The sequence below is a fragment of the Anolis sagrei genome, chromosome 3 (genome assembly GCF_037176765.1).
Source record: "Anolis sagrei isolate rAnoSag1 chromosome 3, rAnoSag1.mat, whole genome shotgun sequence".
In the NCBI taxonomy this organism is placed as follows: Eukaryota; Metazoa; Chordata; class Lepidosauria; order Squamata; family Dactyloidae; genus Anolis; species Anolis sagrei.
This window is the reverse complement of record NC_090023.1, coordinates 266,422,924-266,567,102: the sequence shown is the minus strand read 5'-3', so window position 1 is coordinate 266,567,102 and position 144,179 is coordinate 266,422,924. Positions and strand designations below refer to the sequence as shown.

The window sequence follows — 144,179 nt, the reverse complement described above, 5'->3', positions numbered from 1 at the left end:
TACAGAAGCATACGAGAAGCTCAGCCTGTCATTGAACATTGAGAAAACCAAAGTGCTCTTCCAGCAGACACCAGCCAATCCCCCTGTCACAACAACATCTGTTATAGAACTCCAATATGCTGATGACAATGTCATCTGTGCGCATTCAGAAGAAGATCTACAAGTCACTCTAAACACCTTCGCAGAAGCATACATGAAGCTTGGCCTGTCACTGAACATTGAGAACACCAAAGTGCTGTTCCAGCAGACACCAGCCATCCCCTCCCCAATGCCAGAGATACAACTTAATGGTGTAATATTAGAAAATGTTGACCATTTCCGCTACCTTAGCAGCCATCTCTCCACCAAAGTCAACATCGACACCGAAATACAACACCGCCTGAGCTCTGCAAGCGCAGCATTTTCCCGAATGAAGCAGAGAGTGTTTGAGGACCGGGACATCCGTAGGGATACCAAGGTGCTTGTCTATAAAACTATTGTCCTCCCAACCCTGCTCTATGCCTGCAAAACGTGGACTGTCTACAGATGTCACATGAAACTCCTGGAACAATTCCATCAGCGCTGCCTCCGGAAAATCCTGCAAATCTCTTGGGAAGACAAGCGGGGAAACGTCAGCGTGCTGGAAGAAGCAAAGACCACCAGCACTGAAGCGATGGTACTCCGCCACCAACTCCGCTGGGCCGGCCACGTTGTCCGGATGTCCGACCACCGTCTCCCAAAGCAGTTGCTCTACTCTGAACACAAGAACGGAAAATGGAATGTTGATGGACAGGAAAAGAGATTCAAAGATGGTCTCAAAGCCAACCTTAAAAACTCTGGCATAGACACGGAGAACTGGGAAGCCTTGGCCCTTGACCGCTCCAGCTGGAGGTCAGCTGTGACCAGCAGTGCTGCAAAATTCGAGGAGGCACGAGTGGAGGGTGAAAGAGAGAAACGTGCCAAGAGGAAGGCGCGTCAAGCCAACCCCGACCGGGACCGCCTTCCACCTGGAAACCAATGCCCTCACAGTGGGAGAAGATGCGGAGCAAGAATAGGGCTCCACAGCCTCCTACAAACCCACAAAAATAGTCATCAAGGAAGACCATCTTACTCGTCCAACGAGGGATCGCCTAAGTAAGGAAGTAAGCATTCTATAGAGTGGATGCTTTCCAAACCTTTAAAAAGTGAATGGATATTTTGAACCTCCTGGCACAATAATGGGCAAAGGGCGACCCCTGGTGGCTGAAAGGAGAAGTGTTTCAGGACAATTTCCCATTTACTTTAGTGTTTCTCAGTCTTCCTAATGCCATGACCCCTTAATTCAGTTGCTCATGTTCTGGTCGCTTCTGGAGTGAGAGAATCAGCCATCTTCATAGACCTGTCAGCAGCCTATGATACTGTGAACCACCGCCTCCTCCTGAGAAAAATGTATACTATCACAAAGGACTACCATCTCACCCGCCTCATAGGAAACCTGCTACAAAACAGGAGCTTTTTTGTTGAGTTCCAGGGCCAGAGAATCAGATGGCGGAAACAGAAGAACGGCCTGCCTCAGGGGAGCGTGCTCGCTCCATCCATGTTCAACATCTACACAAATGACCAGTCACTGCCAGAATGGACAGAGAGCTTCATCTATGCTGATGATCGTGTCATTACTGCTCAAGAAGGAGCTTTGAGATGGTTGAACAGAAGCTCTCCGAAAATCTAGGTGCTCTTACTGCCTATTACAGGGAAAACCAGCTGATCCCTAATCCATCTAAAACACAGACATGTGCTTTTCATCTCAAGAACAGACAAGCATCCCGAGCTCTGAGGATTACCTGGGAAGGAATCCCACTGGAGCATTGCAGCGCACCCAAATACCTGGGAGTCACTCTGGACCGTGCTCTTACCTACAAGAAGCACTGCCTGAACATCAAGCAAAAAGTGGGTGCTAGAAACAACATCATATGAAAGGTGATTGGCACAACCTGGGGATCACAACCAGGCACAGTGAAGACATCTGCCCTTGCTCTATGCTACTCTGCAGCTGAGTATGCATGCCCAGTGTGGAACACATCTCACCACGCTAAAACAGTGGATGTGGCTCTTAATGCTGCATTATCATGGGGTGTCTGCGCCCTACACCACTGGAGAAATTACACTGTTTAGCCGGTATTGCACCACCTGACATCCGCCGGGAAGTAGCAGCCAATAGTGAAAGGGCCAAGGCAGTGACATCTCCAGCTCATCCCTTGTTTGGATATCAGACAGCACGTCAACGACTTAAATCAAGAAATAATTTTCTAAGATCTACGGAGACACTCGCTGGAACACCTCAGCAAGCGAGAGTCCAAAAGTGGCAGGCTCAAACCCAGAACCTCAACCAATGGCTGATACCAAATGAGAGACTTCCTCCTTGGCATACAGAAAACTGGCGACTTGGAAGGAATGCTCCTGACACGATAAATAAATAAAATGTTGTGATGACTCCCCCAACCATAACATTATTTTTGTTGCTACTTCATAACTGCAATTTTGCTACTGCTATTAATCATAATGTAAATATCTGATCTGCAGGATGTATTTTCATCCACTGGACCAAATTTGGCACAAATACCCAATATGCCCAAATTTGGGTACTGGTGGGCTGGACGGAGTGGATTGATTTTGTCATTTGGGAGTTGTAGTTCCTAGGATTTATAATTTGCCTACAATCAAAAAGCACCCTGAACTCCACCAACGATGGAATTGAACCAAACTTGACACACAGAACTCCCATGACCAAGAGAAAAGATTGGAAGGGTTTGGTGGGAACTGACCTTGAGTTTTGGAGTTGTAGTTCACCTACATCCAGAGAGCACTGTGGACTCAAATAATGATGGATCTGGATTAAACTTGGTACGGATACTCAATATGCCCAAATGTGAACACTGGCAGAGTTTGGAGAAAATAGACCTTGCCATTTGGGAGTTGTAATTGTTGGGGTTTATAGTTCACCCCCAATGAAATAGCATTCTGAACCCCACTGATGGAATTGGGCCAAACTTCCCACACAGAACCCCCAAGCCTTGAAGGATCCTCCCTCCAGCCTTGCACGTTCTCCCTTGCCTGCACATGCGCATCACACTGCCATGCTCTGAGCACACCTGCTCTCCCCTTGGAATCTCAGAAACAGTCCTCCCCTTGGCTGAGAGGCCAACCAATCACAGCAGAGGAGAGCCTTTGGTGGGAGGATCCATCATTGTTTGAGTCCACGGTGCTCTCTGGATGTAATGAACTACAACTTCAAAACTCAAGGTCAATGCCCACCAAACCCTTCCAGTATTTTCTGTTGGTCTTGGGAGTTGTTTGGTTCAATTCCATCGTTGGTGGAGTTCAGAATGCTCTCTGATTGTAAGTGAACTATAAATCCCAGCAACTACAACTCCCAAATGACAAAATCAATCCCCACCACAACCCCACCAGTATTCAAATTTGGGCAAATTGGGTATTTGTGCCAATTTTGGTCCAGTGAATGAAAATACATCCTGCATAACAGATATTTTACATTGCAATTCATAACAGTAGCAAAATTAGAGTTACGAAGTAGCAACAAAAATAATTTTATGGTTGGAATCACCACAACATGAGGAACCGTATTACGGGGTTGCGGCATTAGGAAGGTTGAGAATCACTGCCATAAAGTATAGCTTTTTGTGAGATTGCAGCCCACTTCTCTCGATGTTTGGAAGGCTACTCAGGATTATCCAAATGTGTAACAACAATATGAGGGCTGAATGAAAAGTAATGCCTCCACCTTCGTTACTTGGGTTTGGATGGAAATATTTTAATAAATCAAATGCAGAAATAATCCTTAGAATGTGCTCTTTAACTACCACAATTCACTTGTCCACATAATCACCAGACAATTGGATACATTTCTGCCAACAATGAACAAGTTTTCTGAAGTCGTCATGGAAGAAATCGACACTCTGTTTCCGCAACCAGCGTCTCACAGTTCTCTCATCCTGGGTACCCATTATACACAGATCTTCCAATAGCCAAGCAAAGCAATAATGTGACCCACACGTTCTTGTGAAATGCAGATTATGCTTGAAATTTCTCTCTGAGTGATACGACGATTGTCCTGAATCAGCAGTGGAACTCTCTGCCCCGGAACGTGGTGGAGGCTCCTTCATTGGAAGCTTTTAAACAGAGGCTGGATGGCCATCTGTCAGGGGTGATTTGAATGCATTATTCCTGCTTCTTGGCAGGGGGTTGGACTGGATGGCCCATGAGGTCTCTTCCAACTCTTTGATTCTATCATTCTATGATTCTATGAATCTGTCAACCTTTTGCTTGAGAAACTCGGTGGTTGCTGTCACAGGACGTCCACCTCTTTGTTCATCTTGCAAGTCAGATGTTCCCACCTCAACATCTTTAAACTTACTCACCCAACAACGCACAATACTCACATCAACACATTCTCTGATGAATCTCCTTTGGGGTGACACCTTCTGCTGTCAAGAATTCAATGATAGACAGACTTCCCTATGAATCCAGAATTTTACTTATTGAGTATGTTCGAATCAGAGACATTTAAAGATATTAACAGAGAAAAACTGTTCATTTTCTTTGCAACAGCGGCCAGAATTGCATTTGCTAAGGTATGGAGACGAGAACAAACTCCTTCAAAGATGGAATGGCTGGATAAGATAATGGAAATCAGGGACATGGACGAATTGACATTTTGGTTTAGACAAAGCAATGGGAGAGGAATTAAAAGAACAGACTGGAAAGTTTTAGAGGACTGTTTATTGTCAAAGGCTTTCATGGCCAGAATCACTGGTTGTCGTAGGTTTTTCCGGGTTATATGGCCATGTTCTAGAGGCATTTTCTCCTGACGTTTCGCCTGCATCTATGGCAAGCATCCTCAGAGGTAGTGAGGTTTGTTGGAACTAGGAAAATGGGTTTATATATCTGTGGCATGACCAGGGTGATTCCACAAAAAATAATACTATTGTCTGCTGGAGCTAGGTGTGAATGTTTCAACTGACCACCTTAATTAGCAGTTGATGGCTTGGCAGTGCCTGGGGGAATCTTTTGTCGAGAGGTGATTAGATGTGCCTGATATTATTTGAGAACACAGAAATGCTGGACCACTCTCACAACCACCAAGTCAGACTACACAGAGTCATAGAATCATAGAATTATAGAATCAAAGAGTTGGAAGAGACCTCATGGGCCATCCAGTCCAACCCCTTTCTGCCAAGAAGCAGGAATTTTGCATTTAAAGCACCCACAAGCATGTGGACAATTTCAACAGAAAGGAGGAAACCATGAAAATGAACAAAATCTGGCTACCAATATTAAAAAAACTCTAAAATTATGACAGCAAAACAACAGAGGGGAAACAATCAGAATCGAAGAATTGAAGTAGAGAAAAGGTAATGTAAGAAGAACAAAAGTCATAAAGTTTAATTTACCACCTTTTTTTCTTTTTTTCTCCTTTTTGTGTATGGAGGTTGGTTGATAATTTTATATGTGATAGAGAGTAGATAGATGATGGATGACTTTTTTTCTTTTTTCCTTTTCTTCCTGTTTTATTAGATATCATTACCTCTGAAGATGCTTGCCATAGATGCAGCCGAAACATCAGGAGGGAATGCCTCTAGACCATGGCCATATAGCCCGAAAAAAACCTACAACAATCTATCATTATATTATTTTATGTTTTTCTGTGAAACTACTAATAAAAATCATTTATTAAAAAAAGCATTCAATGATTGCACGTTGCTTAAGTCGCATTGACCGACCGTCTGCGCAGGGTTCCGTACTTCACACTTTAACAACACAACCATTCAATGCTAAGGCTTCCTGCCAAAATGGAACTGTAGAGCAGTGTCTACTGAACAAGCCAGTACCTGCTGCATACCAGTACTGCCATCTGCATACCAGTACTGCCTCTGAAGACTGCCCGGAAACTGCAGTTAGTCCAACGCTCGGCAGCCAGACTACTAACGGGTGCTGGGTACAGGAAGCACACTACTCCGCTGTTACACCAGCTCCACTGGCTGCCAGTTAGCTTCCGAGCACAATTCAAAGTGCTGGTGTTAACCTAAAAGCCCTAAACGACTCCGGCCCTGTTTACCTCTCCGAACGTATTCTCCCCTGTGAACCATCGAGATTATTAAGATCGTCTGGAGAGGCCTTGCTCTCGGTCCCACCGGCCTCGCAAGCGCGTCTGATGGGGATGAGGGATAGGGTTGTGTTGTTAAAGTGTGAAGTACGGAACCCTGCGCAGACGGTCAGGGCCTTCTCGGTGGTGGCCCCTTGACTCTGGAACTCTCCCCCACAGGAGATCAGAACCGCCCCTTCTATCCTGACATTCAGGAAGCAGGTGAAGACGTGGTTATGGAGACAGGCATTTGATGAGTGAGCCAACACCCGGAGATATGGATGGAGGATGATGAACATCAAATTTAGTGGGACAACTGACCATTGTATTTATTGAATGTAATTGCTGTTTTACTGTTTTAATGTTTTATTGCAATATGAAGTATGATGTTTTATTGACTGTATGTGATATTATGGTTGGAAACCGGTCTGAGTCCCTCAAGAGAGGTGAGAAGGTCGGTATATAAAACTTTTAAATAAATAAATCTGTTGAGGAGTTACAAAGGTGGAGGCATTACTTTTCATTCAACCCTCGTATATCACTGAAAGCCTCAGTCAGGATGTAGCAGCTCATAAAGCCAATGCGATGCTGGGCTGCATCAATAGGAACCCAGTGTTTGGATCGATGGAAGTAATCGTCTTCTTCTGTGCCTGGTAGAAGAGGGTTGGACTGGATGGCCTTTGGAGTCTCTTCCAGCTCTCTGGTTCTTTGATCGTGCATGACAGAGAACTCTCATCGCTGTGTATGTGTGAGAAAACTAGATCGAGAAGGGAGAGAATCAATCTATTTGAAATGCGGCACTGGAAGAGACTTCTGTGGATGCCGCAGCCTGCCAAAAAAGATGAATGAGTGCTCTGAAAGCAAACCAAGCCTCAGTTCTCCCTCGAAGCCAAGATGACTAAACTGAGCCTGTTGCACTTTGGGCACGTCATGAAACAATGTGGAGCATTAGAAAAGACGATAATGCTTGGGGAAGCGGAAAGCCAGATTGAACCTATTCCCTTGACACCTGGAACAGCAGCTTGGGCGTAGAGTTTATTTTCTGGTCTATAAAAGGCACAAAGTGTTGCAAGACTCTCAGGGTTTTTTTTTTTTTTTTTTTTTGGTTATGTATGGACCCACACATGAAAAGCCCCCTCCATCGTAAACAACAACAAACGGAAAAGGAAGGAGTATCGTGTTTCTGGACACTGAGCGGCTGGCATCTGCAGCTTATTAGGCATCTAAAATGCATCTGGAGGAAGCATTTTGCAGATCTAAGTGGCGTGTGGTCAGGTTGCGTCTGGTGCACAAACATCTTGTGCTGCAGGAAAGCATTCTGGTGCAAAGAAGTGAGACTCGTTGAAAATATGAATGGCAACAAGTATTTGGATTTGCCCAGGTTTTATCTAAGCTTTTATTTCCTTACTACACAAGAGAAGAGAAAGCTGACACCAAGGAGATGCTGCTGCTACTGTTTCTTCTTCCTCTTCTTTTTCTTTTTTCCTTCTTCTACTTCTTTTTCTCTTCTTCCTTTTTCTTCCACTTCCTCCTCTTTTTCTTCCTCCACCTCTTCCTCCCTTTCTTCTTCTTCTCTTCATCCTTCTCTTCTTTCCTCCTCCTCCTCCTCCACCACCACCACCACCACCACCACCACCACCACCTCGCTTTCTCTTTTTTTCTTCCTTCTTCTTCTTCTTTCTACTACTACAGGGTTTTCTGGGGCTGAGAGGGTGTGACTTATCTCAGGGACAACCCGTTGGTTTCCTAGTTAGGCAGTTACTCAAAGTCTCCAGTACTGTAGTCTAATGGCCACATCTAACTGCGGTCACAGATTATGATGATCTATGCCCGACAAGTGCAAACTATACCGAATTGGCCAGGACAAAAAAATACTCACCGGTCTTTATTTATTTATTTATTTATTTATTTATTTCGGTTGCTTCTACCCCGCCCTTCTCACCCCGGGGGAGACTCAGGGCGGCTTACAAAAGCAAGGCACAATTCGATGCCCGCATCACATAACAGCAAAAGACAATAACATCAATTAGCAAGACAGCAATTCTAGCAATAACAACAATTAACAGAAAACAATAATTATTATAGGCAAAAACAACCATAAAACCAATAAAAGCGATAAAACCAATTTAAACCTCATTGACGGTCAGCACAATCTCATAGTTAAATTCCAATTCCACAATTGTCAGTCCTTTCAGTCCTATCCATCTGGTTTCCATATCTAATTGTCAGATTGCCCAAAGGCCTGGTCCCACAACCACGTCTTTACCTTCCTCCTGAAGGTGAGGAGGGATGTTGATGCCCTGATTTCCCCCAGGAGTGAGTTCCACAGGTGAGGGGCCACTACTGAGAAGGCCCTGCTCCTCGTCCCCACCAGCCTCACTTGTGATAGCGGTGGGGTCGAGAGCAGGGCCTCCCCAGATGATCTCAAATTCCGGGGTGGGACGTAGAGGGAGATACGTTCGGACAGATACACTGGACCGGAACCATACAGGGTTTTGTAGGTCAAAACCAGCACCTTGAATTGTGCTCGGAATTGAATCGGCAGCCAGTGGAGCTAACACAGCGGGGGGGGGGGGTGCTCCCTGTATGTCGCTCCGGTAAGCAATCTGGCTGCCACTCGTTGGACCAGTTGAAGTTTCCGAACAGTCTTCAAGGGCAACCCCACGTAGAGTGCGTTGCAGTAGTCTATATGGGATGTAACAAGAGTGTGGACCACTGTGGCCGGATCAGACTTCCCAAGGTACGGGCACAACTGGTGCACAAGTTTTAATTGCTCAAATGCTCTCCCAGCCACTGCCGAGACCTGGGGTTCCAGGCTCAGCAATGAGTCCAGGATCACTCCCAAGCTGCGAACCTGAGTCTTCAGGGGGAGTGTAACCCCGTCCAGCACAGGCTGTAACCCTGTTCAGCACAGGCTGTAACCCTGTTCGGCCTTACGACTGACCAGTAGGACCTCTGTCTTGTCTGGATTCAATTTCAATTTGTTAGCTCTCATCCAGTCCGACACAGCAGCTAGACACCGATTCAAGGTCTGGACAGCCTCCTTGGTGACAGGCGAGAAGGAGTGACAGATCTGGACATCATCTGCGTAGAGATAACATCTCATTTCGAAACTCCGAATGATCTCCCCCAGCGGCTTCATGTAGATGTTAAACAACATTGGGGACAGAATTGAACCCTGAGGGACTCCACACAACAACGGCTGTGGGGCCGAACAGGTGTCACCCAGTAACACCTTCTGGGACCGTCCCTCCAGAAAGGACTGGAGCCACTGCAAGGCAGAACCCCCAAGTCCCATATCTATGAGGCGTCCCAGAAAGATACCGTGATTGACGGTATCGAAGGCTGCTGAGAGGTCCAGCAGAACCAACAGGGACACACTCCCCCTGTCCAGCTCCCTGCAAAGATCATCTACCAAGGCGACCAAGGCTTGGATAATGATGATCCATGCCTAGCGAGAGTAAGCTATACTGAATTGCAACTAAGCAGACCTATCACAGGGTTTTCTGGGGCTGAGAAGGTGTGACTTATCAAGGGACACCTGGTGGGATTTCTAGTTAGGCAGGTACTCAAAGTCTCCAGAACAGTAGTCCAATGGTTACGTCTAACTGGGGTCACAGATAATGATGATCCATGCCTGGTGAGTGCAAGCTATACTGAATTGGCCAGGACAGAGAAATACTCACCAGTCTTTATGGGGAGGCACTGCCTTTCTCCCAGTTCAGAACTCAAAGTATTTTTTCTCATTGTTGTGTGCTTTCAAGAGTTTCCAACTAAGCAAAACTATCACAGGGTTTTCTGAGGATGAGAATGTGTGACTTATCCAGGGACACGGTCACCCGGTGAGTTTTCTAGTTAGGCAGGTACTCAAAGTCTCCAGAACAGTAGTCCAATGGCCATGTCTAACTGGGGTCGCAGATAATGATGATCCATGCCCTCCAAGTGCAAGCTATACCAAACCGTCCAGGACAAAGAAATACTTGCCAGTCTTTATGGGGAGGCACTGCCTTTCTCCCAGTTCAGAACTCAAAGTGTTTTTCTCATTCTTGTGTGCTTTCAAGTGTTTCCCAGTAAGGCAAACCTATCATAGGACTTCCTGGGGCTGAGAGGGTGTGACTTATCCAGGGACAATCAATGGGTTTCCTAGTTAGGCACGTACTCAAAGTCTTCAGAACTGTAGTCCAATGGTCACGTCTAACTAGGATCGCGGATAATGATTATCCATGCCTGGCGAGAGCAAGCTATACCGAATCGTAACTAAGGCAAGCCTATCACAGGGTTTTCTGGGGCTGAGAGGGTGTGACTTATCTCAGGGACACCCCGTTGGTTTCCTAGTTAGGCAGGTGCTCAAAGCCTCCAGTACTGTAGTCTAATGGCCACATCTAACTGTGGTCACAGGTAATGATGATCTATGCCCGGCGAGTGCAAACTATACCGAATAGGCCAGGACAGAAAATACTCACCAGTCTTTATGGTGAGGCATTGCCTTTCTCCCAGTTCAGAACTCAAAGTGTTTTTCTCATTCTTGTGTGCTTTCAAGTGTTTCCAACTAAAGCAAACTTATCACAGGGTTTTCTGGGGCTGAGAGGGTGTGACCTCAGGGACACCCAGTGGGTTTCCTAGTTAGACAGGTACTCAAAGTCTCCATAATTGTAGTCCAATGGTCACGTCTAACTAGGATCGTGGATAATGAGGATCCATGCCCGGCGAGTGCAAGCTATACCGAATCGTCCAGGACAAAAAAATACTCACCGGTCTTTATGAGGAGGCACCGTTCCCAACCTCCGATGCATTGAAATAACAAAGGTTTGAAAAAAGTATTGAATAATAATAATAACAACGAAGCCCTTGGCAAATTATATATCTTTGTGTGTGTGTGGGGGGGGTATCGTTGTTTGACAACACAATGTTCAAACCACAAATTAAAAACTCATTGCTAGATTCATAAGCTACAAAGATTAAATGATTTAAGCATGTAAAACCAAATTAAAACATGTAATATCAATCATGCATGGGCACACACAAATCAGTACAGCAATTAGAAGGACCCAGCACCTTCTTTAGGTGAGATGGGTTTTATGGAGTCACTCATCAGATGTCAATAGAAAAGTCTCGCTTTTCTGGGAAGGCAATTCAGGATCCAAAATGCAGTTTGGGATTAAAGAAGGCTATGCCGTTGAGCCCTCCTGTGGCCATGGAAGGTATTGTAGATAATGTGCCATTGATGTGCAAAACAGGAGGTGTAGGGGTTTGGTGGTGCATTGCCCTGGGGATTGATTGCACTTTCCCCATTGAGCTGCAGCAATTGGAAAAAAGAGGTAGTGAAAACCTGTAGCGTCCAAGCAACTAGTTTCTCTTATTGCCCAACTTCTTATGCCATTGGCTGCAGTCGGGCCTTTGCCACCTGTCAGATGGGCTTTGGAGTCCTTATCAGCACCACGCCCAAAGGTTAATGGCTGCCCAGTGGCACAAAAGGGTTTGTTTGTATTATTGGTCTGGTTAGATTCTTTCTGAATCTGCTTTGCATTTTGAGGTTGGGAGAAGATACGAAGGGAAGAACAGACTGGGAAAGTGAGTTTCCCTTGATTGCTAATCTACTTGCACATTGGGAGGGATTGCCAATACTCCAGAGGACAGGAGCAGAATTCAAAACGATCTTGACAGATTAGAGAGAGGGGGCCAAAACTAACAAAATGAAGTTCAACAGGGACAAATGCAAGATACTTCACTTAGGCAGAAAAAACAAAATGCAAAGATACAGAATGGGGGACAATGCCTGGCTCGAGAGCAGTACGTGTGAAAAAGATCTGGGAGTCCTCTTGGACAGCAAGTTAAACATGAGCCAGGAATATGGTGTGGCGGCAAAAAAAGCCAATGGGAGTTTGGCCTGCATCAAGAGGAGCCTAGTGTCTAGATCTAGGGAAGTCATGCTCCCCATGCTCTATTCTGCTTTGGTTAGACCACACCAGCTGATCCCTAATCCATCTAAAACACAGACATGTGCATTTCACCTTAAGAACAGACAAGCATCCCGAGCTCTGAGGATCACCTGGGAAGGAATCCCACTGGAGCATTGCAGCACACCCAAATACCTGGGAGTCACCCTGGACCGTGCTCTGACCTACGAGAAGCACTGCCTGAATATCAAGCAAAAAGTGGGTGCTAGAAACAATATCATATGAAAGCTGACTGGCACAACCTGGGGATCACAACCAGATGCAGTGAAGACATCTGCCCTTGCGTTGTGCTACTCTGCTGCTGAGTACGTATGCCCAGTATGGAACACATCTCACCATGCTAAAACAGTGGATGTGGCTCTTAATGAGACATGCTGCATTATCACGGGGTGCCTGCGCCCTACACCACTGGAGAAATCACACTGTCTAGCCGGTATTGCACCACCTGACATCCACCGGGAAGTGGCAGCCAATAGTGAAAGGACCAAGGCAGAGACATCTTAAGCTCATCCCGTTTGGATATCAGCCTGCACGTCAATGACTTAAATCAAGAAATAGCTTTCTAAGATCTACAGAGACACTCACTGGAACACCTCAGCAAGTGAGAGTCCAAAAGTGGCAGGCTCAATCCCGAAACCTCAATCAATGGCTGATACCAAATGAGAGACTCCCCCCTGGGCACACAGAAGACTGGGTGACTTGGAAGGCGCTGAACAGACTACGCGCTGGCACCACAAGATGCAGAGCCAACCTTCAGAAATGGGGCTACAAAGCTGAATCCACGACATGCGAGTGCGGAGGAGAGCCAACCACTGACCACCTGCTGCAATGCAACCTGAGCCCTGCCACATGCACAATGGAGGACCTTCTTGCGGCAACACCAGAAGCACTCCAAGGGGCCAGATACTGGTCAAAGGACATTTAATCAACTACCAAGCTTGCAAATTTTGTGTTTTTTTCTGTTTGTTTGTTTTGTTCTGTTAGAAATGTAATACAATTGTCTGGTTTCCCCTGGACCTTGGAGTTGGGACCTTGGAGTTGGGTTGCTTGGCATCTGCATGGGCACAAGCGGCCTTTCCTTTTCTTCCTGGGCATCCCAACAGCAAAGGCTCAGCAGCGGCTGAATCTCTGTGCCAGCGGATTACCGTGTGCCAAGCAGCAACAGTGGCAGCCTGAGCAGCGAAGGTAACGTGCCCGTGGGCAGCGTCATTGCCTTTTGTTCAGTGTGGCTTTTGCTGGTGTGGATCATTACATTCATTAGGAGGCACAATTTAGCAGCCTTGAGCTTGATCAGGCAGGACAGACCTGGGCTGGGGAGTGTGCTGAGCAGCCAGCTGGCAGATACGCGGATATGCTTTGGCATTTGGCACCGTTTCTTTGGGCATCGGCGCACCAAGGGAATGTGTGTGTTGCCGCCAGGTGCCTGGAGCAGCAACGTGTGAAAACAATTGGTGCAAGGGATAGATTTTGAGAAAACAAGGCTTGGGAAAGTTACTCTTTCAGCTGCACTCCTTGGACACACAACAGTCAGCCAGCCAGCCTGGCCAAAGGGATTTTGAGACGTCTTGTTGTCGTCCATTCGTTCAGTCGTTTCTGACTGTGCTGGTACGTCTGTACCAGGAGCTCCAACTTTATTTTCTTTCTATTAAGTGTTTGCATGCATTTCAAAGTTTCAGGGATTCTGCAAAAAGGTGGCTTCCTTTGGTTTTCAGTCATGGGGCAAGCCACCTGTCTATCAATGTTAAGTTTGGATCCGCCCCTTCTCCCAGGGACATGGGAAGGGAAGGGAACCATTTTAGTTAGTCTTACAGAAGGAAACCAAGCTATAGGGCGTGGAGTAGCTTCACCCGCAGAAAAGCTTCACTTCGTAAGAATTCCGGGGGGAAACAGTCCCAAAGCTCTGGCTGGGAGCTCAAAGCCTCTCAGCCTTACAGCATCTGAGGGAAACAGCCCTGAAAATTCTTGAGAAATTCCAGAGGGAAAACAGCCTTACAGACCCAAAGAACTCCAGCTGGAGAATATCCAAGCCTTTGTGGGAAGGTCTACTCGGTGCCCAAGACGCAGTTTGGATCCGGTTGTAGTTCTCACATCAGTAAAGCTTAGATAATAGACAGCCTGGGAGAGGTTCAGAAAGGGTTTCCTCTCAAAGGATAAGAACAATTAACGAAGACAGTTGCCTGTCCCTTGTGGACAAGATTAAGGAAGCCACCAGTTGATTTAAAGCCTTGAAGCATTTGTTTGACTCATTGAAGATTTGAGAAATATCTGTTTAATTTGTTCAATAATAAAGAACTTTGTTTAACTTTTCAAGCCATCTAAAGACCATTTCTTCAGGAAATTCCTTGAGGGTCTCTTTCGTGGCACCCTGGCTTCCCGCTGGGCACAAGGTGCATGTCCTATTTCAAAAGACAATTATTACAGGCCCAGTGCATGACAGAACACCAACTCTTCATGACTTCATGGACCAGCCCACACCAAAGCTCCCTGTTGGCCATCACCACCCCCAGCTCCTTCAAGGATCCCATCCATCCATCTTGCCCTTGGTCGGCCCCTCTTCTTTTTTCCTTCCATTTCCCCCAGCCTCATTGACTTCTCTAAGCTTTCCTTGCTTCTCATGATGTGGCCAAAGTACTTCATCTTGGCCTCTAGTATCCTTCCCTCCAATGAGCAGTCGGGCTTTATTTCCTGGAGGATGGACTGGTTGGATCTTCTCGCAGTCCAAGGCACTCTCAGAACTTTCCTCCAACACCACAGTTCAAAAGCATCTCTCTTCCTTCGCTCAGCCTTCCCTAAGGTCCAGCTCTCACATCTGTAGGTGACGATGGGGAATACCATGGCTTTGACTATGTGGATCTTTGTTGCCAGTCTGATGTCTCTACTCTTCACTATTTTATCAAGATTTGTCATTGCTCTCCTCCCAAGAAGTAAGCGTCTCCTGATTTGATTTGAGAAGTCTTAGAATCATAGAGTTGGAAGAGACCTCATGGGCCATCCAGTCCAACCCCATTTTGCCAAGAAGCAGGAAAATTGCATTCAAAGCACCCCTGACAGATGGCCATCCAGCCTCTGTTTAAAGCTTCCAAAGAAGGAGCCTCCACCACACTCCGGGGGCAGAGAGTTCCACTGCTGAACAGCTCTCACAGTCAGGAAGTTCTTCCTAATGTTCAGATGGAATCTCCTTTCTTGTAATTTGAAGCCATTGTTCCATTGCGTCCTAGTCTCCAGGGAAGCAGAAAACAAGCTTGATCCCTCCTCCCTATGAGACTTCCTCTCACATATTTATACATGGCCCTCAACATGTCTCCTATCAAAGAAACAGAATTAGAGAGTGGTGAGAGGAAATTAAAAGGAAACAAAATCAGGAAAAGAAGGGAGGAACCTCAAGAAGAATACTAGAATGAAATTCAAAATACAGGATGTGGAGAAGCTGATTCGGAAGTCAAAACTCCCCTCCATGGGAGACCCCCTACCCCTTTTCTTCAACCCTAACCCCATCCCCCATATCCCAGTATCTTTTCTGCATGCTCCCCATTCCTAGTTTTTCAACATAGGTCCCCTTCCTTACCCCCAAATCCCCACACTTCTTTCCCAATAATCTTCTTTCCCGCTTCGACCCAAACACCCTTTTCTGTTGCAAATATCTTGGTTTTTAACTGCTGTATTCACTAAAATATATTCAATAAAATTTTTTTAAAAAAAGTCTCCTCTCAGCCTTCTCTTCCTCAGGCTAAATATGCCCAGTGGCTTCGGTGTTCTGCCAGGCTCCAAGAGAAAAAGATAAGAGATTCTAAATTAAAGCAAAACCAATTTCTGAGTGCTTGGGACATAGCTAATGAGGAGATAAAAATCCCAAGTACAGAATATGTAGTCAGATGAAGCATCAATTAGAATCAAGTCAAGTTCTCGTCCTTGTTTCATGGAAGCCTTGCTTGGGAGATTCATGCCTTTTGATTCTTGGATTCTATGATTTTATATTCATGCCTTGGATTCATGTTTCCTGGTTTCTTGGATTTTATTAGAGAAGTTTTGACTTTGCTTTCATGGACTTTGCTGGACTATTTTCCTTGAACTACTTCGTTCCTACTTATCTTCTTACCTAATTGGATTTACCTATTTCTTTAAAGTGCTTTTTACTTTACTGCTTTTTAATTATCTTCAATAAAAGGATTGTTTCCCTACTCAACGGTGTGGTATTTAAAGTCAGAGGGCTTTTCCTGTTCTGGAGTGCAACACTAGCAAAAAAAAAGTGTGAAGTGTCTTTAAATCTCTCCTCACTTCTGCCTCACCCTCAGAATGCGAGATATATATATTTATAGTTTCCCTACTTCAGGATTTTCACTTTTTGTGAGTGGTCCTGGACCGTAACACTAGCTATAAGTGAGGGAACAGTGTACTATTTAAAATTAAACTTAGGAAGCAAGCAAGGCCAAATGTTGGGCATGAACTATTTCCATGAGAACCACAAGAGGGCAGCAGAAACACATCACTAACCTGGACTGTCATTCTTGCAGATGGGATCTAGAGTTCATTTGCTGTCATACTGAGATGTTGAAAGGGAATGCAAGAAGCAAAACAATGCCACGAGGGTTTTCTGAGCAAAATAAAGCATCCTTAAGAGTATAGCTACTTACCTACCCTGATGGAGCAGAGAAGCAAAGTTAATGAGGTGGACCAATTTAGCATTTGGATATTTTATTTATCGTGTCAGGGGCAGACCAAACACTTACATTGCATTTTTTCACAAACAAACAAACAAAACACCAAGTTTCCAAGCTTGGTAGTTGGTTAAATGTCCTTTGACCAGTACCTGGCCACTTGGAGTGCCTCTGGTGTTGCTGCAAGAAGGTCCTCCCTTGTGCATGTGGCAGGGCTCAGGTTGCATTGCAGCAGGTGGTCAGTGGTTTGCTCTTCTCCGCACTCGCATGTCGTGGATTCCACTTTGTGGCCCCATTTCTTAAGGTTGGCTCTGCATCCCGTGGTGCCAGAGCGCAGTGTGTTCAGTGCCTTCCAAGTCGCCCAGTCTTCTGTGTGCCCAGGGGTGAGTATCTCATTTGGTATCAGCCATTGGTTGAGGTTCTGGGTTTGAGCCGCCAGGTCTCGGCGGTGATCAGGGGAGCTTTTGCACAATTAAAACTTGTGCACTAGCTGTGCCCGTACCTTGGGAAGTCTGACTTGGCCACAGTGGTCCACGCTCTGGTTACATCCCGTATAGACTACTGCAACACTCTCTACCTGGGGTTGGCTTTGAAGACTGCCCAGAAGGTACAACTACTCCAACGAGCGGCAGCCAGACTACTAACAGGAGCAGGGTACAGGGAGCATACTACTCCTCTGTTGCGCCAGCTCCACTGGCTGCCAATCAGCTTCCGAGCACAATTCAAAGTGTTGGTGTTGACCTATAAAGACCTAAACGACTCCGGCCCAATTTACCTGTCCGAACGGATTCTCCTCTATGAACCATCAAGGTTATTAAGATCTTCTGGAGGGGCCCTGTTCTCGGTCCCACCACCCTTGCAATCGCGTCTGGTGGGGACGAGGGACAGGGCCTTCTCGGTGGTGGCCCCTTGGCTCTGGAACTCTCTCCCACTGGAGATTAGATCTGCCTCTTCTCTCCTGACTTTTAGAAAGCTGGTGAAAACATGGCTCTGGAATTTAGCATTCGATGAGTGAGTCAATAACTCTTGACCGCACGGACAGATTGTGATGAATTGTGATTTCATTCTGATGACTTGGCCTTATGTAATTATATGATTGTGTTTCAATGTATTTTATGTATTAGTGCATTATGTGATGTGATATTTTAAACTACTGTTCATGAATCTTTTGTTGTGAACTGGCCTGAGTCCCTCTGCGGAGGTTCTAAATAAATAAATAAATAAATAAATAAGATGCGACTGAAGAACCCTCTCTTTTTTCAGGCCTACATGTTATTGATATTGGTGTCCGTCTTTATAGTATTTCGATGCATACATTTTAATGGTGTTGTACCTGTCTGTTTTAACCATGTTGGACCCCACCTTGAGCCATAAGGTGTGTTGTTATTCATTCGTTCAGTCATCTCTGACTCTTCGTGATCTCATGGACCAGCCCATGCCAGAGCTCCCTGTCAGCTGTCACCACCCCCAGCTCCTTCAAGGTCAGTCCAGTCACTTCAAGGATGCCATCCATCCATCTTGCCCTTAGTCGGCCCCTCTTCCTTTTGCCTTCCACTTTCCCCATAAGGTGTAGGCAATGATTATTTAAGCAGGCCTTTGTGTGCTGCGGAAGTCGAGTATACTAAATTAACCATTGCAGTGTCCCCAAATGGCCATAACTTACATGCCCGTATGCCAATTGTCATATTGCCAGCTCTGTTCCTCTGACTGTGGCCAACACCATGAAGCTCGTAAAGAGTGCACAGTGGAGACAACAGTTGGGTTTATTTCATCCCAGCCCCAAGCCCACATCCCAAAGCACAGCTATTTCTGCATCCCTCCTAGTGAACCGAGACCAAAACTCCTCTCACCTGGATCCCTCCTGGGGTCTGTTTTGATGACAGCACCATGGCAACGGGATGCAACGAATACAGCCCTCAAAGGATGCAATTCCCTCAGGGAGGAAGTTTCTATAGGAACCAAGGAAGCAGGGTTGCACAGCTGCTCTCACAAAGCCTTTGGGTGAGGCCACATGCTGCATTTCACTGGCGACATGGCATAAACCACATTCAGAGTTGTTTATGCACAATGCTCTCCTCTGGCCTTAGTGGAACACAGTGAAAGCTAAAGGAAGGGGCTTGGAGGGGAAGTTGGCTGGATGGGTCTGCAGGAAGCAGCTCCAAATCATAGGGTGGAAAGGGGCACCTAGGGCCATACAGTCCCATCCAACATGCAGGAACCCACAACTACAGCACTCGAGAAATTGCCATTCCACCTCTTTAAAGATGTCCTAAGAAGCCAAGATGAAGTTCTTTGGTCACATCATGAGTATAAAGGAAAGCTTAGAGAAGACAATGATGCTGGGGAAAATGGAAGGAAAAAGGAAGAGGGGCCGACCAAGGGCAAGATGGATGGATGGTATCCTTGAAATGACTGGATTGACCTTGAAGGAGCTGGGGGTAGTGACGACCGACAGGGAGCTCTGGCGTGGGCTGGTCCATGAAGTCACGTAGAGTCGGAAATGGCTGAACGAATGAACAACAAGAAGCATGATCTGATACAGTCTAATCCATTGACAGACTGCTCTTCACAATTGCCATCAACAATGGCAATGTTCAGGCAATTTCAATCTGGATAATGTTCATAATGTTCAGGCAATTTCAATCTGGATCTTTAAAAGACCTTAAAGTAGTGTTTCTCAACCTGGGGGTTGGTACCCCGGGGGGGGGGGTCACAAGGGAGGTGTCAGAGGGGTTGACATTTGAGTATCTGTGCCAAGTTTGTTCTAGATCCATCATTGCTTGAGTCCACAGTACTCTCTGGATGTAGGTGAACTACAACTCCAAAACTCCAAGGTCAATCCCTATCAAACCCATCCAGTATTTGCAGTTGGTCATGGAAGTTCTGTGTGCCAAATTTGGTTCAATTCCATCATTGGTGGAATTCAGAATGCACTTTGATTGTAGGTTAACTATCAATCCCAGCAATTACAACTTCCAAATGACAAAATCAATCCACCCCCAACCCCACCAGTATTCAGATCTGGGTGTATTGTATATTGTGCCAAATTTGGTCGAGTGGATGAAAATACATCCTGCATATCAAATATTTACATTACGATTCAGAACAGTAGCAAAGTTATGAAGTAACAACAAAAATAATTTGACGGTTGGAGGTCACCACAACATGAGGAACTGTATTAAGGAGGTTGCAGCATTTGGAAGGTTGAGAAACACTGCCTTAGAGGGATAGTTTCTCCTGTCCATTCATGAGTCTGGTTTCCTGGTGCCTTTCTTTCTGTCTTTGTGTATTTGGCTATATAATGAGCAGCTTATGATGCCAATGGTGTGGGAAGAGACTGATCTCCCCAGGAGCCCTTTCAAATTTCACCTCACCATCTGAGACACAGCTTTTGGGAGGCAAAGAGAAATTCCCAAAGTGCTATATTTCAGATAGTGTCTATACCAGCCATTGCTTGTTTCATCATTGCTTGTCCGAACGCATCTCCCTGTACGTTCTGCCTCGTAGTTTTAGATCTACAGGGGAGGCCCTGCTCTTGGTCTCACCGGCCTCACAAACGCGTCTGGTGGAGACGAGGGACAGGGCCTTCTCGGTGGTGAGCCCCCCCTTAGCTTGTGGAATTCGCTCCCTAGTGAGATTAGATCAGCATCCTCCCTCCTTTCATTTAGGAAAAAACTGAAATCGTGGTTTTGGAACTAGGCTTTTGGCTAGCAGGCACGACGGCACTTTAGACATTGAACTGGACCATATGATTGTTATGATAATTGAGACTGTATAATTAATGTTATTGTTTTTATTCTATTGTGTATTTATGGTTTTATATTGTTGTTATATTGTGATACTGCGGCATCGAATTGTTTCCAGTGTTAGCTGCTCTGAGTCCCCCCTCGGGGTTTGAGAAGGGTGGGGTAGAAATGTAAATAATAATAATAATAATAATAATAATAATAATAATAAAGCCCTAAACGGTTCTGGCCCAAGTTACCTATCCGAACACATCTCCGCCTATGAACCCACTAGGACTTTAAGATCTTCTGGGGAGGCCCTGCTCTCGATCCCGCCTGCATCACAGGCACGTTTGGTGGGGACGAGGGACAGGGCCTTCTCAGTGGTGGCCCCTCGGCTGTGGAACGCCCTCCCCACAGATATCAGATCGGCTCCCTCATTATTTTATTTATTTATTTATTTATTTATTTACTGCATTTGTTGACCGCCGTTCTCAGCCCTAGGGCGACTCACGGCGGTGTACAACATATAAAAACAGTTTATAATAAGGCAATATCACAACAGAATATCAACATAACTATCAATAATACAATTATACTAAATCATCCGCGCCGTCTCATCGTAGAATCATAAACCAATCTCGTTATCCATATTCCGTTCCAATCATCATTGCCAATTGTTGTAGCACTTAGTCAAACGCCTTCTCAAATAACCATGTCTTTAGGCTCTTGCAGAATGTCATAAGGGAGGGCGCCTGTCTGATGTCTACAGGGAGGGTGTTCCACTGCCGGGGGGCCACCACCGAGAAGGCCCTATCCCTCGTCCCCGCCAGGCGTGCCTGTGAGGCAGGCGGGATCGAGAGAAGGGCCTCCCCAGACGATCTCAAGGTCCTCGTGGGCTCATAGGCTGAGATGCGGTCAGAAAGGTATTTTGGGCCGGAACCGTTTAGGGCTTTGTAGGCCAGCACCAGCTCCTTGAATTGGGCCCGGTAGCAGATCGGCAGCCAGTGGAGCTGGAACAACAAGGGCGTTGTGTGCTCCCTGCGTCCCGCTCCTGTTAGTAACATGGCTGCCGCGCACTGGACTAGCTGAAGCTTCCGGGCCGTCTTCAAGGGCAGCCCCACGTAGAGAGCGTTGCAGTAGTCAAGGCGGGATGTGACCAGAGCGTGTACTACCGTGGCCAAGTCAGACTTCCCGAGGTATGGGCGCAGCTGGCGCACGAGCCTGAGCTGTGCAAATGCTCCCCTGGTCACCGCTGAAACCTGGGGATCCAGGCTCAACGATGAATCCAGGATCACACCCAAGCTGCGAACCTGCGCCTTCAAGGGGAGTGAGACCCCGTCCAGCACAGGCTGTAACCCTATACCCTGTTCGGCCTTGCGACTGACCAGGAGTACCTCTGTCTTGTCTGGATTTAATTTCAGTTTGTTCGCCCTCATCCAGACCATTACAGCGGCCAGGCACCGGTTCAGGACCTCGACAGCCTCCTTAGTAGCACGTGGGAAGGAGTGACAGAGTTGGACATCATCTGCGTACAGATGACACCGCACCCCGAAACTCCGGATGATCTCACCCAGCGGCTTCATGTAGATATTAAACAGCATGGGGGACAGTATAGAGCCCTGTGGAACCCCACAAGTCAAAGGCTGTGGCGTTGAACAGGTGTCCCCCAATAACACCTTCTGGGTGCGGCCCTCCAGAAATGACCGGAGCCACTGCAGAACAGTGCCCCCGAGGCCCATTTCCGCAAGACGCCCCAGAAGGATACCCTGGTCGACGGTATCGAAGGCCGCTGAAAGGTCCAGGAGCACCAACAGGGACACACTCCCCCTGTCTAGCTCCCGGCACAGATCATCCACTAAGGCGACCAAGACCGTCTCAGTTCCATGTCCCGGTCTGAAGCCAGACTGTGCCGAATCCAGATAATCCGTGTCTCTCAAGAATACCTGGAGTTGTGAGGCCACCACGCTTTCCATGACTTTGCCCAAAAAGGGGAGATTGGAAACAGGCCGAAAGTTGTCAAATTTAGTGGGGTCCAGTGATGGTTTCTTCAACAGCGGTTTTATAATAGCTTGTTTTAAGCTCGCTGGAATTTCGCCTTCCCGAAGAGAGGCGTTAACCACCACCGTTACCCACTCAGCCAATCCCCCTCTGGCCTCCTTCAGAAGCCAGGATGGGCAGGGGTCTAGGATGGACGTGGTGGGCCTCATTCCTCCAAGTATCTTGTCCACATCCTCGGGTTTCACAAATTGAAAAGAATCCATCAAAATAGGACAAGCAGGTGCTCGTGTCACATCCTCAGAGACTGCATTTAACATAGTGTCCAGACTGGAACGGATCAAAGCGACTTTGTCTGCAAAGAACCGAACAAATGCTTCGCAGCGCGTGGCCGAATTGTCAGGGCTCCCGTCTGAGGTGGCGGGAGCATTTCGGAAGAAAGTGAATGGCATTTAATGGCATTTCGGAAGAAAGTGAAAACCTGGTTATTTGAACAGGCGTTTGAATAGGCAGTGCAATGAATTACAATGAATTATAGGAAATCAGAACAACGGATGACGAGCTTGGATTATGATTTTAGTTATGAGACGCTAGTGAGTTGTTTATTGATGGTTATTGATGTTAATTGCTTAATGTATTATTGTGTTAATTGTTTTTTAATGGGTTGTATGATGTTTGCATTGAATTTTTGCCGCTGTTTGTTGTGAACCGCTCTGAGTCGCCTAATGGCTGAGAAGAGCGGTATACAAATAAAGTAAATAAATAAATAAATAAATAAATAAATAATCATCATCATGTTTATCACATTGTCTCTGTATTACTTATTGCTGGTAAATTGTCAGCAGTGTTGGTTTTAAAGAAAATCCATTTCAAAAATAGTGCGTCACTAGCGCTGAATGACTAGCGCTGAAGTGGGAATCATGCAGCTCTCCAGATGTTGCATGGAACATCTGGCTTTCCAGATGTTTTTGGCCTCCAAACACCCACACATCCCTCTGAGGATGGTCAGTGGCCGGAGATTAATGCAGCTCTGATCCAAAATGCTTCCAGTCTCAGTTCTTCGCCATCCCTGCTGTACCATTTGCTATCCCACTGAGTGTTCCTCATACAACTCCATCAGTGGAAGGATGGTGCAAGGGTCATATGCAGAGCTTGCTGTGTGTGAATCTCCTGTCTTCTGAGCTTCATACAAACCAATCTTGCTAGCAACAGGAATCCTTTCTACACCTTGCTGTTAGAGAAATGACCCAACGCAGACTCCAATCAACGTCACCACACAGGGCTGGAAGAGACCAGTGGACAAGAGAACGGTATATGGCTGAAGTACAAAATGTAGCCAAGCCCATGAGGATTGTGCGTGGCACTCTTAGGAAGGAATAGTGGCTCAACTATAGGATGGATTACATCTGGCTTGAAAGCAGTCCATGAGAAAAGGATCTAGGACAGTGTTTCTCAACCTCCCTAATGCCGCGACCCCTTAATACAGTTCCTCATGTTGAGGTGACCCCCAAGCATAATATTTTTGTTGCTAGTTCATAACTATTTTGCTACTGTTATGAGTCGTAATGTAAATATCTGATATGCAGAATGTATTTTCATCCACTGGACCAATTTTGTCACTAATACCCAATATGCCCAAATTTGAATACTGGTGGGTTTGGGGGGGGGGGGGTGACCATCAATCAAAAATTATGATTTTGTCATTTGGGAGTTGTAGTTGCTGGGATTTCTAGTTCACCCACAATCAAAGAGCATTCTGAACTCCACCAACAATGGAATTGAACCAAACTTGGCACACAGAACTCTCATGACTAACAGAAAATACTGGAAGGGTTTGGTGGGCATTGACCTTGAGTTTTGGAGTTGTAGTTCACCTACATCCAGAGAGCACTGTGAATTCAAGCAATGATGGATCTGGACCAAACTTGGCACGAATACTCAATATGCCCAAATGTGACCACTGGTGGAGTTTGGAGAAAATAGGCCTTGACATTTGGGAGTTGTAGTTGTTCAGATTTATAGTTCATCTATAATCAAAGAACATTCTGAACCACACCAATGATAGAATTGGGCCAAACTTCACACACAGAGCCCTCATGACAAACAGAAAAGATAAGTGTTTTCTGATGGTCTTTGGTGATTCCTCTGACACCCCCTCGTCACCCCTCCAGGGGTCCCGACCTCCAGGTTGAGAAACACTGATCTAGGAGATCCCAAGCTGAACATGAGCCAAAAGTGTGATGCTGCGGATTTTTAAAAAGGCAATGCGATGCTAGGCTGTATCAACACAAGGATGATGTCTAGACTGAGAAAAGTCATAGCCCCACTTTATTCTGCTTTGGTCAGAACTCACTTAGATGAGCCCTGTGTCCAGTTCTGGACATCACAATTCAAGGAAATCAAGAAGCTGGAAGGTGTCTAGAGAAGGGCAACCAAAATGGTCAAAATCTGGAAGCCAAGTCCTAGGGGACATGAGAGCCATGTTTAATAATTGAAGGGATGTATTGTCGAAGGCTTTCATGGCCTGAATCATTGGGTTGTTGTAGGTTTTTTCGGGCTATATGGCCATGTTCTAAAGGCATTTTCTCCTGAGGTTTCGCCTGCGTCTATGGCAAGCATCCTCAGAGGGAGTGAGGTCTGTTGGAACTAGGGAAATGGGTTTATATATCTGTGGAATGACCAGGGTGGGACAAAGGACTCTTGTCTGCTGAAGCTAGATATGAATGTTTCAACTGACCACCTTGATTGGTATTTGATGGCCTGGCTGTTGTTTGGTGTGGCTTGTTAGTGCCTGGGGCAATCTTTTGTTGAGAGGAGACTAGATGTCCCTGACTGTTTCCTTTCTGTTGTTTTGTTGTTGTAATTTTACAGTTTTTTAAATACTGGTAGCCAGATTTTGTTCAAGAGAGATCCTCTCACTTCTGCAAGAGTCTACCGTATACCATGTAGCTGTAGACAAGTCTACAGAGGGACCACCAAACGCAGCATTGCCCAGACATGAATTAAGGAACATGAAAGGCACTGCAGACTACTTCAACCAGAGAAGTCAGCCATAGCAGAGCACCTGATGAACCAACCTGGACACAGCAGATTATTTGAGAACACAGAAATGCTGGACCACTCTCACAATCACCATGTCAGACTACACAGAGAAGCCATTGAAATCCACAAGCATGTAGATGGTTTCAATAGAAAGGAGGAAACCATGAAAATGAACAAAATCTGGCTATCAGTATTAAAAAAAACTCTAAAATTACAACAGCAAAACAACAGAGAGCAAACAATCAGAGACATCTAATCACCTCTCAACAAAAGATTGCCCCAGGCACTAACAAGCCACACCAAACAGCAGCCAGGCCATCAAATGCTAATCAAGGTGGTCAGTTGAAACAGTCACACCTAGCCCCAACAGACAAGAGTTCTTTGTCCCACCCTGGTCATTCCACAGATATATAAACCAATTTTCCTAGTTCCAACAGACCTCACTACCTCTGAGGATGCTTGCCATAGATGCAGGCAAAACGTCAGGAGAGAATGCCTCTAGAATATGGTCATATAGCTCGAAAAAACCTACAATAACCCAATTGAAGGGATGTCATATTGGGGGGGGGGGGGGCACAAGATTGTGGCTTCCTGTATGAGAGAATGAGGTTTGACTAGATAGCCCTTGGGGCCTCTTCCAACCCTATGCTTCTATGGTCCATGTGTTGCTACTGCTCGCTTCTCCCGCTCTGTGGATTAGAGGCAAAATGCCAAGATATTGAAGGTGTGTGTGTGATGGAAGGAGAGGCAGTGATATGCATTTCCTGGTGAAAGCAAAATTGGAAAAATTTCCAGCATTCTAAATAGTGCTGGTAAATTTGCTTGAGATGTTATACTCAGAGATTTATATGGATTTGGTAGACAGGCACATAACAGCAATTTATAATAATGTAAACAAAATAAAATATACATTCCTTATTCTTAACAAAAATAATTAGAAAGAACACTATGTTTTTTAAAAGACACATAATTTTCTTGCATTTCAGGAAAAGGGAAATTTAATATATCTTTGGCAAAGGCATAGCTGGAGTCACAGCTTCATTGATTCGATTTCTATACATTATTTATAAATTCCTTTTTAAGCTGAGAAAAATTGGAATCAATAGAACTGGTTGAACTCTCTTTCTCATTACAAAGATTGCTGTCTCTGGGTTGTTGTAAGTTTTTTGGGCTGTATGGCCATGTTCCAGAAGCATTCAGAATGCTTCTGGAACATGGCCATACAGCCAGAAAAACTTACAACAACCCAGTGATTCCGGCCATGAAAGCCTTCGATAATACACTGCCGTCTCTTCTTATAAGACTAACTTACAGGAGCTCATATCTCTATATTTAGTGCATCTGACATGAATGACAACACTGCAAAAGCCCACACAACTATGGGTAAACATGAAAATGTGTCAACATTTCTATGAAGTATATAGCATTGGAAAGTCATCTCCCATGGGGAATTTCTGCAGACAAAATTGCACCCTACATTTCAGGGAGGTATAGTTGCACTGCAGTGAGCACTGGAGCTTTAAGAATACATCTTCTTGTTTACGTTGAGTCTTCCTTACGTGAAATGCTTGAGATGAGGTTTTTCAGATTCTAGAATACCTTTATTTATATCCCGCCCCATCTCCCTGGAGGAATTTGGGGCAGATAATCATCCTGGGGAAAAGGGGTTTCCACTGAAGCCTTATCACCAATTGTGATGGTGCGAGTGGCGTCACCTGTGTGTAGAACTTTAAAGTGCAAAGGTTTAAACTGTATAACATGCCCAAACTTGCCTAGTTTGTAAATGTATAATTGGATTGATTGGTTATTTATAGCTGTCAATCAATGTTGTTTGCACCAGTTATATTGCTTCCTCAGCCTAATTGATTGGCTCCACCTCTTCTTGGAGGAGGGCAGAGCTTTTCCTTTTCCATTCTACCATCAAACTTTCTATCAGATAGATGTGAGAAAGAGACTTGGCTCTAAAGCCATTCATTAAGTTACCTCTCATCACCAATTCTAAGGTTTTTACCCTTGGGACTCATGCTTCATGTCCAGATCGTTCTGGACAACGTTGAAGAGACCCAAGCGCCTTCAACCCTGTCCTTTGGCATTGAAAGGAAGACTCTGTGCCTTCAACATAGGCCATTGGACTGGGGGTTGTGTTTGTTCTGACCTTCACAGCCATTGAGAAAAGAGGGAACAGGAAAGGCTGCTCAGCTACGAAATCTCCTTGGACCCAAGACAACCAGAGACTGTAATGTATATTTCCTTTACTTCCTTTGAAACTTCCAGCTTATTACCTTAAAGGGATAACTCTTTGTGAACAATAAAACCTATTTTGAGTTATCTAGAGTGTTTTGGTCCTTGGGAGTTCCAGTTCTTTAAAGAAGACAAGAAGCAATCCCCTGGGGGAAAGATGTCACGTCTGTCTCTTTCACTAAGAGTTATAGCCACTAGGCGCGACGGCACACCAATCCTTGTTTCGACAACAAGCCAAAATTTACAATATTCAATTATCACAGGGATAAAAAGTGGGGTGAAATCTTCTGAACAGGCTTTGTTGTTGTTGTTGTTGATACATTCAGTCGCTTCCAACTCTTCGTGACCTCATGGGCCATCCCACGCCAGAGCTCCCTGTCAGCCATCACCACCCCCAGCTCCTTCAGAGTCAAGCCAGTCATGTCAAGGATACCATCCATCCATTTTGCCCTTGGTCGGCCCCTCTTCCTTTTTCCTTCCATTTGTCTTCTCCATGCTTTCTTGTCTTCTCATTATGTGGCCAAAGTACTTCATCTTCCCTCCAGTGAGCAGTCGGGCTTTATTTCCTGAAGTATGGACTGATTGGATCTTCTCGTGGTCCAAGGCACTCTCAGAACAGGAGGACAAGCAAGAAAACAAACACCACAGGGGGTTAACCCTTCCCAATGTTACCCAAAGCTTTAGATACGTGATTCTCAACCTGTGGGTCCCCAAGTGTTTTGGGCTACAACTCCAAAGATATCTTAAATGTCCCTTTTCCTGAAGTCTAAAAAAACTACGTGTCTTTAAAAAAGCATAGCGTTCTTTCTAATGTAAATATTTTTGTCAAGAATAAGAAAAGCATATTTTATTTTGTTTACAATATTATACATTGCTGTTATGTATGTGCCTACCAAATCCATATAAATCCAAATCCATATAAATCTTTGAGCATTATTTAGAATGCTGGAAAATTTTCCAATTTTGCTTTCACCAGAAATTCCATATCACTTCCTCTCCTTCCATCACACACACCCCTTCAATATCTTGGCATTTTGCCTCTAATCCACAGAGTGGGTGAAGCGAGGAGCAGCAACACAATGGCCACAGAAGTATAGGGTTGGAAGAGACCCCAAGGGCCATGTATATAAATCCCTGCAACTACAATCCCAAATTACAAAATCATCCCCCCCCCCCCCGAAACCTCACCAGTAATCAAATTTGGGTGTATTGGGTGTATCGGTATTTGTGCCAAATTTGGTCCAGTGAATGAAAATACATCCTACATATCAGATATTTACATTATGATTCATAACAGTAGCAAAATGATAGTTCTGAAGTAGCAACAAAAATAATTTTATTCTCCATCTTCATCGCTATGATACTTCACCTTGTTGATGGGAAGCTTCCCACCAGAGTGGAAATCATCTATCGGACAGATGGCAAGCTATTCAACCTCAGCAGACTGAAAGCCAAAACCAAGGTTACAACATCTGTTATAGAACTCCAGTATGCTGATGACAACGTCGTCTGTGCGCATTCAGAAAAAGATCTACAAGCCACTCTAAACACCTTTGCAGAAGCATACGAGAAGCTCAGCCTGTCATTGAACATTGAAAAAACCAACGTGCTGTTCCAGCAGACACCAGCCATCCCCTCTCCAATGCCAGTGATACAGGTTAATGTTGTAACATTAGAAAATGTTGATCATTTCCGCTACCTTGGCAGCCACCTCTCCACCAAAGTCAACATTGACACCGAAATACAACAACGCCTGAGCTCTGCGAGCGCAGCATTTTTCCGAATGAAGCAGAGAGTGTTTGAGGACCGGGACATCCATAGGGATACCAAGGTGCTTGTTTATAGAGCTATTGTCCTCCCAACCCTGCTATATGCCTGTGAAACGTGGACTGTCTACAGACGTCACGTGCAACTCCTGGAACGATTCCATCAGTGCTGCCTCCGGAAAATCCTGCAAATCTCTTGGGAAGACAGGCGGGCAAACGTCAGTGTGCTGGAAGAAGCAAGGACCACAAGCACTGAAGCAATGGCCCTCTGCCATCAACTCCGCTGGACCGGCCACGTTGTCCGGATACCTGACCACCGTCTCCCAAAGCAGTTGCTCTACTCCGAACTCAAGAACGGAAAACGGAATGTTGGAGGACAGTAAAAGAGATTGAAAGATGGGCTCAAAGCCAACCTTAAAAACTCTGGAATAGACACCAAGAACTGGGAAGCCCTGGCCCTTGAGCGCTCCAGCTGGGGGTCAGCTGTGACCAGCAGTGCTGCAGAATTTGAAGAGGCAAGAATGGAGGGTGAAAGGGAGAAGCGTGCCAAGAGGAAGGCGCGTCAAGCCAACCCCAATTGAGACCGCCTTCCACCTGGAAACCAATGCCTTCACTGTGGGAGAAGATGCAGAGCAAGAATAGGGCTCCACAGCCACATACGGACCCACAAGAACACTGGAAGACAATCATCCTCAGAAAGCGAGGGATCGCCTAAGTAAGTAAGTACCACAACATGAGGAACTGTTTTAAGAGGTCACAGCACCAGGAAGGTTGAGAAACACTGTTCTAGATGCTCTTGTAAATCAGAAGTAGCCCAGATTTTTTTTTAATGTGAGGATGTTCCAAGGAAAATGAAGAAAAAAAATTACTAGGACCTTGAACGGTAGGAATGTTTGCTTCTTTTAATTCAGAAATTTACTTTAATTACATTATGTAATAATATCACAGTCTATTTTACAAGTTTAAGGAGCAAGGGGTTTGAGGGATGACATCTGAACTTGTTACATATGGACTTAAAAGAAAGAAAAACGAAAACGGAGAGAAGAAAACGTGTTAACTTAAAAACAATGATATGTACCGCCCGCCAAGAATGGGGTACTAAGGGACAGAGACATACAAAGCATTTTGTTTCCTTTTTAAAAAAAAAAACTAAACATAATTTACAAATCTTGATCCTTCATGCCCATTGGCTGGCCCTGTTGGGGTCTCTAGCAGAGTCCTCTTCCCTCCCTTGCCCTTCCCCAGATTCGAGGGGATGGTGGACCACCTTATTTTGGCTCAATCTCACCCAGCCAGGAGGAAGAGAGACAGAGCGATGGGCAAAGTTCACAACTTGTATTCAGCTGTCGCCGGCTAAAGGAAGAGAGAGAGAGTCTTCCACTTGACACGGTTTGGGTGGGGAGGGGATTCGGCACCAGGAACCAGGGGTCTCTGTGTGTGGAGGGAGGGAGCGGGGGAACTAAGCCAGGCCCAAACCCACTCTGGTCTTCTCTCAAACGTAGAACAGTCTTACTCTGGAAGTGCTTACGAGGAGGTCGTCGTCGAAAAACTTGGTTTCTATGATTACGTTCCCGCTGAAGAAGAAGAGAAAAGGAAGAAAAGAGGTCAGGCAGAGACAAAAGGGAAGCCAGAGAAAGGTCTTTCTACTGCTAGATATGTGGCCAAACACCCTGTGAAGACCACGACCATCTAAGCTAGGCATTCTCAAACTGAAGCCCTCCAGTTGTTTGGCCCTCCAACTCCCAGAATTACTGAAAATTGAACAAGCCAGCTAGGGCTTCTGGGAGTTGGAGGCCCAAATAGCTGAAGGGTCGCAGTTTGAGGGTGCCTGACCTAAGCCGAGATTTAGGGTGAGATCGGCCCAAAGTCTCCAACGGGTAGATGGGGGTTCTCTAATGCACTACAAAGCTTCAGTGTCATCACTTATAATTAGTAGAAATAATGGAGGCCCCGGTGGCACAGTGGGTTAAACCCCTGTGCCGGCAGGACTGAAGACCGACAGGTCGCAGGTTCGAATCTGGGGAGAGGTGGATGAGCTCCCTCTATCAGCTCCAGCTCCTCATGCGGGGACATGAGAGAAACCTCCCACAAGGATGATAAAAACATCAAATCATCCGGGCGTCCCCTGGGCAACGTCCTTGCAGACGGCCAATTCTCTCACACCAGAAGCGACTTGTAGTTTCTCAAGTCGCTCCTGACACGACAAAAAAAAGTAGAAATAATAATAATAATAATGAGGAGCACAAGGAGGAAGCTGATGAAACCATGGACCATCTCCTCAGCTGTTGCAAGAAAATCGCACAGACGGACTACAAACAAAGACACCAAACAAAGACTACAAACAAAGACACCACCACAAATGATTCACCCTAAAATCATAACAGTAAATAGATAACAACACTCTAAAACAGGGGAATTCCAGATAAGAAACAATCAGGGCCAGCCAATCACCTTCCAATAAAGGATTCCCCCAGGCAGTAAGAAGCCAAACCTTGAAAACTGCTAGGCCATTAAATGCTAATCAAGGTGGCCAATTGCAACATTCACACCTACCTCAAATAGACAAGATTTCTTTCTCCCACCCTGGACATTCCACAGATATATAAACCCCATTTTCCTAGTTTCCAACAGATCTCAGAACCTCTGAGGATGCCTGCCATAGATGCAAGTGAAACATCAGGAGAGAATGCTTCTGGAGCATGGCCATAAAGCCCGGAAAACACATAATAACTAAATGAAAAACTGTTAAAATTAATAAAATAAAGAGCAAGAGGACACGGATTGAAGTGTGTATTCTGTACTAGGAATGGTACCCATGTGTACCATATGCTCTTGCTATTTGTGACCCAGGATGGCTAGGAATCTGGCTCAAAACAAAAACACGGCTTCTGTTTTATGCCAAGACAATTCTTCTTCTTCTAATGTGACCCAGGGAAGCCAAAACATTGGACACCCTTGATCTAAGCAAAGAGACTTAGGGGGAGATAAAAGGTTTCTAACAAACAGATTGGGGTCCTTAATGCCCCACAAAGCTACAGCCCCCTCCCTTAGGATGAGCAAAACTGTGACAATCTATGCAGAGACCTGCAAATGATATAGCTGACTTAGGGTGTTCAATGCATCATTTGATCTCTTGAGCCAGAGAACAGGCACCGTTGTGAAGGGGACAGCACCAAAAGTGGAGCCCCTTCCCCGCCCTGTCCTTTCCACCCTCTGCCATATTCCAGGTACCGTTGGCTGAGGTCTACACTCCCCGCAGATTTGGAAGCAGCAACTTACGTTAGAACATTAGCAGGCATCATCTGTGACTCAGGAGCCGCTTCTATCAAGGACTGCCAAGTGTTTGTGGAGTTAGGAATCACAAAGCCAAACTCAAAGAACCATTCTGCAAAAAAGAAGGAAGAATGAAAGGCAGTACAAATTGTACATATAGATTGCAGACATGGGAGTTTTTCAATTGTATTTGTCCTTTTGTTGTTGTTGTTGTTGCTGTGTCAGGAGTGACTTGAGAAACTGCAAGTTGCTTCTGGTGTGAGAGAATTGACTGTCTGCAAGGACATTGCCCAGGGGACGCCTGGATATTTTGATGTTTTACCATCCTTGTGGGAGGCTTCTCTCATGTCCCCGCATGAGGAGCTGGAGCTGACAGAGGAAGCTCATCCACACTCTCCCTGGATTCGAACCTGTGACCTGTCGGTCTTCAATCCTGCCAGCACAGGGCTTTAACCCACTGCACCACCGGGGGCTCCTATTTGTCCTGAGAATCATAGATATAGGGCAGGGCTAGAAATAAATTATGATGTAAAAGGAAAACACCCTGATCCTTACTTGCTCTGTAAACACCCATGAAAACAATGGTCTGGACAGCAAACAGTTGCCTAAACTATCATTGGTTTCAGATGCTTTAAGTAATTGAGCCGGTTTTATCACAGCAGGTTAATCACCAGCTGCAGCTGTAGTAAATCTTGCAAACTGAAAGGTTGACAGTTCGAAGCCGGGTCAGGGTGAGCTCCTGACCTTCAGCCCAGCTCCCCACCCACCTAGCAGATCAAAAACAACAATGTGAGCAGATTAATAGGAACCGCATTAAGTGTGGAGCTATTTTAGGCACAACATTTTGGAGGAATGTTTACGAACAAAGAAAGCTCTTCCGATTGTGTTGTGCTCACTGAATTTGTTTCTACATAATTTTATTTATTTATTTATTTATTAACTGTATTTATACCCCGCTTTTCTCACCCTGAAGGGGACTCAGAGCGGCTTACAGATTATGGAAAAATTCAATGCCTCATTATACATACAAATAATAAATATAACTTATCAAATTATAAAACCGTTAAAACATACAAATGCAAATGCATAAGGCTAGACAGCCAGTATTATTGCACTTTTCATTAATGTACTTTTTTTAATTTTAAAACTAATGTTGTAATCAATTTACTGTGTTTTATATGTATTACTGTAAGTATTATTTATGTAATGGCATCGATTTTTTTAAAAAAAAATATTTATGGTATTGTTAACAACTATTTGTAATACATTTATCTTTACTTTTTTTACATTGCTTTGGTTTCAATACATTTTTTCTTTCCACCCCTTAACCCTTCCCCCCGTTGACAAGTTGGTCCTTCTTCCTTTAATCAAGCCATCATTGCATTCTATCTAGTTTTTTTTCCTAATGATCGTCTTCTGGTTTAGCTTCTTGTATCCAATTTTTAAAGGGTGACCATATTTCTTTGATTTCCTTCTGCTTTTATGTCCGTAGTTTTTCATTTCTTATAATATCTATATTTTCCAATTGTACTTGTTCCCACACATATTCATACAATTTTCCCAGGGTCCATTTCTTTTTTTCTTTCCACCCCCTGGCAATCACAGCATGTGCTGCTCTAAACATCATCATTAATTTTTGTTCATGCGCTTTTATTTTACTGTCCCCGCAAATCCCTTTTAAGAGAATCTCCATATTTAAATCATTTTCTATTTTTGTATATAATTCAATTTTCATGAAGATTTGATTCCAAAACTTTTGTGTCTCCTTACATTGCCACCATAGATGTGAGTACCAGGCTTCTCTACTCCCACAGTGCCAACATTTCGGATTTAGACCCTGGATCATATGTAATGGCATGAAATTGTGCTCAGCTGCCCTGAGTCCCGTCCCCCCCCGCCCCAGGGGTTGAGAAGGGCGGGGTACAAATGCTTGAAATAAAAAGTAATAATAAATAATTCAGCAAGGAGATGGAGCTACAGCATTCCCTGTGGCTGGAACCAAGCACAGCCTCCAAAAGATGCAGAATGATGAGAAAATGCTGAACATCTACCTCTATCTGTTGTCTGTCTTGTCATTGTATAATCAGCATTGAATGTTTGCCGTATATGTGTTCTGTAATCCGCCCTGAGTCCCCTTTGGGGTGAGAAGGGCGGAATGTAAGTACTGTAAATAAATAAATAAAAAATACCAGCCTGAATATTCCTAAACTTTGACAAATTGCTCAGTTTTGGTCCTAACAGCCAGTGTAGCTCTGACAAGCACTTTCATTAATTCTTCTCAGAATATTGTACCTATTTAAATAAACCTCTAGGCTTGCTAGGTGTCACTGGTGAAACATCTGCATTCCATCACCACAGGTCAATTGAGGCGAAAACGATATTTCCAGTCTCAAAGAAAATAATCACTCTTTTATATACTGTAAGATCCCTTGAATTGGTGCAAGTAATAATCCTACATTAGGCTATGGATCCCTCTGAATGGCAAAACCACTTGGTTTCTCCGTTTACTGAGTGATCCCAAGCATTTATCAGAAGCTGAGGAAGGAACCTAGGACTATCTGCTTTCAAAACAGAACTGTGGCAACTCTGGTCACTGAACAGAAGAGGACTATCACATGTCTCTGGGCAATGGGTTCACATATATTTTAGTGCCTCATCCCCATCTTGGCAGACAAAATTAGGACCATGGCCATGCAAGAGATGATGGGCCATTTGCACATTTTGTTCCTGCCCCACTGGCACTTATATACACATCTGAAGCAAAATATGTGGTCTATAACTTGTTGAAGTTGCGGGCTCTTTCATCTCAAAGACATGTAATTGGAAGAGACTGAAGAAAAGAAGGACAGGCATATATTCTGGTCTACCAAGAACATTTTGAACTATTGCAGAGAACCATGAAATTCATTCCCTCTTCCACGCCATCTGACCACTGAACAGAACCTTACCTTCTAGACACTGTCCTTTGAAATACACTTTCTGTTCCAGTCGGAATTTCTCCATCTGCTCCGTTGATGAAAAATTTAGCTCCCGAGACACAGCCTTGCATTTTAAAATTTTCTTCGGGACACGAGCTACGAGAGAGAGGAGGAAATCAGATAATTATTTCAAGCAGAAAAAAAAATAAACCCTGCTCTTGTATAAAACAATGAGGCTGAAGAACAAGGAAAAACAGGCAAAGGCTGGGTTTCTACCCAAACAAGACAACCAATCTGTTGTGTCCTGGTCAGATTCTGAGTGTTCAGAAGATGAGGCTGGGGATGCTGGGAGAGATTCAGAGGGCCCAGAGAGAAATGTTTTGGACTCCTCCGGCAGCAATGTTTTGGTATCTCCTGGTAGCTCCCAAGAGAACAGTGAAGGCCGTTCTCATGGGAATCTACCAGAAGTGCAGTCTGAGGAAATTGGGGAAGACAAATGTTTGTCGAGCTCAGAGAGATTAGAGCTAAGACAACAGGACTTGCAATTAAGGACTTGCTTCTCTAAAGGCTCAGAGATAAGGAGAGCAGGTGCAAAAGAAATGATCTCATGGGTGAGATTTTTGGCTTTCAAAAGTGGTTCATGCTGATAAAATAATCGTGAGAGCAATGTTGTGTTCCAGTACAGGAAGACCTGTGAAATTCATGTAATCAAGTGTCAAGCTGTTTCCGTATTCTGATTTTGTGAGGCATAGTTTTGCCTACCTTGGATTTATGTACCTTGTCTTTGAATGGCAGTTTTGCTTGCCTTGGATTTATGTACCTGGTTCTTGCATATATTGCTGGAATTATCTTAAGAGACTTTCTCTGAAGGGATTTGTGGGATTTTTGTCATTTATGGACATAACCTGGTGAACTTTGATTCCTTTTTTATATTTGCTTGCTTTTCATATATTCAGCTTTTATTATACTCTTCTTTTAATAAACTCTTACACTGGATTAACTGCACAGTGTGTGGTTTGTGGTGAAAAGACACTTCAGGGCTCTAGTACAACACAATCCACTCTCTTGTGGCAGGCAAGACATTCTTTCAGGCTGCAGTGAAGACAACATGTGTGAGCTCAAAGGAAAGCAGTTTTGGTTCACATGAGTTCCAAGTATTTAAATATCTATGTAAGTGGGGCCTATGGGCCAGGAATCAATACAGATGTCTGGACTGTTTCTACTTTGGTTTTTAAACTACAACTGTATTTCATCTGGCAAAAGATACTATACTTTGCTTTGGTTCAGGAGGATGTCAGAATGCATTTCTATATCACAGGATTCTGAACACATGTCTTGGAAGAGGAAAAGGACGAGGGACCTTTCACTAAACTCCTGGATTTTGTTAGCATTACTTGCTGGATGATGACTTGCTATGTCACTTGCTACACTTCTCTCCACTTTCCTGACATTCTGTTGTTCTTTGGAGAAAAAACTCTCCAGATTGACCAGAATTTTATGTTTGAAGATTTCCTGTAAAAGGTAACTTTTGAAACTAGAAGCTATTGACTCAGTATATCAACAAAGTGGTTTCAACTCCTACTTAATTCATTAATTCTAAAATGCAACTTTGCTGCACTCTTGTTACCCAACAAAAGGAAGTAGTGACAGGTAATGATGGAGTTTGTGACTTGCTGCATTGGAGCTCTTGCAAGATGAAATGGGTCCTGAAATCCCTGGCCGCTGCTTACGCCTGTTCCTCTGGGACATCTCAGGAAAAACAGCTAGGCTTGGATATCTGGAACGCTTTTACACTACACAAATAAGGAGCATGACTCCATTTTAACTGCCATGGTTCTATTCCAGGGGTTCCAAGTCTTTAGTCCTCCAGGTATTTTGGACTTCAACTCCCAGAAATCCCAGGCAATTTTCCAATTTTTCGGAACTGTGGGAGCTGAAGTCCAAAACACCTGGAAGACCAAATGTTGGGAAGAACTGAGCTATCCTATGGACTCTTGGGATTTGCAGTATAGATAGTAGAATTTTGAATTATGTTCCAGATACCTCATAACTCACCAAAGTCCTAGGGTTCCATAGGATGCTACTGTTCCAATTAAAGTGGAATCAGGTTGTTTTATTTGTGTAGTAATGTGTCTGTCTTACCTACAATCTGTGTGCAGTCTAGCACTCACCCAGACCTTTGCAATTCACTGCAGCCTCACAGCTCCCTTGATTCAAAAGACAAGAGAACCCCAAAACTCTGAAACCTTGCTCTTTTGGACTACTGCATTCAGAAATCCACAACCAGCACAGCTGCTGTGTTTGAAGGAGTTGCACTTCCCCTCAAAGTAATTTTATGACCTCTAGAAAACCCTTTCGAAGGGTTTCCTCAGCTTCATGGAATGCATTGGCAAATAAGAAAAAGCCTGAAGAACCTAAGGCATGGCATCTCAAAATCTGGGAAACTTCATATGTGTTGTGACTCAGATGGGGTCTCAGAGTGACTCTGACGAGGATGATGGGATTCAAGTTCACAATCATGTTGAAAATGTTCCTGTTGTAGACAATGAGGAACAGGGTGTACAAGTTCAGTTTCCCACAGCAGGGAATGATGTTTTTGATACTGAAACAAGCCAGCTGGAATGTGTCCAGAGGAGGCAACTAAAATGATCAAGGGTCTGGAGAACAAGCCCTATGAGGAGCGGCTTAGGGGACTGGGCATGTTTAGCCTGAAGAAGAGAAGGCTGAGAGGAGATATGATATCCATGTATAAATATGTGAGAGGAAGCCACAGGGAGGAGGGAGCAAGCTTGTTTTCTGCTTCCTTGGAGACTAGGACGCGGAACAATGGCTTCAAACTACAAGAGAGGAGATTCCATCTGAACATTAGGAAGAACTTCCTGACTGTGAGAGTCGTTCAGCAGTGGAACTCTCTGCCCCGGAGTGTGGTGGAGGCTCCTTCTTTGGAAGCTTTTAAGCAGAGGCTGGATGGCCATTTGTCAGGGGTGATTTGAATGCAATATTCCTGCTTCTTGGCAGGGGGTTGGACTGGATGGCCCATGAGGTCTCTTCCAACTCTTTGATTCTATGATTCTATGATTCTAGGTGCAAATTGACTCAGAAAAGGAGGACAGTTCTCAGTCTGATAGTAGGCAGGAAGGCAATCAGGCTGACACTAACGAGCAACCTGACCTTGATGAAATGGGAATCTTAGATTGGGCTGACCGTTTGGAATTCAAAGTTCGAAGGAGTGTGAGAATAGCCAACAAGAAGGAGATCAGAGGCCAAAGAAATGCTTTAATGTATTGCAAAGGGTATTAAGCAGTGTGTTTGAAAACAAACCTTTGTCAGGGCAACTTCTTGCTCAACCGAGCAGCTTGTGCTCGTTTGCCTAGATTATTTTACAGTTCTTATGTCCATGGTCTTGGGATTTTGTCATGTTCTCACGTGACTTTGTTTCGTTGGTGCCTCTTGGAATCCTGCTTTATAGTGCTATGTTTTATTGATCTTTGGAACATCACTTGCTTTTTAAACTTTTCATATTTTATTTTTTAATAAACTACAAAGACTGTGTGCAGTTCTGGTGATTTCAGCTCTATTTTGAGGTGCAATAATATGCTCAACACTTTCCATATTGTGTAAATGTTGAAAATAGAGGTGCCAATTCCTAAGATAAATCCCCATCTTTCGATGTTGGGGTGCAGTTCCCACATTGTGGAACTCTCTGCCCCGGAGTGTGGTGGAGGCTCCTTCTTTGGAAGCTTTTAAACAGGCTGGATGGCCATCTGTCAAGGGTGATTTGAATGCAAAATTCCTGCTTCTTGGCAGGGGGTTGGATTGGATGGCCCGTGAGGTCTCTTCCAACTCTTTGATTCTATGATTTGGAAGGGAATGCAATTTCCATCAATACCATCCATTCTGAGATGGCACAGGCAATAGAGAAAATGCTGGAAGCTTAAATTTACATGCTTAAATTCAAATGCTTAAATTCACTCAAAACTACTTAAATTGAATTAAACTGACTTAAATTCAGCTGCTGGTCCCAGCTTGTGCAAACCCGCTGAATAAATTACAGACTAGGTAAATCAACACTTATGCAAATCCCATTGATTCAATTTGTCTACTCTAGTTGGGACCAGCCATTTGGATTTAAGCCAGAGTATTTAAGTCTCATGGCCCCAAACAAACTTAAGTTGGAGTCAATCAGATCCACATTATATTTATTCCCTGTTTAATGTGTGTGTTTTTTCATGATGGGATCCCAGTGGGCATTACATCAGCCAGGACTCTTGACAACAGAAACGGAGACTGAATTATCGTCATTGCTGGAGCTATTCCACAGGGTCTTATGGTATTTTTAGCTTTTTAGCCGGGGCATAATTCGTAAGGCACCCAACTCAACGGTATTAAGCAGGTTAGCACAGTGATTTCCTGCAAAAAGCATTGTACATTAAAAAAAAAAAGACTAAGGGATCTAGGAAGCTAAAGTGGATGGGGAATTGGGGGGGGGGGGAGGCAAAAGCCAGATTAATGGCCTGTCACTGCATTGCCTCCATCTGGCTACACTTTTCTAACATTGTTGTTGTTCATTCGTTCAGTCGTCTCCGACTCTTCGTGACCTCATGGACCAGCCCACGCCAGAGCTCCCTGTCGGCCGTTACCACCCCCAGCTCCCTCAAGGTCAGTCCAGTCACTTCAAGGATGCCATCCACCCATCTTGCCCTTGGTCGGCCCCTCTTCCTTTTGCCTTCCACTTTCCCCAGCATAATTGTCTTCTCTAGGCTTTCCTGTCTCCTCATGATGTGGCCAAAGTACTTCAACTTTGTCTCTAGTATCTTTCCCTCCAGTGAGCAGTCGGGCTTTATTTCCTGGAGGATGGACTGGTTGGATCTTCTCGCAGTCCAAGGCACTCTCAGAACTTTCCTCCAACACCACAGCTCAAAAGCATCTCTCTTCCTTCGCTCAGCCTTCCCTAAGGTCCAGCTCTCACATCCGTAGGTGACTACAGGGAATACCATGGCTTTGACTAGGCGGATCTTTGTTGCCAGTCTGATGTCTCTACTCTTTACTATTTTATCAAGATTGGACATTGCTCTCCTCCCAAGAAGTAAGCGTCTTCTGATTTCCTGGCTACAGTCTGCATCTGCAGTAATCTTTGCACCTAGAAATACAAAGTCTGTCACGGCCTCCACGGTTTCTCCCTCTATTTTCCAGTTGTCAATCATTCTTGTTGCCATAATCTTGGTTTTTTGACGTTTAGCTGCAACCCGGCTTTTGCGCTTTCTTCTTTCACCTTGATTAGAAGGCTCCTCAGCTCCTCCTCGCTTTCGGCCATCAGAGTGGTGTCATCTGCATATCTGAGGTTGTTAATGTTTCTTCCAGCAATTTTCACCCCAGCTTTGCATTCATCCAGCCCCGCACATCGCATGATGTGTTCTGCATACAAGTTAAAAAGGTTGGGTGAGAGGATGCAGCCTTGCCGTACGCCTTTCCCAATCTTGAACCAGTCTGTTGTTCCGTGGTCAGTTCTTACTGTTGCTACTTGGTCCTTTCTAACATGCTCTCCAATATTGTTCTGAAGGCCAAAAGGCTAATGCATGCTGCATAAAGAGATGGGGCAACAAAGGCAAATGGATAACCAACAAGCCAACTCTTTCTAGTGCAAACTCAAGATCAGAGCATAGACTACAGGAATTTAGCAAAACCTTCTCTCAGTGTCCAATCTTCCCTTTCCCTCCTTGCTTCTCATATTTGAAAAAATACATCAAGATTTTTGTTTTGACAGCTGCAGGCTGTATGCATTTGGGGGGATTATAAAATGCCTGCTTGCTAACCAACAAATCGTCTCCATTTAACACTAGCAAACAATTAAATGGAAACAAAACTGAGCTGTTGACTAAACTTCAATACTAGTTAAGCCAGAAAGGAGACAATCTATGATTTTGTAAACGAAATCAAAAATATTTGAACACTTTTGGTTATATTTCTGCGTGTTAAAAGTACAGGACTACCTCTTTGTAATTGATAGGACATATTAGGCTCAGGAGGGCAACACTTACTTCTGGAAGGAAGGAAGGAAGGAAGGAAGGAATAGATGGAATACCCTTGGTTCCTTAACCTCTGCAGTAAATACCCATCACCCTTTGCTCTAGCCTCAATCAACAGTAATTAGGTTGTTCCTTTCCATACCTTTGCACAAAGTGTCTTCAAAACATTCCTTAAGATTGTTTGAAATTTTTTTTATATGCAGTGTATTGTCGAAGGCTTTCATGGACGGAATCACTGGGTTGTTGTAGGTTTTTCTGGGCTATATGGCCATGTTCTACAAGCATTTTCTCCTGACGTTTCGCCTGCATCTATGGTAAGCATCCTCAGAGGTAGTGAGGTCTGTTGGAAGTAGGAAAATGGGTTTATATATCTGTGGAATGACCAGGGTGGGACAAAGGACTTTTGTCTGCTGGAGCTAGGTGGGAATGTTTCAACTGACCACCTTGATTAGCATTTAATGGCTTGGAAGTGCCTGGGGGGAATCTTTTGTTGAGAGTGATTTGACGTGCCTGATTGGACACAGCATATTATTTGAGAACACAGAAATGCTGGACCACTCTCACAACCACCATGTCAGACTACACAGAGAATCCATTGAAATCCATAAGAAGCATGTGGACCATTTCAACAGAAAGGAGGAAACCATCAAAATGAACAAAATCTGGCTACCAGTATGAAAAAACTCAAAAAAAATTACAACAGCAAAACAACAGAGAGTAAACAGGCACATCAAATCACTCTCAATGAAAGATTCCCCCCAGGCACTTCCAAGCCATTAAATGCTAATCAAGGTGGTCAGTTTAAACATTCACACCTAGCTCCAGCAAACAAGAGTTTTTTTGTCCTACCCTGGTCATTCCACAGATATATAAACCTTTTTCCTCGTTCCAACAGACCTCACTACCTCTGAGGATGCTTGCCATAGATGCAGGCGAAACGTCAGGAGATAATGCCTCTAGAACATGGTCATATAGCCCGGAAAAACCTACAACAACCCAGCAATTTCTATGCAGTCTTTCTGCAAGTTAGTTTCATCTAACCTCCAATGAAAAAAATTCTTTTTACCCCCGGTGGCACAATGGGTTAAACTTTTGTGCCGGCAGGATTGCTAACCAATAGGTCAGTGGTTTGAATCCAGGGAGAGTGGGTTGAGCTTCCTCTGTCAGCTCCAGATCCCACAAGGATGGTAAAACATCATACATCCAGGTGTTCCCTGGGCAACGTCCTTTCAGATGGCCAATCTTTTGTTGAGAGGTGATTAAACAGAAAGGAGGAAACCATGAAAATGAAGAAAATCTGTCTACCAGTATTAAAAAACTCTAAAATTACAACAGCAAAACAACAGAGAGGAAACAATCAGGAACATCTAATCACCTCTCAACAAAAGATTGCCCCAGGCCCTAACAAGCCACACCAAACAACAGCCAGGCCATCAAATGCTAATCAATGTGGTCAGTGGAAACATTCACACCTAGCTCCAGCAGACAAGAGTCCTTTGTCCCACCCTGGTCATTCCAAAGATATATAAACCCTTTTCCTAGTTCCAACAGACCTCACTCCCTCTGAGGATGCTTGCCATAGATGCAGGCGAAACGTTAGGAGAGAATGCCTCTAGAACATAGCCATATAGCCTATGCAAAAACCTACAACAACCCAACTTACTCTCGTTTCCTGCATATAAGCTTTCCGAGTGCATCACAACTACTATGATGCTCTAAGAAAGTTAACTACTGTGGGAATTGGGAGGGAGGAGGCTTTGGGGGTGATCCAACACTTATCTCATGATGCCAGTGACAAGGTCTTTCTCCAGGGGCAAAACAAACCAACTGCCCAATGGTTTTTCTGGATGTCCCAAAAAAGCAATGCACTGCGCCATAATTTGTGTGACACTGCAGCAGTAAAACGGAACGGCTGCTCTTTTAATGCAGTCACAGCAAAAAAGGACTTTTCTGAACAAGGACTCTTGCTTTTAATCAAGATGCAATGGAAAATGTGCCTTGATTTGAAGCCAAGCCATGCTCTTAGAAGTGCAATTTGGCTTCAAAGTGCGCTGCGCATTCCCTACATGCCTTGGGTTGAAGAGGAAGCCCTTGTAAAACAGTGTGACTGAGCCACTGGATGCTGGTCCTTGGCAGGTTTTCAGGAATTACAGCAACACAATATAAATAGGGTACCAATCACTAGCACACTGGGAGGAAATTATCGGTCCTGAACATCACATACCTTGAAATATACTAATTTAAAGGATTTGAAAGCTTTCACTGCTGTAACCAGGAGGGTAGATAATTTTGCTGCTGGGGGAAAGGGCTGACAGCCATGGACTGGTAATGGTCAAGTCCTAATGGAAAGGCAGGGAGGGACATCCACACTCCCTGCTCTTCATTCACCCATCATGCTGTCATTTTTTCCCATTCATTCATGCGTGCATGCCTTCCACTCATTCGCATTCTCCCTCTTACACACACACACACCCCCTGCGTCATCCGTCATACCAAGGAGACAGAACACAACAGCCTTCCAATTTTCTGAGGCCATTTACGCCAATGAAATATTTTATGTCATTCTCTTTATTCATCTCTTTTTACTGAGTACTATTTAATTGTACATTCATTGTTTTAATGTTTTTTCCACCGCCACATTATCCTGAGCATTATCAGCTATGTCTGATTTTAGAGACTGAGAACTGAGAGTGTTTAGATGGGAAACTACCAGCAATCTCTACATAAGTTTAGGGAATAATCTATCTGAAAAGAACTTCTGGAAAGTTGTAGGTTTTTTTGGGCTATATGGCCATGTTCTAGAGGCATTCTCTCCTGACGTTTCGCCTGCATCTACGGCAAGCATCCTCAGAGGTAGTGAGGTCTGTTGGAACTAGGAAAATGGGTTTATATATCTGTGGAATGACCAAGGTGGGACAAAGAACTCTTGTCTGTTGGAGCTAGGTGTGAATGTTTAAAAAACTCTAAAATTACAACAGCAAAACAACAGAGGGGTAACAATTTATTTATTTATTTATTTATTTGCTTTTCTTCTATACCGCATATATCAGCCTGATACAGCGACTCTATGCGGTACAATCAGGCACATCTAATCACCTCTCAACCAAAGATTGCCCCAGGCACTGCCAGGCCATCAAATGCTAATCAAGGTGGTCAGTTTATTTATTTATTTATTTGGAGTGCTTCTAACCCGCCCTTCTCAACCCCCAAGGGAGGACTCAGGACGGCTTACAAAAACAGGCACAATTCGATGCCCAACAATTCACAAAGTACAATATACAATTTACAATTTAACATTAGCAATTATCACTAGTTAAAACAATCACATCAATACAAAAACAGTAATAAAATCATCCTGTGGTCAATGTTCGCCGATTTATAATTCCATAATCCATCCAGCATTGTCACTGTCCTTTCCTGCTCTGGTCGTCTTTGTCTTTGTCCATCTGCCATCTTACCCAAAGGCCTGGTCCCAAATCCAGGATTTTTAACTTCCTCCTGAAGGAGAGGAGGGATGTTGAACCATTCACACCCAGGTCCAGCAGACAAGGGTCCTTTGTCTCACCCTTGCCATTCCACAGATATATAAACCCCTTTTCCTAGTTCCAACAGACTTCACTACCTCTGAGGATGCTTGCCATAGACGCAGGCGAAACGTCAGGAGAGAATGCCTCTAGAACATGGCCATATAGCCCAAAAAAACCTACAACAACCCAGTGATTCCGGACATGAAAGCCTTTGACAACTTCTGGAAAGTCACTGTTAATAATACTATATACCACCCAAAACGTATCTCTGACTTGTGACAATCACTGAAAACACAAACACTTTCAAACAACTACATTTAAATTTTTTCTAGTAGGATTTTTTGTTACTGCTTTCACTTGTTATATATGCAGTGCCATTACTCACCTGTATTGTTTAAAACGAACTGTCAGAATTCAAGACACAACTGAAGACCTATCTCTTCTGGCAGGCCCACCCAGTCAATTTAAAATGTATTGCATTACAGTCCTTGCAGTATCCATTTTACTATATGCATTTTGTTGTGGTGTATTCAAATGTAAGAATTTTAAGGTTGGCCCAGTGGCGCAGTGGGTTAACACCACTGAGCTGCTGAACTCGCTGACCGAAAGGTTGGCAGTTCGAATCCAGGGAGTGGGGCAAGTTCCCATTGTTAGCTCCGTCTTCTACCAACCTAGCAGTTTGAAAACACACAAATGTGAGATCAATAGGTACCACTTCTATGGGAAGGTGACAGCACTTGTTCTGGGACAGCCGCACCAGGAGCTCCAGCTTATCTTGATATTTGTTGATTGTTGCATGTATTTTAAAGTTCTATGCCTTTGCAGTTAGATGGCTTTCCTTAGTTTGCATTTATTGGATCTATGACCTGTCAATTATCGTTAGGTTCCCTGGTTCCGCCCCCTTTTTGGGTTTAGGAGGGAATAGGAGCCATTTTGGGTCAGTCCACACAGAGAAGCTTTTCATTCAGGACATAAAACCAAGAGCTCCTGTAGAAACAGTAGTCTTCTACAGCTTGGCCGGGGATATATAGCCCCATAGTTTGGCCAGAGATGCAGTCTCAGCACAGCTCTTTTGCTAAGGATTTTACAGCCTTTCAGTTCCTTTGCTGAGGGAATCTGGTCCCAGAGCACTTCAGCCAGCCATCACTGAAACCTGAACACCTTCCTTTCCCCTGGAAGTCTACAAAGCTCTGCTTGGTAAGGGTCACTTGCGGCAGCCAGAAGCAGTTGGTACTGGGTGCAGGGGCTCCACGCCAACAGAGGCAAAGACAGACTGCCCAGACAAGAGGTTAAGGATTTCTCCATTAGTTAAAATACAGTTATGAAGGTAGTGCCTGTACCCTGTGGACAAGATTGAGAGAGCCAATAGACTATTAAGAAAGCATTGAAGTACCTGTTTGATTTCAAGAATAAAGAACTTTGTTGAACCTTTAAGCAATCTAAAGACTGTTTAAGGAAATCCAAAGGCCTTTAATCTGAGGCAGCCCTGGCGTCCCGTTGGGCACACAGAATTTATGTCCTGTCTACAGTCTCATGTACAGGCCCAGCGTGCGACAGCACAGCGCTCCATGAACTCATGCCAGCCACATGACCTTGGAGGTGTCTATGGACAACACTGACTCTTCGGCTTAGAAATGAAGATGAGCACCAACTCCCAGAGTTGGACATGACTAGACTTAATGTCAGGGGAAACATTTTCCTTTACCTTATTTTATGGTGATGTGTTTTAACTCTGTTGTGCCCAGCCTTGAGCCACGGGAAGTGCTGAGTAACAAAAACAATTTATTGGTGTTGTTGTTGTCAATATTTTTAAACAAAAATGTTGAAATTCAATTTAACTGACAATACTATCCTGGATGGACCAATGCGTTCGCAACGAGACTTTGAAATTTGCTACTGGCTGTCAGTTTTGATGTTCATTTTATACACTATTAAATGTTTTGTTTTGTTATATTGCTTTTGTTATTATTTTGCTGATATGCATTTTAATGTGTTATGTTTTAACTGTTCTGTTTGGCTTGGCCCCATGTAAGCTGCCCCAAGTCCCTTCGGGGAGATGGAGGCAGGGTATAAAAATAAAATTATTATTACATCATCATCATCATCATCATCTAAGAATAAGGCACTTTTCATGTTTCTACGTGCATCAAATCTACAATGTATTTTTCTAGTGTGTTTTCTGAATTCATTGAGGAAATACAGGAAGCCTAAGTAGTGCATTACCTAATGTTCATTACTTATTTATAGTCACCTCTCCTTTTCCTTCCTCCTCTACTTTCATATTCCTCAATTCAAATATCAATTCAAGCTCCTTGGGGACTGACTTTTGTTAATGCTTACATTGCGTTTATGAAGCTTATGATCACAGATAGCACTGTATGGACATCAACAAACAGCCCTGAATTGGGTCCAAATGCAGCCCCACCCTGCGACTCCAGCCACAACAGTACCTTCATGTTCGACTCCTGGGACGGAGAGGTCTTCTGTTCCTTGCCAGAGAATTTTCCCAGTTTCGGCATCCCGGAGGTTCATCCAATTTCTGTTTGTGAGGCAGTTAAGGAAAATGCAGCACCCCAAGTTTGAAAGCCCCAGCCCTCTTGCCACACCAAGGAGCACATCCCATCAGGCTGAGACTGGCAGTCTGTTAAGGACATGTACACACATATTTATCTGCCCTATGCACGTCAATGTCCTTTTTTGGACAATGTAATAGTTGGTACAATGTTCCCTCGGTACTTCGCGGTTCACTTTTAGCGGACTCATGGTTTCGCGTGTTTTTGAAAATATTAATTAAAAATATTAAATATTTACATCTAGTGGAGGCCAAGGAGGCCAGGGATCCCAGAAGTGCGGCGGCCTGAGACACAACAGGAAAGGCCTGCCTCCCTGGCCTCCACAGACCCCGGAAGTGAAACGACTTGAAAGCACACAAAAACAACAACAATCCTATCTCATCAGCCAAAGGCAGGCCCACACTTCCCATTGAAATACTAATAAATTTGTATTTGTTAAAATTGTACTTCATTTTAATTATTGTATTGTTTTTAAGTGTTTTTGCACTACAAATAAGAGATGTGCAGTGTGCATAGGAATTCATTCATGCTTTTTTCAAATTATAATCCGGCCCTCCAACAGTTTGAGGGATTGTGACCTGGCCCTCAATTTAAAAAGTTTGTGGATCCCTGAACTACAGTTTGGAAAAGTTATTTTTGGACTACAGTTCCCATACTCCCCCAGTTTGTCAGAGAGATTCTGGAGCAACAGTCCAAATAAGGAATTGTGCCAAGCTCGGAGGCCCCTGTCACACAGCTGTATAAAATCCAAACTGGGTTATATGGCAGTGTGAACTCAGATAATCCAGTTCAAAGAAGATATTGTGGATGCTCTGCCTTGGTTTTCTAGGCTATATGGCTGTGTGGAAAGGCCCTAAGTCAGCTCCAACAATGACCCTCTCCTTTCTCCCTCTCAAATCCTAAATTCTGTCAACTAAAGACACCAGGAAGCAAACCTGGCCTTTTTAAAAAGACTAAACATGCTTTCTTCCATTGATCTGAACTATATAACCTTCCTTTTTCCAAAAGTCCAATGAAAAAAAATAGTGAAAGCACAAGAGTCCCCCGAAAAGAGTATTGACATCACAGAGCTGGTTGCAAATGTAGCTTTCTCGCTCTTTGACAGGAGAAATTTCTCCAGAAATTGCAACACACCTTAGGAAAGTAACGTACAGGATTTGAGGAAAGTGCAAAGCGTCAACATATAGATGTGTCTATGCGGAATCTCCTAGAAAAGCCAGAAGAAATCTTGGAATGAGTGAGCAGGTGCTTTCTAGAAGATCCAGTTAGCCGCTTATCTAACTGGGAAGAAGGTCGGCTACTAGAACACGTTATGCCATGCAAGAATTAGACATCCTGAACCAGATCCGCAGGCACCGTTATCTCCTAATGTGTTTAATTGGTTTAGCAGTTCTCCTATCTGAGGAGAAGAAAGGCTGTGGTTAAAAATAGGAAGATCCTTATCTGCAGAAGAGCAGCAGGGACATGCAGGCAGAAGCGAGAAGGCGGCGTTAAGTACGATTAAGTCACAGAGGCCTGAACAGCAGAGCTCTCTTTGAATGAAGTCTGCCAGAAGGGTTTGGATTAAGAAGGCGGTACAATACTACACTTAGGCAGAGAGAAATGAAATGCACAGGTTTAGGATGGGAGACACCTGGCTTGAAAAGAGTCCATAGAAAGGGTTCTAGGAGTCTTAGTGGACCACAAGCTGAATGTGTCCTAAGAGAGTGATGCGGCAGCTAGAAAGCCAATAAATCAATAGGAAACACAGCATACAAACTATCTACAGACCCACCAAGAAAATCCAACAAATGCTACGTTCAGCAAAGGAGAAGAGGGATCCTCTCACTTCTGCAGAAGTCTACCGTATACCATGCAGCTGTGGACAAGTCTACAGAGGGACAACCCAACGCAGCATTGCCCAAACACGAATCAAGGAACATGAAAGGCATTGCAGACTACTTCAACCAGAAAAGTCAGCCATAGGAGAGCACCTGATGAACCAACCTGGACACAGCATTTTATTCGAGAACACAGAAATACTGGACCACTCTCACAACCACCATGTCAGGCTACACAGAGAAGCCATTGAAATACACAAGCATGTGGACAATTTCAACAGAAAGGAGGAAACCATGAAAATGAACAAAATCTGGCTACCAGTATTAAAAAACTCTAAAATTGCACAACACAACAACAGAGAGGAAGCAGGCAGGAACATCTAATTACCTCTCAACAAAAGTTTGCTCCAGGCACACTCAGCCCATTGTAAGCTAATCAAGGTGGTCAGTAGAAACATTCACACCTAGCTCCAGCAGACAAGAGTCCTTTGTCTCACCCTGGTCATTCCACAGATATATAAACCCTTTTTCCTAGTTCCAACAGACCTCACTACCTCTGAGGATGCTTGCCATAGATGCAGGCAAAACATCAGGAGAGAATGCCTCTAGAACATGGCCATATAGCCCGAAAAAACCTACAACAACCCAATCAATAGTCTAGTGCAGTGTTTCTCAACATTACTAATGCCATGACCCCTTAATATAGTTTCTCATGTTGTGGTGATCCCCAACCATAACATTATTTTCGTTGCTACTTCAAAACTGTCATTTTACAACTGTTATGAAACATAATGTCAATATCTGATATGCAGGATGTATTTTCATACACTGGACTAAATTTGGCACAAATACCCAATATGCCCAAATCTGGATACTGGTGGGATTGATTTTGTCATTTGGGAGTTATACTTGCTGAGATTTATAGTTTACCTACAATCAAAGAGCATTCTGAACTCCACCAACAATGGAATTGAAACTCAACTTGGCACACAGAGCTCCCATGACCAAGAGAAAATGCTGGAAAGGTTTGGTGGGCATTGATCTTGAGTTCTGGAGTTGTAGTTCACCTACATCCAGAGAGCACTGTGGACACAAACAATGATGGGTCTGGACCAAATTTGGCACAAATACTCAATATGCCCAAATGTGAACACTGGTGGAGTTTGGGGAAAATAGACCTTGACATTTGGGTGTTGTAGTTGATGGGATTTATAGTTCACCTACAATCAAAGAGCATTCTGAACTCCACCAACAATGGAATTGAACTCAACTTGGCACACAGAGCTCCCATGACCAAGAGAAAATGCTGGAAAGGGTTGGTGGGCATTGATCTTGAGTTTTGGAGTTGTAGTTCACCTACATCCAGAGAGCACTATGGACTCAAACAATGATGGGTCTGGACCAAACTTGGCACATATACTCAATATGCCCAAATGTGAACACTGGTGGAGTTTGGGGAAAATAGACCTTGACATTTGGGTGTTGTAGTTGATGGGATTTATAGTTCACCTACAAAGAGCCCCTTGAACCCTACCAACAATAGAATTGGGCAACTTCCCACACAGAACCCCCATGATCAACAGAAAATACTGTGTTGTTGTAGGTTTTTCCAGGCTATATGGCCATGTTCTAGAGGCATTTTCTCCTGACGTTTCGCCTGCATTTATGGCAAGCATCCTCAGAGGTAGTGAGGTCCTCAGAGGTAGCGAGGTCCTCAAATAAATTTTTATTTGACATACATCTCTTTTTAAACATCTATAACAGGGATGGGCCACTGGTATGTCTTGGCTTCCCCACACTAAGTATTTGGGGTGGCATGAAGAGATTGGGGGGCAGGACAGAAGAAGAGATTGGGAAGGACTGCGTTGCCCAGAACTGGACCCAGGATTATTCCAAGTGATGTCTGACCAAAGCAGACACTAGAATCCTATTGATGCATTGGCCTTTTTTTTCTAACACACTGAATTCTGTATTAGAAGAAAGGGAGAATATAAATAAAATAAAATGAAATAAAACCCATATTGTCTGGAAAGATCATCTCCAATTGTAATATGTTCTTGTGAATAGAAGACATCAGCTGAGAAAGCCAAGATTACACTCTTGTTCAATATGGGCACAACTGAAACAGCTGGAATTTCTACAGAGCAATTATAGTAACGCAACTAGAAATGTGGTACAGATTACATCTAGTTCCAAATTCAAAGAGTCTAGGTTCTGTGCTAGGCAAGATGGAAATACATGTGCTCCCTATAGCCTTCTTTTTCAATTTCCGTTTCAAGTAATTTACTGCAATTGCACTGGTCAGAGGAAATGGCGAGGAACTAAAAATCTATCCCCAAACCCAGGCTTCTTAAAGCAAAAAGTCGCTTTACGCAGCACTCTGCCCTTTTTTCCTGTGTTCTAAAGCCCAAGGCAGTCTGAATAGATTGTGCCCAAGCAGATCAGCTCCAAAAGAGGAAGTCTGCTTGACCCATGATGGGAATTATATAAAACTCCAGATGTTGCTGTACTGTAATTCCCAGTATTTCTGACCACTTAATATGCGGGTGCAAATGCTTGGATGTGAATAATGTCCACTACTGGAAGGCCACAGAACTCTTACTCAGGGCTCAACGCTTTCTCACCTCAAAATCACCTTCCCCAATTTGTAGGAAAATGTATGTGTTGGAGATTTAACCACTCTTTTCTACTCTGCAGTTTGAACAAGGCTATGAAAGCCTTGCATCAGAGGATGCTTGCCATAGATGCAGGCGAAACGTCAGGAGAAATGCCTCTAGAACATGGCCCTATAGCCCGAAAAAACCCACAAGAACCTATTAAATAGATTTCTGCAAAGGAAGTCACAAGAAACTCAAGCTTGCATGCACTGTGCAGAAAACAGCAGCTTCATTGTTCCAGTTTTAGGCCTCAAATTTCAGTGATTTGTAAAGTCCAGGGTGGAGAACTGAATGGAGATGGAAGAGAAAAGAAAAAAGATGCTCCTAATCCATAATCATCTCTACCAAATTCAGACCCTTATTAAACCACTCAAGAATTCAATTTTGAGAAAAGGGTGAGCTGCCGAGCAAAAAGAAAAGCTGATGGACTCCAGGAGGGGATCCAAATGTGTTATGTCTGAATTAACTGCTCATTTTCTCCCTTTTACCTGTCAAAGGGGAAATGAAGTTCTAGTCAAGAAAGCAGCTCTCATAATAATGCCATCAAGGCACTTGAGCCTGAGACATAACCCCACCATCCACTTGGCAGAAAGACATGAAGTGCTGATTTATAAAAACCCATGAAAAAGTACAGATTAGGCAGAAACATGGTGCAGAATACCCAGGCAGTGCCAGCCATCAGCTCCATGGAGTTTTGTCAAATGTATGGATATTTGGGAGCCCCCAAACGGTTCCCCGAATGGCTTCTACCTACTCTACCTTTATGAATCTTCAAGTCAAGAGTAATGTTCTTCTAAGCCAGATGTATTGAGGCTTGCCACTTACTTCTTCTGGAGCTACAGATGAACTCTCTCAGGTAACTGGGCTTCTAGGCAATAAATGATTGGAGAAAGCGTATTTGGAAGTTCAGAAGGATCTGCTGCTGATCTGATTAATACCCCTGAAGAAGTCCAATCAATTTACATACAGGCTGAAACACACAGGACTCTTTAGAATAATAAATTCAGACTATCTATAAGCATATGGATATGGATATAGATTACAAGAATAATTGACAACTGGAAAATAGAGGGAGAAATTGTGGAGGCCGTGACAGACTTTGTATTTCTAGGTGCAAAGATGACTGCAGATGCAGACTGTGGCCAGGAAATCAGAAGATGCTTCCTTCTTGGGAGGAGAGCAATGTCCAATCTCAATAAAATAGTAAAGAGTAGAGACATCAGACTGGCAACAAAGATCCGCCTAGTCAAAGCCATGGTATTCCCCAAGGTAGTCACCTACGGATGTGAGAGCTGGACCTTAAGGAAGGCTGAGCGAAGGAAGAGAGATGCTTTTGAGCTGTGGTGCTGGAGGAAAGTTCTGAGAGTGCCTTGGACTGTGAGAAGATCCAACCAGTCCATCCTCCAGGAAATAAAGCCCAACTGCTCATTGGAGGGAAGGATACTAGAGACAAAGTTGAAGTACTTTGGCCACATCATGAGGAGACAGCAAAGCCTAGAGAAGACAATTATGCTGGGGAAAGTGGAAGGCAAAAGGAAGAGGGGCCGACCAAGGGCAAGATGGATGGATGGCATCCTTGAAGTGACTGGACTGACCTTGAAGGAGCTGGGGGTGGTGACGGCCGACAGGGAGCTCTGGCGTGGGCTGGGCCATGAGGTCACGAAGAGTCGGAGATGACTGAACGAATGAACAACAACATAAGTATATGGAGACCAATTTGCTTTTTCTAATGGTTTATAATCTATATTTTTCTGTATTGATTCCTGCTTCAAAAGATGTCTAGACCAACCATCAGGTTAAATCCATGCAAATGCTTCCACCAGTTATCTAAACTTTAACACAACTACTCAATAAAGGATGAGGACCTGTAGTTCAATTGTGCTCATGAGACAGCTTAATGGTGCTCATGTCTATATCATTGAAATGCCGCAGAAGCCAAAATCCAAACTGTTCCCTAAAGTCACAATGAAGGCACCTTTAAACACAGACGAATTTTATCTATCATGCCAGTCTGTACTTTATTCCAAATAAAGAATGTTAGACTGTAAGGTGTCATAAGTTTCTATATATTTTTTGCTGCAAAAGACTACCAACTACCCTTGAAAACCTAGGCTCATATAAGTTCAGGAATTCATCACTCCATCAACACGCATGCTTTGTACAAAAATAGTATTTTCAAGATGAGTCACTTGTACAAAGAATGCATGTTGATGGGGTGATGATATCACAAACGTGATATCGGAGTGGCTAGTTGTTTCTGAAAGAAAAAACACACATAGTTTCACAGCATTTTAAAATAGTTTGCCACAGCCAACAAGGAAACTATGCCAGACAGAAGCACCAGTTTACCACCCAACCCCTTGATTGGAAACTGAGAGAGAGGTGACTAGTGGAGTGCAAAAAGTGACAAGTGGAGTGCCCTAAGCAGGGTTCCGTCCTGGGCCCAGTCCTGTTCAGTATCTTTATTAATGACTTAGATGAAAGGTTAGAAAGCATGATCATCAAATTTGCAAACGACACCAAATTGGGAGGGATAGCCAATACCCCAGAAGACAGGAGGAGAATTCAAAACAATCTTAAGAGATTAGAGAGATGATGGGCCAAAACTAACAAAATGAAGTTCAACAGGGACAAATGCAAAACACTCCACTTAGGTACAAAAAAATGAAATGCAAATATACAGAATGGGGGCGGTGCCTGGCTCAACAGCAGGACATGGGGAAAAGATTTTGGAGTCCTTGTGGGGAGGAAGTGGAAAATGAGCCAACAATGTCATGCACTGATAAAAAAAGGCAATGGGATTTTGGCCTGCATAAATAGGAATATAGAGTCTAGATCCAGAGAAGTCATGCTACCCCTTTACTCTGCCTTGGTCAGACCACACCTGGAATACTTTGTCCAATTCTGGGAGATGTTGACAAGCAGGGAAAGTGCCCAGAGGAGGGTGACTCAAATGATCAAGGGTCTACAGAATAAGCCCTATGAGGAATGGCTTAAAGAGCTGGACATGTTTAGCCTTCAGAAGAGAAGGCTAGGGGGAGACATGACAGCCATATTTATTTATTTATTTATTTATTTACAGTATTTATATACCGCTTTTCTCACCCCTAGGGGGACTCAAAGCAGTATGTGTGTGTGTGTGTGTGTGTATACATATACATATATATGTGTGTGTGAGAGGGGAAGTCATAGGGAGGAGGGAGCAGGCTTCCTTTCTGCTGCTCTGAAGACTAGGACGCAGAAAAATGGCTTCAAACTACAGGAAAGAAGATTCAACTTGAACATTAGGAAGAACTTCCTGAGTGAGAGAGCAGTTCAGCAGTGGAACTCTCTGCTCCGGAGTGTGATGGAGGCTCCTTCTTTGGAGACTTTTAAGCAGAGGCTGGATGGCCATCTGTTGGGGGTGCTTTGAATGTGATTTTCCTGCTTCTTTACAAGGGGTTGGACTGGCTGGCCCATGAGGTCTCTTCCAACCCAAGGATTCTATGATTCTAGAACAGGAATTCATCCTCACAGACAATTTCAAGAAAAATATAACATTTTGAACAAATGAGGGACATAAAATATGTGCTTGTAAGAGCACAAGTGACTGGAGAATTGAGAATGTTGCAGGCTTGGGCATTAGATACATGAAGACTATGACATATGACAACGCCTTTCACTTCTTAAATTGCAACCTCTGTTTCCAGTATCAGATTCTAAGAGGCATGCCCTACAAAACATTGAAAAACACATTCAATTCTTTGGAACCACTGTCCTGTTTCTAAGGATCTATTGTCAGCTTTGGTTCCCTCATCATCATCATCATCATCATCCACAAAGTCGTTCATATTTCCCAAAACATTTCCTTAATTGAATCATTTCCTTTATCACCCATGCATCTACTGCCACATCCATACATTATCCACGCCTCTATTCCCCTTTCTTAAGTGGCAAGAATAGCAAAAGCTATCCTCCTAGCTGGCTTGAGTTTCTCAGCATTTTCTCTCCCCAATGCCAGAGGGTTTTTCCAAGCCTGCATCCAATCCATTTCAGAAACCCAACATTCCTGGCATCAATGCACCAAATCAGAGAGCCTGGCAGGGAGAGGAAACCAGAAGAGTGTTTCATTGGACAGTCAGCCATGAAGCCAAGAGCAACTTAAGAATGCTGCAATGATGCTAGCTGGCCCTCGTTTGCTGCTCTCTGCCAGGTGAAAATAAAGGCTACAGTTAGACCAGAAACCCATCTCCTAAACGGCATTTGCTTTCATAGAACCATAGTTGGGAGACTTTATGACAATGATTCTGGGGGGATTATCAGTTCTGACAAAAGGATGTTTATTTACCAGCCAACCCTTTGCATGTTAACAAATAAAGTGCCCTATTTACTCGGTTTTTGGCCTAAATGACCATGCCAAAATCAGGATGCGCACTACATCCACATCATACAATAATCTGGTTGCTTCTGGGAAGGAATCCCACTGGAGCATTGCAACACACCCAAATACCTGGGAGTCACTCTGGACCGTGCTCTTACCTACAAGAAGCACTGCCTGAACATCAAGCAAAAAGTGGGTGCTAGAAACAATATCATACGAAAGCTGACTGGCACAACCTGAGGATCACAACCAGATACAGTGAAGACATCTGCCCTTGCGCTGTGCTACTCTGCTGCTGAGTATGCATGCCCAGTGTGGAACACATCTCACCACACTAAAACAGTGGATGTGGCTCTTAATGAGACATGCCACATTATCACGGGGTGTCTGCGCCCTACACCACTGGAGAAATTACACTGTTTAGCCGGTATTGCAACACCTGACATCTGCCGGGAAGTAGCAGCCAATAGTGAAAGGACCAAGGCAGAGACATCTCCAGCTCATCCCCTGTTTGGGTATCAACCAGCATGTCAACGACTTAAATCTAGAAACAGTTTTCTAAGATCTACAGAGACACTAGCTGGAACACCTCAGCAAGCGAGAGTCCAAAAGTGGCAGGCTCAAACCAGAACCTCAACCAATGGCTGATACCAAATGAGAGCCCCCCCCCCCCCGGGCACACAGAGGACTGGGCGACTTGGAAGGCATTGAACAGACTGCGCTCTGGCACCACAAGATGCAGACCCAACCTTCAGAAATGGGGCCACAAAGTGGAATCCACGACATGCAAGTGTGGAGAAGAGCAAACCACTGACCACCTGCTGCAATGCACCCTGAGCCCTGCCACATGCACAATGGAGGACCTTCTTGCAGCAACACCAGAAGCGCTCCAAGTGGCCAGATACTGGTCAAAGGACATTTAATCAACTACCAAACTCACAAATTTTGTATTTTGTCTGTTTGTTTGCTTTGTTCTGTTAGAAATGTAATATAATTGACTGGTTGCCCTGACACCGCAAATGAATAAATACAATAATCTTAGTGCTGAGCCAAATCAAAAGGAGAGGCTGCTTCAAGAGCTTCTCTTTGAAGGATGCCATCTCTAACTTAATTATCAATGTGCTATGCTATTCTAGGATTTGTAGTTTGGTGAGGCATCTACATTCTTTGACAGAAAAGATGTCAAACTATAGCCCTCATGACTTTGGTGTCATAGCACTTTTGTGTTTTAAAGAAGGGATTCTAAGCAGGCAGCAACTATAATGGCCAAATGACAAAGAGGGCACTTTTTGCTGCTGCACATTACATTCAGCAGCAAATACCTTTTCTGGTTTCAGGGTTTTGAAAATGGTGCACCTTAGATTCGATGGTGCATTAGACTCAAGTAAATATGGTACTATTTGAAGACAACAAGAAGGTATTTCTTTGAAACAAATCATTAATTTGCCAGAAACCCTAATGACAGGGCTGATATCTGTGATTCCATGTACCTGACAAAGGATGTCCTCTCTAGGTATCTTCTAGGTCAGTGGTTCTCAACCTTCTTAATGTCGCGACCCCTTAATACAGTTCTTCATGTTGTGGTGACCCCCAAACAAAAAATAATTGTTATTGCTACTTCATATCTGCAACATTGCTACTGTTATTATGTAAATATCTGATATGCAGGATGTATTTTCATCACTGAATAAAATTTGAATACTGGTGGGGTTGGGGGGATTAATTTTGTCATTTGGGAGTTGTAGTTGCTGGGATTTATAGTTCACCTACGATCAAGAGAATTATGAACCACACCAATGACAGAATTGGGTAAAACTTCCCACACAGAACCCCCATGACCAACAGAAAATGTTGTGTTTTCTGATGGTCTTTGGTGACCCCTCTAAAAACCCCTCGCGACCCTTCCAGGGGTCCCGACCCCCAGGTTGAGAAACACTGTTCTAGGTGCTCCAGCATAATTTTCTGCCTGGACGTCCCTCCTTTCAATAAAGTTTACTATCATTTGTGGTTTCACATGTCCATGTAAAGTTTGGGAATACATCTGCTACAGATATGGAGGCCATATCGTATTTTCTTTCAGAATAATTAAGAAAATGCATAAGACATGTTGATGTAGTTACTGCTACCAAATCACTTCTCAAAACTATTTAAGAAAAGGGAGACTTTTAGGTAAAACTTAGTACAATATCAGATTATTATAGTGCCTAGTTTGGATCTCTTTTTCTCTGACTTACTCATCAGGTCAACGAAGCATGAATTTATGCAAAAGTGGCCACTTCAGAGAAAGCGGGTTATGTGAGATTTTTTCTGGACTCCTTTTGCCAAGCCCATGTTGTCAGATTTCCCTTTTCTACATGTCAGGAGCAACTTCAGAAACTGCAAGTCACTTCTGGTGTGAGAGAATTGAACATCTGCAAGGTCATTGCCCAGGGGATGCCCAGATGTTGTGCCATCCTGTGGTAATTTCTCTCGTGTCCCACATGAGGAGCTGGAGCTGACAGACAGGAGCTCACCCCGCTCCCCGGATTCAAGCCACCTATCTTGCGGTCAGCAGTTCTGCTGGCACAAGGGTTTAACCCATTGACCCACTGGGGGTACCTCATTTTCCATTGATATCCAGTCTTTCATGCTCACACACTTGTGGGAAAGAAGAAAAATACAAGATATGAGTCCATGAAACGTGAACAGTAGCAGTAGGCTTGAAGAGTTCAATTTATTCAAGATAAGAACAGAGTGACTCATTCATAACGGTCAGTAACTTATGATAAGACTGGCTTTCCAGCTGCGATATGTTAATGATTGTCAGCCAACTCAATATATTCAGTTTAGGCTTTGTCAGACTGGAGCAGGGAGCTTCTTTTCAACCCAAAAGCATAACATTATCAAAATCCAATTAGACAGGCAGCAGCATCACGAGGTGCTGCTTTTGTACAGGTCACTGCACTAAAACAGCTGCTTTTTACATTTCTTGAAAATGCCACAAAGGGGATCCAAAGCGTATTGGGGTGCCTTTGCATCATCTATTTGTCCTGCCAAACAGTAACGCTTCCCACATATGAAAAAGCAGATTCATCTACCATAATGAATGCCACAATAATATTAGTCTCTGTTTCAGGGGTCACAATTCTTCCTGTTTTATGAACATGGAAGGGATCAGAAAGTTACTTTGGGATACATATGACATATGAAAATTATAATGGAACCATAGTTTTACTTGTTGGGGATGCTGGACAAATAACTAGAGAGCTAACATGGAAGACTATTACTATATATGATCACTGCAGCGAGAATGAGCTATGTACAAAGATGGAAAGAATCAGCTATCTGGATGCATGATGAATGGCAAATGAAGATGTATGAATTAGCTGAAATGGACAATTCGACTATATTGATCAAGAAGAAAGACTGGGACTTGTTTATCATTTTTTACAGGAAAAAATGGTGACAAACTTCAATTATGGGTTTTCTGATTTAGAAGAGTGTTATTAAAAGTAGAAGGATGGCTATATAGCGATATTTATATATTATTATTGAGGTATTGAATGGTTGCCAACTGTAAACTGCCTTGAGTCGCCGTCGGGCTGAGAAAGGCGGTATACAAATATGATAAATAAATAAATAATATCTAAAGGGAATCTATATAAATAAAAATCTAATGTTCGTTTGTGGGATTAATAGAACTCAAAACCACAGGACGAATTGACACCAAATTTGGACACAAGACACCTAACAACCCAATGTATGTCCTTCACTAAAAAAATGATTTTGTCATTTGGGAGTTGTAGTTGTTGGGATTTATAGTTCACCTACAATCAAAAACATTCTGAACGATGGAATTGAACCAAACTTGGCACACAGTTCTCCCATGACCAACAGAAAATACTGAAAGGGTTTAGTGGGTAGTGTCCTTTGGTTTTGGAGTTGTAGTTCACCTACATCCAGAGATCACTGTGGACTCAAACAATGATGGATCGGGACCAAACTCTACACGAATACTCAATATGCCCAAATGTGAACACTGTTGGGAGTTTGTGGAAAATGGAATCTTGACATTTGGGAGTTGTAGTTGCTGGGATTTATAGTTCACCTACAATCACAGAGCATTCTGAACCTCACCAATGATAGAATTGGGCCAAACCGCCCACACAGAACCCCCATGAGGGCCACAGCAACGCATGGCAGGGGACGGCTAGTGGAAATTAAAGAATGAAAACCAGCAGGCAACAACTGCAAGGCTTGTAAACTAGTTCTAGTAATTATATGTTTAGTATATATTTAGAAATATGGGTTTCTTTGTATTAGGGTGATTGTCTTAGATATAGTTCTGTCGTACATGATGAAAAACGTTTCCTTGGCATGGTTTCTATTTCATTTAATTTTTTTCTTTCTGTATTTCTGAATATTCAGTATATATATTCACAGCACAGAGACCAAAGGAAGTTTCTTTGAGGAGGCAACAACTCCCATCGCCTATCATGAATAACTTCCCTTTATCTCTTCTTCTGCCAGTCACAAAGAACGCTGCCACAGATTTGTCTCTGCAGCCCAATAAAGACTCTTTATTTGGAAGGCCATACCTCCACAAGGCTGAACGTCAAAGCAAACCAATGCACACCTCCAGAGCATACTTGGTGCACCTGAGGACAAAAGGGAAGCAAGCAAGCCACTCTCCCAGAGGACTCCTGTTTGTGGTACTTAGCATTGCTGCCATGGCAATAGGTGCTAAAGGAGGAGGAGGAAGAGCTGTACTCTTTGAAAAAAAAATTAAAATAATCTGGGTAAACACCGGCCAAAAAGCCACATCATCCAGGTAGAGGCAAGCTTTCCTTTATAAAGCTAAGTGCTTTGACGCTAAAGAGACTTTTCAAAGACGTACAAAGGCAGTTTCTAGTAAGTGTTGGAAATGTGAGAAAATGTGTGGCAGTCTTGTAAAAAGATCCAGAAGCATTGTATTCAAATACATATGAGGCTGTTAGAAATTGTTAAGGTTAAAATTATGATGAAAACAGAGTTTTATCTGTTGGGAATGCTGGATCATCAACTAGAAAGAAAAGAAAAGTATATGGCAACTGCAGTGAGAATTGTCTATGCGCCAAGATGGAAGGAGCCAATTAAGTCAATGCAAGGAGAATGGCTGATGAAGATCTGCAAACGAGATGGGCAGATGGACTAAGCTGATGAAGGAAAAATCTTCTGATGAATTTCAAGAAAGACTGGGACTTCTTTATGACTTTTTCACAACAACAATGGGGAAAAACTTCCAATTGTTGTATTACTGAATTAGAGAAATAATAATAATAATAATAATAATAATTATTATTATTATTATTAAACTTTATTTTTACCCCGCTAGCATCTCCTGAAGGACTCGATGCGGCTTACAAAGGCCGAGGCCTCAACATAACAACAACATAAAACAATACAACTCAAAGCAAATCATAAACATAAAGCAATATTAACAAAACATTACATCATAAACACAGTAAAACCAAGGCCGGGCCAAGTAGTGGGTACATATTAAAAAGTGCTGGGTGTGATAGGCAGCATATTGGATTTCAGGGCATGTGCAATGTGCAGAGGATCCTAAAACACTAATAAAGTGCTTCTGGGACATAGTGCTGAAGTTTCCTATTCTGGGAAGGCACATCGGAATAGCCAGGTCTTCAAGAAATGTCATTAAAAATGGAAGTGTGCTTATAAAGTACTGGTATTTTCCAAAGAGAGTAGGATATGGGGTAAAGACCTACAGACAATGACTGTGAAGCTCATAGAATAGTTTTTGGAGCTATGTGTTTAGGATGGTTTTTAAGTTGTCATCATTTCAGTGTGATAGATTATGAAAATCCGCTTTCTTTGTTTTGTCTTTTATTTTTCTTTATTTCTGAATATTAGTATATAAAAAAAATAAATCTAAATGCTGAAGTAAGCCTTTTAAAATAGGCAGTGGAGACCTGACATCTGGAATTGCTTTCCTCCCTGCCTGTGCCAGGACAGACTACCAGGAGTGTGCCAAAGGACCAGCACTGCTCCTGTGGCAGGGATGCGAAGTAATCCAAAAGGAATTTGCAACCAAAACGAAATCCAGATTGTTGCAATGGGAGGCTGCACTTCCTTCCCCCATCACTGTCTTTGTAGGCTGTCTTCTAAGGAGAGGGTCAGGTTCTAGGCTTTGCCTTGTGAAGCCAGATAATTAAATGGGAGTGGTCCAAGAGGCTAAACTTCACAGATGTTTAACATGCACCTTCAATCAGTTCCCCATGCAACCTTGGATTCCAAGCAAGCACAGCGAATGCAAATGGGTCCCTCATTACAGATTTAATCCTGTGGAAATTTCACAGTGGATTTACATTAAGCCGCAGCGACTAATGAGCAAAATAAAAATTCAGATCAGGTTGCAAGACCGACCAAGGCGAGCACTCCATGGAAACCCAGGCCAACAAAGGAACCAGTTTCTATTTGCTGACAGAGCATCAGGGCAGGATAGGCAGCCTCAGTCAGTATTAGCATTGGCTATTCCCTAGGTGGAACAATCCCCAACGCAGGTACTGTGGCAGGATCGTACAGACTTTGTTCTTAGGCAAACAATACAAGAAAGCAACCTCAATTCTTTTACTGAAACATGCACTGATCCATTTATTTTGCACAACTGTTCCTTGTTCAGCTCACCACATGCGGAGAGGCACAGAACTATGCTTTTTTCGTGTCAGGAGCAACTTGAGAAACTGCAAGTCACTTCTGATATGAGAGAATTGGCCATCTGCAAGGACGTTGCCCAGGAGACACCTGGATATTTTATCATCCTGTAGGAAGCTTCTCTCATGTCCCTGCATGAGAAGCTGGAACTAACAGATGGGAGCTCATCCTGCTCCCTGGATTTGAACCGCTGACCTTTTGGCCAACAGTTCTGTTGGCACAAGGACGTAACCCACTGAGCCACCGGGGACTCCTAGAACGATGCTGAATCCCATTCACTGGCCGCTAAAAACCCCTGGCTTCCCAACCTAGGATGTCCATCAAATGTTATAGATTACATGAATTATGCTGGGTCTCATTCAGTAGTCCAGATTTTATGATGGGTGAAATAATCCAATACTTCTGGAAGGCATCACTTTAGGGAATCCTGCAATGACACAAGCACTGCTCCAGGCACATGGCTCACCAAGTACATTACCAAATTGGTGGCATCCCAGCAGACAGGTGCTGTCCCTTAACACCACAACACAATATAGTGTTATTTTTTATAACTATCAAAGTAAATAAAAAAACAGAATTCATGCCACAACAGATGAGAAAAGGAAGACGCAACTAACTCTCACAGAAAACAGGCTGAATAATTCCACATTTGGAGGTCAGGGACACTAAGTAGAACACTTCTTCTTCACACTAAGGGCTCTTTGTATGTGCCATCAAATTCACATCAGTTCAATCAAAAGTTCCCTCTTCAACTTTGACACCCAAGGCGGTATCTGTCCTCAGATGTTGCCATAAGTTAACTCCCTTACCTTGCAGCTGGTGTGGTGGGCAGCTCAGAGAGTGCAAAGAAGGCACTCTCTTTCCCTTTGAAATCCTAGTGGCTTTCATTAGTCTTTTAGTCATCAATAAATAAGCTGCAACAACCTTTTCCTACTACTGCTGCTGCTCCGTGAGGGAAAGTGCAGGCCAGAGAGATAGGGGAAAGGGTTTCCCACAGAGCAGCACAGCAGGGGCTTCACAAACTGCCTCTCCAGCCTGTAGAGAGGGAGGGACAACCAGCTCCAAAAATCACCTACAAAGCTGGCCAACAAAAGCGAGGCCAGACACAGAAAGGCTGGAAAGAAGATGCCAAGGGGAGAAACTAGTGTCACACTCCTAGACAAAGCAGGTGCTTGCAGTTTTTCTTCATCACTGGTTGAATTCCCACAACTTAACACTACAGAACAGATGGCAAAGGTTTAATCTCTGTTCTGCTGTTAGGCTGGATGTGGTGTCCACTGTATAAACAGCCTTAAGTTAAGCTCTTGTAGCCTCTACAGTGTTCAAGAGGAAGATGGTGTCTGCCAGGTGTCAAGGCAGTCGTCCATTCATGACCAAGAAGGCAAGCTTATCTTGCTCTTAAGCTCACAAAACATGCAGGCAGTGGCATTTAGCACTTGCAATGTTAATGCTGCCAGTGGAGGCATCAGCATTGAACCTGCTCATGAACAAGAACCCAAAGAGGCAGGCCCGTAGCCAGGATTTTGATTTGGGGGGTGCTGAGTTTGATTTGGGGTGGGGGGTGGGGCCTGAGGATCTACCCTAGCAAACCTTTTGTATTGTTATCCCAATAGCCCCATGCATATGAGATATATTGAGCATGGTGATCGGATCATGATATGAATAAACGTAACAGTTTAAATAATGTACCAGTAAGGCCTTCTCGCAGACCACCATGAGTATTTGGGGGGGAGGGGTGTGTGCTGAAGCCCCTCAGCCCCCCACCCCCCGGCCACATGCCTGCAAAGAGGCTACAGCTCACTGTTGTACAAGCTTGTGTCAGTCAACGCTGGTGCCATGTTCAACACTGCTGCCTTACACATTCCTAAACAGCATAGGAATGTGCTAGAGCAGGCATGGGCAAACCTTGGCCCTCCGGGTGTTTTGGACTTCAACTTCCACAATTCCTAACAGCCTACCGGAGGGCTAAAGTTTGCCCATGCCTGTGCTAGAAGTAGAATGTTGAGTGTTGGGCTATGACTCTGGAGATGATGATGGGTTTCCCATAAGTTGGAAATGACGTGAAAGCACATAACAACAAGGACTTTGGTGTAGAGAGGCAGTACTTTTGAGGACTGGTGTCCATGCCTCTGTGCTACTCATAAGCAGCCCATCTGGTAGCACAAAACATGGATTTGCTTCCCAACAATGCTGCCAGAGAATAGCTGTACCTTGATTGCTCAAACCCAAGACATACAGGAAGGGATGGGATCTGTTACAAAAGCAAGAGGAAAGAACACAACAAATATAAAGGTGTTTCCATCTGTGAGAGCCCAATGGCTCCATGCAAGGGCCAAGAGAGCAGCCAGCCAGGAGGGACAGGAGCTAGAGACTTTTGCCTGCATGGCCACAGAAATACACAGGATGAACTGAATATAGAAATACATTTTAATACCTCTCTCCATATGCTAGAATATCAAGTCCAGAACTCCCTGTCCTAAACAACTAATACCTCCCGTGTGTGGCTTTAGATTTCCTTTTTTCACAGAGCGCTTCAAATGAGCAACTGAATCTACATTTGCCCTTGGGGTAAAGAGGTGTGGGCAGAATCTGCTTAATCCAGTTTTTGGTAATATTTTAGGAAACAGCATTATCTACTTTATTTACCAAGTCCATGCTCATAGCAATCATCAGAAGCATTTCTGCCGGGCACTTTAGTGGACGATTTATATCAGATTAAAGGCTCAGCCCTCCGGTGAGCTGCTCTTTAGCATGGGGCTTGCCTCCATTTCAACTATAGTTGGATCCTCTCCTTTCCAAAGAAAAATAATATGTTTGCTTAAAGTACAAAGCCCTACCAGACTCAAAAGTCTACCCCCCCCCCCCCAGCATTGTACAATTCTTCGTCTCATCAACTTAACCGAAGTTTCTGATGGATATGGCATACTTCTGACTCTTGTATTTAAGGTATCTTCAACTATAAAAATCTTTTTACAAATGACTCCTGCAGGCAGAAGTGTTCCCTTTTTCAAAAAGTATACATTCATGGTGTAACTCTATTCACAAAGTAAGTTCTTCTGCGTTCAGTGTGACTAGAGGATTTTATTTATTTGTCGTGTCAGGGCAACCAGTCAATTATATTACATTTCTAACAGAACAAAGCAAACAAACAGACAAAATACAAAATACGACGAGTGACCATGACTCATAAAAACACTGGAAAACACAGCAGAAAAGACTTTAAAAGCTAAAAAATAAAAAATACATCACAATGCAACCGCAAAACCATATATATGCAAACACGCATATACACAAATATATACACACATATACACACACAAAGCACATATACACAGAATGGGCCACACCAACGCATGGCAGGGGATGGCTAATAGTCACTATAAATCTATAAAGTTGACCTGATGGCCTATAGCTCCTGGACTTTGTGGGTGATCTCCCATCCAAGGACTATCCAAGGCTGACCCCACTTAACATCCAAAGTCCAATGGGATCTATCTCTTCAGAGTATTTAGTTCTATCATGTAGTCCTGTGTTGTTTCCATGTTTTGCTGGGCAGCTGCTCTTATCATCCCCGGCTATGATGTTTAGGAATGATGGGAGATGATGTTCCCAGTATCTTAGGCCTGAGGATTGGCCTCCTTTGAGGGAGATAAAGGATTGACTCACCCCTGCTTCTGTGTTCCTAAATATCATAGAATCATAGAATCAAAGAGTTGGAAGATACTTATATCTTCATTTTTAAAAAGAGTTATGCACTCTTCAAGAGGTTTTTTTATTTATTTCGTGTCAGGGCAACCAGTCAATTATATTACATTTCTAACAGAACAAAGCAAACAAACAAACAGACAAAATACAAAATTTGTGAGTTTGGTAGTTGATTAAATGTCCTTTGACCAGTATATGGCCACTTGGAGTGCTTCCGGGGTTGCTGCAAGAAGGTCCTCCATTGTGCATGTGGAAGGGCTCAGACTGCATTGCAGCAGGTGGTCTGTGGTTTGCTCTTCTCCACACTCGCATGTCGTGGATTCCACTTTGTAGCCCCATTTCTTGAGGTTGGCTCTGCATCTCGTGGTGCCAGAGCGCAGTCTGTTCAGCGCCTTCCAAGTCGCCCAGTCCTGTGTGCCCAGGGGGGAGTCTCTCATTTGGTATCAGCCATTGGTTGAGGTTCTGGGTTTGAGCCTGCCACTTTTGGACTCTCGCTTGCTGAGGTGTTCCAGAGTGTCTCTGTAGATCTTAAAAAACTATTTCTTGATTTAAGTCGTTGATGTGCTGGCTGATACGCAAACAGGGGATGAGCTGGAGATGTCACTGCCTTGATCCTTTCACTATTGGCTGCTACTTCCTGGCAGATGTCAGGTGGTGGAATACCAGCTAAGCAGTGTAATTTCTCCAGTGGTGTAGGGCGCAGACACCCTGTGATAATGTGGCATGTCTCATTAAGAGCCACATCACTGTTTTAGCGTGGTGAGATGTGTTCCACACTGGGCATGCATACTCAGCAGCAGAGTAGCACAGCGCAAGGGCAGATGTCTTCACGGTGTCTGGTTGTGATCCCCAGGTTGTGCCAGTCAGCTTTCGTATGATATTGTTTCTAGCACCCACTTTTTGCTTGATGTTCAGGCAGTGCTTCTTGTAGGCAAGAGCACGGTCTAGAGTGACTCTCAGGTATTTGATTGTGCTGCAATGCTCCAGTGGGATTCCATCCTTCCCAGGTAATCCTCAGAGCTCGGGATGCTTGTCTGTTCTTAAGGTGAAAGGCACATGCCTGTGTTTTAGATGGATTAGGGATCAGCTGGTTTTCCCTGTATTAGGCAGTAAGAGCACCTAGAGCTTCGGAGAGCTTCTGTTCTACCATCTCAAATCTCCCTGCTTGAGCGGTAATGGCACGATCATCAGCATAGATGAAACTCTCTGTCCCTTCTGGCAACTAGAGGATGTCAGCATTCATATACATGTTTTGCTCTATTTATAGTTGCAGGAAAACACTATGAACCAGGACCTACACTGCAGAATAAATACAGTCTGACATCATTTTAACTAATGTTATGGAACCCTGGGATATGTAGTTGAGCCATGGCAGTTAAAGTTGTGTCAAACTGCCTTCCTTCTACAGCGTAGAGTAGGCATGGACACACTCTGGTGATCCAGGTGTTTTGGACTTCAACTCCCACAATTCCTAGTCAACCTCAGTACATATTGCTTTCAGAAGATACCAGATTTGACTCCTCAGTGAATACATCTGCTTAAGACTTCATAATCACAGATATATTCCAAACCTCCATATAGAATAGAATCACTGAATCATAGAGTTGGAAGAGACCTCGTGGGTCATCTAGTCCAACCCCATTCTGCCAAGAAGCAGGAAAATTGTCAGCAGAGTTATAATTTCAAATAAAAAATAACAATTCTTCAGCAGAAGCTTGCTTTATTAAAGCTTCATAGTGGAAACTCAGAAATCAAACATCAGACCCTTAAACAAAAACCTCCAACATAATCCAAGACCTAAACCTAGAGACCTAGAATCCTCAAGACTGCAGGCAGATGCAAATCATTATAACAACAGTAATTAGATCCACCTGCACCCAATTGACCAAACCCAAACCACAAGCATTTCAGCAATTAAAGGCACAAACTTACTTACACAAATATAACCAAATACATACAATGAACAATATAATTTTGCACATTTTACAATACTTCTAACACTCCTCCACAAAATTATATTAGTTCATATTTATACATTCATAAATTCAATTTTTCACAAAACTGGTTATGTTTTTCACAAGTAAGAGGTTTCGTCAAAATATCTGCAACATTTTCAACTGAAGGAACATAATTGAGAACAATTCTTTTGTCCTTAACAAATTGTTGCACATTTGAATATCTAACATTAATGTATCTAGACTTCGTTTTCATATTTTGATTTTTACACAAAGCGATGCAAGTTTGAGAATCAACAAAAACTTGTATTGGCAGTTCTAAATCAATGTTCAGACTTTTAATCAAAGATTCTAGCCATTCTGCTGATGACAAAGCATCAGACAACGCTGAGAATTCAGCTTCTCCAGTACTTAATGCTACAATGTTCTGTTTTCTGCTCTTCCAGCATACTGGTGTATTTGCATATTTTATTACAAATCCAGTAACAGATTTATTTTCCTTTAGATTTGCGAAAGAACTATCGCAATGTATTTCTAAAGACTTTTTGTCATCTGGACAAATTCTGAAAACTTTTTCAGCAGTTTGTTTTAAATATCTCAGAACTCTTTTTACTCCAGCCCAGTCTGTATGTGAGGGATTTTGAATCCTTTGACTTAGGATACCAACAGAAAAAGAAATGTCAGGTCTTGTGTTGTTTGCAATGTACAATAAAGAGCCAATAACTGAACGATAAATGAAATTGTTATCAAACACTTCTCCATCTACATGTTGTAAAAACTGAAGAGCCATGGGCGTATTAACAGTGTTTGCATTTTCCATTCTGGTTCTTCTCAAAAGATCATAAATCTTGTCAGTTTGGTTTAATTCAAAACCACTTTCATTTCTGGCAATATTTATGCCAAGATATCTATTAACATCTCCAAGATTTTTGATTTTCAATACTTTGCTCAAATTCTGAAATACTTCCTGAATGTTTTCCTCAGATCCAATACATAACACATCATCCACATAAATTACAATAAACATTTGTGTGTCTCCACTTCCTTTTGAGTACAAACAAGGATCAAAACTATTGGCAACAAAATTCAACTTTGTCAACACTTTGTCTAAATGTAGGTTCCAATTACGTGCACTTTGTTTAAGACCATAAAGACTTTTCTTAAGAAGATAAGTCCCTTCAGGAAGGTCAGATTCAAAACCTGGGATAGCAGATATATAAACTTTCTCCTCCAAGTCTGCATGAAGATACGCAGTATTCACATCAAAATGTTTGACTTTTAAATTCCTATTACTGGCAATTGCAAGGGCTATTTTTAGTGCTTCCCCAGACACTGTGGGGCTAAATATTTCATTAAAATTTTCTCCATATATCTGTTCAAAACCTCTAGCAACTAACCTGGCTTTGTACAAAAAACCACCATCCTTTGTTTGTTTACGTCTATAAACCCAACGACAACTTAGAACCTTTACATTGTCTACTGTTTTAGACTTCTCCATGACTTGCAAATCTTTCAAAGAATTAAATTCACTTTGCATTGCTTTTAACCAAAGATTTCTCTCAGTCTCATCTCTTTTCAACATCTCTTTATAACTTTGAGGTTCAGACCAGTCATGTTCTTGTATTTTCACAACTTCACAATGGTATCTCTTTGGAGGAATACCCTTAGTTGTCCTAGAACTGCGCCTAGGAATGGTCCTAGTACTATCTCCTCCATCAGTCTCATCAGTTTCTGAATTACTAGAGCTAGTACTTTCTGAACTAGAAGATTCAGCTTCAGCTTTTCTCTTCTGAGGTTCTGTCCTTTTAATTACAGGACTACTGCCTTGTAACTGACTAGAAACAGATTCTTGCTTCACTTGCACTTGTGTTCCAAACTGTGTATCTTGAGATGTGCTTGGTTGTATATTTTGCTGTGCAGTCTGTTGTGAAACTGATTGCACTTGTGTAGCAGGCCGCTGTGAAACTTGCTGTGTAGTTGGCTGTGTGGTTAGTGGTGTATGCATTTGAGTAGTATTGAAAGGCAGAAACACTTCCTTATTTGAATGAATCCTTTCCCAACCACTATGTTGTTGGAACTTCACATTTTTAGAAACTAACACCCTATTATTACCACACCAAAATCTCCAACCTTTTGACTCAGAAGCAGGGCCTAGATATTTCAATTTCTTCCAAATAGAATCCTTTTTATGTCTTTGTTGAGAAGGAATTAAGACATATGAGTCACTTCCAAAAACTCTGATTGAACTCAAATCAGGAGTTTTTCCAAAAAACAACACATAAGGAATACTATTGACACTTTTGCAAAAAGAACGATTGAGCACAAAAGTGGCGTTTGCCACGGCTTCAGCCCACAATCCATCAGATAAACTAGCATCTCTTAACATTTTTCTAGCCACAACCTTTACAACACCTATCCACCTTTCTGCAACCCCATTTTCACTGGGTGAGTAAGGATTTGTTAACCTGTGAACTATGCCAAACTTTTCAAGCAAATTTTGCATTTGTTTGGACATAAACTCAGCACCACGATCACTCTGAAAAGCTTGTACTGGGTACTCAGGAAACTGTGTTTGCATTAGCTTCAGCCAAGCAGAAATTTTTTGAAAAACTTCACCTTTAGTTCTTAGAAAGAAGGTGAACTTCAAACGTGAAAAATCATCTACCAAAATCAAAAAATATTTTGATCCGCCTACAGAAGTAGGATGAGGACCAGATACATCAATATGAACAAGCTCTAAGATCCTTTTTGAAACTCTAGCACTGTATTTTGCTATAGGAGCTTTCTTAAGATTTTCTGCTGCACAAATTTCACAATCTAGAAAATTCTTACATCCTTGAATAGGAATCTCACACAACTCAGCTGTCTGTCTTAGATACTGCCATGACAAATGACCCATTTTCCTGTGAAATTCATGAATACATTTGTCGTGTAATGGCCTGGGATTATCAGGTATCTGCTTAATGCAAGCAGACACATTTGTAGCAGACTTTAAAACAAAAAATCCCTTTTCTTGTCTTAGTTGCACTTCATTACCTTGAAGATCAATTAGCATAGACTTCTCTTTCTTTAAAGACACCTCAAAACCTTCATCTAAAAGTTTGTTGACACTGAGAATATTATACATAATTTCTGATACATAGTACACATTCTCAAGAGTACATTTCAGACTATCAATATAAAGATCACCACAAGAAAATACTTTAACTTTTCTATCATCTGCCAAAGAAATAAAGTTTATATCAGAGTCTCTCACATTTGTCAACAGTTCTATAGTTTTTACCAAATGCTGAGAACAGCCTGAGTCAATAATGAAAGAGTTCATTGTATCCTTCTTAGAGGTCACCAGGAAAGCATGCTGTAAGTCCTTTGAAGAACTAGGTCTCTCCACTTGCTTGTTTCTCCATTGTCCTGGATTCTGTTTGCAATTCTTAGCATAATGCCCTTTCTTTTTACATTTAAAGCACACAATTTGTGACTTTGGCTTAGCAACACAAGCAGTGTCATTAGAAGCAGTCCCAGAACTTGAACTCTTCTGCATAGGAGCAAAACTTCTCAATTTGCGTTGAGCTTCAAATTCCATAATTTTCCCTGAAATAAAAGGTATCGTAAGATCCCTGTCTGGAATTCCATGAAGAGAGTCCATAAACGCATAAAAAGGGCGAGATAGAGATCCCATCAAGATTAACGCTTGTTGCTCAGGGGGAAAAATAATGTCTCTTGCTCTCAATTCCGAAAAAAGAGCCACAACTTTTGTAACATGAGTTTGAACTGGAGTGCCCTCCTCATGTTTGAGGTTAAACAGCTGTCGCATAAGAATTATCTTTGAACCACTTGATTGTCTTTGAAACATATCTTTAAACAAATTCCACGCAGTTTGTGCATGAAGAATATTATGAAGGTGAACCAACAAAGAATCTGACACAGACAACTGAAGAAGCGCCAAAGCTCTTTCATCTTTTTGTTGATCCGCAGGAGTTAGTTGAGCTGGCAAATTCTCAATTATGTCCCATAAATTCTGGGAAACAAGATAAGCTTTAAATCTGATGCTCCAACTGAGCCAGTTACTATCAGATAGTTTATCAAAAGGGAGTGAACCAACTTGAAGAGGCGGCAAAGCCATATTGGTATTTCACTTTAAAGTCCCAAAGTTCCAGAAACAAATACTTACTGCACCAAAAAAGAAAGGACCCCCAGTATACCCGGGTTTCAGCCCAGCCAATTTATATTCACTTCTTCAAGTAAAATTGGCTTCTAGCAGTCCAATATCTTTCAAAACTTTGCAGTAATCCTCTGGAATTCAAACACAGGGTCTGACTCACAAACTGTTTGCTTCTTCTTTTGGCTTCAGAAACATTTGCTGAAAAAACCTTTTGTGCAAGGCAAGACAGGAAAGCAAACATAGTTGGCCCTTGCTGCTCAGGCACGTAGAAGGCAAATTCTCCAACATAGCAAGCCATAAATCTTCTTGATTTCTCTGAAGGCAAATCTTCCAAGGTTTAGTGTTCAGCAGCAAGCTATCACTTTAAACCTCGCTGCTCACCAAAGCAGCCAGGAGCAGAAGACTCAAAAATGCCTTCAAAAAAACTTCTTAATGTTCCACCACATATTTCAAAAACAAACATCACCTCAGACACATGGATTATGCAGCGTATCTGGGCCCATAACCTGTCAGCAGAGTTATAATTTCAAATAAAAAATAACAATTCTTCAGCAGAAGCTTGCTTTATTAAAGCTTCATAGTGGAAACTCAGAAATCAAACATCAGACCCTTAAACAAAAACCTCCAACATAATCCAAGACCTAAACCTAGAGACCTAGAATCCTCAAGACTGCAGGCAGATGCAAATCATTATAACAACAGTAATTAGATCCACCTGCACCCAATTGACCAAACCCAAACCACAAGCATTTCAGCAATTAAAGGCACAAACTTACTTACACAAATATAACCAAATACATACAATGAACAATATAATTTTGCACATTTTACAATACTTCTAACACATTCAAAGCACCCCGACAGATGGTCATCCAGCCTCTCCTTAAAATCCGCCAAAGGAGGACTCTCCACCACACTCCTGGACAGAGAGTTCCATTGCTGAACAGCTCTCGCTGTGAGGAAGCTCTTCCTAATGTTCAGTTTGAATCTCCTTTCCTGTAGTTTGAAGCCACTGTTCTGTGACCCAGTCTCCAGGCAGCAGGAAAACAAGCTTGCTCCCTGCTCCCTATGGCTTCCCCTCACATATTTATATATAGCCATCATGTTTTCTCTCAGCCTTCTCCAGGCTAAACATGCCCAGCTCTTTAAGAAGCTCCTCATAGGGCTTGTTCTCCAGACTTTTGATCATTTTAGTCACCCTCCTTTGGACACATTCCAGCTTAGAGTCAACATCTCCCTTAAATTACGGTGCACAGAATTGGACACAATATTCCTGGTGCGGTCTGATCGAGGCAGAATAGAGAGGTAACATTGACTTCCCTGGATCTAGATATGTGTTACAACTATAGCAAATGCTGCCAATTCCTGATAAACGTTGCATGGGAAAAATAAATCTATTTACTAATATACATTTTATGTTATACACAGCCATAAGAATTTACTAGCGTACATCAACTTTGATGAGAAATGAATCTCTGTTTGGGGGTTATCACAGAATTCAATTTGACCTGGCATGATATAGTGGCTAAGGATCTAGCTGGATATGATTGAAACTTAAAACCACACCAGCTTTTCAGATGTTTGAGAGGGAAACAGGGGAAGATTTACATGTATTTATTGAAAACACATTATGCACTTTGAAGCTATTGTGCCGGAAAGAGGTTCACACATTTGCTGCGGAAGTCAGGAACGATGCACTTGGCAACATGCAAAGCTAAACAAATGTCTAAGTGGTCATTGCCTGAAGCTGTTGGCTGAAGAATGCATTTTCAGAAATCTACTAATCTGCTGCTTTATTTAACATCAAAAGTTCAAACCACTTAGGGCGATTTTGGAAATTACACAGGATTTCCACTCAGAACAAAATAAAATTCAGGAGCATGCTTCTCTTAACTCATTATAAACTGTCAGCATCTTACAGAATATGTCCAAAGCAACCTGTTACAGGACAGAACATCCATTATGTATATGCTGTACTGGGATGCAAAATCACTCAGATTTTAAAGGGAAAAAGAGTAAGCAGCAAAAAACTTTAGCTAATCATAGAATCAAAGAGTTGGAAGAGACCTCCTGGGCCATCCAGTCCAACCCCATTCTGCCAAGAAGCAGGAATATTGCATTCAAATCACCCCTAACAAATGGCCATCCAGCCTCTGTTTAAAAGCTTCCAAAGAAGGAGCCTCCACCACATTCTAGGGCAGAGAGTTCCACTGCTGAATGGCTGTCACAGTCAGGAAGTTCTTCCTCATGTTCAGATGGAATCTCCTTTCTTGTAGTTTGACCCCATTGTTCCGCGTCCATCATTGTTCCGCGTCTCCAAGGAAGCAGAAAACAAGCTTGCTCCCTCCTCCCTGTGGCTTCCTCTCACATATTTATACATGGCTATCATATCTCCTCTCAGCCTTCTCTTCTTCAGGCTAAACATGCCCAGCTCCTTAAGCCGCTCCTCATAGGGCTTGTTCTCCAGACCCTTGATCATTTTAGTCGCCCTCCTCTGGACACATTCCAGCTTGTCAATATCTCTCTTCAAATGTGGTGCCCAGAATGGGACACAATATTCCAGGTGTGGTCTAACCAAAGTGGAATAGAGGGGTAGCATGACTTCCCTAGATCTAAACACTATGCTCCTCTTGATGCCAAAATCCCATTGGCTTTTTTTGCCGCCACATTTATTTTATTTATTTATTTACTTTGCTTATATACCGCTGTTCTCAGCCCGAGGGCGACTCACAGCAGTGAGTCGCATTGTTGGCTCATGTTTAACTTGTTGTCCACGAGGACTCCAAGATCTTTTTCACACGTACTGCTCTCGAGCCAGGAATCATTGTCCCCCATTCTGTATCTTTGCATTTCGCTTTTCCTGCCAAAGTGGAGTATCTTGCATTTGTCACTGTTGAACTTCATTCTGTTAGTTTTGGCCCATCTCTCTAATCTGTCAAGGTCGTTTTGAATCCTGCTCCTGTCCTCTGGAGTATTGGCTCTCCCTCCCAATTTGGTGTCGTCTGCAAACTTGATGATCATGCCTTCTAACCCTTCATCTAAGTCATTAATAAAGATCCTGAACAGGACCGGGCCCAGGACGGAACCCTAATGGTGGAATGGAATAATGAATGAAGAAATGATGCACTCAAGTTCACCCTAAGGCATCTTATTCACTTCTAAGGGTCCACAAATATTGTTCTGTATCTTGTAAATTACACATATCAATGTGTTTCTTTATGGAGGGTAGAAAGCTTTGGTGGAAATGCCACCCTTCAGCATATCTCCTATTATTTATAGAAATAAAATGACAGTGAAGAATGATCTGGCTGCACACAAAGCCTCAGCTGAGTACTGCAAGCTTAAATCCTGGCCCACCCAAATACTTCCCATATATAAATGCCCACATGCATTTAAGAGCACATATTGTTGTTTATATGGATCTGTTTATGAACATAATCTGTTCCTTTTAAAATAATGGCTGTTTATGTAGGGCTTGCCTAGTTCACCGGTAGCATTCTGTCACTTCCAGTTAGTCATACACTGGGAATAGTTTACATCAAGTCTATCTGAATCTATCGGATACATGTCCCAGCACAAAATGATTGCCCAAGGGAGATGGGTATGTTTAGCCAGGAAAGGAAAAGATTAAGAGGCGACATGATAGCCATGGTTAGATATCTGAAAATATGTCACTTTGAAGATGGAGCAAGCTTGCTTTCTGCTGCTCCAAAGACTAGGACACAGAGCAATGGATTCAAACTGCGGAAAAAGATATTCCAACTGAATATTAGGTAGAAGTTCTTGATGGGGAGAGCTGTTCCACAGTGGCATACACTACCTGGGAGTCCAGCAGAGTGCAATAATAATAATAATAATAATATCAAAATAATATACAACACAACAATATAAAATCAAGCATTAAAAACACAGGAAATTTCACTAGGCAGGGCCAGATGGAAGGATAATTTAAAAAAAATTAAAACACTGGGAGATAGGACAGTGTAAATTATAAGGAGGAGGCTCTGGGAATCAGAAAGGACTTCATTGCACAAACCATAAAATAAAGTACTTCTAAGGACATTTTGTGCAAAGTGTGGTCAAGGAGAATCTTACATTCGATTACTGAAGGCACATTGGAATAACCAGGTTAAGAGGTGACATGATAACCATGTTTAGATATCTGAAAAGATGTCACTTTGATGATGGAGCAAGCTTGCTTTCTGCTGCTCCAGAAACTAGGACACAAGCAAAATACATAAAATGCAAAATCAGAATAATGCACAACACAACAATATAAAATCAAGCATTAAAAACACAGGAAATTTCACTAGCCAGGGCCAGATGCAAGGAGAAGGAAAGGCTGAATTCCTGTGAGTCTAGTCAATGTGTTCTAGAGCTGTGGTTCTCAACCTGTAGGTCCCCAGATGCAAGGATAAATTCCTCCTGAAGATTGCCAGTGTGGGGGCTTGCCTAATATCTCTGGGGAGTGAGTTCCAGAGCTGGGGGGGGGGGGGGCACCGCAGAGAAGGCCCTCTCTCTTGTCCCGGAAGTCGCACTTGCGATGTGGGCGGGACCGAAAGAAGGGACTCTTCGGACGATTGAAGGGATCGTGTGGGTTCGTAGATGGAAATACGGTCGCGCAGGTAGGAGGGTTCCAAACCATTCAGGGCTTGTAGGTCAAGACCTGCACCTTGAAATGGGCCCAGTGGATAAATGGCAGCCAGTGGAGCAGGAGGGTTGACTTCTCTAAGTGTGTATTCCTGTATGGCAGGGGACTGGACTGGCTGGCCCTTGTGGTCTCTTTCAATTCTATGATTCTTTGAAAGTATCTGCTTTGGGGAGAAAAGAGCTGGAGAATGAAAGGCAGAATGAGTCTAGTCAATGTGTTCTAGAGCTGTGCTTCTCAACCTGTAGGTTCTCAGATATCTTGGCCTTCAACTCCCAGATATCCTGGCTGGGATTTCTGGGAACTGTAGGCCAAAACACCTGGGGACCCACAGGTTGAGAACCACTGCTCTAGAGCATCTTGTATAAAAGGTGGCTCACATTAAATTCTTAAGAAAGATGCCAAAGGTTGTTTTTGTTTGATACCTTCACTCTGTCACCTGAAAGCTACCATGTCTGAAGCAAGGCGCATGGTTAATTCACACTCTTTGAACAGCTTCATACATCCAATCAGGAGTCCCCAGTGGTGCAATGGGTCAAGCCCTAGTGCCAGCAGGACTGGTTGACCACCAGGTAGGCAGTTCGAATCTGGGGAGAGTGGCAAGCTCTCATCTGTTGAGCTCTAGCTTCTCATGTGGGGACATGAGAGAAGCCTCCCATAGGATGGTAAAACATCAATCATCCGGGTGTCCCCTGGGCAACATCCTTGCAGACAGCCAATTCTCACACACCAGAAGTGACTTGCAGTTTCTCAAGTTGCTTCTAACACAGAAATATATATATCTATTATATCTATTTTACACACACACACACTCACACATATATATCCAAATTAAATTTGCAATTGAAATAGGTGGGTAGAATTACACAAAGATTTAAAACAAGAGAAAGGGGAGGTTTAGAAATCCTGACTGCCCTGTGCTCAACAGAGCCAGCTTAGGCAACGAGCCACTGAATGATTTGCACTGAATAATAATGATAACTTTGGTATCCAATTAAATTTCCACAGCACTTCCACCAGTTTTCCCAACAATTTCCCCAACCTGGCTCCAATTCAATATACACTTGGTTTGTTTAATCAGTGCTACAGGGTCAAATGGTTAGACTACAAGTCTCAGGCTCAGAGAGAATACAGCCACACAATGCTGCTTTCAAGAAGAAAGAGGAAAGGCCCTGTAAAACATCCCTCTGGAGCCCAAAAACACTGTTCCTATTTGGGACATGGATTTGGAGGAAGAACAAGGAATAAAGCCAAGGTTCCCAAGACTGCATAGTGAACTGTTCTATTTGTTTTCATGCTCTACAGCGGAGGGATACCTTCTTAGGGCAGAGATTGGAAATATACAGCTTTTTGGATATTGATGGACTCCAGTTTGCATGATTCCTCATCATCACTTAAATAAGCTAAGGCAGAGGAGAACTTCAAAAGGAGAGACAAGAGCCACTTCATCTGGAGTCCCCGGTGGCGCAATGAGTTAAACACTTGTGTTGGCAGGACTGAAGACCGACAGGTTGAAGGTTTGAATCCAGAGAGAGCATGGATGAGCTCCCTCAGTCAGGTCCAGCTCCCCATGTGGGGACATGAGTGAAGCCTCCAACATGGGTGGTAAAATATCAAAACATCCAGGCGTCCCCTGGGCAATGTCCTTGCAGACAACCAATTCTCTCACAGCAGAAGCAACTTCTGACACACACACAAATACACACAAAAAACACACAATTACATCTTTGGATAGTAAAATAAATGTTCCACACATGAAATCCATCAAGGCAATGCATCGTATTTCCTATTCCAACCCCTGGGAGGAGGCAAGATTGCACATGAAACAGGGTTGCTGATTCCCTCCACACAACACTTTTACAGTTCCAGTCAGCCAGTCACTTTGCTGGAGGGAGGAATAAAAGACTCCCCCGAGGGCCGTGCTTCTACTTTATAATAATTATCATAATCTGAATGCAGAATCAATTTCTCTAGCATTTAGACGCTTAGGCACTTAACAAGCACTCCAGTAAACAGGGAATGAAAAATCGACTCTTAATGCACCTTGGAGATGATGGTGGGAAGGAACAGAAATCACAGAAACAAGAGCAGTACACCAATTTAACCAGGAATATACAGGAAGTCCCCAAGTTACAAACAAGACGGGTTCTGTAGGGTTGTTCTTAAGGTCAATTTCTTTGTAAGTTGGAACAAGCATATTTTGAAAGTATAACTCCAGCCAATTACATAGATAGATAGATAGATAGATAGATAGATAGATAGATAGATAGATACGTTTTGGATAACATATTTTGATGTAATATGTTGTCCGGGCTTGGCCCCACGTAAGGTGCTCAGAGTCCCCATTGGGGAGATGGTGGTGGGGTATAAATAAAGTTTATTATTAATTTATTATAACATAGGGGAGGGTTAACAGCCCTGTTAACCCTGTTTTGCTCCCTGTGCCCCTATTCAGAGGATTTCACCTTACTTTCTGTCCCTGTGATAATTGGATTTTGAAAAATTTGGCTCGTTGTAAAACAAGGATTATTAATAAAGCTTCAGTTGGAATACCTTCCCCCATGATAATAACTCTTCAAAAGTGAATTTCCCATCTGAGGGATAGATTCCTCTTACTTTCTGTTGTCTCACCCCCATTTGTAACTATGAGTTGTCTGTAAGTTGGATGTTTGTAACTTGGGGAAAGCCTGTACTCCATTACATTAAATGATGTAATGGAGTATTGAGTAATTGGGTTAGTTTTGCACGTACAGTTGTCCCTCCACATTTGTTTTTTGCCTTTTGTGGACTGGATTATTCATAGCTTTGATTAAAATCTTTCCAAGAATCTCACAGTGGTCAACTTCTGGTCATGCCAGAGGACCTAGAGATGTATAGAAGGAGCAACTCCCCAGGAATCTCTAAGTCCTTTAGTGCAATTCTGTGGTCAGCTCCCAGCTAAAAAATTCCTAGAAAGACGTTGTCTCATGCAAAGAAAATTAGTATTTTTTTAATTCACTGTTTTTCACTTTCACAGGTGCTTATAACTCCAGCAGATGTGGAATGCTGACTGTAATTCTTCTTCTCCTCATTCTAGCCTACCTTTCCAATTTGGCATAGAGTCTGAAGAGAGAGGCGAATAAAGCAAACAAGGAAGGAAATGGTAGAAAACAAGAGGCTGGTAAGGCCTGCATGTCACTAGCTTCTTTTCTCTTCTAAAAGCTCTCCTCTCTCGGAGGAAACAGGCAAGAACTTTGGAAATGCAGCCAAAGCTCCAAAGGCACAGCTGCCTCTTGACTTCAGGCTCTATCAAACCTCTTCAAAGAAAGACCTTAGCTTACCGTTCCATCAAAGCCAGAAAGTCTCAAAAACCTCTGCAAGGATGATGTTGATCCTGTTCAGGCAAGATCTCAAAGAATCACAGAGAAGGAATCACACTTCCAAGCTCCAGCTTTTGTAATGCTCTGACTTCAGTGACTCTCACTACAAAAAAGCACAAGCAAATCTGAGCACCTTCTTTCACTGACTCACTATAGAAAGCTCTCCCTCCATCCTCTTACTGATAATACACACCTAGCTGGCAAGGTGCCCAAAATGCTAGCTTCAAAACTTTGTCAAGCCAATTACCACCTGTAGGAAATTACCTCTGCCTTTCCTTCCTACTCAGCCAAATGAGGTCTAGTGCTTTGAGTGCAGGATTAAGGACTCCAGGACACCAGGGATCAAATTCCTACTCAGGCATGGAAACCCACTCCATGATGTGGACAAGCTTAAGAGGAAGGAGCAGGAACCTCTATTGTAGGTTTGCTTTAGGGATGCAATAAGCCACAAACAACTTGAAGAAACGCAACAGACATGTTCTGGCTACTAGATTCTAATCTCCAGGCCATAATTTCCTTCACAAAAAACAGTGCCTGGGATCACGGTGTATTCCACAGATGCTACCAAAAACAAGAGATGTATACATCTCCAAAAGTTTGGCAATATTTCAAATTGAAACCAGAAGCTTAGGGTGATGGCTATACTTTTCTTCTTAAAAATAAGTTTCTAGTGCCTGTGATTAGGGAGCATACAACCCCCCTGTTGCGCCAACTCCACTGGCTACCAATTTGCTACCGGGCTCAATTCAAAGTGCTGGCGTTGACCTTTAAAGCCCTAAACGGTTCCGGCCCAAGCTACCTATCCGACCGCATCTCGGCATATGAACCCACCAGGACTTTGAGATCTTCCGGGGAGGCCCTGCTCTCGATCCCGCCAGCTTCACAAGCACGGCTGGCGGGGACGAGAGATAGGGCCTTCTCGGTGGTGGCTCCCCGGCTGTGGAACGCCCTTCCCACAGACATTAGATTAGCACCATCTCTAATGGTATTCCACAAAAACGTAAAGACCTGGTTATTTGTGCAGGCGTTCGAATAATTAGTGCAATGATTGGTAATGACATAGGAATGGAACAATGGATGACGAATCTGGATCGTGTTTTTTAGTGATGAGACGCTAGTGAATGGTTATTATAGTAATTGTGTACTAACTGTGTATTAGATTAGGTTGTTAACTGTTTTTATATTGGTGCATTGAATTTTGCTGTTTCCTGTGTGTTGTGAACCGCTGTGAGTCACCTCCGGGCTGAGAACAGCGGTATAGAAGTAAAGTAAAATAAATAAATAAATAAATAAATAAATAATTTTTTTTGCTAACGAATGAAGACTTCCTTGAATAAACAACCAAGCAAAATTTAATCAACCTATATGCAAGCAATCCCCAAGTTACAAACAAGATAGGTTCTATAGGATTGTTTTTATGTGGGAAGTTGTAAGTAAATTGAAACAGGTACATTTTTAAAGCATAACTTCAACCAAAAATGTCTATCTTTAACTTTGGATAGCATAAGGGTGGGTTATCACTCCTGTGGTGTTTGCTTTGCTGTCTGTGCCCCTGTTTAGAAGATTTCACTTCACTTTCTGTCCCTGTGATAATTGGGTTTTGCCAAATTTGGCTTGTTGTGTAAACAAGGATTGGTGATAAAGCTTCAGTGAAGACCACTTTTCCCTACGATAATAACTCTTCCAGGAGTGAGTTTCCCTTCCTAGGGGAAGATTTCTTGCACTTCCTGTTGTCTCACCCTCCATTCTTAACTATGAGTCGTTTGCAAGTCGTTTGATGCTTGTAACTCAATACATAACTATGCCATTTTTCTTTTAAGCAAGTTATCAGTTCTAAAGTGTTCTGTTTGGTCACTTATAAATAATCCCAACTCACCAGAAATGATTAAGTGGGTGGTTATTTAGAAATCCATCTGCCTTCATGTATGCAGAAATGAGTATTCTTTTAGAAAAAGAAATCAACAATTAAATACACTGCAAAAAAAAGTTACTTTTCAGCAGTTTTCCAAAACATAAAAATATTAAAAATCCAAACAGGAATGTAAACAGGGGATAAAGGATCCCTTTCAACTGAGGTCTTAAGAAAGAAGTTGTAACAAAATTTTCTCCATCCATGATTTCTGAGCCACTCCCACAGACACAAGTAACCCACTGCTCCAGTCATTCTTTCGCTAATCCTGAACATCAAACAAAAACACCATGCTATGAGCTGGGCAAGAGAACAAGACATGAACCACATACAAATGAAGTCAACTGAGGCAGCTTCTTCCAAGAGTTCTCAGCAAGCCACTATAGGCTACAATTCAATAAGGAATACTGTATTAGAACTTTCCCCTAGTTTAAAAGACCATTTGGGCTCACTTGGCATGTAGACAACACTCCCAAATTCAGGCCTCAAATGCAGTGTTACACTGAAAAGGAAACCAGAGAGGCATCATGTCCAATTCCTACAATCATGGCAAAAAGAGTGGCTGTTCCTATTTGTGATGGAAATACTTTTTTTTTGTCGTGTCAGGAGCGACTTGAGAAACTGCAAGTAGCTTCTGGTGCGAGAGAATTGGCCGTCTGCAAGGACGTTGCCCAGGGAACGCCAGGATGTTTTTGATGTTTTACCATCCTTGTGGGAGGCTTCTCTTATGTCCCCGCATGAGGAGCTGGAGCTGATAGAGGGAGCTCATCCACGCTCTCCCCGGATTTGAACCTGCGACCTGCTGGTCTTCAGTCCTGCTGGAACAGGGGTTTAACCCAGAGAGGCTCTCTTCTCCCTACATTCCACTGAAAGAATGGGCAAAGTTGCACTTGCAAATTGCTGCGGGGTCTCTCTCTGTCCTGCTCTGATACTTTCTATTGGAAGTGAGGAACCATCTACACTTGTATACAGAGCAATCAGGGACAGAGGGAACACTGTGGTGTGCACCTCTTGTCTTGTTTCTTGCCTGTTTTTTAGCCTGGAGCTACACTGCCATATAATGCAGTTCCAAAATGCAGATTAGCTGCATTGAACTGGATTATATAGCAGTGTAGACACAGATAATCCAGTTAAATCTGCATTATATGGCAGGGTAGATCCAGTCTTCTATCTATGTAGTTTAAGGTATTTTGTCTGCATGTAAAGGTTACTTCTCCCTTCTTCCCAAAAATCTTTAGCGTGCTTTATTACCCTTTTGTTTGAGAAGGGACCATCATGAGGCTTCCCCCTGCCTCAAGAGGTCCTACACAAAGACATGGGAGTTAGCATTAGACTTCTATCAAAATCTGGTACCTTTTATTTTGGGCAAACTTCAGCCCTCCAGGTGTTTTGGACTTCAACTCCCACAATTCCTAAAAGCCCATTGGCTGTTGGGAGTTATGGGAGTTGAAGTCCAAAACACCTAGAGGGTCAAAGCTTGCCCATGCCTGCTCCACATGGACCCTGGATCCATTAACGATTACTATCCAGTGGCTTCTCCACATGCTAACCCAGGTAAGTTTCGGCGAGCTTAATGGGGTTTATTCCTACCTAGGCATGCAAAGAATTGCTGCCTAATACTAGTACTAACTCACCAGTACCTCTCAGAAAAGGAAGATGGACTTCCTTCCCAGTGCAGGCCAGGTATTGACCCTTTGGGCTTGTATCCCAGTGCCTTGCAGCCTGGCCCACTTTCTCAACTGCCTTCAAGCTCCTGCACTGCAGGCCTCCACTGCAATGCACCCTCCATTCCTGCTCTTGGCACACTCTAGTATGGATTATGTGTGCTAATCCCGTTGTTTCACCGGGTGAGACTCCCATCTGTAGAATCCTGCTGCAGCCTTGGCTGAAGGAGGGAGACAGAAAGGCTGGAACTGAGATTCTGGCTCTTCTTTCACCTGCAATTTGGATCAGTTTTGACAAGTTGGACCTGACTGGTATCAAAGCAACCAACTAATACTAACACAATTTTTCTTGCTGACAACAAACTTGCTTTTATGGCATTATACAACCGAAAGAAACCCCAAGGACTATGCAGTCCAACTCCCTTCTGCCATGCAGGAAGAGACAATCCAAGCCATCTCAACAGATGAACATCCAGTCTCTGTTCAAAAGAAAAGAAGACTCCACTGGACTCCAAGACAGCAGAATAAACACCTCTAAACATGAAAAGTTCTTCCTAATGTTGAATAGGAATATATTTTCCTGTAGTTTGAATGCATTGCTCTTTGTCCTAGTGTCCAAAACAGCAGAAAACAAGTTTGAGTTATTATTTGTCAGAGAAGGCATATTTTAAGTTTTCACCCTAACCAGCCACAATAAGTTTAATTACCGTAACAACAAAACACACCATAGACCAGTAGTTCTCAACCTGGGGTCCCCAGATGTTTTTGGCCTTCAACTCCCAGAAATCCTAACAGCTGGTAAACTGGCTGGGATTTCTGGGAGTTGTAGACAAAAACACCTGGGGACCCACAGGTTGAGAACCACTGCCATAGACACAAGGTCTTCAAACCCCTTCCCTTCCCTTCCCTCCCCTCTTTGGGTGGACCACAAACAACTGTTAACTCTTGATCCACTAAGTCTGAGTGTGCACCTTCAAGTCACTTGTCAACTTTCATATTTCATAAACAGTATGATAAATTGGTATGCAATGTGTTATGTTATCATATTCTTCCAGGCAGGTCTATTCCCAACCCTGATTATTTACCCTAGTGCTCTGCCTCCACGTAATAATAATAATAATAATCTTTATTTGTACCCCACTAACATCTCCCCAAGGGACTCGGTGCGGCTTACACGAGGCCAAGCCCAAAGTACATCAAACAAAACATCAGATATCCCCATCCCCTTCCACCAGTTAAGAATATTTCAGATTAAGTATTTATTTATTTTATTTATTTACGACATTTATATGCCGCCCTTCTCACCCCGAAGGGGACTCAGAGCGGCTTGCAAGGTATATATACATACAATATATTATTAACATAGTACAATATCAGTTTTAAATATTGCTAAGTATCTCTTAACCTGAAAAATGTGGCCCCTTCTGAAGTATTTGGGAATTCCTGGTAAGGAATGCTCAATCCTTATTATGTACAAAATTACCTTTAGGTTATGTGTATAATAAAATATATTTCTGAAATATAACAGAACTTCAACTTGGCTCCCATCTCCAAGATATCTCATGATGCAGCATCAAAGAGTTGGAAGAGATCACAAGGGACAGCAAGTCTCATCCCATTCTGCCATGCAAGAAAACACAATCAAAGCATTCCCAACAGAAAACTATCCAGGCTGTGTTTAAAACCTCTGGAGGACAAGACTCCACTGGATCCCCAGCCAGTGGATTCCTCAGATGAAAAGATCTTAAGTGGAATCTCTTTTCCTGTAATTTGCTCCATTGAACTCCAGTTTCTGGAGCTACAGAAAATAATCTTGGCCTTTCCTCAATGTAACATCCCTTCAAATATTTAAAAATGACTCTCATGTGCCTTTCTCTCAGCCTTCTTTCCCCCAAGTTAAACATAACTAGCAAATGGTCATGGTTTCCAAACCTTTGACCATTTTGGTCACCCTCCAACTTGTCAATATCCATCTTGAGCTGTGGTGCCCAGAACTAGAGTAATTTGGCCCAAAGCAGAATGAAAGGGGACTATGACTCCCTTCGATCTTGATACAAGGCTCTTCTTGATGTAGCCCAAAATTATGGCCTAAGCGTAGTACTGTACATTTCTCCCTGATAAAGTTCAATTTTGTTTGTTTTGACCAATCCGCTCTTCAATCTGTGAATGTCCTTAGCCTTTGCTGAGAACTACCATATTTACACCACTGAATTGAATGTGCATCTCAATTTTCTAAAACCTGAAACCAAAAAGCAGCAAAACACGCACCCTTTGTCATTTGGCCATTAGAGTTGCTGCCTGCTTAGAATTCTTTTGTTAAAAAACAAAAGTGTTAGTACACCAAACCTTCCAGCAAAAGAAAAGAAAACCTTGGGGTGCATCTATGTTATTGAATGAATTTACCTTAATTTCCTTGGTTCAATGCTATGGAATTTTGGAGGCTGTAAAATCTTTAGCTTCCTCTGTCAAAGGAACAATGGCTTCAAACTACAAGAAAGGAGATTCCATCTGAACATGAGGAAGAACTTCCTGACTGTGAGAGCCGTTCAGCAGTGGAACTCTCTGTCCTGGAGTGTGGTGGAGGCTCCTTCTTTGGAAGCTTTTAAACAAAGGTGAAGATGTGGCTGTGGAGTCAGGCCTTCGATGAACGAGACAACACCATAGGACTCTGGATGGAAGTTGATGTAGATCCATCTTAATAGGACGACTGACCACTGTAGTTTTATATATAGTGTTTTTAAAGTTGTTTTTGTAATTGTGATATATGATACTTTAATGAGTGTATATGTTTTTTATGGCTGGAAACCGGGCTGAGTCCCTCAATGAGGTTGAGAAGCTCGGTATAGAAAACTGTGAAATAAATAAATAAATAAAAGCTGGATGGTCATCTGTCAGGGGTGATTTAAATGCAATATTCCTGTTTCTTGGCAGGGGGTTGGACTGGATGGCCCATGAGGTATCTTCCAACTCTATGATTCTATAATTATTGGTATTGTTATATCTATATCTGCCATTTATTGTTATTATATTTATATCTGCCATTTATTGTTATTATATTTATATCTGCCATTTTTATTATTATCATCGTAATTATATTTATATCTGTCACTTATTATCATCATCATATATTTATATCTGCCATTTATTACTGTTATTATATTTATATCTGCCATGTATTATTATTATCGTTATATTTATATCTGCCATGTATTATTGTCATTATATTTATATCTGCCATTTATTATTATTATTATACTGTGATAATAATATATTATAATTATCATTATATAGCCGGCAGGACTGAAGACCGGAAGGTTGGAAGTTCAACTCCGGGGACAGCGCGGATGAGCTCCCTCTGTCAGTTCCAGCTCCCCATGGGGGACATGAGAGAAACCTCCCAAGGATGGTAAAACATTAAAACATCAAAACACCTGGGCGTCCCCTGGGCACCGTCCTTGCAGACAGTCAATTCTCTCACACCAGAAGCGACTTGCAATTTCTCAAGTCGCTCCTGACATGAAAAAAAATCATTATATTTATGTCTGCCATTGATCTCCAGTGCAAAAAAGTGAGTTTCACTTGAGTTTTGATCTCAAGTTAAAAAAATGGGGAACCTTAGATACAAAGGAATACGGTAGTTTATTATTATTTCCTCTGCTATTTATTATTCTTATTATTTATTATTATTTATTTAAAACTTTTATATCCCGATCTTCTCACCTCCTTGACTCAAACCGGCTTACAGCAAGGATTCAATGCTAATAGTATTATCTAAAAACATCATATAATAACAAGTTAAAATACATATCGATTAAAATTACAAATAAGCCAAATCGCCAAGATAAAATCATGTCCAACTCAGTCCGTTTGTGTGGTCGATAACTTTGTTCTGTAGCCGGTTTCATCCATTACTTTGGGAATGCTTCCTTCCATAGCCAAGATTTCACCAGCCTCCTGAAGGACAGGAGGGAGGGGGCATATCTGATCTCAATTGGGAGAGAATTCCATAGCCGAGGGGCCACCACAGAAAAGGCCCTGTCTCTCATTCCCACCAGATGCGATTGCGAAAGTGGTGGGATTGAGAGCAGGGCCCCACCAGAAGATCTTAATTGTCTTAGTGGTTCATATAATTATATTTGTATCTGCCATTTATTATTATTATTATTATTATTATTATTATTATTATATCCACCTTTGATCTCACGTGAAAAAAGGGCAGGTTTTGATACAAAGAAATACGGTAGTTTGTTTAAATTGTTATTATTTCCTCTGCCATTTATTATTATTATATTTATTTATATCCGCCTTTGATCTCATGTGAAAAAAGGTCAGGTATACAAAGGAATACGATAGTTTATTATTATTTCCTCTGCTATTTATTATTATTATTATTATTATTATTATTATTATATCTGCCCTTTATTATTATTATATTTATATCCGCCTTTGATCTCATGTGAAAGAGATCAGGATTTGATACATTTAAATTGTTATTTCCTCTGCCATTTATTATTATTATATTTATTTATAGCTGCTTTAGATCTCACGTGAAAAAAGGTCAGGTATACAAAGGAATACAATAGTTTATTATTATTTACTCTGCTAGGTTCTTGTGGGTTTTTTCAGGCTATATGGCCATGTTCTAGAGGCATTTTCTCCTGACGTTTCGCCTGCATCTATGGCAAGCATCCTCAGAGGTAGTGAGGTCTGTTGGAAATAGGAAAATGGGTTTATATGTCTGTGGAATGACTGGGGTGGGACAAAGAGCTCTTCTCTGCTGGAGCTAGGTGTGAATGTTTCAACTGACCACCTTCATTAGCATTAGAAGGCCTGGCTGAGCCTGGGGGAACCACCTCAACTGGGCTCTCCAGGCCAATGGAGACTCCACCTCAGACATCAGAAGAGCTGCAAGACCCAGAACAAGCCACAAGAGTCAAGATGAAGATCCACCCAGAGGAAAAGTGTTCCTGCCATACATCAAGGGAACCACTGACCACAGAGGGAAGCTGATGAGGAAACACAACATACAAACAACCTACGGACCCACCAAGAAGATACAACAAATGCTTCGTTCAGCAATGGACAAGAGGGATCCTCTCACCGCTGCAGGAGTCCACCGTGTACCATGCAGCTGTGGACAAGTCTACAGAGGGAACACCAAACGCAGCATCGTTGCCCAAACACGAATCAAGGAACATGAAAAGCACTGCAGACTCCTTCAACCAGAGAAGTCAGCCATAGCAGAGCACCTGAGGAACTGATCTGGACACAGCATATTATTTGAGAACACAGAAATGCTGGGACCATGTCAGACTCCACAGAGAAGCCATTGAAATACACAAGCATGTGGACAATTTCAACAGAAAGGAGGAAACCATGAAAATGAACAAAATCTGGCTACCAGTATTAAAAAAAACTCAAAAATTACAACAGCAAAACAGCAGAGAGTAAACGATCAGGCACATCTAATCGCCTCTCAACAAAAGATTCCCCCAGGCTCAGCCAGGCCTTCTAATGCTAATGAAGGTGGTCAGTTGAAACATTCACACCTAGCTCCAGCAGAGAAGAGTTCTTTGTCCCACCCTGGTCATTCCACAGATATATAAACCCATTTTCCTAGTTCCAACAGACCTCACTACCTCTGAGGATGCTTGCCATAGATGCAGGCGAAACGTCAGGAGAGAATGCCTCTAGAACATTATTATTATTATTATTATTATTATTATTGAAGTAGCCTCCCATATTCCCCCATATCCCCCTCCCTCTCCCCTCCCAAGCAAGGCTTCTGTACCGTAATTCCCCGAGCAAACCCGCAGGAGCTGGGCCTCCATCCCTGGCCTCCTCGTTCCCCCGCTTGCTTTCTTTCCTTTCTTTCCTTCCTTCCCTGGGATACAGCTTGAAGCCCCTGAGGATCTCCTTGGCGCGCTCCTCCTCCTCCTCCTGGCCGGACATGGCTCCTCTGGGCCGGAGAGAGAGGCGCCTCGGACGCCCCGACGCCGGCGGAACCAGCCCTCCACACAACACGCCCCGCCTACTACGCCCCGCTCGACCAATCCCAGCCGGGGCTTCCCCACACAGGCAGCGCCGGCGGCCAATCCGAGGGAGGCTCCCTTCCCCGGCTCAGTCGCTAAGGAAGAGACGCCCCAGCAACCGCAGGAGAGAGTGAGGGGCTGACGGGTCTCGCCGCGGGACAATCTCCACCGAGAAGCGAACGCTATGGCTCGAAATGGGCAATGCTAGGAAGGCGTAGAGAAGAGCGCCCCCTGGTGGACAGAGCAGGGCACGGAGGATTGGGTGAATGGGTTGTTGTAGGTTTTTTGGGGCTATATGACCATGTTCTAGAGGCATTCTCTCCTGACGTTTCGCCTGCATCTATGGCAAGCATCCTCAGAGGTAGGGAGGTCTGTTGGAACTAGGAAAAAGGGTTTATATATCATAGAATCATAGAATCAAAGAGTTGGAAGAGACCTCATGGGCCATCCAGTCCAACCCCCTGTCAAGATGCAGGAATGTTGCATTCAAATCACCCCTGACAGATGGCCATCCAGCCTCTGCTTAAAAGCTTCCAAAGAAGGGGCCTCCACCACACTCCGGGGCAGAGAGTTCCACTGCTGAACGGCTCTCACAGTCAGGAAGTTCTTCCTCGTGTTCAGATGGAATCTCCTCTCTTGTAGTTTGAAGCCATTGTTCCATTGCGTCCTAGTCTCCAGGGAAGCAGAAGACAAGCTTGCTCCCTCTTCCCTGTGGCTTCCTCTCACATATTTATACATTGCTATCATATCCCCTCTCAGCCTTCTCTTCTTCAGGCTAAACATGCCCAGCTCGTTAAGCCGCTCCTCATAGGGCTTGTTCTCCAGACCCTTGATCATTTTAGTCGCCCTCCTCTGGACACATTCCAGCTTGTCAATTTGTTGTTGTTGTTCATTCGTTCAGTCGTCTCCGACTCTTCGTGACCTCATGGACCAGCCCACGCCAGAGCTCCCTGTCGGCCGTTACCACCCCCAGCTCCCTCAAGGTCAGTCCAGTCGCTTCAAGGATGCCATCCATCCATCTTGCCCTTGGTCGGCCCCTCTTCCTTTTGCCTTCCACTTTCCCCAGCATAATTGTCTTCTCTAGGCTTTCCTGTCTCCTCATGATGTGACCAAAGTACTTCAACTTTGTCTCTAGTATCTTTCCCTCCAGTGAGCAGTCGGGCTTTATTTCCTGGAGGATGGACTGGTTGGATCTTCTCGCAGTCCAAGGCACTCTCAGAACTTTCCTCCAACACCACAGCTCAAAAGCATCGATCTTCCTTCGCTCAGCCTTCCCTAAGGTCCAGCTCTCACATCCGTAGGTCACTACAGGGAATACCATGGCTTTGACTAGGCGGATCTTTGTTGCCAGTCTGATGTCTCTACTCTTTACTATTTTATCGAGATTGGACATTGCTCTCCTCCCAAGAAGGAAGCGTCTTCTGATTTCCTGAATTGTGGTGCCCAGAATTGGACACAATATTCCAGGTGTGGTCTAACCAGAGCAGAATAGAGCATGGGGAGCATGACTTCCCTAGATCTAGACACTAGACTCCTATTGATGTAGGCCAAAATCCCATTGGCATTTTTTGCCGCCACATCACATTGTTGGCTCATGTTTAACTTGTTGTCCACAAGGACTCCAAGATCTTTTTCACACGTACGTTTTCACAAGTTGTTACCTTTTAGAGAAAGAGATATGAATGAAATCTTATTTCTATATAAGATTCGTTTGTGGGATAAACATAACTCAAAAAACACTGGGCGAATTGACACCAAATTTGGATACAATACACCTAACAGTCCAAAGAGTGACAATCACCCCTAAAAACACACAACCCCCCCCAATTTAAACCATATATACATACACACATACATTCATATACATGTACACATGCACACATACATACAGACACACACACATATATACATGCCAGCATGGACAAATATACATATATACACAGACATACATATACACCTCTATACATATACATCCTAACCCCCCCCAAAAATAAACCATATATACATATACACATACATTCATATACATGTACACATGTCCACATGCATACAGACACACATACATATATATATATATACGCAAGCACACACAAATATACACATATACACACACATACATATACACCAATATTCATATACACCCTAAAAAACCCCCAAAATAAACCATATATACATATACACATACATTCATATACATGTACACATGTCCACATGCATACAGACACACATATATATATATATATATACGCAAGCACACACAAATATACACATATACACACACATACATATACACCTCTATACATATACACCCTAACCCCCCCCAAAATAAACCATATATACATATACACATACATTCATATACATGTACACATACATATAGACACACACACACATATATATACACAAGCAGACACAAATATACATATATGCACACACATATACACACCTATATATATTATAATTATTTATATATAATTATTTCTATATAAGATTCGTTTATTATTATATGATAATTATTTATATAATATTTCTATATAAGATTCGTTATTTATATGTAATTATTATTTATATATAATTATTTCTATATAAGATTTGTTTATTATTATATTATAATTATTTATATATAATTATTTCTATATAAGATTCGTTTATTATTATATTATAATTATTTATATAATTATTTCTATATAAGATTCGTTATTTATATATAATTATTATTTATATATAATTATTTCTATATAAGATTCATTTGTGGGATAAACATAACTCAAAAAACACTGGGCGAATTGGCACCAAATTTGGACACAATACAACTAACAGGCCAAAGAGTGACAATCACCCCTAAAACCCCAAAAAAACCCCAAATAAACCATATAAACATATACACATACATTCATATACATGTACACATACATACAGACACACACACATATATATGCAAGCAGACACAAATATACACATATACACCTATATACATATACACCCTAAAAAGACCCAAAATAAACCATATATACATATCCCGGAAGCACACACAAATATACACATACACACACATATATATACACCTCTACACATATACACCCTTAACCCCCCCCCCCAAAATAAACCATATATACATATACACATACATTCATATACATTTACACATGTACACATACATACAGACACACACACACATATACATGCAAGCATGCACAAATATACATATATACACACACATACATATACACCTCTATACATATACACCCTAAAAAGACCCAAAATAAACCATATATACATATACACATACATTCATATACATGTACACATACATACAGACACACACACACACATATATATATGCAAGCAGACACAAATATACACATATACACACACATACATATACACTTCTATACATATACACTCTAACCCCCCCCCCAAAATAAACCATATATACATATACACATACATTCATATACATGTACACATGCATACAGACACACATACATATATATATATACACGCAAACACACACAAATATACATATATACACACACATACATATACACCAATATACAATATACACCCTAAAAACCCCCAAAATAAACCATATATACATATAAACATTGTGCTGTTGCACGCTAGGCCTGTGCATAAGACTGTAGACAGGACATAAATTCCGTGTGCCCAACGGGACACCCGGGCTGCCTCAGATTAAAGGCCCTTGGATTTCCTTAAAACAGAGTCTTTAGATTGCTTAAAGGTTCAACAAAGTTCTTTATTAATGAAAACAAACAGGTACTTTAAGGCTTTCTTAACAGTCTATTGCAGTGGTTCTCAACCTGGGGTCCCCAGATGTTTTTGGCCTTCAACTCCCAGAAATCCTAACAGCTGGTAAACTGACTGGGATTTCTGGGAGCTGTAGGCCAAAAACATCTGGGGACCCCAGGTTGAGAACTACTGGTCTATTGGCTCTCTCTCAATCTTGTCCACAGGGAACAGGCACTATCTTCATAACTGTAACTAATGGGGAAATCCTTAACTTCTAATCTGGGCAGTCTGTCTTTGCCTCTGTTGGCGTGGAGCCCCTGCACCCGGTACCAACTGCTTCTGGCTTCCGCGAGTGACCCTTACCAAGCAGAGCTTTGTAGACTTCCAGGGTAAAAAGAATTCAGGTTCCAGTGATGGCTGGTTGAAGTGCTTCAGCAAAGGAGATGTAGGGCTATATAACCCCGGCCAAGCCGTAGAAGACGAAGCTTTCTACAGGAGCTCTTGGTTTTATGTCCTGTGTGAAAGGCTTCTCTGTGTGGACTGAACCCAAAATGGCTTCTATTCCCTCTAAAAACCCCAAAAGGGGGCGGGACCAGGGAACCTAACTATAATTGACAGGTGGCTTGTCCTATGATTGCAGCCAAAAGAAGCCACCTATCTGCAGAGTCCCTGAAACTTAGGACTATAACAAACATTAAATGCAAAGCAAACAAAATTGGAGCAGTTGGTGCAGTTGTACCTGCACACTCATGGCCTACATTTCTCAATGATGAGAAATCTACACTATAACATTGGCAAATCTAATTTGGCAATAAACAATTACCCATTCAATAACAACACAACATCACAAATTGGTCTGTGCAAGGCAGAAACATTGCCATTTTGGCACACTCTTAGTTTTACCTTCCTTACCAATCCGGCAAGGCTGCATACTCTCACCCAACCTTTTCAACTTGCATGCAGAACACATCATGCGAGGATGTGCGGGGCTGGATGAATGCAAAGCTGGGGTGAAAATTGCTGGAAGAAACATTAACAACCTCAGATATGCAGATGACACCACTCTGATGGCCGAAAGCGAGGAGGAGCTGAGGAGCCTTCTCATCAAGGTGAAAGAAGAAAGCGCAAAAGCCAGGTTGCAGCTAAACGTCAAAAAAACCAAGATTATGGCAACAAGAATGATTGACAACTGGGAAATAGAGGGAGAAACCGTGGAGGCTGTGAAAGACTTTGTATTTCTAGGTGCAAAAATGACTGCAGATGCAGACTGTGGCCAGGAAATCAGAAGACGCTTACTTCTTGGAAGGAGAGCAATGTCCAGTCTCGATAAAATACTGAAGAGTAGAGACATCAGACTGGCAACAAAGATCCGCCTAGTCAAAGCCATGGTGTTCCCTGTAGTCACCTACGGATGTGAGAGCTGGACCTTAGGGAAGGCTGAGCGAAGGAAGATCGATGCTTTTGAGCTGTGGTGTTGGAGGAAAGTGCTGAGAGTGCCTTGGACTGCGAGAAGATCCAACCAGTCCATCCTCCAGGAAATAAAGCCCGACTGCTCACTGGAGGGAAAGATACTAGAGACAAAGTTGAAGTACTTTGGCCACATCATGAGGAGACAGCAAAGCCTAGAGAAGACAATGATGCTGGGGAAAGTGGAAGGCAAAAGGAAGAGGGGCCGACCAAGGGCAAGATGGATGGATGGCATCCTTGAAGTGACTGGACTGACCTTGAGGGAGCTGGGGGTGGTGACGGCCGAGAGGGAGCTCTGGCGTGGGCTGGTCCATGAGGTCACGAAGAGTCGGAGACGACTGAACGAATGAACAACAACAACACCAATCCATCCAGACTTGGCAAGGTCTCTGTAACTTTGGCCAAAGGCCACTTGAAACGGGGTAAGGATTTGTCTTTCAGCAAAACAATGTCCCCAATTTGGAGGTTGGGCTTAGAGTCTTTCCACTTCCTGCGACTCTGGAGTTGAGCCAGGTACTCTGCCTTCCAGCGTCTCCAAAACTGGTTGGCCAGAGTTTGAGTTTGTTTCCAGAGTGCTTTGTAATATCCTTCGGGGAGAGGGTACATAATTTCCTGCCATTCAGAAGTTATCACTACCTCTGAGGATGCTTGCCATAGATGCAGGCGAAACATCAGGAGATAATGCCTCTAGAACTTGGCCATATAGCCCGAAAAAACCTACAACAACCCATCTTTATCATCTTTACTATTATCTTCTTTACTTTCTCGCTGTATGTGTGTGTGTGTATGCATGTGTATGTATATATTGTATTAAAGTCTTAAAAGAGGTTGGTTTTGTATGAGTATGTGAGAAATCAGTTAGTGAGTATGGTGTGACAACTGTAAAAGAAGATGCATGAAGCCAATTGGTTGGGCTATGCCTGGGGAGGTGGCTGAGCCTGGGACTTTTGAATACTGTTACATTTTTCAGGCTTGACCTATGCAGGTGCTTAAAGGGAAGCAGAGAATAGAGAGAAGCTGGCAGAGACAGAGTTTGGAGTGTCCTCTCGCTTTATGAGCTGCTAAAGAGTTTATCTACATGGACAAAGAGAGACCATTTTAAACCTCTCATAAAAGGACATTATGTGGTCTGTTCTGACTGTTGCTACTTGGTCGTTGTACAGATTCCTCAGCAGACAGACAAGGTGACTTGGTGTACCCATACCACCAAGAACTTGCCACAATTTATTATGATCCACACAGTCAAAGGCTTTAGAATAGTCGATGAAACGGAAATAGGTGTTTTTCTGAAAGTCCCAACCTCCCTGCATTAGATACAATATATATATATATATATATATATATATATATATATATATATATTAGCTGTCCCCTGCCACGCGTTGCTGTGGCCCAGTCTGGTGATCTGGAAAATAAAGTAATGAGAAAGTGTTGGTTTCTAATATATGTAATTCCTTTCTGCTTGTGAGTAAACAGTATTTCTTGCTGTTTCTTTGTCAGTGTTGATGTGGAGTGTGTCTGGTTTGCCTACTCTGGAACATGCCACATATCATAGTCCTTCTTTAAGGGTCTCTTTCAAATCTATGATACTATATCTGTGTGTGAGAGAGAGAATCTTATCTATCTATCTATCTATCTATCTATCTATCTATCTATATTTATGACTGGATGGCTCTTTGTCAGGAGGGCTCTGATTACATTTTCTTGCCCTGGTGAAGAGAGTTGGACTGGATGGCCTTAAGTATTTTCTGTTGGTCATGGGGGTTCTGTGTGGGAAGTTTGCCCCAATTCTGTCATTTGTGGGTTTCAGAATGTTCTTTGATTGTATTGAACTATAAATCCCAGTAACTACAAATCCCAAATGTCAAGGTCTATTTCCTCCATCTGTGTTCATATTTAGACATATGGAATTGTTGTGTCGAGTTTGGTCCAGATCCATCATTGTTTGAGTCCACAGTGCTCTCTGGATGTAGGTGAACTACAACTCCCAAACTCAAGGTCAATGCCCACCAAACCCTTCCAGTGTGTTCTGTTGGTCATGGAAGTCCTGTATGCCATATTTGGTTCAATTCCATTATTGGTGGAGTTCAGAATGCTCTTTGATTGTAGGTGAACTATAAATCCCAGTAACTACAAATCCCAAATGTCAATGTCTATTTCCCTTAAACTCCATCTGTGTTCATATTTGGGCATATGGGATATTCGTGCCAAGTTTGGTCCAGATCCATCATTGTTTGAGTCCACAGTGCTTTCTGGATGTGGGTGAACTATAATTCCCAAACTCAAGATGTACTAGCATACATCTACTTTGAGGAGAAACGCATCTTTGTCTAGGGCAGTGTTTCTCAACCTGGGGATGGCAGCACAATAAGGCTTCTATTAAAATTATTGTATATTTATGCATTTCGGTTCTCTATTGCATGTTTTGAAGTTGTATTTGCTATTTTTATATTACTTCGTATTATTATTATTTCAACAATTTATTAGTTTTTCCTCAATACTTCAACTGTTTTTTCAGTCTTTTAGTCTTCTTTCATGGTTGCCATCTTCTTTGGAAGATTGTTTAGAGCAAGTTAATGGCCTTTCAGGCTTCCTCCATGTGAATAAATAGGAGTTCACTTTTTGAATAATGAGAATTATGTGTCGGGGGCATGGCCCAAAAAAGGTTGGGAATCACTGATCTACACTGTAGAACTAATGCAGTTTGACACCACTTGAACTGCCATGGCTCAATACTATGGAATCTTGGGAGTTGTAGTTTGCTGAAGCTCCAGCATTTTGGCAGAGAAGGCTCAAGACCTTGGCAAACTACAACTCCTAGGCAAGTAAAGTGATGTCAAACTGCACTAATTATACAGTACAGATGCACCCAAAATGGAACTGCAAAGGATTCGTTCGGACTGTCCCTGGTAAATTGGGACAGGTGGAAGGTGTGAGTGGTTCAACTCCTGTACAAATGCCCCATGCACACAAAAACAAATTATCTCACAGAATTGAAACTAAATAACACAGAATTGTGGGCTACTTAGTATTCAGGCTTTTATTTTTCGTCTAGGGAATGGATGTGACCTCCTAGTGTTTTTTTGTGTATTCACCTCATTAACAGGCTTCGAACAGCAGGCAGCCTTCAGGAGCCGTCACGAAGCAAATACATTTTGAATTCAATATCTGAAAGACTGATAATTGGTTGCCATGTGTTCCGGACACCCGTGCTTGAGGAAGATGCACCTGACCTGGTTACCTGAGAAATCCTGCATCGCATAAGGTTTTTATTGATAGCTTAGGCTGAGTTAAAGTAATTGGAAGGCCTGAACTGGTCTCCCAGACAGAAGTTGCCTTATATGTGTGTATTAGTTACCCAATGAGTGGTGGCATAGAATGAAGTATTATAATAGAAAAATCTTCTAGAATAGATCAATTTAGGCTGGATCTGCATTATATGGTCAGTGTAGACCAGGCCTGGGCAAACTTGAGCCCTCCAGGTGTTTTGGACTGCAACTCCCACAATTCCTAACAGCTGGTAGGCTGTTAGGAATTGTGGGAATTGAAGTCCAAAACACCTGGAGGCCCTAAGTTTGCCCATATCTGGTGTAGATCCTATATCCCACTGACTCCATTGCATTTGAGCCACTGTGGTTAAAGCTGTTGCAACTCAGAGTAAGCTTCACCTTGCTGCCAAACACCACCACACAAGAGCTGTAGTTTTATAGTTTATTGAGGAGAAAATCCAAGTCAAAATAAAGAGTAAGCATTGCAAAATTCCAAAGATTAAGGTTAAAAGCGGAATATGGTTCCAAAGATCTTCAGGTAAAAACAGGAGACATAATCCTATTGGCAAAGTTCAAACCAGAGTCCCAGGTACAAGCAATGAAACAATTGCCCCATGAATCACCATACAAGAAATCCCAAGCGTACTGCTTTCCAGGCTAAGATTATTCCATGAAGCTTTCGGGCTAGTAAGCTACGTTGAACTGACACTTTCACAGAGTTTCCAAGAGGCCTAAATACCTTTCTCACATCATAAAAGCACTGTGACGACCTTTCACCGAGCTGGTTTCACCTCTGCTTGCCAGACGCGAACTCTGCCTGACCTGGAGATCAAGGCGAGCTTCCCGGGTCAAGTCACTATCTACACTTTCGGTATCAGCGTGAGAATGCACCTGCTCGCTATCTCCTTCATTAAAATTCCTTTCTGGTGAAAACGGCTATGTTGACACTGCACTGTCTGTGAGAGTCTCAGAAGCAGGCTCAGAGATTTGAGGCACAGGCAAAGAGCCAGGAAGCTGTCATCCAGCAGGAATCTGAATCCCATCATCCTCATCGTCAGAAAATAGCTCAGCTACAACAAAAGCAGTGTCACACTGCATTCATTCTACAGTGCAGACGCAGTTTTTTTGTTTGCAGGGGAAGGACTACATTTCTCAGGTTCTAGCTGAGGGGATTCTATGATGGTTTCGCATGGATAGCTGCTTTGAATGGGATATTAATAGTAGTAATAACGTTAGTAGTAATAATGGTAATAATAGTAGTCATAATGGTAGTAATAAGGAATCCCTGCTGGTACAGTGGGTTAAAGCGCTGAGCTGCTGAACTTGCTGACTGAAAGGTCACAGGTTTGAATCCGGGGAGCGGAGTGAGCTCTTGCTCTTAGCCCCAGCTTCTGCGAACCTAGTAGTTCGAAAACATGCAAATGTGAGCAGATCAATAGGTACCACTCTGGCAGGAAGGTAATGGAGCTCCATGCAGTCATGCTGGCCACATTGAGGATGAGCTCACGGGTCCCTAAGAACATGAAGGGACTATGGCTCCAGCACCAGCTCCAATACAGGGGCCTTTCTTTCTTCTTTGCAAAACCTCCCCGCTTCAAGGTAACCAACCCTTAATAAAAACAGTATCCTTTTTCCTAACTTCTCCTCTTCATAGTGATACATTGTGTCCTTTTACTGACTCAAGCGCTAACAAGCATGAACCTTTTCTGAGCTGCAGATCCCTGCTGGCTCGCCCGGGGCCCTCTTACAGTGTCCTGGGGAGGTTGAAACTGCGTTTCTTTGAACCACGGATACGGAAACCCATACGGATCCCCATATCCGTGGGTCAACCGATCAACTCCAAACTTTCTCCTGGGACTATTCTAAGACTAACTGCTATCTCACTTTCTGCTGAATGGACCCCTGCACCCTGGAAATCCACCTCATTGGGTGGAACCTCATGTGGGGACCAGAATGTCTCTTTCCACAGTCCCCATGCAGCTACAATGGTTGTGTCTCCACTTCATGGACGTCACCCTGACCTGGAAGCCTGCCTGCTCTGAGGAGCCCATTGTGGTCATTCCCTGGGACCCCCAGCCCTTGCCAGGCCACTCCAGCCTTTCATGAATTAGAAATATGAAATGAACTCTTTTCTTTTGAATGGACCATGACGATCTGGTGCTCCCATGACTTTTTCCTGTACCCCCATGAACTCTTATTAACTTTCATAAACTTTTATATGAACTTTTCTGGACTCTTGCCAACTTTTATGAACTTCCATGGACTTTAGGGGGCTATTATGGACTCCCTTAGACCCTGCATGATTCCCCCTTCTCCCCTCATGAATTCAATGTATGCTCCCATAACCCATTCCCTCATTCCCTATATGTATGTATGTATGTATGTATGTATGTCAGTATCTGAAAAATGAAGGAAAAGCCACCTTTTTCATGAAACCAGCAACTTATGACTCTTGGGGTTTCTAAACTTCCTGAGGTTATTTGGCAGTGGAGACTCAGGGCCCCTTCACACAGCCATATAAACCAGAATATCAAGGTTGATATCCACAATATCTGCTTTGATAACAGCAATAATAACAGCAATAATCATAATAGTATTACTAATAATAGCAGCAATAAACAATAAAGGTAGTAAGAGTAGTGAAATATAATAGTAATATTAATGATGATGATGATGATTACAATGATGTTAGTATGCATTCTTTCAAAAGTGCTTCCAGAGCACTAGAAGGCAGGAACATCAAGTTTGCAGATGACACCAACCTGGGCGGGAGAGCCAATACTCCAGAGGACAGGAGCAGAACTCAAAACGATCTTGACAGATTGGAGAGATGGGCCAAAACTAACAAAATGAAGTTCAATAGTGACAAATGCAAGATACTCCACTTTGGCAGGAAAAACGAAATGCAAAGATACAGAATGGGGGACAATGCCTGGCTTGAGAGCAGGACGTGTGAAAAAGATCTTGGAGTCCGCGTGGACAACAAGTTAAACATGAGCCAACAATGTGATGTGGTGGCAAAAAAAGCCAATGGGATTTTGGCCTGCATCAAGAGGAGCATAGTGTCTACATCTAGGGAAGTCATGCTACCCATGCTCTATTCTGTCTTGGTTAGATCACACCTGGAATATTGTGTCCAATTCTGGGCACCACAATTCAAGAGAGATATTGACAAGCTGGAATGTGTCCAGAGGAGGGTGACTAAAATGATCAAGGGTCTGGAGAACAAGCCCTATGAGGAGCAGCTTAAGGAGCTGGGCATGTTTAGCCTGAAGAAGAGAAGGATGAGAGGAGATATGATAGCCGTGTATAAATATGTGAGAGAAAGCCACAGGGAGGAGGAGGGAGCAAGCTTGTTTTCTGCTTCCTTGGAGATTAGGACGCAACGGAACAATGGCTTCAAACTGCAAGGAAGGAGATTCCATCTGAACATGAGGAAGAACTTCCTGACTGTGAGAGCCGTTCAGCAGCGGAACTCTCTGCCCCGGAGTGTGGTGGAGGCTCCTTCTTTGGAAGCTTTTAAGCAGAGGCTGGATGGCCATCTGTCAGGGGTGCTTTGAAGGCAATATTCCTGCTTCTTGGCAGAATGGGGTTGGACTGGATGGCCCATGAGGTCCCTTCCAACTCTTTGATTCTATGATTCTATTGCTGAGTGAGTTGGAAAGGGAAGAAATGCCCGGCGGAACCTTGTTGCGTGGGGCCCGGTTTCCGGCGGGGCTGGTAAGAGAAGAGGACGCACGCAGAGAGCGCGCATGCGCGGGACGCTCCTTGCCGGCGCCTGCCTGTGTCTGCGGCTGTCATGGCGGCCTGAGGCGCGGAGGAGGGAGCGCGGCCCGGCGACGGCCAGGTAGGGGCTGCTGGGGGCCCACCTCAGCCTTCTCTCCTTCTCCCCTCCTTGTAGAGACCCACAGCCAGGCGCCCCGGCGGTTTACACTGCAGCCTTGCATGTCAATCCAGTTCCTTATGGAGCTGCATTGTTCCTTATTCTCTGTCCTTGGCCCAGTGCTATTCAAATCCAGATTATCCGCTTTGAACAGGGTTATCCGGCAGTGCAGACTCAGAGCCCCTTCACACAGCCATATAACCCAGAATATCAAGGCAGATAATCCACAATATCTGCTTTGAATTGGGTTATCCAGCAGTGTAGACTCAGGGCCCCTCCACACAGCCATATAATCCAGAATATCAAGGTTGATAATCCACAATATCTGCTTTGATCTGGGTTATCTGGCAGTGGAGACTCAGGGCCCCTCCACACAGCCATATAACCCAGAATATCAAGGTTGATAATACACAATATTTGCTTTGATCTGGGTTATCTGGCAGTGGAGACTCAGGGCCCCTCCACACAGCCATATAACCCAGAATATCAAGGTTGATAATCCACAATATCTGCTTTGATCTGGGTTATCTGGCAGTGTAGACTCAGGGTAGCTCCACACAGCCATATAACCCAGAATATCAAGGTTGATAATACACAATATCTGCTTTGAACTGGGTTATCTGGCAGTGTAGACTCAGGGCCCTTTGACACAGCCATATAACCCAGAATATAAAGGTTAATGGTTGCTGGGAAATATTTCCTTATTCCGGGAAGGCACACTGGAACAGCCACGTTTTCAGGCTCCTCTTAAAGACTGCCAATGTTGGGGCATGCCTAATATCCCTGGGCAGTGAGTTCCGGAGTCGGGGGGGCCATCACCGAGAAGGCCCTCTCCCTTGTTCCCACCAATCGTGCCTGCGAGGGAGGTGAGAGCGAGAGCAGGGCCTCTCCAGATAACGAAGAGACCGTGTGTCCACGGAAATGCAGTCACACAGGCAGGTGGGTCCCAAACTGTTCAGGGCTTTGTAGGTAAGAACCTGCACATTGAATTGGGGACCGGAAAATGAATGGCAGCCAGTGTAGCTCCTTAAACAGGGGGGTTAACCACTCCCTGTAAGCAGCACCAGTTAGTAACCTGGCTGCCGCCGTTGTACCAATTGGAATTTCTGGGCCGTCTTCAAGGGCAGCCCCATGTAGAGTGCATTACAGTAATCCAGTCTGGAGGTGACTAAGGCATGGATCACCCTGGCCAGATCCGACTTCCCTTGAAGATGGCCCGGAAACTTCAATTGGTCCAATGTTCGGCAGCCCGATTAGTAACAGGGGCGAATTACAGGGAGTGGTCAACATCTCTGTTTAAGGAGCTCCACTGGCTGCCATTCGTCTTCAGGTCATTACCTATAAAGGTACATATCATTACCTATAAAGCCCTGAACGGTTTGGGACCTGCCTACCTTCGTGATCACATCTCCTACCACCAACCTGCACGATCTCTCCGATCCTCTGGGGAGGCCCTCCTTTCGCCTCTTCCTTTATCACAGGCAAGACTTGTGGGAACGAGGGATAAAACTTTCTCCTCTGTGGCTCCCTGTCTTTGGAACTCACTACCTGGTAAGATCAGGCAAGCCCCCTTCTTAGCAGACTTAAACAACAACTTGAAAACTTGGCTCTTCCGTTGTGCCTTTGGAGAGTGACCATTTATCCCACTTCTGTTTGCCCCATCTATAGCGCTGCCCCTATGATGCACTTTCTCCTGCCCTAAACTGAAAACCTTACCCCACTGTTTTTATTCTTCTTGGGTTCCCCTCACTTACACTTTTTCTACTCCTACCTCACCTAGGGTTTTATTATTTTATCTTGTCCATTTGGCCTGCCCATCCTGTTAGATTTTATATTGTGTTAATTTGCTTTATTGTTTGTTTTGCTACTGTAATTTATTTTCTGATGTAAGTTTTTTTTGCATTCTGTATTTTGCTGTGATGCATTGTATTTTTTGGGCTTTGCCTCATGTTAGCCGCCCCGAGTCCCCATTGGGGAGATGGTAGCGGGGTATAAATAAAGATTATTATTATTATCCAGATGAATGTGGATTTTATGCAGCTGTGTGGAAGGGGCCTCATATAATCCAATTCAAAGCAGATAATGTGGATGATGTGCTTTGATAATCTGGCAGTGTAGAAGGGGCCTTGGGTGGTGGAATGGAAGGGATGCAGACCCGTATAGACTGTTGCAATGCTCTCTATGTGGGGTTGCCTTTGAAAACAGTCCGGAAGCTTCAACTAGTCCAACGAACAGCAGCCAGGTTGCTAACAGGAGGGATGCTCAGGGAACATACAACCCCTTTGTTGCGCCAGCTCCATATGCTGCCAGTTTGCTACCGGGCCCAATTCAAAGTGCTGGCTTTAGCCTATAAAGCATATAAAGCTGGCCCAACTTACCTCTCCAAACGTGTCTCTCCTTACGAACCATCAAGGACTCTAAGATCGTCTGGGGAGGCCCTACTCTTGGTCCTACCGTCGTCTCAAGTACGTTTGGCGGGGACAAGAGACAGGGCCTTCTTAGTGGTGACCCCTCGGCTATGGAACACCCTCCCTAGGGAGATTAGATCTGCTCCCTCCCTCTTAACATTTCAGAGGCAAGTTAAAACATGGCTGTTCGAGCAATCATTTACAAATGCAGAGTAGCTAATATAGGAAATCGAACGATTTGACAATGGAACTGGACAATGCTTGATAATAATGAGATGCTAATGATGTTGTTTTTATTGCTTTTGTGGTGTTTTATATTGTTTAATGTTTTAATCTGTATTATTTTTTTATGTACTGATTTGTTGGAAACCACCTTGAGTCGCCGATTGGCTGAGAAAGGCGGTATACAAATACAGCAAATAAATAAATAAATAATATTAGTATTCTGAAAATGTCAGTTTCAGATTCTCTGGCACCCTTCTTCAGAAGTTGGAGACTGCGCTATTTTTCTCTTGCTCCAGAAACTAGAACTTGTACCAATGGATTCAAATTACAGTAGAAGAAATTCCACCCAAGTTTAGGACGAATGTTTTGAGTAAAATAAGATATTCCATTGAGGAATAGACTGCCAAAGAGGGTGGTGGACTATCCTCCTTTCGTTATCTTTAAAGAGGTCGGATGACCATCTTTCAGGGGGATTAGATTTGCTAGACTTTATGATTTTTTCCCCAACTCTGTGATTCAGGTGGCATGATATAAAATTTAGGGGATAAGAAAGAATAGTGTGTGTAATGAAAGAGGGAAAGAATGGAAAAGGAGACGGGGGAAATTTTGCAGTATTCTTTACACGTCTGGTTTTCTGGGCAAAGGCCCTTAGCATTTCTGTTGGCTAATAATTTCCTGCTGACCAAACTAGACTTTTCAGCTGAAATTTTGCTGGTAAAGCATTATTGCTGTGTCCTGTGAAGCAAACTTTGAAGAAGCCATGCTATTTGGTTTCTGATTTGTTTATTTTTTTTTTTTTTAAAAAGCCTTTGGCTCCCCAATACACTGAGTTATTGTTTCATGCAGTTATTTGGAAATGAGCTTCTGATGGTTTTTCTAACAAGAAACAAAGTGGAGACCCTAACATTTGCCTTCCCAGCCAAGCTTCTGAACAGCGTGTTGCATAGCATTTATGTGCTCTTTCTCTTTAACAGGTTAACGAATCTAGAATGGCCGGGGAACAGAAACCGTCCTGTAATCTCCTTGAGCAGTTTATTTTATTAGCCAAAGGCACCACTGGTTCAGCCCTGACTGCTCTGATCAGCCAAGTGCTGGAGGCTCCTGGGGTTTATGTCTTTGGAGAGCTGCTAGAATTAACAAATGTACAAGAGGTGAGTGGTGGATTGTCTCAATTGTTCCCATCTTGGCTCATTTCTTCTTCCAGGTGTTCCATGGATTTTCCACTTCAGGGCAAAAGCCAGGATTCTTGTTCTTTCTCAGAGCAAAGGTCTGTTCCAGCTTTTGCACAGCTGACTATGAAAGGGATGCAGAGCAAAGTTTACAGCGACAGGCCTAGAAAAGAGATAATTAAAAGCTTGTTAGATAGCTATCTGCAAAAGTTGAAAGACTGTCACACAAATCAATGCTGGTCAAAGTGGTGGTCCATGGTTTGCTGCCAGATTGTGAGCCACAAGATACTGATCTGCAGAAAGTTTCCAGGAAAGAGAAACAAAAGAGTTGTAACCAGAGGGCACAAATAGGGTCCCGACCCCTGACAAATCAATGGGGGGAAATTGCAGTCTTATTTATTTATTTACAGTTTTAATATTCCGCCCTTCTCACCCTGCAGGGGACTCAGGGTGGATTACAGTGTACACATATATGGCAAACATTCAATGCCAATTTTTGACATACAAACATATACAGACATACACAGAGGCTATTTAACTTTTTCTGGCCGCCATCTGCGACGCTGATGAAGCACTTCCGCATTCCCTGCATGTTTCCCCGCTGGAATGATTTGCTGGAGTCTTTTTTATGGCCTCATAAATCAGTTAATTTAGCCTCCCCACACTTTAAGGTGGTACCTAATTTTCCTACTTGACAGATGCAATTGTCTTTCGGGTTGCAAAGGTCGACAATAGGCTACACACAATTGGTTGGAAACCCACTCCAACCCGGGCTGGCTTCGAACTCATGACCTTTTGGTCAGAGTGATCTTAATGCAGCTGACACTCAGCCAGCTGCGCCACAATCCCGGTCTTCCACATTGTATGCCTTAGGAAGCAATGGGTAGTGAAACAACCTCCTATGGTTGGAGGTAACTTTATGGAGGGATTTCTTGATAATTTTAATTTATTTATTTACCATACTTGTATCCCGCCTTTCTCAACTCTAATAAGGACTCAAGGCAGCCTTACAAAGGCAACAATTTAATTCTGCATGTATGTATACATCAATGAATAAACAAAACACTAAAACCATCTAATTAAAAAATAACATTAAAACAACTATTAAAATCACATAGTCCAGTCATATTCCCAGGCCAGTCCGTGTCGTCATTAAAATTAATTTAAAATCTCTTATTGCTTCACTCCCATTATTGACCAAAAGCCTGATCCCAGAGCCAATTTTTCTTTATTCATTTACGGCATTTATATACCGCCCTTCTCTCCTCGGAAGGAACTTAGGGAGGCTTATATAAGTGGCATTATTCCATACCCAAAGAACAATAACAATTAAAAGCAATTTAAAACAACATATGTAAACATTATTATTATTATTATTATTATTATTATTATTATTTTCCAGACATTTATATCCCATCCTTTTCACACACACACACACACACTGGGGTGAGGAGGGTGGGGCAGGACTCAGAGTGGCTCACAACTTCAAGGTGGCTCACAACCAAGATGCCTATTGTGCATAGAGCCAAAGCCAGATAATCAAAAAATCAAATTCATTAATCCAGGGTCAATTCCAACTGTACTTTTTGTTTTATTCTGAATGCTATGAAGAAACTTAGTGTGAGGATGGAAGAAGCTACCTTGGTAGGCAGTGGAGTCTCCTATACTAGAGGCTTCTAAACAAAGGCTGGATGACATTCCTTCAGACATCACCATCCAGTAGTAGTGGGTGTGGTATAGTAGTGAGGGCATTGGCTGAGAACTTCACAAGATGATAGATTTCATTCTTTTCTGTGGTTCTGTAACTAAGCATATTTCTTGGGTTAGAAAAATCTTGGTGCCTAGAATTTATCATGTGTACTTATATATAGGTCAGCCTCATATGTTGATCTGGTGTCAACATATGAGCCAACAATGTGATGTGGTGGCAAAAAAAGCCAATGGGATTTTGGCCTGCATCAATAGGAGCATAGTGTCTAGATCTAGGGAAGTAATGCTACCCCTCTATTCTGTTTTGGTTAGACCACATCTGGAATATTGTGTCCAGTTCTGGGCACCACAATTCAAGAGAGATATTGACAAGCTGGAATGTGTCCAGAGGAGAGCGACTAAAATGATAAAAGGTCTGGAGAACAAGCCCTATGAGGAGCGGCTTAAGGAGCTGGGCATGTTTAGCCTGAAGAAGAGAAGGCTGAGAGGGGATATGATAGCCATGTATAAATATGTGAGAGGAAGCCACAGGGAGGAGGGAGCAAGCTTGTTTTCTGCTTCCCTGGAGACTAGGATGCAATGGAACAATGGCTTCAAACTACAAGAGAGGAGATTCCATCTGAACATGAGGAAGAACTTCTTGACTGTGAGAGCTGTTCAGCAGTGGAACTCTCTGCCCCGGAGTGTGGTGGAGGCTCCTTCTTTGGAGGCTTTTAAGCAGAGTCTGGATGGCCATCTGTCAGGGGTGATTTGAATGCAGTATTCCTGCTTCTTGGCAGAATGGGGTTGGACTGGATGGCCCATGAGGTCTCTTCCAACTCTTTGATTCTATGATTCTATGGTGTATAAGTCGAGGGTACATTTTGGAGTCAAAATTATGGATTTTGGATGAGTCAAGGGTAAAACTTTTCAGAACCCTTATTTCAGGAATAATGGGAGTTATACATGGAAAAAAATAGCTTCTGTTACTATAACAATTAAGGTGCAAAGTTAAATTTTTAGTTTCCCTGCCCAAGCCAGAGGCGGCACCACAATTGAGAGAGTAGAAGGGGTTGGTGATTCTTTTAGGTTTTTCCAGAATTGAGTGCAAGAAAAAAGAGGTGAGCCGTTTTTATAGTTTGTAATTTTGGAAGATGCTTGAGGTCATGACCCAGTTCATTAATTTACCCGGGAGATTCTGGCAAGACTAATTTTCTGCCCTCAGGATGACACCACATTTAAACCCTAGCTTTCCAAGGGCAGATTAATGCTATTTAATCTTAACGCATCTACTTCTTCATCTATACTGTGCTGATATGCTTGTCAGAGGCTTTATTTTATTCCTTGGGAGACAAGGTAGATGTGGAAAGCAAACAAATTGAATAGAATACAGGGTCCTAGTGAGGCCACAATACACCTACTAACCCAAGGAGTGACCATCACTCAAAAAATTGATTTTGTCATTTGGGAGTTGTAGTTGTTGGGATTTACAGTTCACCTACAATGCATAAAGAAATTCCATATATTAGAAACCAACACTTTCTCATTACTTTAGTTTTGAGATCACCAAACTGGGCCACAGCAATGCATGGCAGGGTACGGCTTGTTGTTGTTGTTGTTGTTCATTCGTATATAATATAATAATAATAATATAATATAATAATATAATAATATAATATAATATATATAATAATATAATATAATAATAGTAATAGTAATAAAATAGACTACCTTATCATTTGTCTGTTTTCCTGAGGCCAGAACAAAAGACAACCATGGCATCCAAATCGGTCTTCATTAATGGTTACTGGCCATTCTCAATGGAGCTGATGGGACTTGTAATCCAAAACACCTGGAAGACACATCTTGGAGAAGGCTGAATTAGTTAGAATATAGTTATCCCACCTTATAGAGACACAGGACCCTTCCACACAGCCATATAACCCAGAATATCAAGGCAGAAAATCCCACAGTATCAGCTTTGAACTGGAATACCTGAGTCCACACTGCTATATATTCCAGTTCAAAGCAGAAAATGTGGGATTTTATTCGGCTGTGTGGAAGGAGCCCCTGGAGAACAGGGAATAGTTTATATGCCAAAAGATTGCCTATACAAAATGCAAAACAAGTTGCTACATAGCTTTCCTGCCTTTAAGGTGTACGCTGAATCTGGAATGCAGGGAGCTCTCGTACATAACCAGCCATGCTGCAGAAATGTCAGCTAGTAATACTGTGATTTAATAAGCCCTGTTGTAGTCTTAACATGATTAGCTGTGGATCAATAGCACTCTAATGGGTCTCTTCCTTTGTCTGCAGCTTGCTGACGGGCCTAATGCTGCATATTTTCAGCTGCTGAATCTTTTTGCCTATGGAACCTACCCAGATTATTTAGGTAAGAAGCCGCTGGGAGTCTGGGTCAAAAATTTAATTTTGAAAGGATGGGAGAGACACTCTTGTCTCTAAAGATGTTGCTTGCCATTTCTTTCCTTGCCCAAAGTAATCATAAGATTTCACAGTTGGTTTCTAGAAACAGAGTTTACTCTTCAGATCTCATTAACAGGTTTTAATCACAAAGTAGCAAGCAGGTAGTTAGGCCTTAATATTATACTGGTGTTTCCAAAATTATTAATTCCAACCACACCTCCTTCCATTCATTCCCACACATCATATTAAATTCATATTTGTCAAATCTGCACATTGAATTTCTTGTGACATTCCCCCTCTTGCATATAGATTTCATTTTTAAATCTTTATGCAAAATATAGTAACGTAACTTCTAATTACATTTGTAATTGGCGCAGTGGGTTAAACCCCTGTGCTGGCAGGACTGAAGACCGACAGGTCACAGGTTCGAATCCGGGGAGAGGCGGATGAGCTCCCTCTATCAGCTCCAGCTCCTCATGCGGGGACATGAGAGAAGCCTCCCACAAGGATGATAAAAACATCAAATAATCCAGGCGTCCCCTGGGCAACGTCCTTGCAGACGGCCAATTCTCTCACACCAGAAGCGACTTGCAGTTTCTCAAGTTGCTCCTGACACGACAAAAAAAAATTACATTTGTACCAAATCTCAATTTCTTAAACCAGAAATACATTTTCACAATTAAAATGATAAATAACCAAATCATCATCATTACAGTTGAATGAACCATTATCGCATGTAAACTCAACTTTTGTATATAAACCTTCAAAACATTTGATCAATAATGTAAGAGCCTTTCTTCATATGCGCAACATCTAAAACCATGTTGTTCCCAAATGTTTCCTTCTTTGTTCAGTTTCATTACATTTCCATAGCAAAACTTTATTTAACTTTATTTCTCATCACCAAGTTTCAAATATATATAAAACATCTCTTTTGACTTCCCATTTTTGTAACCCATATAGCATTTATTGTTTTATTTATTTTATTTATGTTTTATTTATTTTATTTATTTATTGTCCACCATAACTTTGTGTTAACTTCCAGAAGATGCATACTATACTATAACATGGTCTCTTTCTATAGAGACCATGCCCACGCCCCAATTCCTGCAAGAAAATGGAAGGCCTCTTATATTGTGTTGAGATTGTGTGAAACCAATATATAGTATCAGACAAATGGTTTTGAGCAATTCAGTTTAAGACTGTCATTTTTGATGATATTGTTTAATTCATTATTTTGGACAGCTAACAAGAATAACCTGCCAGAGTTAACGGGTGCTCAAAAGAACAAGCTGAAGCACTTAACTATTGTCAGCTTAGCTTCCAGAATGAAGGTAAAGTATTGACATCAGTGACCAAGAATCAGCAATTTTCATTAATGAGGATTTATTGACTGTTTTATTGCTGTTGTTATGATTTTATGGATGTTAACATTTTTTAAATTGTACTTGTGTTTTTGTGGCATTGAATTTTTCCTTGTAAACCGCCTCAAGCTGCCGGAAGGCTGAGAGGGGCGGTATACAAATACAGTAAATAAAATAAAATAAAATAAAATAAGCAATTTCCAGTAGAAGGGATCTTGCAGTCTAAACTGATATGCTGCTTTTGTCAGAGATTGACGATGCCCAGCAGAAGGAATGCTAGATCAAAGAGACACTGAGTTGCAAATAAGGACTCTGCAAGCTAATACCCATGATTGCATCGTTTGGTAAAAAGAAGTTTACCAAACTCACTCGGCCACATCACCTTTATTCCTTCATTTCAGTTTATTTTGTCTGTGGGGTTGCCTTTGAAGACGGCCCGGAAGCTCCAAATGGTCCAATGTACAGCAGCTAGGTTACTAACAGGAGCGGTGCTCAGGGAGCATACAACTCCTCTGCTGAACCAGCTCCTCTGGCTGCCAGTTTGCTACTGGGCTCAATTCAAAGTGCTGGCTTTAGCCTATAAAGCCCTAAACGGTTTCGACCCAGTTTATCTATCCGAACGCATCTCTTCCTACGAACCCTCCAGGAAATTGAGATCGTCCGGGGAGGCCCTGCTCTCGATCCCGCCTGCTTCGCAAGCACGTCTGGCGGGGACGAGAGACAGGGCCTTCTGTGTGGTGGCCCCTTGGCTGTGGAACTCCCTGCTTAGGGACATTAGATCGGCCCCCTCCCTCCTGACCTTTCGGAAAAGAGTAAAAACTTGGCTCTTCGAGCAAGCATTTCAAACCTCCGAATAAATAGACAAACTTGAATTGGAAAATGACCCAGGAACGGCCCAAGACAATGGAACGGATAAGGACTTGAATGAGAGGATATAGTTTTTAGCTTTTAATATTGTTATTATGCACTGTCATATGTCTAATTGCACTATAATGGTTCTTTTGCTTATCAATGCATGTATTTTTGTGGCATCGAATTTTGCCGATTGTGTACGCCGGTCTGAGTCGCCCCCGGACTGATATGAGCGGGGTAGAAATAATGCAAATAAATAAATTTGTACCAAGGACAAACATGACACAGTGACACCGTCTCCCTTGGGCTTCCCTCTCCCTGCAGTGCATTCCTTACTCAGTGTTATTAAAAGACCTGGAGATGCGGAACCTGCGGGAATTGGAGGATCTGATCATTGAAGCTGTTTACACCGACATCATCCAAGGGAAGCTGGATCAGCGGAACCAGATGTTAGAAGTGGACTTCTGCATTGGCCGGGACATCCAGAGGAAGGACATCAGCAACATTGTCAAAACATTGCACGAATGGTAAAATACCCCTTGGTTGCCCATGCCCTTGTTTTGCAATCTCCTAATTTCCCCACTCCCTAGTTCAGCGTTTCTCAACCTGGGGGTCGGGACCCCTGGGGGGGGGTCGTAAGGGGTGTCAGAGGGGTCACCAAAGATAATAAAAAAACACAGTACTTTCTGTTGATCATGGGGATTCTGTATGGGAAGTTTGGCCCAATTCTATCATTGGTGGGGTTCAGAATTCTCCTTGATTGTAGCTGAACTATAAATCCCAGCAACTACAACTCCCAAATATCAAGGTCTGTTTTCCCCAAACTCCACCAGTGTTCACATTTGGGCATGTTGACTATTAGTGCCAACTTTGGTCCCGATCCATCATTGTTTGAGTCCACAGTGCTCTCTGGATGTAGGTGAACTACAACTCCAAAACTCAAGGTCAATGCCCAACAAACTCTTCCAGTATTTTTTGTTAGTCAAAGGAATTTTGTGTGCCAAGTTTGGTCCAACTTCATCATTGGTGGAGTTCCGAATTCTCTTTGATTGTAGGTGAACTATAAATCCCAGCAACTACAACTCACACTTGTCATGTCTACTTTCCCCAAATTCGACCAGTGTCATATTTTACCATATTGAGTATTCATGCCAAGTTTGGTCCCGATCCATCATTGTTTGAGTCCACAGTGCTCTCTGGATGTAGGTGAACTACAACTCCAAAACTCAAGGTCAATGCCCAGCAAACTCTTCCAGTATTTTTTGTTAGTCATGGGAGTTTTGTGTGCCAGGTTTGGTCCAATTTCATCATTGGTGGAGTTCCGAATGCTCTTTAATTTTGGTGAAATATAAATCCTAGCAACTACAACTCCCACAAGTCTACTTTCCCCAAACTCTACCAGTGTTCACATTTTACCATATTGAGTATTTGTGCCAAGTTTGGTCCAGATCCATCATTGTTTGATTCCACAGTGCTCTCTGGGTGTAGGTGAACTACAAATCCCAAACTCAGAATCCACCCCTCCAACCCCACCAGTATTCAAATTTGGGCGTATCGAGTATTTGTGTCAAATTTGGTCCAGTGAATGAAACTACGTCCTGCATATCAGATATTTACATGACAATTCATAACAGTAGCACACTTACAGTTGTGCAGTAGCAACAAAAATAATGTTATGGCTGGGGGTCACCACAGCATGAGGAACTGTATTAAGGGGTCTTGGCATTTGGAAGGTTGAGAAACACTACCCTAGTTGGTCTTGAACTCAGTCCGTCTCCCTGACATTAACATAGCTAGTGTTTTGTTTACAGGTGTGATGGGTGTGAAACGGTTCTGTTAGGAATTGAGCAGCAGGTGCTTAGAGCCAACCAATACAAAGAGAACCACAACCGGACACAACAACAGGTAGAAACAGAGGTAAGTATTCAGGCCCAGTTGATTCTTGGTATAATTCCATGTCTGAGCAAATAATAATAATAATAATAATAATAATGGGTTGTTTTAGGGTTTTTTCGGGCTATATGGCCATGTTGTAGAGGCATTCTCTCCTGACGTTTCGCCTGCATCTATGGCAAGCATCCTCCGAGGTAGTGAGGTCTGTTGGAAATAGGAAAATGAGTTTATATAGCTGTGGAATGACCAGGGTGGGACAAAGGACTCTTGTCTGCTGGAGCTAGGTGTGAATGTTTCAACTGACCACCTTGATTAGCATTTGATGGCCTGGCAGTGCCTGGAGCAATCTTTTGTTGAGAGGTGATTAGATAATAATAATAATAATAATAATAATAATAATAATAATAATAATCTTTATTTGTACCCCGCTACCCTCTCCCCAAGGGACTTGGTGCGGCTTACATGAGGCCAAGCCCGAAGTACATCAAACAAACATCAATAACACAACATTAATAAACAATCAATAAAATACAAACCAAAAAAAAATCACATAAAAAAACAACAATCAATAATGACATATTAAAAATGGCCGGGACAAATGTAATGGATTAAAATTGAAAATATGCAGAGATATTTATTGTCCACTTCATTCAGGTCCCCTAAATCTTGTCTTGTGGCTTTGAAAAGATGCGGCGGGTTGTTACTCTGGCTGGCAATGAACTGGTATAGGATTTATTTATCGTGTCATCATCAACCATACCATTGTATTACAATTCTAACAGAGCAAAACAAACACACAGATTAAAAAGAAAAAGAAAAGAAAGAAAAAAGAAAAAAAACACACAGATTTTACAAATTTGGTAGTTGGTTAAATGTCCTTTGACCAGTATCTGGCCACTTGGAGTGCCTCTGGTGTTGCTGCAAGGAGGTCCTCCATCGTGCATGTGGCAGGGCTCAGGGTACATTGCAGCAGGTGGTCAGCCCTTATCCAGAATCCCAAAGTACTTTGTAATCTGAAATTGTCCACAAGGGTGGCTGACATAGTGACACTTTTGTTTTCTAATCCTTCAGCATTCCCTGACTGTCCTCTATAAACAAAAATATTACAAATCTATAGAAATAAAAACGTAATGTTCATTTGTGGGATTAACACAACTCAAAAACCACTGGACGAATTGACACCAAATTTGGACGCAAGACACTTCTCAGGCCAACAAGTGACCATCACTCATAAAAACATTGAGAAATACAGCAGAAGAGACTTTAAAAGCCAAAAAACAAAAAAAGTACATTACAACGCATGCGCAAAACCACATATATACACAAACACAAATATATACACACACATATACACACACAAAACACATATACACAGACTGGGCCACAGCAACGTGTGGCAGGGGACAGCTAGTATTGTGTATAAAACCATCACTAGGTTGAGTATAGGAAACATTAATGATTTTCATGTCCATACTTGGGTCTTGTCCTCAAGAGATCACATTGTGTACATCTATGTAACTACAGGCATTCCAAAATAAATAAAACCAAAATTTCTGATACTGGGTTGCTGTGAGTTTTCTGGGCTGTATGGCCATGTTCCAGAAGCATTTTCTCCTGACGTTTCGTCAGGTGAGAATGCTTCTGGAAAATGGCCATACAGTCCAGAAAACTCACAGCAACCCAGTGATTCTGGCCATGAGAGCCTTTGACAACACATTTCTGATACCAAGCCTTTTGGATAAGGGATGCTCAACCTGAATCAAAAATTGGTCCTGAAACAATACAATGTTACATGGGAGTGCGTCCCTTGACCTCTAGATGGCAGCAAATGTTTACGATTTTATCCCTGGCTGACTAAATTTGTATTTAAATCAGCAGGAACTAATATGGAAACAATCCTGGTTCCTGTTAATTTATTCCTTTCATATTTTTAATACAGTTTCCTTCCATTATCTCTGGATTGGTGTTTCTAGCTTTTCTTCCCCCCCTCCACCCAGATTATTTAGAAACTCATAGCTCTTTATATGCAAATACCTGCAAGCAAAATGTGATCCTCTTTCTCCACTCTCAACCATCATTTTGTCGAAGGGATATTTGGAGAAAGGAGTGGGAAGTGGGACAGAATTTGTCTTCTTCTGCCTGTTGCATAACTCTCCCCTTCTGGATTGACTTTTTCATGGAAAATAATTAAATGGGCTTGATTGCATTGTATTTGAAAATAATGTATACACCATACTCCATATTACATATTTAAAAACCAGTATACCCATTGCACATTCCTCTACACCAAACAGTTAAAGTCTACGGACCACTTTGCTTAGAAAGATCAGAGAGGGAGCAGTTGAAGATTGTAGAGTTGAGGAAGCCTGAAGATTGTAGAGTTGAGGAAGATGGTTTGGGAGATACAGAACTTTCAGACACTTGCTCTAAGCAGTGTAAGAGCTTTAGAGGTCATACATCACCAGGGTTTTGAATTGTCTCTGGGAGTAGACTGTTTGTTAGTTAATGTTGCATGTTAGTAACCTGGCTGCTGTCCGGACAGTCTTCAAAGGCAACCTTCAAACTGAAGGCATGATCATCAAGTTTGCAGACGACACCAAATTGGGAGGGATAGCCAGTACTCCATAGGACAGGAGAAGGATTCAAAACGATCTTCACAGATTAGAGAGATGGGCCAAAACTAACAAAATGAAGTTCAACAGGGACAAATGCAAGATACTCCACTTTGGCAGGAAAAACAAAATGCAAAGATACAGAATAGGGGACAATGCCTGGCTCGAGAGCAGGACGTGTGAAAAAGATCTTGGAGTCCTCGTGGACGACAAGTTAAACATGAGCCAACAATGTGATGTGGCGGCAAATAAAATGGGACTTTGGCCTGTTTCAATAGGAGCATAGTGCCTAGATCTAGGGAAGTCATGCTACCCATGCTCTATTCCGCTTTGGTTAGACCACACCTGGAATATTGTGTCCAATTCTGGGCACCACAATTGAAGGGAGATATTGACAAGCTGGAATGTGTCCAGAGGAGGGCGACTAAAATGATCAAGGGTCTGGAGAACAAGCCCTATGAGAAGCGGCTCAAGGAGCTGGGCATGTTTAGCCTGAAGAAGAGAAGGCTGAGAGGAGACATGATAGCCATGTATAAATATGTGAGAGGAAGCCACAGGGAGGAGGGAGCAAGCTTGTTTTCTGCTTCCCTGGAGACTAGGACGCGAAACAATGGCTTCAAACTACAGGAAAGGAGCTTCCATCTGAACATGAGGAAGAACTTCCTGACTGTGACAGCCGTTCAGCAGTGAAACTCTCTGCCCCGGAGTGTGGTGGAGGCTCCTTCTTTGGAAGCTTTTAAACAGAAGCTGGATGGCCATCTGTCAGGGGTGATTTGAATGCAATTTTCCTGCTTCTTGGCAGGGGGTTGGACTGGATAGCCCATGAGGTCTCTTCCAACTCTAGGATTCTACGATTCTATGAAGCAGCTCTCTCCTTGGGAGTAATTAAACACAGCAGTCCTTTACACAGGAGGAAGTCTTCACTCAGGAGGAGCAAGTAACGCAAAGGCACACCTGCTTATATCACTCTACTGGTTTTGCTCAGTCGTTGCATCATTTTAACTCTTTCAGTGCATGTACATCACTTTTTGCAATTAAAAATACACTGTTATTTTTCAATATTTCTGACATACCTACCTACCTGCCTGCCTGTCCCTCCCTCTGCTGCAGGTGACCAACATAAAGAAGACGCTCAAGGCCACGGCCTCGTCCTCAGCTCAGGAGATGGAGCAGCAGCTGGCCGAGCGGGAGTGCCCTCCGCACGCGGAGCAGAGGCAGCCCAGCAAGAAGATGTCCAAGGTGAAAGGGCTGGTGTCCAGTCGCCACTAGCTGGTCGCCCGGGGCAGCAGGAGGATGTGACACGGGGCCCCCGCCCGAGGGACTCTGGAAGGAGCCATCACGCTGCCCCCTCTCCGTCCTGGTGCCTCCTTTCAGCAGCTTCCGGGCCCATTTGGGGAGGGGGTGGGGCCTTCAGGCCGGAAGCCCCCGAGCCCCGTTGGGCCTCAGCTTCAACCAGCAAGGGACACTGCCAACTTCCTTGACACACGGGGCGGTCCTTGAGCTTTCCATGAGGAACTTGAGAGCAGAATTGATTCCTGTTTCGGCAGGGGAGAGGACTGAAATAAGGCACAATTCACGTGGTAGACCGTGGCCGTCTTTGCAAGCCGTTGGCCACGCTCACCTTCGACCGTTTGCCTTGGCAGCGTAGAGAGAGCGGGAGGGAGGTGGGAGGGCTCCCCTTGGCCCCGAACCCAGCCACGTACCAAAGGGAACGCAGTGCTCCTGGCCCAGGCATTGCCTTTTGTTGCGGCCTTCTTCTTCTTCTTCCATTCCCTGGTCCATCCACGTTTCCCTAAGGCTGCAACTGTCTACCTCACGCTGGGAGGGCCGCAGCTGGGCCATGTTTACTTGCCACCTCCTTTGCTGCCCTTCCTAAGCCCAGTTTGCCCAGCGCTGCTTCTGTCTTTGCAACTACGAAGCGGAGGAGGTGAGTGGAGGGGCTTTGTGGTGGCGGTAAAGGGGCAGAGCTGGGCGGTTGGGGGGCAGGGCTGCCACCCCAGTCTCCTCCTGCTTCATTCCTCCCCTCCCCAGCCGTTACGAGAAGGGGACAGGGCCGCTGATGTTGTACGTTCTCCGCGTGTTTCGAGGTCATAGTTTCTTCCCCTCCTGCATCCGTCGAAGTGTCGCACGTTGAAATCTCCCTGGGTGACTGAGCTCGACGGAAGGGGTTCCTTCCTTTGGCCCTCTTGAACGAGCCAAGGAAGCATCCCGCCGGGGCTTTGGTTGCCAGGCTTTCAAAACTTGAACACCTTTTTTTTTGTTTGTATTTGACCCAACCCTTTGCTTTTGTACACTTGTTGTTGGGAGGTTTGAGTATCTCAGCCTTTCTTTCGGGGTTTTTTTTTTTTTTTTTTGTTATTTGTTACAGACTAATTGAAGGTGCATTGGTCAGGAAGATTGTTTTCTTTTCTATTAAAAAATAAATTCACACAGTGGGGTGGAGAAGCAATGTTTTCACACAATCGTAGGTTAGAATTAACTTATTTGCACAGTGTGGCACAGCCTCAGACAAGGTCAACGTAACGCTGGACAGCTTTTGTGCACCCTCCTTCAGTCCTGAAATGCCCTCCACTTGGGTTGCACAATAGGTATCCACCTTCATTTTCCCAACTTTTTTTTCCTGTTAGGGTGGATTGGTTCAAGGAAACTTTGTCCAGTTGCAACCCCTTTCAGCCCAAGAAATGTGATCACAGATATCTATCTCTCTCTCTCTCTCTCTCTCTCTCTCTCTCTCTCTCTCTCTCTCTCTATATATATATATATATATATAAATGCTCTGTGCATGAGTTCCTTAAAAACAAAAGAACCAATGAACGAAATCACACCAAATTTGGCAACAAAATGTCTCACAACACAAGAAGTGACCATCACTCAAAAATTATGACTTTGTCATTTGGGAGTTGCAGTTGCTGGGATTTATAGTTCACCTACAATCAAATAGCATTCTGAACTCCATCAATGAGGGAATTGAACCAAATTTGGCACCAGAACTCCCATGACCAACAGACAACACTTGTAGGTGAATTATAAATCCCAGCAACTCCCAACTCCCAAATGACAAAATCAAGATATTTACATGACGATTCATAACAGTAGCAAAATTACAGTTATGAAGTAGCAAAGAAAATAATTTAATGGTTCGGAGTCACCAAACTTGATCTATGGTGGGGACTTGGGATGACAATGGTGGGGACTTGGGACACTGAAAACATTTGGGTCAGGAGATGGGATCCGTTAAATGGTAGCTACAAACTGGCAAATAATCAAACCTACGAAAGTGGAATCTGCAAAAGTGGAGGCTGTTTACATTTTGATCATTTATTAGACTTGGTGGTTTTGCGATTTGAACGGTGACCCTTAATGTTCTGTGCTTGATGGCTTTGCCAGGACTTAGAATCATAGAATCATAGAGTTGGAAAAGACCTCCTGGGCCATCCAGTCCAACCCCATTCTGCCAAGAAGCAGGAATATTGCATTCAAATCACCCCTGACAGATGGCCATCCAGCCTCTGTTTAAAAGCTTCCAAAGAAGGAGCCTCCACCACACTCCGGGGCAGAGAGTTCCACTGCTGAACGGCTCACAGTCAGGAAGTTCTTCCTCATGTTCAGATGGAATCCCCTCTCTTGTAGTTTGAAGCCATTGCTCCATTGCGTCCTAGTCTCCAAGGAAGCAGAAAACGAGCTTGCTCTCTCCTCCCTGTGGCTTCCTCTCACATATTTATACATGGCTATCATATCTCCTCTCAGCCTTCTCTTCTTCAGGCTAAACATGCCCAGTTCCTTAAGCCACTCCTCATAGGGCTTGCTCTCCAGACCCTTGATCATTTTAGTCGCCCTCCTCTTGACACATTCCAGCTTGTCAATATCTCTCTTGAATTGTGGTGCCCAGAATTGGACACAATATTCCAGGTGTGGTCTAACCAAAGCGGAATAGAGCGTGGGTAGCATTACTTCCCTAGATCTAGACACTAGGCTCCTATTGATGCAGGCCAAAATCCCATTGGCTTTTTTTGCTGCCACATCACGTTGGCTCATGTTTAACTTGTTGTCCACGAGGACTCCCAAGATCTTTTTCCCACATACTGCTCTCGAGCCAGGCATTGTCCCCCATTCTGTATCTTTGCATTTCATTTTTTTCTGCCTAAGTGGAATATCTTGTCACTATTGAACTTCATTAGTCCTTGTAATGCTGCCCTTTCAGCCTCCGCAGGGCATCGTCTCCCACGGCATCCCTCCTGGATCTCAAGGCCAGGGATAATGTTACCTGGATACCTTGTCCCACTTTCTCTAGTCACGTGTCTTTACCTTGGGAAGGCAGCTGCCCCATTGATCCAAGCAAGGGAAGCGATCCATGCGACTGGGCTCTGGGGCACCTGGAAGAGCTCAGGCCATGTCCGAAAAGCAGGTGGGGAGTCCCTGACTTGCCCAAGTTGCATCCATGTGCTGTTATTTGGACTCCTCCTGCCATTTGGACATTCTTGGAGTGCATTAATTGTAAGGTTTTGCGATCTAGACTCGTTAAGAATCAACACACAGACACACACTGGTCCTCTAACTCTCTTTACTGCCAGTTTGCAAAGGAAAAATCGGGGAAAGGCTCTCATCTTCTCCCCAATCTCCGTACTCTCTCCATTCTTCCCTTTCTGCAAAGATACAGAATGGGGGACGATCCTGGCTCGAGAGCAGTACGTGTGAAAAAGATCTTGGAGTCCTCGTGGACAGCAAGTTAAACATGAGCCAACAATGTGATGTGGCGGCAAAAAAAGCCAATGGGATTTTGGCCTGCATCAATAGGAGCATAGTGTCTAGATCTAGGGAAGTCATGCTCCCCATGCTCTATTCTGCTTTGGGTAGACCACACCTGGAATATTGTGTCCAATTCTGGGCACCACAATTCAAGAGAGATATTGACAAGCTGGAATGTGTCCAGAGGAGGGCGACTAAAACGATCAAGGGCCAGGAGATTCCATCTGAACATGAGGAAGAACTTCCTGACTGTGAGAGCCGTTCAGCAGTGGAACTCTCTGCCCCGGAGTGTGGTGGAGGCTCCTTCTTTGGAAGCTTTTAAACAGAGGCTGGATGGCCATCTGTCAGGGGTGATTTGAAGGCAATATTCCTGCTTCTTGGCAGAATGGGGTTGGACTGGATGGCCCATGAGGTCTCTTCCAACTTGATTCTATGAAAGTGTTTTTGCGGCGCAGATGATTACATGGGGAATCCTGGAAGCAGCTTGAGGACCGGATGGCGATGAAACAAGCCGTGGTGCACTGATGTGCATTGAAAGTTTTCTTTTGCGTGCCTTTGTGGTAATCTGTTGTCTAGACACCACAGCTTGAAGCTAGCTTAGGACCACATTAAATGGTCAATGGAGATGTTGCCTGTGACTTTCCTGAGGTCATCCTATCGGTTTCTATGACTAAGTGGGAATTTGGACCCTGGTCTCCAGAACTGCAATCCAGCGCTTAAACTATTACGCCATGGTCTTTCATCCACAAAGGGACACAAAATGAGGACACCGAAGCCCTGAAATAATCATTCTGACGTCAGATGAAATGTTCCTTCAGTCCCCAAATGGTCTAACATTCCACTAACTGAACACTTCATTTGAGCCTTTAGAAATACATTTTAGGCATCCAAGTGACCAGGGGAATCCGAACACAACAAAAGGAAAAGTTCTGTATAAAAAATAATATTCAGTCACTCACTCTCTGCAAATAATAGGAATTTGGGGACCAAAGGAAGTATTTATTTGTGGGGACTGAATTCTTATGAGATGGAATCCCTACTTTTCCCTTCCCTGTTGCTGCTTTGCAAGGAATAGTTTTGTATTTGTGAATTGTTGAATAGAGATTCATGTTGGACAGGAGTCTGTGAATTAATTGTCCTGTCCCTTTAAAAACCTAGAGCAGATTCAGGGATCAGACATGGCTGTGTAATAGACAAGAAATGCAGGGCCCTTCTACACTTCCCTATATCCCAGGATCTGATCCCAGATTATTATCTTTGAACTGGATTATATGAGTCTCCACTGATTTATAATCTGGGATACACCTGTGAAATGTGGACTGTCTACAGACGTCATACGCAACTCCTAGAACGATTCCATCAGCGTTGCCTCTGAAAATCCTGCAAATCTCTGGGGAAGACAGGCGGACAAATGTCAGCGTGCTGGAAGAAGCAAAGACCACCAGCATTGAAGCGATGGTCCTCCACCATCAACTCCTCTGGACCGGCCACGTTGTCCTGATGCCCGACCACCGTCTCCTAAAGCAGTTGCTCTACTCTGAACTCAAGAACGGAAAATAGAATGCTGGAGAACAGGAAAAGATGGGCTCAAAGCCAACCTTAAAACTGTGGCATAGACACCGAGAACTGGGAAGCCCTGGCTCTCGAGCACTCGTAATGAGGTCAGCTGTGACCAGCAGTGCTGCAAAATTCGAAGAGGCACAAATGGAGGGCGAAAGGGAGAAACGTGCCAAAAGGAAGAAGGCATGATAAGCCAACCCTGACCGGGACCATCTTCTGTCTCAACTGATGTCCTCACTGCGGGAGAAGATGCAGATCAAGAATAGGGCTCCACAGCCACCTACCATCCCACCACCAAGACACCACATCTGGAAGACAACCATCCTCGAACTAAAAGGAATTGCCTAAGTAAGTAAGTAATTTTTTTTGACGTGTCAGGAGCGACTTGAGAAACTGCAAGTCGCTTCTGGTGTGAGAGAATTGGCTGTCTGCAAGGATGTTGCCCAGGGGACGCCCGGATAATTTGATGTTTTATCCTTGTGGGAGGCTTCTCTCATGTCCCCGCATGAGGAGCTGGAGCTGATAGAGGGAGCTCATCCACCTCTCCCTGGATTCGAACCTGCAACTTCTCGGTCTTCAGTCCTGCCGGCACAAGGGTTTAACCCACCCACTGCGCCACCGGGGGCTCCAAGCAAGTAAATAATCTGGGATAAGAAGATAATCTGGAATCAAATCCTGGGATATAAGGCAGTGTAGTCAGGGCCTCAGATGAGGCAAATGTATGGGGAAGTGGTAGTATTCTTTCAGTATTGTTTATATATATCGAGTCCCCAGTGGCACAGTGGGTTAAACCGCTGAGCTGCTGAACTTGCTGATTGAAAAGTCAGCGGTTTGAATCCAGGGAGTGGGCTTAGTTCCCACTGTTAGCCCTAGCTTCTGCCAACCTAGCAGTTCAAAAACCTGAAAATGTGAGTATCATAGAATCATAGATTCAAAAAGTGTTGGAAGAGACCTCATGGGCCATCCAGTCCAACCCCCTGCCAAGAAGCAGAAATATTTTGCATTCAAATCACCCCTGACAGATGGCCATCCAGCCTCTGTTTAAAAGCTTCCAAAGAAGGAGCCTCCACCACACTCCGGGGCAGAGAGTTCCACTGCTGAACGGCTCTCACAGTCAGGAAGTTCTTCCTCATGTTCAGATGTAATCTCCTCTCTTGTAGTTTGAAGCCATTGTTCCATTGTGTCCTAGTCTCCAGGGAAGCAGAAAACAAGCTTGCTCCCTCCTCCCTGTGGCTTCCTCTCACATGTTTATACATGGTTATCATATCTCCTCTCAGCCTTCTCTTCTTCAGGCTTAACATGCCCAGCTCCTTAAGCTGCTCCTCATAGGGCTTGTTCTCCAGACCCTTGATCATTTTAGTCGCCCTCCTCTGGACACATTCCAGCTTGTCAATATCTCTCTTGAATTGTGGTGCCCAGAATTGGACACGATATTCGGTATTGTTTATATATATCGTGCCCTCAGTGGCGCAGTGGATTAAACTGCTGAGCTGCTGAACTTGCTGACCCAAAAGGTTGGCGAGTGGGGTGTGGGGATTTCCAGGGAGTGGGGTGATTTCCCACTGTTAGCCCTAGCTTCTGCCAAACTAGCAGTTCGAAAACCTGAAAATGTGTGTTGATCAATAGGTACCATTTCTGCAGGAAGGTAATGGTGCTCCATGCAGTCATGCTGGCCACATGACCTTGGAGACATCTATGGACAACGCCGGCTCTTTAGCTTAGAAATGGGGATGAGCACCAACCCCCAGAGTTGGACACCACTAGACCTAATGTCAAGGGAAAGCCTAGTAAATACATATATGTGTGTGTGTGGCCTTTACCTTTACTATATGTGTGTGTGTGTGTGTGTGTAGTGTATATATATATATATATTGAGAGAAAGTATCCAAATGACCTTTCTGCTTTTCCCGATTATTTTCTAGCAATGCACATCACCAGCTACATTTTATCCTCATCCTGAGTTTCTTTTTAATTCTGACACGTAACAGAACTGTGTGAGTATCAGTCCCATTGATGTGGGTTTTAACGTGTGCATCTAACCATGTTTAGAGGCCCTGAAAAACAACACAATCCCTTGGTTTGAAGGGGTGCCTTCAACAAAAAGAAAGACATGTTACAAAGTCGTACACGGAATGGTGGTATTCTTTTTCTGCTCGTTTTTCTTCCAACATATTATTTTTCCCAAATATCGAAGATGAAAAACAGAAAAGAAAGTTACAATGCTAGACTCCTTTTTTTTTCATTTAGTTACATAAATAAAATTTTTATAAATATCTCTTTATAAACAATATATAAATAGCTTTACAACATAAATATATTTATGCGTGACATGAATGTACAAACAGCAAACGTTATGCGAAGAACGGCCGGCTTCCTCCGTCGGTAGGCATGGGGCGGCCCCTTGTCGTGGGGGGAAAAAAGGTATCTCATATCCGTGTGTGTGTATTCGTGTCTCCATGTGTGTCTGTATGTGTGCGTGTCTGGTGTGTGTTTAGATATACATGTAGGTGTGTAAATATATATATGTATGTAATGTATATATTGGGTATGATAGGGAGAGCTTTCAGATTTCGAAAAAGGAACAGAAACACAAGCTCTGCCTCGTTCCCACCCGCCCCGAATTTTGCTGGTTTGGCTCTGAGTCCTTGTTCCAACAGAAGAAGCCCAGCCAGGTTTGACAATCCATCGGGATGTCCCCAAATGTCCATGGAATGGGGTGAATGGATGCAGAAGACGTGTCGGTTCAAACACCTGGAAAAGAAGAGGAGAAAGACACTCAGCAAACTGCTCACACAAGACCCAGGGCTATTCAACATCTGTATCTCTGACTTGGATGATGGAATCATAGAATCAAAGAGTTGGAAGAGACCTCATGGGCCATCCAGTCCAACCCCCTGCCAAGAAGCAGGAATATTGCATTCAAAGCACTCCTGACAGATGGCCATCCGGCCTCTGTTTAAAAGCTTCCAAAGAAGGAGCCTCCACCACACTCTGGGGCAGAGAGTTCCACTGCTGAATAGAAGGAACATCTGGATGGAAAACAGTCCCCTTGAAAGGCCCCTTTTCTACACTGTCCTTATATTGCAGGACCTGATCCCAGATTATCTGCTTATCCCAGATTATATGTCAGTAGAGACTCATATAATCCAATTTAAAGCAGATGTTTTGCTTGGAGAAGAGAAGGTTGAGAAGGGATATGAGAACGACATTTAAATATCTGAAAGGATATCCCATTGAGGAGGGGTCAGAGACTAGAACACCATGGGCCATTGGATCCCAAACTACAGGAAAAGAAATTCCACCTGAATATAACTCCCAGGATTCCATACCATTCAGACATGGCAATTAAAGTGGCGTCAAACTGCATTCATTCTACAGTGAAGATATTCCCAGTGGTGTCCTTCTAGAAAGGGGGGGGGGGGTCAACACTTGGAGAAGTCACTTTTGAGGATAATGCTAGCTAGAGGATTCTGCATTTGCAAGGGTCAATGCATTTTTCTATTGCAAGGGTCAGTGCATTTATGTTTTGCAAGGGTCAGTGCATTTCTCTACTGCGAGGGCCAATACATTCCTTTTTTGCAAATGTCAATGAATGTCTCTCTTGCCAGGATCAATGCATTCTTCTATTGCCAGGGTCAATGTATTTCTCTCTTGCAAGGGTTAATGCATTTCTCTCTTGCAAGGGTTAATGCATTTCTCTCTTGCAAGGGATAATGCATTTCTCTCTTGCAAGAGTAAATGCATTTCTCTGTTGTGAGGGTTAATGCATTTCTCTCTTGCAAGGGATAATGCATTTCTCTTTTGAAAGGTTCAATGCCTTTCTCTCTTGCAAGGGTTAATGCATTTCTTTTTTGCAAGGTTCAATGCATTTCTCTCTTGCAAGGGATAATGCATTTCTCTTTTGCAAGGTTCAATGCATTTCTCTCTTGCAAGGATTAATGAATGTCTCTCTTGCCAGGATCAATGCATTCTTCTATTGCCAGGGTCAATGCATTTCTCTCTTGCAAGGGTTAATGCATTTCTTTTTTGCAAGGTTCAATGCATTTCTCTCTTGCAAGGGATAATGCATTTCTCTGTTGTGAGGGTTACTGCCTTTCTATTTTGCAAGGTTCAATGCATTTCCCTCTTGTAAGAGTAAATTCATTTCTCTGTTGTGAGGGTTAATGCATTTCTCTCTTGCAAGGGTCAATGCATTCCTCTATTGCAAAGGGTCAAGATATTTCTCCCTTGCAAAGGTCAGTGTATTTCTCTCTTGCAAGGTCAATGCATCCCTCTCTTGCAAGAGTCAATGTACTTCTCTTTGCAAGAGTCAATACACTTCTCTTTTGCAAGGGTCAATGCATTTCTCCCCTTCACATGAAGTGTGGGATTTGCTCCATTTCCCTTGTGGTCTATCTGCACCCATTTAATGCAGCCTGAGCCTGGAGACTTTGCCCAGTTTCCTAGTCGTCCGGCTGCTAAAGGCTGGGAATGCAAGAGCGTAAGGCCAGAGACAATCAATCGCAGGGAAAAGCTGTGCCTGTCTCTATGAAAGAAAGAAACAAAGTGCTGTTCTTTGCAGCAGGGCTCCATAGGAGAGATGGGGAACGCGACCCTTTTTTGGCTCTCTCCAAAGAGTTAAAGGAGGGCATGTGAATGGAGCTGAAACGGTTGCCCATTTACTTCTGCTCTTTGCCACTTTCCGACCATTGCAGAAGAGAGGCAGAAAAGCCTTGTCTAAAACGTCCAAAAATGTTTGGAAACTGTTTTTCTCAAGTCTAAGGAAACTGGTCAGGAGAACCAGAACGGACAAACTTTTCAGTGCAGGAATTATTTCCTGTACAGACAATATTTCTGTAAAGAAATATAGCAGACTCTCAGTTAACCAGCACCCATGGGGATTGCTAGGTACCAAATAAATTTAGATTCTGGTTGCTTGAGAGTTACTATTAAAAATAGGTCTAATACTATACCCTATACTATACCATAAACTCTGTATTGGCTTGATATTAATATAGAAGCATAGTAATTAAAAGCAGAGGAAGACAAATTATTATTATTATTATTATTATTATTATTATTATTTAAACCCAGCTATATCTTTCCCAAAGGAGACTCAAAGCGACTTACTATTAAAATTAAGAAAAAACCAAATGTGACACAGTCAAAAATATAGCAAAAACAGATTTTACTATATTTTTGAAAAATGATGTTATTTTAAATTCTATTTTAAGTATTATTTTTTGCCGGTTGCTTGAGAGTTCCAGTTGCTTGAGTCCCGGTTAAGTGAGAGTCAACTTTCTTAATATTTTTGGGGAGAGGTTGCTGTTTCGTGTGTAAAAGTATGATAGAAAACAGCCATTTTTTACACAAATATTAATATATCTTTGCAGAAATTTTTTCTATGCTGAATTTTGTACAGAATTAAATTTTGAGCTAAAGTTTTCAAAAACTACCCAGACAGTAGGAGAAAATTATTAATTTTACAAGTTGTTTCCTTCAATAATAACAATCATCAGGTTATATCTTTATTGGATTTTAGTGGGATATGGCCCTGTCCTTTCTATAAAACCACTGGTATTTTCCCAATGTAACTACCTGAATCACTATGTACCACAACTCCCATAATTCCTGGCTATTGTTCTCTGGGATTGGGAATCATAAGACATTTTGGCCAAGAACATCGAGACATTGGAGATATGATAGCCATGTATAAATATGTGAGAGGAAACCACAGGGAGGAGGGAGCGAGCTTGTTTTCTGCTGCCCTGGAGACTAGGATGCAATGGAACAATGGCTTCAAACTACAAGAGAGGAGATTCCATCTGAACATGAGGAAGAACTTCCTGACTGTGAGAGCCGTTCAGCAGTGGAACTCTCTGCCCCGGAGTGTGGTAGAGGCTCCTTTTTTGGAAGCTTTTAAACAGAGGCTGGATGGCCATCTGTCAGGGGTGATTTGAATGCAATATTCCTGTTTCTTGGCAAGGGGTTGGACTGGATGGCCCATGAGGTCTCTTCCAACTCTTTGATTCTATGATTCTATGATTCAAGTCTGTTAATCATCTTCTGGAAGGACATCCAAAACACACCTTTTTTGGACTACAGTTCCCCAATCTCCCCAGTCACCAGGCCCAGGATTCTGGGAGTTGTAGTCTCCTAAAACAACAGTAGGCAGTGGTTCCCATGTCATTTTGGGGAAGAGGAACTAGGATTTAGTCTAGACTTCAAAAAGAGCTCTCCAAGGTGCTGAACCTATCTGGGTGAATGGAGTTCAGCACCTTGGAGAGCGCCTTCAAAGCTGAGGCTATTGGGAGCATCTATACCAGGCATGGGCCAACTTAGGCCCTCTGGGTGTTTTGGACTTCAACTCCCACAATTCCTAACAGCCTAACGGCTGTTAGGAATTCTGGGAGTTGAAGTCCAAAACACCCAGAGGGCCTAAGTTGGCCCATGCCTGGAAAACCCTCTTCCCAATTAGCTAGCTCCTCAAAGTGGTGGATGATCCACCAGCTACTCTTTCCATCCTAGCAATAAACTTATGTGAGACCCTCTTTGTAGACCCAACGTGTCTGAGCATCAAACTATGCTTCACCCATAGAAAGAAACCCACTGTGGGAACATGGACAACTCACTCTACAGACTCTCAACCCCATGGTACAAAATAACATGAAGGCGCACAACAATTTTGGACATCACAGCAAAGGAGAATATTGCTGCCTCTGAAGAGTCTCCTCCTCTGGAGATTTTTAAGCAGAGGCTGGATGGCCATCTGTCGGGAGTGCCTTGATTGTGTCTTCCTGCATGGCAGGATAATAAGGTTGGACCAGATGGTCCTTAGGGTCTCTTCCAACTCTAGGATACTATTCTAAGAACAGTTTTCATTCGGGGAGATTGTTTGGGGATATTGGTTGCATGTGCATTGTGGAATGAATGCAGTTGGACAGGGTTTGACGTCAAGGCAAGCTGCAGGTTTGTAAGACCTTATAGTAATGGACAACATGTTAAACATGAGCCAGGAATGTGATGTGGTGGCAAAAAAAGCCAATGGGATTTTGGCCTGCATCAATAGGAGCATAGTGTCTAGATCTAGCGAAGTCATGCTCCCCATGCTCTATTCTGCTTTGGTTAGACCACACCTGGAATATTGTGTCCATTTCTGGGCACCACAATTGAAGAGAGATATTGACAAGCAGGAATGTGTCCAGAGGAGGGCGACTAAAATGATCAAGGGTCTGGAGAACAAGCCCTATGAGGAGCGGCTTAAGGAGCTGGGCATGTTTAGCCTGAAGAAGAGAAGGCTGAGAGGAGATATGATAGCCATGTATAAATATGTGAGAGGAAGCCACAGGGAGGAGGGAGCAAGCTTGTTTTCTGCTTCCCTGGAGACTAGGACGCAATGGAACAATGGCTTCAAACTACAACAAAGGAGATTCCATCTGAACATGAGTAAGAACTTCCTGACTGTGAGAGCCGTTCAGCAGTGGAACTCTCTGCCCCGGAGTGTGGTGGAGGCGCCTTCTTTGGAAGCTTTTAAACAGTGTCTGGATGGCCATCTGTCAGGGGTGATTTGAATGCAATATTTCTGTTTCTTGGCAGGGGGTTGGACTGGATGGCCCATGAATCATAGAATCATAGAATCAAAGAGTTGGAAGAGACCTCATGGGCCATCCAGTCCAACCCCATTCTGCCAAGAAGCAGGAATATTGCATTCAAATCACCTCTGACAAATGGCCATCCAGCCTCTGCTTAAAAGCTTCCAAAGAAGGAGCCTCCAACTCCAAAGAAGGTCTCTTCCAACTCTTTGATTCTATGATTCTAATAATATTTATAATAATAAATAATAATTGTACAAAATCCAACATATATATCTTGTTTGCTGGGTCATGCTATGTTTTTGGGTCAGTAAAATAATAATAATAATAATAATAATAATAATAATAATAATAATAATATACAGGCAGTCCCTGGGTTACAAACATTCGACGTATAAATATCCATCTTACAAATGACTCCTACTTAAGAATTGGCCTTTTTTTCGTGTCAGGATTGACTTCAGCTTCTGATGTGAGAGAACCGGCTGTCTGCAAGAATGTTGCCCAGGGGACGCCGGGATATTTTACCATCCTGTGGAAGGCTTCTCTCATTTCCCCGAATGGGATGCTGGAGCTAACAGATGGGAGCTCACCCTGTTCCTGGATTCGAACTGCCAACCTTTTGGTCAGCAGTCCTGCTAGCACAAGGGTTTAACCCATTGCACAACCTTTAGGTTAAAGAATGGGGGTAAGACAACAGGAAGTGAGACAAATCTTCCCCTTGGAAGGAAGGCAAATCCACTCCTGGAAGAGTTATTATCACGGGGGAAAGGGATCTCCATTGAAGCTTTCTCTCCAATCCTGGTTTCCACAACAAGCCATATTTTTCAAAAATCCAATGATCACAGGAACAGAAACTGAAGTGAAATCTTCTGAACAGGGGCACAAGCAGCAAAGGAAACACCACAAGCGGGGTTCACCCTTCCCTATGCTATGCAAAGCTCACACCCACACACACACCCACTCCAATAAGGTATAGATCATCAATGAAGAACATGTGCTGCAAGTATATCTCAGATAAAGGCACTAACAAAACTTCCTCTCAATATTTCCCTCCTAAGAAAACCCTGTGAATTTCAAGGGGTACATAAAGTCTTGTGGGGACTTGAGAGCATCCATAGATTTTGTGTTGTTGAGGGTTTTCATGGCTGGGATGATTGGGTTGCTGTGAGTTTTCTGGGCTGTCTGGCCATGTTTCAGAAGCATTCTTTCCTGGCGTTTCACCCACATCTATGGCTGGGATTCTCAGAGGCTGTGAGTTCTGTTGGAAACTAGGCAATTGGGATTTATATATCTGTGGAATTATGTCCAGCGTGGGAGAAAGAAAGAACTCTTGTCTGCTTGAGGCAGGTGTGAATGTTGCAATTGGCCACCTTGATCAGCATTAAATGGTCTTGCAGCTTCAAAACCTGGCTGTTTGCTTCCTTGGGGGGGGGGGGATCCTTTGTTGGGAGGAGATTATCTGACCCTGATTGATTCTTCTCTGTAAATGCTCTGTTTTTAAGTGTTGCTCTTTCTTTAGAATCCTAATTTTAGACTTAAAAAAAAAACTGGTTACCAGACTGTGTTCACTTTCATGGTTTCCTCCTTTCTGTTGAAATTGTGGGCAATTACATGTGGAAATTGAAACCATGAAAACGAACACAATCTGGCAACCAGTATAAAAACAAAACAAAACAAAAAACTCTACAATAAGGACAGTAAAGACTCAAAAAACGGGAATTCCAGACAGGAAGCAATCAGGGCCAGCTAATCACCTCCCAACAAAGGATCCTTGTGGTACTAGCCCTGGCCAAGACCTTTATAGTTGCCCAGTAGACCCTGGAAATGAGTTGCCCCAGGCCCCACTCTGACCATCAGTTAGGACCTATCTTTGTACTTTACCCACTCCCCTGGCCCTATATTGTTGTTGTTCATTCGTTCAGTCGTCTCCGACTCTTCGTGACCTCATGGACCAGTCCACGCCAGAGCTCCCTGTCGGCCGTTACCACCCCCAGCTCCCTCAAGGTCAGTCCAGTCACTTCAAGGATGCCATCCATCCATCTTGCCCTTGGTCGGCCCCTCTTCCTTTTGCCTTCCACTTTCCCCAGCATGTCTTCTCTAGGCTTTCCTGTCTCCTCATGATGTGGCCAAAGGACTTCAACTTTGTCTCTAGTATCTTTCCCTCCAGTGAGCAGTCGGGCTTTATTTCCTGGAGGATGGACTGGTTGGATCTTCTCGCAGTCCAAGGCATTCTCAGCACTTTCCTCCAACACCACAGCTCAAAAGCATCGATCTTCCTTCGCTCAGCCTTCCCTAAGGTCCAGCTCTCACATCCGTAGGTGACTACAGGGAATACCATGACTTTGACTAGGCAATGGATCTTTGTTGCCAGTCCTATATTACTTCGCTGCATTAGCCCTGGCCCAGCCCTTTCATAATTCGCTAGGCCCACTTTGAAATTTGGGCCATTGGCAGTTAATTTTACACGGTGGTCTAGTTTTGGAACTGATTTTTAAAATTTATATGATTGTGTTAATAGTTTTATGTCTATCTCCCCTATGTTAATAGGGGAGATAGAGTAGTATACAAATAAAGTTTTATACGAGGGTTGAATGAAAAGTAATGCCTCCACCTCCATAACTCCTCAACAGATGGCAGTACTGGTGTGCGGCAAGTACTGGCTTGTTCAGTAGACTCTCCTCTACAGTTCCATTACTTTTCATTCAACCTTATATATTATATTATATCCCCCAGGCAGGAAGCAGCCAGGCTTTGAATCTGCAAGGCCATTCAATACTAATCAAGGTGGTCAATTGCAACATCCACACTGCCTCAAACAGACAAGAGTTCTTTCTCTCACCCTGGACATTATTTCACAGGTATATAAACCTCATTAGCCTCGTTTCCAACAGACCTCCCAACCTCTGAGGATGCCTGCCATAGATGTGGGTGAAGCATTAGGAGGGAATGGTTCTGGAACATTGACAGACAGCTTGGAAAACTCACAGCCACCCATCCATGAATTTTGTATCCATGAAGATTCCTAGAACCAAACCTCAGTGGATACTGAGGCTGCACTATAGCAGTGTTTCTCAACCTGGAGGTCGGGACCCTGGGGGGGGGGGGAGGTCATGAGGGAGTGTCAGAGGGGTCTCCAAAGACCATCAGAAAACACAATATTTTCTGTTGGTCATGGGGGTTCTGTGTGGGAAGTTTGGCCCAATTCTATTGTTGGTGAGATTCAGTGCTCTTTGGCTCCTTCTTTGGAAGTTTTTAAGCAGAGGCCAGATGGCCATCTGTCAGGGGTGATTTGAATGCAATATTCCTGCTTCTTGGCAGAATGGGGTTGGACTTTATGATGGCCCAGGAGGTCTCCCCCAACTCTAGGATTCTATGATTCTATAGAATCTTAGAGTTGGAAGAGACCTTGTGGGCCATCTAGTCCAACCCTATTCTTCCAAGAAGCAGGACAAATGTATTCAAAGCACCCCCAACAGATGGACATCCAGCCTCTGCTTAAAAGCCTGCAAAGAAGGAGCCTCCTCCACACTCCGGGGCAGAGAGTTCCACTGCTGAACAGCTCTCACCGTCAGGAAGTTCTTCCTCATGTTCAGATGTAGTCTGAAGCCATTGTTCCATTGCATCCTAGTCTACAGGGAAGCAGAAAACAAGCCTGCTCCCTCCTCCCTGTGGCTTCCTCTCACATATTTATACATGGCTATCAGGGCCGTAGCCAGAAAAAAAATTCGGGAGGGGTTGAAATTTTCGCGGGGGGGGGGGATTGAAATTTTTCGGGGGGGGGTATTGAAATTTTCATGGGGGGAGGTTGACATTTTCGCGGGGGGTTGAAATTTTCGCAGGGGTGTGTGTGAAATTTTCGCGGGGGGGGATTGAAATTTTTCGGGGGGGGTATTGAAATTTTCATGGGGGGAGGTTGAAATTTTCGCGGGGGGTTGAAATTTTCGCAGGGGGGTGTGTGAAATTTTCGCGGTGGGGGGGTTGACATTTTCGCCAGGGGGTTGACATTTTCGTGGGGGGTTTGACATTTTTGCGGGGGGGGGTTGAAATTTTCGCGGGGGGGGTGGTTGAAACCTGCCTCCTAGCTTACGCTGAAGCAAAGAATACAGCAGGGGGCAGAGCATCCTTCCATAGCCTGCATCTCTGCCCCTGTCAACCACCTCCACCAAGTCTGGCCTCCTTAATGAGAGCATTCAACACACACACACCCAACTTGATTGCTTCACTACATTGGCTATTGCTGCAAGTAATGGCAGTGTGAATAAATTGTCAATATTTGCTTGAGATAGTGCTTGCAGTTCTGGAAGGCCTCTTAAGTTTTTGTATCTCATAGACTTAGCATGGGGATTTGGTTAACCAGTTAAAATTCATGAGTAAACCAGGTTTTTTTTTTTAACCTGAAAACTTTCGGGGGGGGTTGAACCCCTAACCCCCCCCCCCCCCCACGCTACAGGCCTGATGGCTATCACGTCTCCTTTCAGCCTTGTCTTCTTCAGGCTAAACATGCCCAGCTCTTTAAGCCGCTCCTCATAGGGCTTGTTCTCCAGACCCTTGATCATTTTAGTCGCCCTCCTCTGGACACACTCCAGCTTCATCCTATGTAACCACTCCGCTTATCCCGCAGGAATGCTACAAATAAAGCTGCAGCGCCACTCACCTGCAGCAGGGGGCGCCCTCGGCCCTGGTTGCTTCAGCTTCAGCACCCGAGGCCACTCATGGAGCCGATGCGGTCGAGCTTGAGGCCGAAGCAGCCCTTCCCGGCGCCGGCACCACCTCCTCCTCCGCCTCCGCCTCCGCCTCCTCCGCCGCCCTTCTTGCCCAGGCCTTTGCCGTGGAAGCGCCGCGGGCTCCCTCCTCCTCCTCCTCCTCCTCTCTCTCCTCCTCCCGCGTGGCTCTCCCCGTGGGCCGCCCGGCCCCATCCCGCCCGCGGGGGCTTGCCCTCGGTGCGAAGGTCCCGCATCAGCCGCGAAGACGAGGACGAGGAAGAGGCGTCTTTGCCTTTGCCTTTGGCCTTGGTGCCGCCCCGAGGGGCGCTGCCGCCCGAGGACGAGGCCGGGCCCGAGGACGAAGAAGAGGAAGCGGAGACCTCCTCCCGCAGCAGCAGCTCCGCCAGAGAAGGAACCTGCAGAGGGGAAGAGAGGGGGGAAAGAGGGGCGGTGAAAAGGGGGCCCATTCCGGACAGGTCAGCCCACCTGTTTGGACCAGGGAACGCGGCATACCTTGACCATCCTGACTATTAGGGAGGTGGATAGTTGCAATACCCCAAAAGTGAACGATTTCCCCAAGTGTTTGCCCTGGAAAGCCCCAGAAGACCCTTTCCCAGGTTCTGATAGTTGCAATATCCCCAAAAGAGAAGGATTTCCCCCACCTGTTTGCACTTTAAAGCCCAGAATCCCCATTGGTCAGACAACTAGGGGATTCTAGGGGTTGCAATACCCCAAAAGAGAAGGATTTTCTCATCTGGTTTGCATTGGAAAGCCCAGAAGCCCCTTTCCCAGGTTCTGATAGTTGCAATATCCCAAAAAGAGAAGGATTTCCCCCACCTGTTTGCACTTTAAAGCCCAGAATCCCCATTGGCCAGACAACTACCCCTAGACACCCCAGTCTAGGGGTTGCAATACCCCAAAAGAGAAGGATTTTCTCATCTGGTTTGCATTGGAAAGCCCAGAAGCCCCTTTGCCAGGATTTGATAGTTGCAATACTCCAAAAGAGAAGGATTTTCCCAGCTATTTGGATTGAAAGACCCAGAAACCCCTTCCCTTCCTGACCATGGGGCATTCAGATAGTTGCAATACCTCAAAAGAGAAGGATTTCCCCAGCTATTTGGATTGGAAGACCCAGAATCCCCTTCCCTTCCTGACCGTGGGGCATTCGGATAGTTGCAATACCCCAAAACAGGAGGATTTCCCACCTGTTTGGCTGACTATAGGGTATTCAGATACTTGCAATGGAGAATAGAGAAGGATTTCCCCACCTGTTTTTATTGGAAAGCCCAAAATCCCTGTTGACCAGACAACTAGGGGATTCTGGAGCTTGCAGTACCTCAAAAGAGAGGGGTTTTCCCCAACTGTTTGGACTGGGAACCCCTTTGACAGGTTCTGAGAGTAGCAATACCCCCAAAGAGAAGGATTTTCCCACCTGTCCGCTCTGGAAAGCCCAGAATCCAGATGACCAGGGGATTCTGGAGGTTGCAATACCCCGAAAATCGCTGGATTTCCCCACCTGTTTGGACTAGGAGACCCAAAATCCCCTACCCTTCCTGTCTGTGTGATATTGGATTGGAAAGCCCAGAAGCCCTTTCCCTACTTGACCGTAGGATATTCTGATAGTTTCAATACCCCAAAAGAGAAGGATTTTCCCATCTGTTTGGATTGGAAAGCCCAGAAGCCCCTTTGCCAGGTTTTCAGGGTTGCAATACCCCAAAAGAGAAGGATTACCCACCTGTTTGGATTGGAAAGCCCAGTATCCCTTTCCCTTCCTGATTGTGGGATATTCTGATACTTGCAATGGAAAAAAAGAGAAGTATTTCCCCACATGTTTGCACTGGAAAGCCCCAAATCCCCTTTAGCCAGGGGATTTGGGGCTTTTCAGTGCAAACGTGATAGGGGATTCTAGGGGTTGCAATACCCCAAATGAGAAGAATTTCCCACCTATTTGGATTGGAAAGCCCGGAGTCCTTTCCCTGACTGAACGTGAGATATTCTGATAAGTTGGAATAGTGAAAAGAGAAGGATTTTCCCCACTTTTTGCACTGGAAAGCCCAGAATCCCCTTTGGCCAGACAACTAGGGGATTCTAGAGGTTGCAATACCCCAAAAGAGAATGATTTCCCCACCTGTTTGGACTAGGAGACTCAGCATCCCCTTCCCTTACTAACCAGAGGGTATTCGGATAGTTCCAATACCCCAAAAGAGAAGGATTTCCCCACCTGATTGGACTAGAAAGCTCAGAATCCCCATTAGTCAAATGACTAGGAGATTCTGGGGGTTGCAATGCCCCAAAAGAGAAGGATTTCATTGCCTGTTTGGATTGGAAAACCCAGAATCCCCTTCCCTTCCTGACAATGGGGTATTCTGATACTTGCAATGGGAAAAAGAGAAGAATTTCCCTACCTGATTGGACTAGAAAGCCCAGAATCCCCATTAGTCAAATGACTAGGGGATTCTGGGGGTTGCAATGCCCCAAAAAAGAAGGATTTCATTGCCTGTTTGGATTGGAAAACCCATAATCCCCTTCCCTTCCTGACAGTGGGGTATGCTGATACTTGCAATGGGAAAAAGAGAAGAATTTCCCTACCTGCTTGGACTGGAAAGCCCAGAATCCCCTTTGGCTAGGTGACTAGGGGATTCTGGGGGTTGCAATGGCCCAAAAGAGAAGGATTTCCCCACCTGTTTGGACTAGGAGACCCTACATCCCCTTCCCTTACTAACTGGATAGTTGCAATACCCCAAAAATGAAGGATTTCCCCACCTGTTTGGATTGGAAAGCCCAGCATCCCCTTCCCTGGCTGACTGCATGTAAACCATTGCTATGATCCTTTGACAAGTCCTTGCACCTTCCCTCCCAAAGCTTGAATCCTCTCTATTGCCATTGCATGCAAGCTTGGAACATCATAACACAACTTGAGCTTCATTCTATGGCGCTGTCAGTCCAGCCAAGCCAAACTCCAAAGGCTTCGAGTAGCATCGGTGGGTCAAGTGGGGTCAAGAGCGCCATGCTTTCTCCATCCTACATACCACCAAAAGCGGGTGTTTGTTTATTATTGTTGTTGTTGTTTATTGACACTCCGCTTGGGTCTCTCCACAAGGACTGCCAAGTGATCAAAGCAACATCATCCATGTTCTATCTCATTTGAACCGGATTATCTGAGTCCACACTGCACTATAACCCAGTTCAAACAGACTCAAAAGCTGGATCTACTCTGCCTTATATCTCAGAGTCTGACCCCACATTACGGGATGGATCCTTCATTGGGAACAACTTCTGAAAGATGAGCAGATATGGGCCAACTTGGGCTTTCTAGGGGTTTTGGACTCCAACTCCCACCATTCCTAACAGCCTCTATGCATGCGGGATTTGTGGATACTGAGGGATAGCTGTACATCCCAAATTAATTTGAGATTCATCAGCATACCCACATCATTGTTCCCTCATAGATTGTGCATTGACAACAACTTCTGAAAGATGAGCAGATATGGTCCAACTTGGACCTTCTAGGGGTTTTGGACTCCAACTCCCACCATTCCTAACAGCCTCTATAGGTGCAGGATTTGTGGATACTGAGGGATAACTATACACCCCAAATTAATTAGAGACTCAACAGCATACCCACAGCATTGTTTCCTCATAGATTGTGCATTGACAACAACTTCTGAAAGATGAGCAGATATGGGCCAACTAGGACCTTCTAGGGGTTTTGGACTCCAACTCCCACCATTCCTAACACCCTCTATGCATGCAAGATTTGTGGATACTGAGGGATAGCTATACATCCCAAATTAATTTGAGACTCATCAGCATATCCATACCATTGTTTCCTCATAAATTGTGAATTGACAACAACTTCTGAAAGATGAGCAGATATGGGTGAACTTGGACCTTCTAGGGGTTTTGGACTCCAACTCCCACCATTCCTAACAGCTTCTATGGATGCAGGGTTTGTGGATACTGAGGGATAGCTATACACCCCAAATTAATTAGAGACTCATCAACATACCCACAGCATTGTTTCCTCGTAGACTGTACCTTCTAAAGAGGCATCTCTGCAGTGGATTGGTCAGCATTTGGAGGCAAAGTTCTGATTAACCTTCTGCCATCCCATTTTCCAGCTGATGTTAGAAAGCCCCAGTTTCTCTTTCTTCTCCCCCCTTTGTCCTCAGCCTTCTTCCCTAGGGTTTGGCTACACAGTCCTGATTAACCCCCTGTCATCCCACTTTTCCAGCTGATGTTAGAAAGCCCCGGTTTCTCTTTCCTCTCCCCCCTTTGTCCTCAGCCTTCTTCCCTTGGTGCAAACTTAGTTGAAGCTGCTCCACATTCCTGATTAACTCAGTCCTGATTAACCCTCTGCCATCCCACTTTTCCAACTGACGCTAGAAAGCCCCGGTTTCTTTTTCCTCTTCCCCCTTTGTCCTCAGCCGTCTTCCCTTGAATTTGGCTACACAGTCCTGATTAACTCTCTGCCATCCCACTTTTCCAGCTGACATTAGAAAGCCCCAGTTTCTCTTTTCTCTCCCCGCTTTGTCCTTCTCCCTCTGGTGCAAACTGAGTTGAAGCTGCTCCACATTCCTGATTAACTCAGTCCTGATTAACCCTCTGCCATCCCACTTTTCCAGCTGACATTAGAAAGCCCCAGTTTCTCTTTCCTCTTCCCCCTTTGTCCTCAGACTTCTTCCCTTGGATTTGGCTACACAGTCCTGATTAATCCTCTGCCATCCCAAGAAAGCCCCAGTTTCTTTTTCCTCTTCCCCCTTAGTCCTCAGCCTTCTTCCCTTGGTGCAAACTGAGTTGAAGCTGCTCCACATTCCTGCTTAGCCCAGTCCTGATTAACCCTCTGCCATCCCACTTTTTCAGCTGACATTAGAAAGCCCCAGTTTCTCTTTCCTCTTCCCCCTTTGTCCTCAGACTTCTTCCCTTGCTGCAAACTTAGTCTATCCCACTTTTCCAGCTGACGTTAGAAAGCCCCGGTTTCTTTTTCCTCTTCCCCCTTTGTCCTCAGCCTTCTTCCCTTGGTGCAAACTTAGTTGAAGCTGCTCCACATTCCTGATTAACCCAGTCCTGATTAACCCTCTGCCATCCCAAGAAAGCCTCCATTTCTCTTTGCTCTTCCCCCTTTGTCCTCGTCCTTCTTCCCTTGGTGCAAACTTAGTCCATCCTACTTTTCCAGCTGAGGTTAGAAAGCCCCAGTTGCTTTTTCCTCTTCCTCCTTTGTTCTCAGCCTTCTTCCCTTGGATTAGACTACACAGTCCTGATTAGCCCTCTGTCATCCCATTTTTCCAGCTGAGATTAGAAAGCCCCAATTTCTTTTTCCTCTCCCCTTGTCCTCAGCCTTCCTCCCTTGCTGCAAACTGAGTTGAAGCTCAGGTCTCTTCATAGAATCCAGATTATCGAAGCAGACAACCCACGTTATCATCTTTGAACCGGATTATATGAGTCTACACTGCCATATAATCCAGTCCAAAGTAGATAACATATGGCAGTGGAGAAGGGGCCTTTGACTCCTGGAGTTGTTGTCCAGTTCTCAATCCACTAGACCAGGTATGGGTCAACTTTGAGCTTCCTTCCAAGGGTTTTGGACTCCAACTCCCACCATTCCTGACGGCCTCAGGCCCCTTCCTTTTCCCCCTCAGCCGCTTAAGCGGCTGAGGGGGAAAAGGAAGGGTCCTGAGGCTGTCAGGAATGGTGGGAGTTGGAGTCCAAAACCCTTGGAAGGGCCAAAGTTGTCCCAGTCGTGTTGGAGAGTCTCCTTCCTGGCTTACCTTAACCTGGAACCCGGGCGGTGGAGGTTTCCCGTGGGAGGCGAGGGCCAGCAAGGCGAGCAGGAGTCCCAGGGCCACGAGGGGCGAGGGGGGCATCCCGTGGGGAGAGGTGGGCCAAGGCCGCGGGCGCAAGGAGGGACTCTCCCACGGGTGGGTGGATGGATGGATCCTCCAAAGGGTAAGGGTGGAAGCCGGAGTCCTCTTCTCCTTCTCCTTCTCCTTCTCCTCCTCCTCCAAACTCCTGCCTTGCTCTCCTCCTCCTCTTCTCTTTCCTTCGAGGATCAGATCGGTTTCTTCTTCGCGCCGGGATCGCCGTCGGCTTTTTATAGCCAACCTGCTGAGCGGTGACGTCACCCCCCCGCCCTCCCCACTCGCGGGCGGAGGATGGAGTGGGGGGGAAAGGGAGAGAGAGAGATTGAGAGATTGAGAAAGAGAGAGAGAAGGGAAAGGAGGAAGGGAAGAGGAGCAGGTCTCCAGGCGCAAATCCGACGGGGATACCTCGCTGCCCCGAAAGTCCCACGCGAGACTCTCCGTGGGACAGACAAAGAGAAAGAAGAGAGAAGGGGGAGTGGAGTGGAGGGCAGAGGGAGAGATTGAGAGAGAGGGAAAAGGAGGAAAGGAACAGGAGATCTCCAAGCGCAGATCCGACGAGGATCCCTCACTGCCCCGAAAGTCCCACGCGGGACCCTCCGTGGGACAGACAAAGAGACAGAAGAGAGAAGAGGGAGTGAAGTGTATGGGGCAAGGGAGAGATTGAGAGAGAGGGAAAAGGAGGAAATGGAGATCTCCAGGCGCAGAACCGACGAGGATACCTCACTGCCTCGAAAGTCCCACGCGAGACCGTCCGTGGGGCAGACAAAGAGGGGCAAGGGGGAGGTTGAGAGAGAGGGAAAAGGAGGAAAGGAACAGGAGATCTCCAGGCGCAGAACCGACGAGGATCCCTCACTGCCCTGAAAGTCCCACGCGGGACCCTCCGTGGGACAGACCAAGAGAATGAAGAGAGAAGGGGGAGTGGGTGTATGGGGCAAGGGGGAGGTTGAGAGAGAAGGAAAAGGAGGAAGGGAAGAGGAGCAGGTCTCCCGGCGCAGATCCGACGGGGATCCCTCGCTACCCGAAAGTCCCACGCGAGACCTTCCGTGGGACAGACCAAGAGAATGAAGAGAGAAGTGGGAGTGGAGTGGATGGGGCAAGGGGGAGGTTGAGAGAGAGGGAAAAGGAGGAAAGGAAGAGGAGCACGTCTCCCGGCGCAGATCCGACGGGGATCCCCCACCGAAAGTCCCACGTGAGACCCTCCGTGGGACAGACAAAGAGGAAGAAGAGAGAAGAGAGAGTGGAGGGCAAAGGGAGAACTTGAGAGAGAGGGAAAAGGAGGAAAGGAAGAGGAGCGGGTCTCCCGGCGCAGAGCCGACCGGGATCTCTATCCCGAAAGCCCACTATGCCCGGCCCACGCGGGACCCTCCGTGGGAGAAAGAGCAAGGAGAGAGAAGGGGGGGGGTGGAGTGGAAGGGAAAGGGAATCATAGAATCAAAGAGCTGGAAGAGACCTCATGGGCCATCCAATCCAACCCCATTCTGCCAAGAAGCAGGAATATTGCATTCAAATCACCCCTGACAGATGGCCATCCAGCCTCTGTTTAAAAGCCTCCAAAGAAGGAGCCTCCACCACACTCCGGGGCAGAGAGTTCCATTGCTGAACGGAATGATTGAAAGAGAGGGAAATGAGAAAGGGCGCAGATCCGACGGGGATCACTCGTTGTCCCGAAAGCAGAACCCACTCTGCCCGGCCCACGCGGGACAAAGAAAAAAGAGAGAAGGGGGAATGGAGTGGAAACGGAGAAAGAGAGAATGAGAAAGAGGGAAAGGAGGAAGGGAAGAAGAGCAAGTTTCTAGGCGATCTTTACCCTAAAAGCCCACTCTGCCCGGTCCACGCGGGAGAGGGAAGGGCAGCTTCTCTGAGAGAGAGAAAGAGCGAGAGAGAGAAGGTCCACAAGCCTCTTGGGACAGTGCCCCCTTGAGATGCTCCATCCCTTGCTGCCCCGAA

The 144,179-nt window shown here is 43.7% G+C and overlaps 3 protein-coding genes across 3 annotated transcripts; 1 reads left to right on the top strand and 2 right to left on the bottom strand.

Annotated features, from left to right (window-relative positions):
- Positions 1–30,378: 30,378 nt before the first annotated feature.
- Positions 30,379–90,778, bottom strand: PDE6D (phosphodiesterase 6D). The gene is made up of 5 exons (XM_060767320.2): positions 90,645–90,778; positions 47,697–47,785; positions 35,724–35,849; positions 32,782–32,887; positions 30,379–31,076 (listed from the first exon to the last, which is right to left on the bottom strand). The coding sequence occupies exons 1-5, from the start codon at positions 90,701–90,703 to the stop codon at positions 30,995–30,997; spliced, it is 462 nt and encodes a 153-aa protein (XP_060623303.1). The 5' UTR covers positions 90,704–90,778; the 3' UTR covers positions 30,379–30,994.
- A 12,235-nt stretch (positions 90,779–103,013) lies between these two features.
- Positions 103,014–120,218, top strand: COPS7B (COP9 signalosome subunit 7B). Its single transcript, XM_060767321.2, has 7 exons — positions 103,014–103,116; positions 106,760–106,936; positions 110,960–111,035; positions 112,313–112,401; positions 113,608–113,810; positions 115,095–115,200; positions 118,899–120,218. Exons 2-7 carry the CDS (start codon positions 106,775–106,777, stop codon positions 119,055–119,057), a joined length of 795 nt encoding a protein of 264 aa, XP_060623304.1. The 5' UTR covers positions 103,014–103,116; positions 106,760–106,774; the 3' UTR covers positions 119,058–120,218.
- A 6,008-nt stretch (positions 120,219–126,226) lies between these two features.
- NPPC (natriuretic peptide C) lies at positions 126,227–142,585 on the bottom strand. The gene is made up of 3 exons (XM_060767326.2): positions 142,140–142,585; positions 136,323–136,787; positions 126,227–126,845 (listed from the first exon to the last, which is right to left on the bottom strand). The coding sequence occupies exons 1-2, from the start codon at positions 142,233–142,235 to the stop codon at positions 136,362–136,364; spliced, it is 522 nt and encodes a 173-aa protein (XP_060623309.2). The 5' UTR covers positions 142,236–142,585; the 3' UTR covers positions 126,227–126,845; positions 136,323–136,361.
- Between the last annotated feature and the right edge of the window lie 1,594 nt (positions 142,586–144,179).

Excerpts from the sequence above, each read along its gene's own strand:
- PDE6D (XM_060767320.2), bottom strand. The coding sequence starts at position 90,703 with ATGTCCGGCCAGGAGGAGGAGGAGGAGCGCGCCAAGGAGATCCTCAGG. Across the intron at positions 35,850-47,696 it reads CCCAGGAGTCGAACATGAAG|CTCGTGTCCCGAAGAAAATT; the intron begins GTACTGTTGTGG and ends TCTCTCTCGTAG. Across the intron at positions 32,888-35,723 it reads CAAAGGACAGTGTCTAGAAG|AATGGTTCTTTGAGTTTGGC; the intron begins GTAAGGTTCTGT and ends TCTTTTTTGCAG.
- COPS7B (XM_060767321.2), top strand. The coding sequence starts at position 106,775 with ATGGCCGGGGAACAGAAACCGTCCTGTAATCTCCTTGAGCAGTTTATT. Across the intron at positions 111,036-112,312 it reads AACCTACCCAGATTATTTAG|CTAACAAGAATAACCTGCCA; the intron begins GTAAGAAGCCGC and ends TATTTTGGACAG. Across the intron at positions 112,402-113,607 it reads GCTTAGCTTCCAGAATGAAG|TGCATTCCTTACTCAGTGTT; the intron begins GTAAAGTATTGA and ends CTCTCCCTGCAG.
- NPPC (XM_060767326.2), bottom strand. The coding sequence starts at position 142,235 with ATGCCCCCCTCGCCCCTCGTGGCCCTGGGACTCCTGCTCGCCTTGCTG. Across the intron at positions 136,788-142,139 it reads CGCCCGGGTTCCAGGTTAAG|GTTCCTTCTCTGGCGGAGCT; the intron begins GTAAGCCAGGAA and ends TCCCCTCTGCAG.